At 58.3% G+C, this 102,871-nt stretch overlaps 7 protein-coding genes across 10 annotated transcripts; 3 read left to right on the top strand and 4 right to left on the bottom strand.

The window, feature by feature from the left end:
- Positions 1-3,311: 3,311 nt before the first annotated feature.
- On the bottom strand, positions 3,312-9,092 carry ASB10 (ankyrin repeat and SOCS box containing 10). 4 transcript variants are annotated; one of them, XM_090048107.1, is made up of 5 exons: positions 8,611-9,082; positions 5,340-5,607; positions 4,636-5,140; positions 3,705-3,818; positions 3,312-3,565 (listed from the first exon to the last, which is right to left on the bottom strand). In XM_090048107.1, exons 1-5 carry the CDS (start codon positions 8,906-8,908, stop codon positions 3,380-3,382), a joined length of 1,371 nt encoding a protein of 456 aa, XP_089904233.1. In that variant the 5' UTR covers positions 8,909-9,082; the 3' UTR covers positions 3,312-3,379. The 4 variants fall into 4 exon arrangements, with proteins under 4 accessions (XP_089904233.1, XP_089904234.1, XP_089904235.1 ...); XM_090048108.1 differs by lacking the exon at positions 8,611-9,082 and adding an exon at positions 6,222-8,595; XM_090048109.1 differs by lacking the exon at positions 3,705-3,818 and having other exon boundaries at positions 8,611-9,092.
- Positions 9,093-9,924: 832 nt separating this feature from the next.
- On the bottom strand, positions 9,925-23,074 carry DRC11L (dynein regulatory complex subunit 11 like). Its single transcript, XM_090049840.1, has 19 exons — positions 23,064-23,074; positions 21,861-22,188; positions 17,128-17,259; positions 16,615-16,803; positions 16,083-16,154; positions 14,012-14,217; positions 13,838-13,922; positions 13,478-13,597; positions 13,278-13,353; positions 12,672-12,778; positions 12,373-12,465; positions 12,228-12,277; positions 12,007-12,089; positions 11,788-11,895; positions 11,432-11,631; positions 11,254-11,340; positions 10,794-10,971; positions 10,285-10,523; positions 9,925-10,026 (listed from the first exon to the last, which is right to left on the bottom strand). The coding sequence occupies exons 1-19, from the start codon at positions 23,072-23,074 to the stop codon at positions 9,925-9,927; spliced, it is 2,466 nt and encodes an 821-aa protein (XP_089905966.1).
- Positions 23,075-23,300: 226 nt separating this feature from the next.
- On the bottom strand, positions 23,301-24,418 carry H2BK1 (H2B.K variant histone 1). Its single transcript, XM_090048146.1, has 2 exons — positions 24,299-24,418; positions 23,301-23,537 (listed from the first exon to the last, which is right to left on the bottom strand). Exons 1-2 carry the CDS (start codon positions 24,416-24,418, stop codon positions 23,301-23,303), a joined length of 357 nt encoding a protein of 118 aa, XP_089904272.1.
- Positions 24,419-26,994: 2,576 nt separating this feature from the next.
- On the bottom strand, positions 26,995-35,857 carry ABCF2 (ATP binding cassette subfamily F member 2). The gene is made up of 14 exons (XM_090048054.1): positions 35,598-35,857; positions 34,979-35,191; positions 34,148-34,330; positions 33,672-33,843; positions 33,460-33,555; positions 32,992-33,094; positions 32,768-32,863; positions 31,931-32,050; positions 31,275-31,364; positions 30,989-31,099; positions 30,634-30,696; positions 30,221-30,349; positions 28,580-28,783; positions 26,995-27,589 (listed from the first exon to the last, which is right to left on the bottom strand). Exons 1-14 carry the CDS (start codon positions 35,749-35,751, stop codon positions 27,452-27,454), a joined length of 1,872 nt encoding a protein of 623 aa, XP_089904180.1. The 5' UTR covers positions 35,752-35,857; the 3' UTR covers positions 26,995-27,451.
- A 272-nt stretch (positions 35,858-36,129) lies between these two features.
- CHPF2 (chondroitin polymerizing factor 2) lies at positions 36,130-39,242 on the top strand. Its single transcript, XM_090048056.1, has 4 exons — positions 36,130-36,468; positions 36,554-37,118; positions 37,298-37,480; positions 37,751-39,242. Exons 1-4 carry the CDS (start codon positions 36,233-36,235, stop codon positions 39,011-39,013), a joined length of 2,247 nt encoding a protein of 748 aa, XP_089904182.1. The 5' UTR covers positions 36,130-36,232; the 3' UTR covers positions 39,014-39,242.
- Positions 39,243-49,198: 9,956 nt separating this feature from the next.
- On the top strand, positions 49,199-58,996 carry LOC149865270 (uncharacterized). Its single transcript, XM_090048082.1, has 7 exons — positions 49,199-49,327; positions 49,454-49,664; positions 50,247-50,407; positions 50,891-51,017; positions 55,784-55,900; positions 57,080-57,264; positions 57,762-58,996. Exons 2-7 carry the CDS (start codon positions 49,496-49,498, stop codon positions 58,860-58,862), a joined length of 1,860 nt encoding a protein of 619 aa, XP_089904208.1. The 5' UTR covers positions 49,199-49,327; positions 49,454-49,495; the 3' UTR covers positions 58,863-58,996.
- Positions 58,997-74,493: 15,497 nt separating this feature from the next.
- On the top strand, positions 74,494-84,906 carry LOC149865271 (zinc finger protein 202-like). The gene is made up of 7 exons (XM_090048061.1): positions 74,494-74,871; positions 74,998-75,208; positions 76,133-76,293; positions 76,753-76,879; positions 78,697-78,813; positions 79,952-80,136; positions 80,615-84,906. Exons 1-7 carry the CDS (start codon positions 74,494-74,496, stop codon positions 81,545-81,547), a joined length of 2,112 nt encoding a protein of 703 aa, XP_089904187.1. The 3' UTR covers positions 81,548-84,906.
- Positions 84,907-102,871: the final 17,965 nt, after the last annotated feature.

Below are 102,871 nucleotides of genomic sequence, written 5' to 3' on the forward strand. Positions count from 1 at the left end.
CGCAGGGGTAAGACCCTCCAGCCAGGACCCTGCAGGGTTGGAGCCAGCAGCACCCCGTGCTCTGCAGAGAGCAACCCCCCCCGCCACCTGTAGCAACAGGAGGGGGGAATAATCCACAGCCCCATGTGGCAAAGCCCAGGAGAGCCAGACCCCACCGCCCTGCCCTGTCACCTGGGACTGCAAACGCCACCGACCGGCACCGCCCCCCCCCCCCCCACCCCGCTGCGCAGCCAGCGCTCCCCCGCCCACGTCCCCCGCAAGCCGGGCCCGGGGCTCCCTCCCTTCTCTGCTGCTGAGCAAGGTCCTCTCAGCAGCCACCTGCTCTGGGCAGTCTGGGGAGGGGGGAGCAGCTGTTGCTCTTGACCATGCACTGCAGCCCACCCTGACCAGAGACTGCCGCACCCCCCGTGACGCCTCCAGCGACGCAGAGTCCCCCTTTCCCTGCGGGGTCCCACGGCCCCCCCCCCGCGCGGGGGCCCCGAGGTCCAGCCGAAACCTGCGTTGCCGCAACCGCCAGCGGCTGCTCCCGCGGCGAGAGAGAAAGGGGCTTTCTGCCTACAGCCTTCAAATGAAGAAATCACGTCCCGTTCCCACCACCTTTCCCTCAAGCTGAACACGCCCAGCTCCTTCGGCCTCCTCGCGTGAGCGGCCTTCGACCACCCGCTGCCCGCCGCGGTCACCTGTGCGGCTGCATCCGCTGCGGACTCCCACCGAGTCCGTGGTGGTCATCACCCCCACCCCCGCTCGGGACCAGTTTCTGATGGCTCCTCCCGATGCAGCACGTTGCGTTTGTCCGCAACTGAGCTTCGCCCCGTTCGCTCCAGCCCCGCTCCCCGACCTGACCGCACCCCTCTGAATGGCGCTCGGGCCCCCGCGTCTTTCCCAGGCTCGTGCCACCCGCAGACTTGCCCAGAAAGCTTTCTACGCCGGCATCTGAATCGCTACCGAGCGCCTTGAACATCACCGGGCCCGGGCCCGGGCCCCCTAGAGCCGCCTCCCGGGCCTCCTGCACCCCTAGACCCCTGCGAGCCCCGCGGCGCAGCCGCTGCGGCGGTGGCAACGGCGGGAGCTGCCCGTGGCTCCGGGCCTGCGAGCAGCGGTCGGGCTGGAGGCGATCGGCCTTCCCGAGCGGCCTCCACCCGGTGCCGCTCACTGGGGCAGCCAGCCCCGCAGCGGCCACCACCTACCTGCCCGTGTCTCCTCCGCAGCACTGACCAGCAGCAAGGCCCCGCGCCCATCTGGGGCACGAGGCAAGAGCCCGGGGCAGGTCCCTGCGGGCCCCACCGGACCCACCCCGGGCGTGCCTGGGCCAGCAGGGGCTTGCACTTCCCCATGGCGCAGACCCGGGCTGCACTCCCGGGGGCTTCTCTCCAGCCCCCCGGCTCTCACCCAGCACCCACCACTTTCACCCTCCTCCTCCCTGTGCCCGGCAAGACCCTGCACGTACTGGAGAGCCGAGACGCAGCTCCCAGCCTCAGCCGAGGCCCTGCGGGGGTGTGCGGGGGCCGGGTCTCCCTCAGCAGAATGGGAGCCCCCTCCCCGGAGCACGGAGCAGCCGGGACAGACACGAGCTGCTTCCTCCCGGCATCAGCCTGGGGGGCTTGCAGCGTGCACTGAACGTCCTGTCCGCAGCCCCGCCCCCGTTTCCAGCCCCACCGGGCTGTGCCCCGCAGGGAGCGTGCTCGGTCCCGGCTCCCCCGCCCTCGGCATGGCAGCACGGGACTACCTGACGTCCCTCAGGGACATCTTGGGGGCCGCCGTCCGTCTCAGCGGCCCGGGAGCTCCGACATCAGCTAAGAACAAAGGGCCGAGGTCCGGCGCTGCTGGTCTTCGCGGTGCTGAAAGGCTAACGCACTGAAACCGCAGGGCACAGGCGCTGGGGAGGGGGTGTCACGCACTTCCCGGGAACGGTGCTCGGGACGCTCCAGCCCTGCGGGCTGGTCCCGGGCGCAGCTGATCCGTGGCCCCGCGGAGCAGGCCTGGGGGGGGGGAGAGCGAGGCCTCACCCGGTGGGTCCGTCAGCAGCAGTCGTGTCCCCGGGCCCTAGTGGGTCTCTCGTTCCTCCTTCGCCCTGGCTTCGCTGTCCCTGCGCCCCGTCTGCGTCCAGGGCTGCGTTGCCCTGCCCCGCGCAGCAGCTCCGCTCCGTGCAGCCCCGCGCCGCCCGCGCACCTGCCCCGGTCCTGGGCAGGGCCGAGCCCTTTCCACCCCAGCGGGCGGCAGGGCACTGAGGTCCTAAAGACTTTTTCAGCAGCCTCATGGAGACGTCCCCTAGCACCTGCCACCGCGTGGCTCTGACCTCCCTGTCCCCAGATACAGCCTCTGGGGCCTGCCCCGCACGCAGCACGGGGGAGGTGGGGAGCTCGGGCTGCCTTCCTTGGCCAGGGAGGGGAAGGGGGGCAGGGAGCCACCCAGGGAGGGAGCAGAGGGGTGGTCCGGGAGGGGAGAGGGCACAGATGGTTTCCCTGCCCCGGCTTTCCCCCCTCGTGGGCACTCCCGGCCTCCCAGAGAGCACAGAGCCCTTGAAGGACCGTCCCTGGCGCACCGGGGACCGGCGCAGGAGCGGCGGTCGGGCGTCCCGGTCCCGGGTCCGGACCAGCCACAAGCAGCTGGGGGGCTGCAGTCAGGAGCTCCCAGACCAGCTCCCCGCCGCCGCACTGGTGCTGGGACGTGCAAAAGTCAGGCCAGCAGGGCCCAGGGGGTCGCATCCTGCCCAGCCCTGTCCGCACCGTCCCAGACAAGGGCCTGTCTGACTGCTGTCAGGCACCACGCAAGGTGCCCGCAGCCCAGCCCCAGCCCCAGCCAGCAGCCTGCTGCAGCAGGGGCAGGACGGAGGTGGCTCACGCTCCAGGGCCCCAGGCAGAGAACCGTCCCCGCCGGGCACGCGAAACCCCAGGACCCCCGGCGAGCCCAGGCGTGGGGATGGGCTGCGAGCACAGGACCGTACCCGCTTCCTGCAGCCTGTCGCGGCCCGCCCGGGCCGGCGCGGCACCCGGGGCCGGCGGGTCCTGTCACTGCAACGCGCGGCCCGAGGACGCAGCAACGAGAAGCCTCTGCCCCCCAGGAGCTGCATCCGGGGCCAAGCTCCCCCGCTTAACCCCTGCCGCGCACAGCTCGCTGCACGGCCCCGGGGGGCACGGGCACCGCGGGGCTGGCTCTGAGCAGCCCCCGTGCAGCCAGGGACCGAAGGGCTTTGAGCCAAACCCGCCTCCTGCACCCGCAGCCCGGGGCCTTGCCACCATCGCCCCCCGTGGCACCCCGCGGGCGCGGGCAGGAAGCGTCTGGCTGGAGGGGGGCCGCGCGGCACGGAGGGCTAGGCGAAGACCAGGGTTTATTCCTCGAAGTCCCTGCGGTACAGAAGCGGCGCCGCGGGCAGGAGCCGCTAGTAGAGCACGTCCTCGAAGTCGAGCAGCAGGAAGCGGAGCAGGGCGGGCGGCAGCCCCAGGCGCGGCGCGGCCAGCGGGACGCGGCCCTCCAGGCGGGCGCGCAGCGCGCAACGCGCCAGGTGCTGCAGGCTGCGCGGCCGCCGCCCCAGCGCGAGCAGCGACCGGTAGAAACCCCGGTGTTTCTGCAAGAAGAGGGCAGGGCGTCAGCGCCGGGCAGCCAGGGCCCCCGCCCCAGGGCACGGCCCGCCGGGCGCTTCCCACCGGCACTGAACACGGAGCTCTCCCGGCGCCGCGCGGGAACGCCTGCCCGAGGGCCCGCACCTGCTGGGTCTCGCGGGGAACGGCCTCTGCCCACTCGTCGGGGACGCGCACGCGGTCGTAGCTGTTGATCAGGGCCTCGATGACGCGGGGGGCGGCGTGGCAGTACCGCAGCACCTGCGCCGGGGCGGGGCGGGTCAGGGCTGGGCACCGCACGGCGCCACGGCCTTCAACACCCCGAGCGGGGCCCAGCCGGGGTCGTGCCACGCAGCATGTGACACAGGCAGGTCCCTGCTGCCCGGGGCCGTGGCAGGATGCCTGGGCCCTGGGGCCGGGCGGGAAGAGGCAGGCCCCCACCCAGCCCCCCGGCTCCGACTCCCCGCCACCCAGGCCACGGCTAGCTGTCACAGCCAATCCGGCTGCAGAGTGATCCTCATTATCTGGTGTTAATAGGAGATTAATTAGTGTTAATTGTTGATTTTCCTGTATTTTCCCAAAGGGGAGAGCAATCTGCCGATCTCCGGGCTGGGTAATTATTGCTGCTCGGGAATTAAGACAGATGGTTAACCCCTTGCGTGCTGCTGCCCTGCGCCATGGAGGCAGCCAGCGCTGGAGGGGCGCCTGGGCAGCCCCGAGCCCATGCCCGTGTTCACATTGCCCCCGTGCTCCCCTCCTTGGGGGCTGGCAGCAGCCCCTGCTCCTGCCATGCCGCCCCTTTCCACCCCTCCCCCTCTCCCAGAGGCTTGTCTACACCAGGGCAGGGGTAGGCCCAGCGTGGTGGGGGATGGGTGGAGGACCAGAGCTCTGCCCAGGAAAAAGGCATCTTAGCTCACAGCAGGGCGGTGGGGCCCCCCGTGGCCAGGGGAGCGCACGAGTGCCTCCTGGCCACACTGCCAAGCCACACACATGCACGCATAGACCTGCCCATGCATGCACACACAGGCTTGTGCATGCAGACGCACACACGTATGCGCAGGCCACGGGGGCTTCACACCTTGGTGAGGGAGCCGGGCCAGACGCGCACGGCACCGTGGTTGAGCAGGGCGCGCACAATGCGCTCAGGCTGGTGGAGCAGCTTGTAGGCGGCCACTTGCAGCACGTTGTGCATGGCGGTGTTGCCGCTGTAGTTCATGATGTTGACGCTGGCGCCATGGCTCAGCAGCAGCTCCACCACACGCGGATTAGCCACCTTGCAGGCCAGGTGCAGCGGGCGCTGCAGGTCGCGGTCGGGCACGTCCACGCGGGCCCCGTGCTCCACCAGCTGCTGGCACACCTCGAAGTAGCGCTCGATGTCCTCGGGCTCATGCGGCTGAGAGCAGGCGGCGTGCAGCGGCGTCTGGCCCTCCTCGTTCCCAGCGTCCACGGCGGCCCCGTACCGCAGCAGCAGGCCCACGTGCTCGGGCAGGCCGTGCCGGGCCGCCACGTGCAGAGGCGAGTCCTCCTCGTCCTCCGTGGCCACATTCACGCTGGCACCGCTCTGCAGCAGCAGCCGGGCGCACCTGAGCGGGGGCAGCGCTCAGCCGCGAGCCCCTGGGCCTGGCCCCCCACCCCGGAGCCTGGCCCCAGCACCCTTTGCCCCTTTCTGCCGCCCCATGTCCCGGCTGGGAGCACAGGACGAGCCCTGGCCACCTGGAGGGGCGCTGGGCACTGCCTCCCGGCCCCGCCGTCCTCCTGCCCCTCGCGCCCACCGGGACTCACTCCAGGGAGCCGGGGCTCTTGCAGAGGTGCAGCGGCTGGAAGCCGTCCTCCGACACGGCCTGCGGGTCGGCGCCGAAGCTCAGGAGCAGGCGCGCGCAGCCGGCGTGGGCGGCCGCGCAGGCCTCGTGCAGCGCCGTCTTGCCGCTGGGCGCGAAGTCCACCGCCGCGCCCCGCAGCAGCAGGAAGCGCAGGCAGTCGGCGTACCCGCGTCCCGCCGTGATGTGCAGCGGCGTGGTCAGCTCCTGCTCGTAGGTCAGCGACCACAGCCCTGTGGGGCGGTGGGGGTCAGCGGGGCAGCACCGGGCACCAGACCGCTGGAAAGGCCCAGATGCCCTCGCTCTGCCCTAGTCCGTACAACACCCAGAGGCCTGGGGGCTTGTGCTGGGGCGCAGGAAAGGAGGTCTACAGCTCCAGCCCAGGCAGCCCGGGCTGCCGGGGCTCACTGGCCTTTTTCCTGGGGTGAGGGCACGGGCAGGGGACGGGGCAGGAAGGCGGCAGCAGGGCTGGTCGGGGTAGGAAGGGATGCAACAGGCAGGAGCCAAGGGCTCCGGGGGCAGAGACACCCCTGTCCCCTCCAGACAGCAACGGCAGCTCTCCGCACCCCAGTCAGGACCCCGACCCCACCAACATCAGCCTCAACCGGGACCGGTGACACCCCTGAACCAGCCTCAGAGACAGGGTGTGCACCCCTCACCCAGCCTCAGACCCCGTGGCCAGAAGGATCCACACCTGAGCGATCCCCCCACAGGCAGGTGCCACCCGCCACCCAGTGCGGCCCCCCAGCACCCAGCCTCTACCCCCGGGGCCTGGCACGCGGTGCGACCGGGCCGTGCCGGCTGGCGACCCAGCCCCCCCGGCCCAGTGCCGGCAGAGGGGCCGTACGGAGGCAGCGGAAGTTGAAGCGGTAATTCTTCCACTCCTCCAGGTCGCTGGTGTCGAAGACGGCGCTGGGGCTGAGCGCGGCCCGCGGGTCGCCGAGCAGCTGGGACAGGGCGCCCACGTCCCCCTCCACCAGCGCCTGCCAGTACGCCCAGGCAGGGCCCTCCGCCTTCTTGGTCACGATGGGGTCTGGATGCCACTGGGCCGGCCGCCGGCCGCTGGCCTGTGCGCAGCTGCCCATGGCCCCGGCGCGGGGGAGCGCGGCACGCTCAGGACTGCTGCCGACACCGGGTGCTGGGGGGTCAGGGCTCGGGGGCTGGTCCAACTCGCCCCTGGGCTGGACGCTGGGGCTCCGGCCGTGGGTGGGGAGGCATGGGGGTGCCAGGTCTCCGCTTGCCCACAAGTGTCGGGTCACAGCCTGCGCTATTCTGGGGAGCCGCGTGACTTGGGAGCTCAGCCCAAAACGCAGATAAAAGGACGCGGCTCCGGCCAGCAGCGCCCGGCCCTGCACAACTGTTAGAGGGGACGTGATGGGGGGCAGGGAGAGGCAGGGCTGGGCGTGCCCCAGGGAAGTGGGGCTGGCAGGGATTGCAGGGGACACATCTCACCCAAACCCTGCATGAGGCAGGATCAGCCCCGTCCAACCCCCACCCCGCCTAGACAAACCCCATGTGCGACCTTGGAGCCACACCAGTCACCCTGACACAGCCCCAGGTATCGCCCCTGCCCCTGGGATACAGGGGGGCCGCGGCCAATGTCCTGCTGCTGCCAGGGGGGTCATGGGCACTGCAGAGAGCCCAGGCCTAGGCCGTGCCCCCGGTGCAGAGGAAGGCAAAACCCCCCAGTGCAGGCCAGTCTGAGCGGGGGGGGGAGGGGAGGAATCCCTTCCTGCCCCAGTGTAGCATGGGGCTGAGGCTGAGCATGGGGGCAAGACCCTCGAGCCAGGACCCTGCGGGGTTGGTGCTGGCAGGAGCATTGGCACAGCCCAGCCCCATCTCCACCCTGGGCTGTGGCACCCAGTGCCTCTGGGGGAGGCAGTACCCCCCCACACACATGCAAGCAGCAGGAGGGGGAACAAGCTTCCTTCCCACTCCTGGTAGCAGCCAGCAAAACCCAGAAGCCCAGGAAACACCCGCTGTGCTGGAACCAGGGAGGGGCTGGGACTATCACACATGGTCTGTGGCCAACCCAGCTGCCAGCCACCTCCTGGTTCCCCTGTCAGCCTCCAGATCTCGGAGAGCATTGCCACCCAGCACTGCCTGCGACAGATGCTGCTGTGACCACAGGGCACCCTGTCCCCATGGCTGGGGCAGAGCGCTCCCCTACTCTGGGGCAGCAGGCCCAACCTGGCATCCAGATGCACCCGGGAGGGTAAAGCCTGCAAAGGGACAGGAACTGTGGGCAAGGACACATCCACCTCAGCCTCAGCACTCAGGCCCCAAATGCCCCTCCCCACCACACGTATGTGCCTGGCTGCCCTGGTGCCTCCACGCCAGAGAGGGGCAGGCGGCAAAGGTGGGTGAGGCGGGAGGAGACAGCCCAAGGGGCGCCCGTCCTTCAACCGGCACCTGCGTGTGAAGCTGCCGTGGCCAACCCTGCTGCTAGGACCTTGCCTCCCTGGACCCACCAGCCAGCAACAGACCCCTGCACCACCAAGCCCCGTACCTGCCCTGCCCTCCTTGGCACCAGGGCCATGGCAGCTGCAGCACCACGAAGCACCAGGCACAAAGGCGAGCACCGGCTGGGACAAATGTGGTGCCAAGTTCGAGGGCCCAGCCAAAGCCTGCGTAGTGCTGCCAGTCCAGACCTGGGCATCTGGGACCGTCTCACCCTCGGGGCAGACCCAAGCAGCACCTGGCACTTCTGCAGCCTTCATAGGGCTAGGTGTACAGGCGGTGCATGTGCTTCCCCTGCACATGCATGCATATCCATGCATGCACAGCAAAACAAGCACAGGCTGCAACAGCCCCTGCACACGCATTTTCTTCAGAGTCCTTGAGCCACAGGCTTGGCAGGGAGCTCCAGACATCACACCCAGTCCCGAGGCAGGACCAGCCCTATCCAAACTAGCCAATAATAATCTGAACTCGGCATCAGATACCCTTAACCCTGACCCAGCACGGGCCCAATACCCAGCCCCACCACAGGTGAAGCAGGGGGGGACCGTGGCAGTCAACTTCCTGCTTCTATGAAACACTGTCAGTGTACACTCGAGAGGCCCCGGGTACAGGACCGTGGCCGTCCTCTGCTCGTGGAAGTGGCTGGGAACCTGATGTGATTTAGGACAGGCCGGGGTGGGGCGGGGGACGTGCACGGCACCAGCACCGGGATCCCCCGCGCCCTTGGGCTCCTTCCCCCAGTCTCAGACCAGCCCTGTGCCCTACCCCCTCACCCAGCTTGCGGCTGGTCCAGCGCAGCTCGTCGCCCCTGGCCTCGATGACGAGGTTGACGGCAGCGCTCTCGGGGAAGTGCCGCCGCACCAGCGCCAGGTCGCCCGCGAACAGCGCGCTCTGCACCAGGGGGTCGCGGCAGGCCAGGGGCTCCGCGCGGCGCGGCGGCGGGGGGGGGCCGGGGCGGCGGGGGGGGCCCACGCGCCGCGCGAGCCCCCGGCCGTGCAGCCGGTCCTCGTCCAGCCGCAGGGAGCGCAGCGCGGCCGGCGTGAACGCGAAGGTGAAGGCGCTGCCGGCCATGGCGAGCAAGGGTCGAGCCCCGCCCCGATTTACAGGGCCGTCCGGCAGGGCCCCGTGCCCCCGGCTCCAGCAGCTCGCGGTGGGCTGCGCCCTTCACTCCAGCCTGACTCACCCGCTATAAATAGCGGCTTGGCAGCCCAGCCCTGCTCTGTGTGTTTGTCCTCCGTGGCTGGAGCAGGCTTCCTGCGTCCCTTCGGCCAGGGGAGGCGGGTGGGGGCGGGGACCCCCTTGCAGCCTCCCCTGCACGGGGGCACAGGCGCCCCGCCGTCTCCGCTGCGGCCTGGGCAGGGGGGCAGAGGCAGTTCGGGACCCCGGGGCTGCCAGGGGCTGTGTCCATGCAGGGGGTGCCCACAACCCCTGCCCAGGCCAGGCCGCACATGGTCACGTGGCAAGGTGGGGGGTGCCCAGCCCTGGGTGCCAGCCCCTCTCGTGCTCCAGGTGCTGAGCCAGAGGCGCAAGGAGCCAGCGCCTGCCCCGCAACAGCCCCAGAGCTTCCTCTGTGCCAGGATCTGTTCCCCGGCTGCAACAGCCAGGCCAGGAGCCCCCCCCCCCCCCGAGACCTGACGGGCACCGCAAGGGTCCCCAGGCCACCTGCGCGCTCCCAACCAGCATGCACAGCAAGGCTAGGTGTCACCGCTCCGGTTCCCTCCAGCTGCAACTGAACACACGTGGACATGTGCACCCACCCCTCTGTGACCCCCCTCCCCCCCATGGGTCTACACCCCGGCACACCTTGGACAAGCACACGCACCTATACACATGCCACCCTCCTCAGACAGGCAGGTGTGCTGCCCTCGGGCCAGACCCATGCACAAAGCCCTTTCCAGACTCACCTGCACACGGACATGTCCCCCAAGCATGTGCCCGCACACACGCACTCCCTGCACATGGACCCACGGGTGCACACACTTGCACCAAGCCCCTCGCAAGGCTCAGCAGGGAAGGGCTGAGGGCAAGTTGGCTTTATGAGGCTGCCCCAGCCGGGGGTGCTGCCAGGTCCCTGCTCCCAGCCGGCTTTACTTCCTCCCCTTCTTCTTCCCTCGCATCTCCGTCCCTTCCACCTGCTCTTCCGTGCTCTTGAGCCACCTCTTACCCAGGGGTGTCTTCAGGTACCAGTCCTGAGAGGGAGACAGCGGGTAAGCGGTGGGGTCAGTGCTCCCAGGGGAGGCAGCGGGGAGCCGGGCCCAATGTGCACGCAGCCCCGCTGCTTGGTTCGGGCTGCACCGCTGTGCTCGGCAGCACGGGCCAGCTCACCCCAGGCAATGCCCAGCCAGACCAAAGCACAGCGCAACTGGCTCCAGAGGCCCGCGTGCGCCCTGCCCGTCCCCAGGGTGGTGGTCGCAGCGGGGGGCAGTGGGGAGGGAGGGGGCCAGCACCTGGAGCATCCTCTCCTCCTCGGGGTAGATGGGGTCAGCCTTGGGCAGCCACTGCAGGAACTCCTCGGCGCGCAGCGGCCTCCTGGGCAGCTGCAGGATGCGCCGCTCGGTCAGCACCGCCCGCGCCGCCCGCGCCATGGAGCCCTGGCTGTAGCCGTCCGAGACCGTGGCCAGGGCGCTGAGGTCCAGGCCGCGGCCCACGGTGCCACCGTGCTTCTGGATCAGGCGCCGCCAGGTGACTGCGGGGCGAGGGGCGGTCACAGGGGACGCGGCGGGGCAGGACGGGGGGCAGCTGGCCTGGCGGCACAAGCAAGGGGACGGAGGCACCGCACGCAGCTGCTGCGCAGGGGTGCGGGGGGGGTCACCAGCACAAGCCCAGGCAGCCGCGAGGCTCAGGGCCCAGCATCCCCGCCTCTGCTGTGCTGCACGACCAGGGCGGGCGGTGATCCCGCGAGCTCCGGCGGCGACTGCTAAGGGAGACGGGGCACCGGGGCCGGGCCCTGGCTCACCGTAGCGGGACGCGTAGTCGGGACGGGGCACGAGGAGGACCCGTTCGTAGGCCTTGCACAGGGCCCTGGCATCGGCCGCGTAGGGCCGGTCCGACGTGCCCAGCAGCAGCACCCGGTCGTCCGCCCGCAGCGTCTTCAGCGCCCTGGGCAGCTCCTTCCTCAGGCGCCTCGGCTCGGCCTGCGGGCGCAAGGGCCGGCCGGGCCCGGCTGGGCGAGGGGCTCCCCGGCTCGTCGGCAGAGCGCGGCGCAGCCCAGAGAGCCCGGCGGGGTGGCGGACACGGCGGGGCAGGCGCACAGCCCAGAGCGGTGCCCCTGTGCCGCGGCCCGGCACATCTTCCAGCTCCTGCCCCTCGGCCAGCCCTGCGGCCCCGTCTCCCCAGGGGCTTGTTCCCCGCCTCCTCCAAGGGCATCCCCCCACCCTGCCCCACGGCCCCACGCCAGGCGCCCCGCGCGGCCTCACCTCCTTCTCCTCTTTCGGGACCTTCTTGTAAAACGTCTTCTCCGCGCTGCCGACCCAGATCACCGACGGCTGCAGGAGCCTCGCCACCTGCACGGGGCCGGGGGCAGGCGCTGAGCCGGGGGCGCGGGGGAAACAGCTCCCGGCTTGCTGCAGGCTTCCTCCCCAGCCCCACCGGCACCTTGAAGACCATGTGCATGAGCAGGCTGAGGCCCGCCTTCCCCGGGTACTTGTCCACCAGGTTCTCGGGGGAGAGGTCGAAGAGGTTGGCGCCCGTCTCGGTGCACACGGCGTGCACCAGCATCTTCTTCCCGGTGCCCGCAGGGCCAGCCAGCAGGAGCGACCTCACCTGCGGTGCCAGCTCGTGCACCGTGGGGGACCCTAGGGGCCGTGGGGGGTGTGTACGTGATCCCAGTGCAGGTGGCCGAGCACCCCAGCAGTGCCTGGCACCCTCCCACGGGCACACCCGGCCCTCCGCGGGACACTGCACGCAGCCTGGACCCCCGGGCTGCGGCACGGGGCCGGCTCTGCCCCTACCCAGGCGCAGGATGGCGTACAGCACGACGCTCTGCCGGACGTGCAGCACCGCGGGCGCGGGCTCGGCCCCCGCCGCGCGCGCCGTGCTGCCCAGGTAGCCGAAGTCACCTGCAGGGGGCGCAGGGGTCAAGGGGCAATAGGGGCAGCTCCCGCCCCCGAGCCACCCACCACGGGGCAGTGCCTAGGCCCGGCCCCTTCCCCGCCCAGGCAGGTGCCCACCGGTGTAGTCAGCCAGCCGCACGGGCTGGGGCTTTCTGAGGATGCCCTGCAGCGCCAGCTCCTCATACAGCGAGTCCAGGGTCCTGGGGGTAGGGGGGCATCAGGGAGCTCACGCCCCACTCAGCCCCTGCCAAGACGGGGGCAGGCTGCCCTCCGAGCAGGGGGGACGGGGTCGGACGAGCCCGGCCAGAGCAGGGCCAGGATCAGCGTGAGGGCGGCACCTGTCCTGGGTCAGGTCCTTCTCCTTTTTCCCTCTTTTCTTCCCCAACTTCTGCTTGGAAGAAAGAAGCGAAGGGGAAAACCTTACAATCGAGGCAGCCCGAGGGGCCGGTGTCCCACCTGCAGACAGCCCCCACCCGCCCCGACCTTGCTGCTCTTCTTGGCCTTGAGAGGCCTGGGCTCCTCGCGGTCCACGGCCAGCCTCAGCCGCTGCAGCTCCTGGCGCATCAGCTCGTCCACCTGCGGAGCGGGGGGCTCGCGGCAGTGCCAGGGACACCCCCAGCTCCCCCCATCCTCACGTGGCCCCCGCAGACCCCCGTCCTCCCTGGGCAGCCTGGCCCCTGCATGCCCCAGGCTCAAGGGGAGGCGACGGAGCAGCCCCCCACATCCCCAACGGCCGTGGGGCCTGGCAGTGCCTCGGGGCGGGGACCCTGGCCCCCGCTGACCTGCAGCCGAACCTCCTCTTCCACCTCCTTCCGCATCTGGGCCTTGATCAGCTCCAGGTTGCAGCCCTGCTGCACCGACTCGCCCGTGTCCCGCTCCCCCCAGGTGGCTGCGGAGGAGGAGGAGGGGGCTGGTCTGACCCTGCCGCATCCCCCACCCCCTCTTCCCTCGTTCCCCCACCGCCCCCGCAAGCCACTGCAGCTCCGGGCAGCTGCGGGCACCGCATCGGAGGAGTCGGCTCGGTAACGCTGCGTAGCTCCTGCCCCCAGCCCCCCCCTGCACAGCACCGAGGTGGCACTGGGGTCCCCGCCCCGAGTGACACCCTGTTGCCCGGCCGCGCCGCGCGGTGCCAGCCCCTTGCATGCAGGCGGGAGGGCCACGGGCGCCGCTCTCAGCCCCGGGACCTGCATCCCCACGGCCACCCGTCTGCGGCCTGGGCCGTGGGGAAGCGCCGGGCACAGGGGACCTGGGTGGCCAGGACAGGAGACCCTGCCGGGGTTGGTCCAGGTCATCGTTGCGGAGGCCTCCCTTGGTTCACAGTGCGGTTGTGGGTGTGAGCGGGTGTGCGCGCAGGTGGTGTGCTCCTCCCGCCCCGTCCAGCCCCTTACCCTGGTACTGCGTGAAGCCCGCGCGGATGACGGGCAGGAAGCTGGAGGGAGGCAGCGTCAGACTCGCAGCTTCCTCCTGGGAAAAGCCCCAAGCGCCGGGAGTCACAGGATGCACCGGGAGCCCGCGGGGAGGAGCGGGGACAGCCCTGGTGCCCGGGGGAGGGCAGGCCGTACTTCCTCCCCTGCAACCGGGTGCTCACCGCTTTCTTGTCCTTCTTCTTCTTGCCTTTTTTCTCCTTCTCTTTCTCCTTCTCCTTCTTCTTCTTCTTCTTCTTCTTCTCCCCCTCTTCTCTCTCCAGCTGCTCCAGCTCTTCTCTCACCTGCGGGCCCCCAGCATGACCCTGCTGGACCCGGGCGCCCCGCAGGACCCCAGCTCCCAGAGGGCTGGCAGAGATGGGGGCCATAGACCCCCACGCGGTCCGTCAGCCTGGCCCCTTGCCCTGGCCCCAGGCACCCCTCCCCACCCCCTGCTGAATGTGCGGCACCCCACCCCGGGGCCAGCTTGCAGCCAGCTCCCCCCACCCCGGTCGCTGCTGCCCCCTGGCCTGGCGCCCCGTGACCTGCTCAGGGGTCTTCTCTGCAAATAGGATGCTGGAGCCCCCCACGTCCTCGTCGGGGTACTCTGGGAAGCGCCCGGTGAGATCCCTGCGCGAGGCGGCCCAACAAGCATGAGCGCCCGCCGGCGGGCGAGCGGGAGGGTGGAGCGGGGGCGGGGGCGGTGCTCCGGGGCCCACCGGCACTCGAGGAACCACTGGCGCAGCTGCTCCCTCATGGCCTCCCGCAGGCTCGGCCCCTCGAGGTCCAGCAGCAACGCCCGGGTGCCGGCCAGCGCCTGCTGGTACTCGGCCTCGCGGTCCGCCTGCCGCAGCCGCCGGAAGTCCTCGCCCAGCTGCGCCCGCAGCGCCACCGCCGACAGCCCCGGGGCTGCTGGGTCGGAGACCTGCGGGGATGCCGCGGGGTGGGGGCACCGAAACGACTGGCGCGCGAGACCGGACACGGCCTGTAGTGACCAGGGGCCGAGCTGCCAGCACCTGCTTGTCCGGGGCCCGCCGCCCCGCGCCTGCCATGGCTGGCTTGTGTCTTGTGCCCCCGGCTCTGCTGCAGAGATGGGGCCCGTCCTGCCCGGCCCCTCCGCGCGGCGCCCGGGGCGGTGGGGGCGCGGAGTCGATTACCCGTAATGAGCCCGTAATATGCATGTGCGGTGCTTCCCGCGCGGCCGCGTCATCACAATGGCACAGGCACTTTCCCGCCTCATTGCCTCCCAAATGGATTTTAAATATCCTTCCGAGGACACAATTATTTAAAACGCTGAACTAAACACTCGCTAATGGGAAACCGCGTGTGGCCCCCGCCCCGCGTGGACGCGGCACACGCCCGCTGCCCCGCCGCACTTCCCCCCCACACCAGGCGCCCGGTCAGCTGCAGCCAGGGGCCCGAGCAGAGCCACGGAGACCCCTGCCCACCCGCAGCAACAGGCTGGCGGTGCAGAGCGGGGAGGCCGGATCGGGGCCTGCAGGCCAGGCGCCCCGGACGGGGCAGGGCGCGCGGTCGGGTGCTCCCCCGGGACCGACAGAGGCAGCAGAGACGGCCCCGCAGGGCTCGCGCGGCGCAGCGACCTGCCAGCTCGCAGCACCTTTGACCCCCGCACCAGCGGGCGCGCCGGGGGCTGCGGCCTGGCAGCTGCAGGCTCCGGCCGGCTGCCACCATCCCTGGCAAGGCGCAACCGTGCTGTGCAAACAGGCCCTGGGACCCGACTGCAGCCAAGCCTCTCCTGGCCCCTGCCGGAGACCCCCGTGCCGCCTCCTGCACTGGCCAGAGGTTTCTGCAGCCCTGCCCAGGCCCCCAGAGGCAGGCGGGGCGGGAGCGGAGCACCGGGTGCGTGCGGGCAAGGGGGGCACCCTCTTGGCAGGGATGGGGGGCAGGGCAGGGGGCAGGCTTCGTTGCCAGGCCGGCTGCCCTGGCTGCAGCCCCTCGGCCACTCCCGCCCGCAGCGAGGGGGCCCTGAAGGGTGCTGCAGCCGTGCAGAGGGGTGCAGCGGGCAGACTCCCAGGGACAGGAACACAGGACCCCAGCCCCACTGGCCCGGGAGCTGACCACCGAGGCTCCCGGCACGCCCCACTGCCAAGGGCGGGGGGTCGGGGGTCCTGTGCCTCCTCCATCACCCGGTCGCAGCCCCCGGGGATGGCCCGGTCCCGTCGCTTCCGGCTCGAGGGAGGCCACGCTGCCGGGGCAGGCGGCTCCCAGCAGCCCCGTCCGGATCAGGGCCGCCCGCCTGACCCCGCAGCAGGAGCCGGCGGGAGTCCCTGCATCCCCCGCGGGCAGCGGCGCCGCGGCTGCACCTCATTAGGGGGTTCATATTTCACCCTAATGGCTCTGCTGTTGCCGAGCCATCCATCACCCGCTCGTTTCCCTGCGAGTGCCGCACGGCGCCCGCCGGCACCACCAGCCACGGCTTGCGACGACGTGCCAGCGCCGCGGCCCGGGACCCAGCCCAGCACCGGGCAGGGCAGGCCCCACGTCAGGGCATCCCAGCCCAGGGGCAGGGCCCTTCCCGCAGAATGGAGACGCCAGGCAGGGACCCCTGCCCCCTTCCGGGGCAGCCTGCCCGGAGACCCCACCAGGTCCCGCTCCCGGGGGGCTTTTCAGTGTCTCCTGCAGGATAACCCCGGGGCGGGGGAGAGCCGCCCCTGCCTGCCCGGGAGTAGGGGGCACGGGGAGCTGGCCCCTGCCCCGTCTGCACTGGGGGGGTGCTAATGACAGGGATGGGGCACGGCTCGATGGGGCTGGGTGGGTGGGGGGACTCACCATGCCGATGAAGGCCATCTCCTGCTGCCGCTCCAGGGCCGTGCGCCGGCGCTGCAGGCAGCCCTTCCACACCTGCGGGGGACGAGCTGGGAAGAGCCGTCCCAGGGCACCGCGCCACCCTGCGCCCAGACCGTCACCCCCGAAGCAGGCGCCATGCCATGCCCGGGTCCCGCTGCACTGCCCGCCGGCACGGGCTGCAGGGCAGTCAGCCTGGCCACAGCCCAAAACGGCTGCCGGCAGGAGCAAAGGGCGCGAGGAGGGGAGGGCAGGGCTGTGCCCAGAGGCATCGGGCCAGGAAGGGCAGGGGCAGCAGGGAGGGGATGGAGCCCTGCACCCCGATGCCCTCCAGTGCCTGGACCTGGCTGAATGGTGGGAAGGGGCCAAGCTGGGGAGGGGGCTCCGCTGCCCCCGGCAGCCTGGCACCCCTGGGGAGCGGAGAGGAGGGGGCAGCACCTCCGGGCCAGGGACCTAGCCCAGCCCACCTGGGGCATGGGGTCCTGAGGCCCAGCCCCGGGGCAGGGGCAGCCCCCACCTTCTGGATGCGGATGGCAGCCTGCTCGCGGTCCAGCTCCTTGGTGCCGCTCTCCCGCGCCAACCGCTCGCGCGCCTCGTCCCGCCGGATGTCCCCCATGAAGCGGGCCCGCAACCGGCCCTGCCGCAGCCGCTCCGCCCGCTGCACCAGCCGCACCGCCTCGCCCCGCGATGGCGCCGCCCGCGACGGCTGCGGGGCAGGAGCCGGCCTGGGGTCGGGCTCTCCTCGCCCCGGCCCCGGCCGTGCCCCTGCAGCTGTGGGGGAGCAGGGCTCCCCCCGCCTGCCTGCCCACGGGTGCCCCCCGCCCTCCTGGGAGCACCCCGCAGCCCTGCCGGGGCCAGAGCCATCCCCGGCGGCGTCCTGCCCCCTTCCCAGGCTTGGCATGGTCCGTGCACCCCCGCCACGGGGTCTGCTCGAGCCCCCCACCGTGCCCCGGCCCCTCCGCCCACGTCCAGGGCCGCCCAGGCAGGAGGCGCCGCCTGGCTCCCCGTGGCGCTGGCCCCACCCCGGGGCGCGGGCGCTCACCTGCCGAGGCCGGCTGGGCTCCGTGCGGGCCAGGATCTCGGCCAGGACCTGCTGCCGCTCCTTCAGGGCCCGGGCGCGCTCGAGCAGGAAGTACTTGGGGACGGGCACCTCCACGTCGGCCTGCGCGCGGGCAGCACCGGGGCTCAGCCCCTGCGCCCCACGGCCTGGGCCCCGCTCCCCACGCGCTGCCCGCAGCCACGCCACCCCTGCCCCAGCCGGCCGAGGCCACCTCTGAGCCCGAGCACGGGGACACGTGCTCGGTCTGGACGGACCTTCAGCTGGGGCCCGCCGCAGGGCTCCTCCTGGCCCCAACACCCCCACCGTGCAGGCTCAGTCCTCATCCTGCTCCATCCTTGCCGAGGGCACCACAAAGCAGGGCAGGGGCAGAGAGGGGACACTACAGACCAGACCACACACCAAGCTGGAGGCCTCTCTTCAGCACTGCTCTTCCCTGCTCTGGCCAGCTCCAACCTACCCCTGCCCCAGGGCAGAGGCAACATCCCTAAGCCTGTGTCTGGCACGTGCAGAGACCCTGCTACGAGGGGCTGCATGCTGCAGGTCGGAGGCCACCAGCAGCCCCTCGCCAGGTGGAAATGGAGGCTAATAAGGGGAATCACAGAAAACGAGCAGGGAGGTGAAGGCTGCTCTTCAATGCCCCTCGGTCTTCTCTTCTGCAGACTCAGTCAGCCCAGTCCCCCCAGCCTCTCCTCACAGGTCCTGTCCCCCACAAACATTTCTGTTGCTCTCCACTGGACTCTGTCCAGTGTGTCCACATCCTTTCTGTAGTGTCCAAGACTCGAGATGTGACCTCCCCAGTGCTGAATCGAGGGGAAGAATTGCTGCCTCGATCTGCCAGCAACGCTCCTACCATTTGCGCCCTTTGCTGCCTCGATCTGCATCCTACCGATGCCGCCCAGGACGCAGTTCGCCTTCCTGGCCCCAAGGACACACTGCCGGCTCCTGCCCAGCTTCTTGTCCCCAGTCCCCCCAGGTCCTTTCCTGCAGAGCTGCTGCCCAGCCCCTCACCCCCAGCCCGCACCAGTGCAGGGGATTGCTCCTTCCTAAGTGCAGGACTTTGCGCTGGTCCTTGTTGAACCTCATGAGATTTCTTTTGGACCAATCCTCCAATTTATCCAGGTCACTGAATCCTAGCTCTACCCTCCCGCGTACCTACGACGCCCTCCAGTTTGGTGTCATCTGCAGCCTTGCCGAGGGTGCGCTGCAGCCCATCTTCCAGGTCACTGATGAAGACATTGAACCAAACCAGCCCCAGGACCAACCCCTGGGGCACTGCGCTTGATACCAGCTGCTGACTAGACATCGAGCCATTGACCACTACTCTGAGCCCAATGCTCCAGTTGTTTTTCTATCCACTCGTGACCCCATCCCTGTCCCCGCTGCCCCAAGGCCGGATGCAGCTGCCCCCAGATGTTATGACAGCTGGGCAGTGCAGCCCATGACCCTGCACTGGGTTTGGGCTCAGCTACAGCATCTCCCAGGCAGTCGCCCCCGTGGCCCCAAGTCGGTGCTGCCCCAGCTGCAGGCCACCTCCAGAGATTGCCCTTCGACTGGCTAGGGCTGCTGCCCCCTCCCCAGACCTGGCTTTAGCACCTGAAACATGAGCCCATGACCTTGGGCTCCTGCTGGGAGACTTCTTCCCAGCCGGGCTACAGGCAGCAAGGCTCTGCTGAGGGGAAGGGGAGCTGCAGCTGCATCCTAGAGCCCCTTTCCCAAGGACAAGGCACTTCCCTGCAGCCCAGCACAGCCTGTGGCACCCGTGCCGGCTGCACCAGCACCGTGCACAGCGAGGTGTTGGGCCACGCTTCTGCTGGGCCACAGGGTCTAGCTGCAGTCGGGACTGCTGCTGTCCCACATGCAGGTGCCCACCCCTGCGCTCTGCATGGGCGCTGCGTGTAACTGCCCTGCCTCGCTGTGAGTTGTTGCTCTGCTCTTCCAGGTCATCCTTCATTCATTTGAGACTAGCAGTAATCACTTCCCTGCCCCCAGGCCATTGACGACCACCGGAAAGGCCCAGCCCTGGCTGCTGCAGAAGAAACACGTGTACCGAGGGGGATCCCCAGTTGACAGCTGCTGCTTGGGACCTCTCCGTGAGCAAATCCTTAATCCCATTAAGAGGCATCTGACTGATGACAGGCAGCTTTCTGTGCCTGTTGGATCCAGCACTTCTGGGGAAGCGTAGGAGACCAGAACTACAGTCAGGACCCATTTCCCATAAAGCCACATTGATAGGAATACAGTTAATATCAATCCATATAATGCAGGAACAAAAGGATTTATCCATGCCTCCATGCTTCTCCACAGGGCTGACATCAGATTCCCTGGCTTGCATTTACCCAGCTCACTGTACCCATATATTAGGATTTATTAAGAAGCAGCTGCCTGTCAAGCTCCTGGGCCCACTCTTTTAGAAGACTTGGTAGTCAGCATGACATGATGAATGCAGGTGTTTCTCCCTACTACTTATTATGCCCCACCCCACCTCAGGTCTCCATGAGCTAGAAACAGGGCCTTGCTGTCCCCCTGTGAGAGACTGCCATGTGTGCCAGCCCGGGTCTCTGCAAATATCAAACAGAAACAGCAATGGGTGCAGGAAGGCAGGATTTGATTCAAGGGGGAAGTAACTTAATGACAGAGGATGCAGAAAAGGCTGAAGTGTTCAATGCCTTTTTCACCTCAGTCTTCACAGGCAAGGTCAGCTCCCAGGAGACTGCACCGGGCAGCACAGTTTGAGGAGGGGAGCAGCCAAGGTGATTAGGAGCAATCAGCACGGATTCACCAGGGGCAAGTCATGCCTGACCAACCTGATTGCCTCCTATGACAACGAGACTGGTGGATGCAGCATACTTTGATTTTAGCAAAGTTTTTGATACAGGTCTCCCACATTTTCACAGGGAAGCTAAGGAATAAATTTATTAGCTAAGGAATTATTATTATTAAGGAATAAAGTTATTCAGCCAAGCTAAATGGACTGTAAAGCAGACAGAAAACTGGCTGGAGCATTGGGCTCAGAGCAGTAGTCAGCGGCTCAATGTCTAGTCAGCAGCTGGTATCAAGTGCGGTGCCCCGTGGCTTGGTCCCAGGGCTGGCTTGGGTCAACGTCTTCATCCACAACCTGGAAGATGGCACAGAGCGCACCCCCCGCAAGTCTGCAGATGCCACCAAGCTGGGGGGAGTAGCGGATACGCTGAAGAGTAGGACAGGGATTCAGAGCGACAGATGCATTGTAGGATCAGGCCAAAAGGAATCTCATGAGGTTCAACAAGGACAAGTGTGAAGTCGTGCACCTGGGAGGGAGCGATCCCCTGCACCGGTGCAGGCTGGGGGGACAGGCTGGGCAGCAGCTCTGCCGAAGAGGAGCTGAGGGAGACAGGGGACAATTTGCTGAATGAGCCAGCAGCATGCCCTTGTTGCCAAGAAGGTTACCGGCGTCCTGGGCTGCACGGGTAGGAGCATTGCCAGTAGGTCCAGAGAGGTGATTATTCCCCTCTATTCAGCGCTGGGGAGGCCACATCTGGAGTCCGGTGTCCAGTCATGGGCCCCCACTACAGAAAGGATGTGGGGAAGTTGGAGGGAGGCCAGCAGAGGGTGACAAAAAGTGGTGAGGAGAGGCCAAGGGAATTGGGCTGACTGAGTCTGCAGAAGGGAAGACTGAGGGGGGTTGAAGAGCAGCCTTCACCTCCCTGCCGGGGGGCTGCAAAGAGGATGGAGCCGGGCTGGTCTCAGTGGGGGCAGATGACAGGACAGGGGGCAGCAAGGGAAGTTGAGGTTGGATATCAAGAAAAACTGTCACAAGAAGGATAGTAAAACACTGGGACAAGTTACCCAGAGAGGAGGTGAACTCTCCGTCTTTGGAAGTTTAAAACCTGGCTAGACAAAGCCTGGTCTGGGATGATGTAGTTGGGGCTGGTCCTGCTTGGAGCAGGGTGTTGGTTGGAAGGGACCTCAGGAGGTTGCATCTAATCCTTCATTTTCTATGATTCCCCTTATTAGCCTCCATTTCCACCTGGCAAGGGGCTGCTGGTGGCCTCCGACCTGCAGCATGCAGTGCCTTGTAGCAGGTCTCGTTGCACATGCCAGACGCATGTTTAGGGACCAGCTTGTCCTGTTCCCTGGTTGGACCAACCCCAGCACCTGGGGCTGGGCTCAGCTCATGCATAGAGCCACGTGTCCATGACCAGGGCTCCCAGCTTGGCAGCGCTCAGGATCCGTGCACAGTATCTGCAGCACCGCACCCCCAGCCCTTTAGTGCCCGTGTCCTCCCCACGGAGTTGCAGCCTGCGATCTGAGCGCTGCAGCCGCGGGAGAGGCACCCCCAGGCATTGCCGTGCCCAGAACTTCTAGGGCCTTTGGGTCATGGCTGGGAGCCGGCCTGACGACAGCAGCAGCTGGAAGGGTTTCCCCTCCCTTCCTCTTGCTATGTCTGAGCACGAGCCACCCTGCCCAGAGCACCCCACAATCCTGCCTGGGGTAGCGTCTCTCCAGGACCCCGCTCAAGTGGAAGGGTAGTTCCTGCAGCAGCATCTACCCCAGTACAGGATCCCAGCAGCACTCCCTGCTCCTTCCTGGGTGCAATGCACCAGCACCATCCCCCCTTCTCAACATCAGACCAGCACCTCCTAGCTGCATTAGGCCCTCAGTCCAGCCCCACTCGCCCTCCCCAGCCCCCTCCAGGATGCTGGATCTCAGCCCCAGGCCCTCACCGGGGTGAGCTTGAGGTCCTGCAGCACGTGGTCCATGAAGTGGTACTCGGAGCAGTCCAGCTGCACCATCGCCTCCTTCAGCTCCAGCACACGGCCCAGGGCCCCATCCAGCACACAGCGCAGCATGCGACGCTTCTGCGGCTGCAGCATCTGGTCATGGCAGGTCTCCAGGCACCGCACAACCCGCACGTAGCGCAGGAACAGGGTGGCCAGCCCGTGGGAGAACGTGGCCCGGTCTCGCTCAGGCTGCGGCGGTGTGGCTGGCAGCTCCTGGGCCAGCAGCTCCTTCAGGGCCACCTGCGACTCCAGCCACATCTTCCCGTAGGTGCTGCAGGGACAGGCGGCAGCTTGTCAGCGCGGGGAGGGAGGTGGGTGCAGAGACACCCGGGACATGGGCCCAATGGCTCCGGCCGTCACAGCCCGAGGGGTCGGGACTAGTATTGTCCGTGCTGCGGAGCAGAGCTCACCGATCACCACTGGGGCCAGTGCCTGCACGCAGGTTCAGCCCCTCGCCTGCCCCAGGCTTCAGCCCTGCAGGATGCTGCAAGCACCTGGCCCTGCGGATAGAGGCGGCCCTGGGGGTACCTTGCAGGCACCCAGCTCCCATGGGCCCAGCTGAGACATCGCTCCTAGGCTTCCCCCGTGTCCTGCCCCCACCCCAAAGACCGAGGAGGAGGGTGTAGGATGCTGCAGCCCCTCTGCCCAGGGACACCCCAGTGCACCACCACGTCCACGGGTCCCTTGCCCACCCCACCGGGCACGGGCAGGGTGTCTGGGCTCCCACTTCAGCCGTGACTGGGCTGCCCCCAGGTGTGGGCACAGGAGCCAGCCCACCCCCAGTGCAAGCCCAGGCTGGGCTCCACCTGCTCCGCTCCCACGGGCAGACCCTTGCCTGTGCCAGCCGGGACCCTGCACCCGAGCCCAGACCAAGTCCCAGCCAGCTGCAGCCGTGGCCAGAGCGGTGGCCAAGCCGGACCAGGCCGAGGCAGGAGCCAGGCGAGAACGGCACGCGGGCAGGGCTGCTGCGATCGGGGCCCCGAGCATATGGAAGGGAGCAGCCGCCCCACAAATGCCTGCCCCCCCCAGCCACAGCATCTTGCACATGCCCCACCACCAGTGCCTGGCCCCAGCCCCCAGCCCCAGGCTGCCCGTGAGACTCTCCCCTCTGGAGGATAAAGCTGGGGCTGTTGGGACAAGTCTCACCGGTTGGACATAGCTCCTGCCACGCCAGGACACGTGGGGCCCCTGGCACCGTCCCATCACCACGGGAAACACCCCGGAGCCCATTCCCATGGAGACCAAGGAGTACACAATGCACCCCTGTGACATCAGGGCCCCTCAGTGAGGTCACAGGGGTCCCCAGGGGACGCAGCCCCTAGCCCCCCCCAGACAGGACACAGCGGTGCGGGGGCAGCAGTGCTTTTTATTGGGACGCAGCAGTCACTTGCTGCTGGTGTACTTGGTGACGGCCTTGGTGCCCTCAGAGACGGCGTGCTTGGCCAGCTCGCCGGGCAGCAGCAGGCGCACGGCCGTCTGCACCTCCCGGCTGGTGATGGTGGTGCGCTTGTTGTACTGCGCCAGGCGCGCTGCCTCGCTGGCGATGCGCTCGAACACGTCGTTCACGAAGGAGTTCATGATGCTCATGGCCTTCGAGGAGATCCCGGTGTCTGGGTGCACCTGCCGGGCAGGGGGCAAGAGGCGTGAGGGAGTCTGCTCCACCCCCAGCCGCAGCCTCGCCCTCCTTGCTGCTCCCCTGCCAGGAGGCGAGGCCAGGGCAGCATCTAGACTCACAGCAGGGCTTGGTCCTTGCCCCTGGCATGAGCTGGGTCCCCGGCAATGAATAGCCCCCATCCCCCTACAGCAAGGGGTGTGGGTGAGCTGGGCCCTGCCCATGCCCTGGGCACTGGCCAGGTGCTGCCCCTTTGCTGGGGGGTGCAGCAGGCAGAGGTGCCAGGGTTGCAGAAGGCAGCTGCCCCTGCCCAGGGGCTAAGTGGCATCACCGCATGCCCCACATGCCTGCACGCGCAGTGTCAGGGACCTGCACCTGTGGCCCAGCCTCCAGGCACTGCGCAGTGCAGGGAGGGTGGAGGGACAGGAGCAGCGTCCATCTTGGGGCTGGACCCCACCCAGGGGCTTAGCCCTTGCTCAGGGCGAGGACCCAGAGGCTTGGGGCCAGCAAGCCAGCCCACTGTCTAGCCTCAGAGCATTGCTGCATGCAGCCCAGGCCACCTGCTCAGCAGAGATCCAAGCACCAGGCTGGCAGGGGTGGGAACAGGCTATAGGGCAGAGCTGCCGGCTCCCCACAGCCCTATGTTGTGCTCCTGCCCCCAAGGAGATTTCTGCAGCCCCCTCCCCAGCTCCCACAGCCCATGCCCCTGACCCCCAGGGACACAAGTGGAGCAGCAAGGGGGTTGCAGCCCCAGCAGCCAGGAGCTCACCTGTTTCAGCACCTTGTAGATGTAAACCGAGTAGGTCTCCTTCCTCTTCAGCTTCCGCTTGGCTTTCTTGTCCCCGGAGGCCGTGGGGCGGCCCCGCTTCTTCCCAGCCTCCAAGCTCATCCTCACCCCGGCTCTCCGACCTGGACAGAGCAGCAGCCCCAGGCTGGGCTGCACCTGCAGGCGGTTATGTAGCCAGGGCAGCGCCGGCCACAGGTGAGCGCGCTGAGCCAGGGGAGGCCCCAGGTGCGGCTCCTACCCCTGATTCCTGGCTCAGCAAGGCCAGAGCTGGGGAATGGGCGCAGTCTGCGACAGGGCCAGGGCCCAAGGGGCAGGTGCCTGCTCCCTGCTCTGCGAGGAGGTGGCGAAGCACAAGGGAGGCACCGGGGATGTTTGTGGGACTGGGACGCTGGAGGAGCCTGTCCTGTGTCGCGGCCCCACGCCGTGGAGCAGTGCAAACCGCAGCGTGCTGCAGCCTCTCCGCTCCATAGCAGGGGCTCACACCCCTCGTGGCACACGAGCTGGCTCTGGGGGGTCCTACCCACCGTGGATGGGCTTGGGGGCGATGTGCTCCTGGCCCCTCTCCTGGGCATGGCCCCAGGCCCTGGCTCCCTGAGGACATGAGCATGTGCCACATGCACTGGCCCCAAGCTGGGCAAGCCTGGCTCTGCCCCATCCCTGCTCAGAGCGGTGCAAGGTGTTGGTGCCTGCCCACGGCGCTCGTGCTTGGCTGCGCGTCTGGTGCAGGGTGCTGCCTCTTTTCCTTTGGCTGGCAGGAGCACGTGTGCATGCATGATGTGCATGCATGTGCACGCGTGTCTTTGGAGCACTGAACAGGGTGATCTGTGCCAGCGGCCTGTGCTGCAGGGCAGTGATTGGCCCTGGCTAGACACATGTACCCTCGGCTCCTCCTGACAGGACGCTGAGCCTCCCCAGAGCCGCAGGGGCTGGTCACGGCTTTGGCACCCGGACCCCTGCGTCACGTCAGGGTCGAGGCCACAGCTGAACTCCGCTGCAAGTGTAACCTCATTACCTCCCCCCGCCCAGGCACACGCTGCTTTTCTCCCTGCGGCAGCACTAGCCTGGCTGCAAGCCTCGTCTCCGAGACCAGCTCTGCTCGTGCTCCCTGGCCAGGAGCCCTTGTGACGCTCAGGGCCACGTGCTCTCCCCTGCTTCTAGCTGAACCCGGGCCTGCGGGAGATGCCCCCAGCTCCCTTCAGAGCGTGCAAGCGACTGTGCAAGGGGGTGACGGGAGTCCCTTGGTAGGCTGCTCCGGTGGCGAGATACCCCCAGATGCGAGGGTGGGACTGCAGGCATTGCCCTCACCCCTCCGGTGCCATGTGTGGTCCGAGGAGCTGCTGCCAGAGCTGGACGCGGGTCAGCCATAGGGACGTCACTGTTGCATTGCAGACTGTTGCATTGCTCTGCTGCTGCATCCAGATTGCGATGGCCCTTGGTCCACCTCAGAGCCACCGGTTTCTGCTAGGAAGCCCTGTGGCCCCCGCCCCCCCCCTCTTTTGGACTAGGTTATAGTCACCTCCCCACAGGACCTGGGACCAGCTTCATCCTGGGTGCCTACCCCTGCCTGCCAACTGCAGTGGCATGTTTCTCACACATGGCACACACACCATACAGCAGACTAGATTTATCACCCCCATAGTGCATTTTGCCAGCAGGGATGGCTCTGGGCTCTGGCTCAGGGCATGCCGCCCCCCCCCGGAGTAGAAACCTATGAGCACCCGCTCCACTGGGCAGTGAAACCTCACAAGGAGGTAATGCCGCTTAACCTAGTTCCAAATGAGCTGATGACCGTACCATAGTTTCATAGTTGGTCGGGTCAGAAGGGACCGGAACAGATCAAGTCCGACCCCCTGCCATGGCAGGAAAGAGTACTGGGGTCAAACAACCCCAGCAGGGCGATTGTCTAGCCTTGTCTTAAAGACCCCCAGGGTAGGAGTGAGGTCCTGGACTAGTCTGGATGCATGGACTAGTCTTTCCTGGTTATGAGCTTCCTGCCTTGCTCCCTGTGCTACTGCTCAGGAGTAGCTGCCTCCCAAGAGGGCATGGCAAAGGTCTCACTCCCTTTGAACAAGCACATGTTCTCCAGGCTGCAAGAAGGAACATCCCACAACAGGCAGGTGCCCATTTGGAAGTCCAGGGGCCAGGAGCACCCTAAACCCTGCTAGACAGTGAGACCAAGGAGATCCTGGACAAGCCAATGCCACAGGGAAGAACTGCCCAGCTTTGGGTCTCAACATGCTGAAAGATGGGCACCTGGAGCTGGGCCCAAGGAGGTTGGAGGAGATGGGGGCACAGGATGGTGTCACACAGGAGCAGGGCTGGAGCTAGCTTCCATTTCACATCCATATTTTATTTCACCACCTTCCTGCAGCCAAGGCTCCTCTCCTTCCCCACCTCCCGTGGTCCCTGCGCTGCATGTACAACTAGAGTAAGGCAGCTGCAGGGGCACCCGGAGATACCTACAGCTCCTGCGCCTCTAGCGCTGCTCAGGTCTGTGTCCCTGTAGCTCAGTGCCTGCCCAGACCCCTTCGCCACCCAGCTTGTCACTCGCTGCTTGTGTGTGGCAGAGCCTGGCAGTGCTGCAGCTCTGGGAGGGGGTGCCCAGCCACACACACTGAAGCCATATGAAGCTGCACACGCCTACAACTGGTGCCATTCTGGGAACGAGGAAAAAAAGAGACCGTTCTTCCCTCTTTATTGACTGATAGATTCTCAGCAGATCTGATAATGACACTGTTAAATAATAGTTAAAACCAAACCAAGGCCAGAGGAGTCTGAAGTCAAAGTTTCTAAACTGAAGCAGAAGTTGGGGCAGGAGGTGAGCTGGGATCTCCATTTCCCCCTGGCTGCAATCAGGGCACTCTGCCGCCTGCTGTCAGTGTGGCTCCAGGATCTGGGGCTAGAGGGACATCGTCCAGATGGGAGAAGTTGCCCGAGTGCAGCCAGAGCAGAAGAGGAGGGTCTGTCCAGATGCAGAAGTGCACGGAGAGCAGAGGGAAGCAATATTGCAGCAATGCTAGAACACAGCCACAGAGATAGCAGCAGAGTCCGATTCCAGGCGGCAGGGGGATGGTCAGGCTGGCTATTGTCAGTCTCCCTGGAGAACACCTGCCGGCCAACTGACCCCTCCCGCGCTCACACATTGTGGGTCTTTTTGGTGAGCTGGGGATCTTCGTCCACCAGCTTGGACTTGAGATGTTCTTTGTAGGCCAGGATGTCGCCCTGCCACTTCGTGATTGTCTGCTTTTCACAGACCCAGATCTCCTGGGCAACCTGAAAGCACAAGGCAGGGCTCAGTGCAGCTCAGCTCAGAAGCAGGCACACGGGGTTCTTCTCCCCACCCCTACCCCCAGCTCTGGCTCCCTCATCTCCCAGAGGCGGCATGGTTTGCTGCCACCAGCCGTTCACTGACAGCGCAGAGCATTCCCAGAAGCGAGGGTCGGCCAAGGTGCTTGGGGCAGTCCTCCCTCACCGCCACTTCCGTGGGGAACCGGAACCATTAGGATCACCTGCTCTGCATGGGCAGGGCAGAACGGTTTACAGTGACCTCAAGCAGCAGGTGAGAAGCCTGGACTTGAACTCATTTCCCTAAAAGAAAGGCTGGCTCCCATTGGCTGAGAACCAGGAAACCATGTTGCAGATACAGTAAGTGCCAAATTTAACATGAATGTTGTTTCCACATACAGTCACGCAGCACAGCATTAAGACGGTAAATGGGACACTTGACTAGACCCATTCACTTCTACTTGGGTTTTGGGCCAAACGTTTTGGCTGGAAATTGGAATTCAACTGAATGCCCCAAATCTGTAGGTTGCAAACTTACATAACGCTGCTTCAGACACGGGGGGACACAGGGAAAACTCTTTCCCAGGGTTTGTATATGAAATGTCCTTTAAGACATGAGAACCAGGAAGTCCCATCCTTCAGGCTGATCTTTCAGTTCCAAGCTAGAAAGGGAAGTCAAGCTTTCCTGACTACGCAGAGCCCCACTGGCTTCTCAACTGGGAAATGAGAAAGGTGCTGAAACAAATTAGCAGAGTAATCAGAGACAGAGGACATATCTGCTCTGCACCTCTAGAAGGGGCTACTGCTATTAAAGCATGTCTATTGCCTCAGCGAGTACATCCCACTTCGGTTAGGTACGGCTGCCAGAATCTGCCTTAAAGGGGTTGTTTCACTGGAAAGTCACTGAATAGGCTCCCCCTCTAGCAGAGACCAGAGATGCCTGTGCCTCATGGAGCTCATCACCTCCCCTGCCCTCACCTGCTGAATGAGCCTGAAGTCATGGCTAACGAGCATCATCCCTCCCTCAAACTCATTGATGGCGTCGGCCAGTGCGTCGATGGTCTCAATGTCCAGGTGGTTGGTGGGCTCGTCCAGGAAGAGCATGTGTGGGTTCTGCCAGGCCAGCCAGGCGAAGCAGACACGGCACTTCTGTCCGTCGGAGAGGTTTCGGATGGGGCTCACCTGCCAGGGGGAGGGGGGAAACAGACAACACGGTCAGAACACACTATGGCATGTGGGGCCTGCGACTCCCAGGGGAGCCTGTCCTGCCACAGGAAGAGGACTGTGCAGGGCCCATGCCTAGAACAGCCCCCCTCCCCCCACACCTCAGCAAAGGGCCCTGGATTTCTGTGGCACTCCCAGACCAAGACTGCGCTGCAGGTGCCATAGGGCACAGAACTCACTGGAGTCAGCAAACATGAACCGCCTCCCACGCACAGCCCCAAATCTGCCCCAGGTCCAGGGCAAGAGATGTTTCTCCTGGCACGGGAAACTTGTCTGAAACCTTTGAGCCTAAACTGCAATACCCAACACAAAAGTCAAGTGGCCAGAAATGGGAGCAGTGACAGCCCCTACAGCTTTGGTGCATGCGAGCTGAAGTTGCTACACTGCTGCCCCCTCAAGATGAACCAGGTGACTCACGCTCCCACCTGAGCTACTGGTCCCATCTCTGACCAGTGTGGCACCATGCCGAGACCTGGCCCCACCCTGCCCATGCACCACAGCATCTTCCACCTTGCCCAAACCTCCCCACTGCCTCTCAGAGCCTGGCTGCAATACACAACAAACTTAAGTGACCCTACCTGTACTAAGGTATGCACTCAGCCTACATCAAGCATGGGCTGGAAATCAGGCAGCAGCCAGGTGACCAAGAAGGATCCTCAAACGACCCACAAGGAAGAGGAAGCAGAGCTGCACCCTCCCACCATCAGGCACCACTCCAGAAATCCTCCGGCTGGACCAAGGGCATGGACTGCAAGGGCACAATCTTGGCACACCCACTCTTGGTCTGGCCCCGCTCCATGGAGCACAGCATTTGCATCAGGGAAAAGGCACACTAGCTCCCCCAACTGCCAGCACCACCCACCCTGGACACCCTAGCAAAGCCAACCTCGGGCCCATGAAGCCAGCACACTGATGGAGCCCCATGGTCTCGTGTTCACAACTACTGGTCCAAGACAGCTCGTGTCCCACCTGACTGAAGACTGCTCTGGCTCACGGGGAAGACACAACCCCATGGAGGGCACCTGCCCACAGCACTGAATCCCAGAAAGCCCCAGCCAGTAGAAAGGATGTCTCCCCCCTTTCAGCCACTGCATATGGTGCTGGTCACCAGCACAGGGACACAGCTTGGAGTCACTGAGCATGATCTGGGTCCTGCTGCCATCCCTGGATACCGGAGCCCAGCACAAGGCTGCTCCATATGCTGGCAGCTCTGAGATGCCCTTGGCAGGCTGGACATTGCTGTGTTTGGCTAGGACTCTCCAACTGTGTGCCCCATTGTGATGGGCTGCACAGCACTGAGCTGGCTGGCAGATGACCCCTGAGACTGGGGAAGCCTAGTCCTGCTAGCCCCAGATGCTTAGAGCAAGCTCCACAGAGACCTCAGCCCACACCCACCTGCTGCTTCCCAGTCAGCCCATATCTGCCGATGATCTTCCTCATCTCCTCCTTCTCCTTGATCTCTGGGTAGCACTTCATCATGTACTCCAGCGGAGACAGGTCCAGATCCAGCTGCTCTTGCAAGTGCTGGGCAGAGAGGAGGACAGGCATGAGCCCAGGAGGTGGGAGGGCAGACAGGGCAGGGCAAGGCAGTCAGAACAACACACCAACTGCTACCGCCTCTCTTTGCGGTGCAGACTGAAGGCTACCAGAAGCAGTGCACGCTACTGTGCAGAACCACGCCTCCCAAGTGTGGAGCAGGGGAAGGCTGAGCCTGTCCAAGCAGCAGCAGCTAGTCCTGCACGTCAGAGCACACTGCATAGGGAGGGGTCTGGAAAGGAGGTGGCACCTTGCCAGCCCATGGGGGTTACCTGGTGGTATCGGCCAATCTTCACATGCGAGTGCTTGCGAATCATCCCATCAGTGGGGAGCAGCTAGAAGGGAGAGCATATCACGCTTGATCACACAGGCATCCCAGTGCCCCCCATCATCCCAGGCATGATCCTGCCTCTCCCCAGCAATGGGGGCAACCCCACTGGTACCAGGCTGGGAAGGCATGTCATCACCCACCAAGAGACCCTGGGCTAAGGGGAGTGCCCAGGGGCTGGTCAGCAAGGACATGGAGTCCTTGGAACAGCTGCTGGGAATAGTGGGAGGCACTTCCCACCCTGTAGGTCACTCTAAGGCAGTGGGCATAGGGCAGGAAGACCACCCCAGGGCTCCTACCTCTCCTGTGAGGAGCTTCAGCAGCGTTGACTTTCCGGCTCCATTAGGTCCCACAAGAGCCACGCGCGTATCCAGGTCAATCCCAAACTCCAAGTTATTGTAAATACGCGGCTGCAATTCACAGAGACCAACAGGTCAGGCCTGTCCAGACTGCTCTGGACAGTGCGTGGGGGCACTGTGCAGATGTGGGCTGTTGCCCTACACCTCACACGTGGGAACAAAGGCTGGGCATCCCCACGCTACCCAGTTGAGCGAAGCAGCAAACCTCCTACCCCAGCACACTCACCCCATCTTTGGTGTACTTGAAGCTGACGTTCTGCACCATGATGACAGGAGGAGGGATCTTCCCGCACGGCGGGAAATAGAAGGACAGCGTCTAGAAAGAGAGTAGGCTTGCTGGTGAGACAAGGCCCAGGGCAGGGGACAGTGCCGCTCCACGGACACCGTTCTTCCAGGTGCAGAGGAGCTACGGCCCTTGCCCCCAGCTCGGATACAGCAGCCCGGGGCCATCGTGATACCCGGGCACAGCAGGTGACATTGCGAGGACCATCAGCAACTCCCCTGCACTTTGTTTACCTTGAGCATCAGCCCAGTGCTGGCTGCTCCCCCCATACTGCTCTCATTGTGGGGCATGAGGGTTTATTCCCCAGGGGGTCCCAGTTTCCACCCAGTGACATTCCCTACTGTGCCTGCGAGAGCCCCACACCCTGTACCCAGGACTAGGTGCCCAGTGAGCCTACCTCCTGCTGAGACATACAAAGGACAATGCAAGGAAGGCCATAAGTTGTCTGTCACAGATAGTGTGCCGTACACTATCTGTGACCCCATGCTCTCGGCCATCCTGCTGGCTGCACTCATTGACTTTGCTCCTGGCTGCAGCTTGCGTGTCTTCCCACCCCAATTTCCAGGGTCTGCCATGAGTTTCCCAGCACCCCAACCTACCTTATCATTCACTACCCTCTCTGTCAGCCCTGAGGCCATCATCTTCTGAAGGGTCTTTTCTTTGCTCTGAGCCTGCCGAGCCAGCTTAGCGCTGCCATGACCAAACCGTGCAATGTAATTCTGTAACAAGAGATGCAGTTACTGGGCCTGGCAGAGATGCTGCACAGAGGCAACAAACGAGAAATGATAATGGGAGACAATGGTTCTGCATTGAGCATTTCCCAAGCTTTGGGGCTTTGCTGGTTGTCACATGGGGCTAGGAGAGAATGCTCTCCCCACCTCTCCTTTTGGTGTTTCACGTCAGGGTTTTGAGGATTTTTTTGCCTTCCTCAGAGGCGCTTTGAGTTGGCTGCAGCCAAAGCTGGGGGTGGTGACTGGGCTGTGCCAATGCTCCTGCTGGGACTTAAAACTGGAGGTTCTTGGCTGTAGGGTCTTGCCCCTTTGTTTGGGGTGAGACCAACATCATCCTTGGGGCCAGGAAGGAATTTTACCCCATGGTCAGACTGGCACAGATTGAGGGTGGGGTCTGCCTTTCTCTGTCGTGGGGGTACAGTCCATGTCCAAAATCTTTTGAGAGCATATCAAACACCCTTTGCAACAGCAGGATGTTGGCCACCTTGGTCCCCCTTGGTTTACCGGTGGCAGGTTCAGGTGTGATGCCTGGTGCTGTGTCAGGTGACTGGTGTCATTTTGCTATGTCACTGGACAATGGATTTGCCTGGGATGGTTTGGACAGGGATGATCCTGCCTCAGGCAGGTGCTGGACTAGATGTGACCTCTGAAGGTCCCTTCCAGCCCCACCTCTCTACAATTCTATGAACAGAAGTCACCAGGTACCTTCATGTGGGCAATCTGATCCTGCTCCCAATGGAAACGCTTCATCTGATTCTCCTCTAGCTCCACACGGGTCTTCACATATTGATCGTAATTTCCCTGCAGAAAGAAAGACACCGCAGCATGTGAAATGCCTTTCAGAGCCCACCCCTCAGCTGGAAGCTTAGGGTTCTTGTGGACAGGGGCTGCCCAGGCTGAGCCAAACTGGGGGGGGGGGTCCTGCTCACCGTGTAATACTTCAGCTTGCGGTTGTGCATATGGATGATGTTGGTACAAATGCCGTTCAGGAAGTCTTGAGAGTGGGAGATCAGCACCAGGATGCGCTTGAACCTGCAGCATCACACAGAGTTGTAAGAGGCTGGGGAGGACAAGATCCCCCCAGGGCAGCCCCATAAGCAGTCAGGACGTATCACAGGTCCCTTTCTTGCACCAACCACTCAGACAGTGGCATGAGCAGCACTACAAAGGCTTCTGGGAAAGCAACTGGAGCCAGACATGAACTGCTCCATACAATCAGACAAGGCTCCTATGCCACAGCCCCCTTCCCTCCATGACCAGTGTTATTTAGCCTCTGGGGTGCAGGGTAGGACCAGCTGCCTGAAGGAACTTGTCCCTGGTAGCACCTGCCACTCCTGGGCTGAGGCAGGAGGCCCCCAGAGGCATAAGGCACAGCATCCACCCGCTGCCATGCTCACGTTTTCAGCTCCTCCTCCAGCCAGACGCAGGCATCCAGATCCAGGTGGTTCGTGGGCTCGTCTAGCAGCAGCATGAAGGGCCGGATGAACAGTGCTCTGGGGGGCAGAGGAGGAGGGTGAGGAGGGGCTCCCCACCCAGCACACAGCTACTCCCAGAGCTCCGTGACCCCTGTGCAGCAGCAGCGCGAGGGGGAGCCTGCAGCACAGCTCACCTGGCGAGAGCCACCCGCATCCTCCAGCCACCGCTGAAGTCCTTCAACTTCTTCCTCTGCATGGCCGGTGTAAAACCCAATCCGTGCAGGATCCGCGACGCTCGCGCCTCCGCCTTGTCAGCATCCAGCTCCTCCAGCCGCTCGTACAGCTCCATCAGCTTTTCGCACTCCGCTGCCAGGGAGTAGAGACCCGTCAGAGTCTCACCAGTGCTCTGCTGGCCCTCCCCATGCCCCCACCACGGATGGGGCAGCTTGGAGCCTGAGAGCTCAGCCCACCCACCAAGGCAAGAGCAACTGGGATGGCTCCCCCACACACTGCACTGAGCAGCTGCAGAGCGACTAGAGGGACAGACTATGGAGCCTGGTGGCTGCAGGGGACAGTCCCCACCAGCCCAAGGGAAGGTGTGCAACCACCCTGCAAGGAAGCCTGCGGCGAGCAGGGAAGGGGCCTGGTTCACAAGCGCTGGAGACTTTACCGTCCTCATGAGCCAGCCGCTCTGCCTCCCGCTCCAGCATGGCCCGTTCCGTGTCCACCTCCATCACGCACTGCAGGGGAGTCTTCTCACTGGGCGGCATCTCTCGGGTCAGGTGGTAGATGTCGATGTGCTCTGGGATTGGCACCTCCCGCTTCCCAATGGCAGACAGCAGCATGGACTTCCCTGCATGCAGGCAGAGAAACACCACCCGCCCCCCTCTGTCACTCTCGGCTCCCCTGGCAATAGGCAGCTCCTCAAAGAAGGCCTGGACCACGGCTGCCTCCAGCGAGCCCTGCAGGCAGGAGCCTTCCTGCAGAGCCAGGCAGCCCACGGGCCCTCGCACTCTGCCACAGCAGGACAAGAGATGAAGAGAAGCCAGGAAGGTCTCCCTAATCCACCCTGCTCCCAAAAAAGAACCGATCCCAGTGAAATATTCCCTGTTGAGCTCCTCGGTGCCCTAAAGGCTTCCCTGGCAGCAGCTGGGCTCTACTGCCCCCCTCCCAGCCCCCTGGCTCTAGCTGCACCCACCACCATGGGTTTTTGGACCAGTTGTGCTGGCCCCCCCGGCCCCTTCCCAACAGCCCTGTCAGGGGGAGCCGCCCCACAGCAGCCAGGGAAGCTACTCCATGCCCCCAGCGTTGAGCAAACAGCGCGTGCAGAGCCCGGATCCCCTCCGTGGGCTTGTGCCTGGCCAGTGCGTCTGCCAAGTGGGCGCTGGGGCCTTCCCCCTTACAGACACCTGGCGCTACACACGCCGCCGACCCCCCTGGCTGCCACGGGGTAGCCGTCCTGCGCCGGCCCTCCCCTCCGCTACGCCGTGCCGTGCCTCACCGATCCCGTTGAGCCCGATGAGGCCGTAGCGACGCCCCGAGTTCAGCTCGAGCTTGGTGTCGCTCAGCAGCTCCTGGCCATGGAAGGTGAGCGAGAGGTTGATGATGTGCACGTCGGTGCTGTTGGGGTGGGAGGCGAGCACACCCGTCACCGCGCGGGCAGCCGCCTTCTTCAGCTCAAAGTCCTCCAGCTCCTTGGTCAGGGCATCCACCTCTGCGCAGGGGGAGCGGGACAGCAGACAGGCGCTGAGTCAGGGCCCCGCAGCCGCCCCCGCCCCGGGACGCCAGCCCCCCCTGCCGGCCGCTGTCGGGAGGGCCGGGCGGCGCGGGGGAGAGAGGGACGCGAGGGGGAGGGGGCGGCACTGCCCTCGCGCTCCCCCCGCCCCCCCGAACCGCATGGTGCGCACGGCCAGCCCGGCCCGGCCCGGCTTGGCGGGGTCTTGTTCGCAGGCCTGTCTCAAGGGCCAGCTCGGCCCCAAGCCCCCTCCCGCTGCCCGGGCCCAGCGCCCGGCGGGGGGGGGGGGGGTCCCTTGGGAAGCCGCGAGCGGGGCCGGGGGACGCGAGACCCCCCGCTTTGCGGGCAGCAGGAGGGTCGCGGCCGGGCCCTGCGTGCAGCTCACCCGGCGCCCCGGTGCCGTTGGGCTCCCCGGGCCGCGCTTCCGCCGGCTCCGCGCCCCCGTCGCCGTTCTCGTCCGGGCCGCGTCGGGGCCGCTGCCGCGCCTTGGCCGCTTCCTTCTTCTTGGCCGCCTTCTTCTTCGCCAGGTCGGACGGCATCGCCCCGGCCCCGGCCCCGGCTCCCGGCTCCTCCCGACCCGGCGCCCGCGGCCTCCTCTGGCGCAACAGCACAGCTGCTACCGCGTGCGCACGCCCCGCCCCGCCGCCGCGCCGCCCAATCGCCACGCGACACGTCATCCCGCGCCGGCCCGCGCGCGGCACTCTGGGAAACGCAGGCCCCGGCTCGGCTGTGACGGGACTGCGCCTCCCGGCATGCCCCGCTCCGCGCCCGGAACCAAAGACATGCCGGAACCATAGAAAGCGGGGGTGGGTGAGCAGGGACCGGCCATCCCGGAACCATAGAGAGGGCGGAGCGGCTATGCCGGAACTATGGGCGGGGGTGGGCTGAGCGGTCATCCCGGAACCATAGAGAGGGGGGGTCGGTAGAGCGGCCATCCCGGAAGTACCGAGCAGGGGCGGGCCGGCGGGCGGAGGGGCCATGGCGTGAGGGCGCGCGCCGGGCCGACCCGACCCCCCCGCCATGCGGCCGGCCGCGCTGCTGGCCCTGCTGCGGCCCGCGCTGCCACTCGTGCTCGGGCTGTCGCTGGGCTGCAGCCTGGGCCTGCTGCGTGTGTCGTGGGGGCAGGGCGGCGACCCGTGCGCGGCGGGGCCGGGCGCGGGACCGGGGACGCGGGCTCACCCCGGCGCCGACGAGTTCCGGCCCCGCATCGTGCCGTACGCGCGCCCCGCCGGGCCGCCGCACAAGAAGGTGCTCAGGTGGGTCGTGTCGGGGCCGGGCCGGGCGGGGGTCGGGGTCGGCTCTGCCCCCGCTAACCCCCCGTCCCGTGCCGCCCCGCCGCAGGACCCGCTACATCCAGACGGAGCTGGGCTTCCGCGAGCGCCTGCTGGCGGCCGTGCTGACGTCGCGGGCCACGCTGCCCACCCTGGCCGTGGCGGTGAACAAGACGGTGGCGCCGCACTTCCCGCGCCTGCTGTACTTCACGGGGCTGCGCGGCGCCAAGGTGCCGCCGGGCATGGCGCTGGTGGCGCACGGCGACGAGCGCCCCGTGTGGCTCATGTACGAGACGTTGCGCTACCTGCACCAGCACTTCGGGGCCGACTACGACTGGTTCTTCATCATGCAGGACGACACCTACGCGCAGGCTGAGCAGGTCAAGGCACTGGTGACGCATCTCAGCATCGACCAGGACGTGTACCTGGGCCGGGCCGAGGAGTTCATCGGCGGGGATGAGCGGGCCCGCTACTGCCACGGGGGCTTCGGCTACCTGCTGTCCCGCAGCCTCCTGCTGAAGCTGAGTCGGCACCTGGATGGCTGCCGCAACGAGATCCTCAGCGTGCGGCCCGACGAGTGGCTGGGGCGCTGCATCATTGACTTCCTGGGCATCAGCTGCGTCTCCCAGCTCCAGGTGCGGGCAGGTCTACGCGGGCAGCGCGGTGGGGGCAGGTGGCCTAGTCGGGTCTCGTTGGCAGCCTCGGAGAGGGCTGGGGTACTGCCGGAGGTGGGGTCTTGTCCACGGTGGGAAGAGCAGGTGGGGGACATGCCTCTCGCTCCAGCCCTGATCGCTTTGGCTCTCGTCCCTCTCAGGGCCAGCACTACCGTTCCTACGAGCTGGCCAAGAACGCCGACCCCGAGAAGGAGCAGGGGGCCAGCTTCCAGGCCGCGCTCGCCGTGCACCCTGTCTCCGATGTGACCCTCATGTACCGGCTGCACAAGCACTTCAGCAGGATCCAACTGGACAGAGCCTACCAGGAGATCTGGCAGCTCCAGGTCAGTACCTGAAGGGTACACACGGGTGGGAGCAGATCCTCACCTCTGTCTCCAGGCGCTCAGGAAGGGCTGATCTCAAACTGCCCAGTGGCAGCAGATCTCTCCCACTTGGAGATGCTCTTTCTGATCCTAACTGATCTGGGTCAGGCCTATTGCAGTTCCAGTAGCACCTAGGATTTGGGAGGTCGCCAGTGGGGAGGAGGGACCGGTTGAGGGATGGGGACCGCTTGCTCCTCCAGGGGCAAAGGGATCACCAAGTTCTTCCTACAGATGCAGATCAGGAACCTGACATCACTGACCCCTGCAGGCGAGGCTGGGCTTACGTGGCCAGTTGGCATCCCTGCACCCTTCGTCCCCAAGTCCCGCTTCCAGGTGATCAGCTGGGACTACTTCACAGAGCAGCACCTCTTCTCCTGCCCTGATGGCACCCCCAAGTGCGAGCTCTCAGGGGCCAGCAAGGCCGACGTCAGCGACATCATCGAGTCGGCACTCGAGCAGCTCAACAGCCGCTACCAGCCGCTACTCCGGTTCTACAAGCGGCAGTTGCTGAACGGCTACCGGCGCTTTGACCCCACGCGGGGCATGGAGTACACTCTGGACCTCCTGCTGGAGGCGGTGACCCAGAAGGGCCACAGCCATGTCCTGGCCAAGCGGGTTAGCCTCGTGCGGCCCCTCAGCAAGATGGAAATCATTCCCATGCCCTATGTGACGGAGGCCACGCGGGTGCAACTGGTGCTTCCCCTGACTGTGCAGGACCTGGACTTTGTGGGGAACTTCCTGGACACATTTGCCATGAACACACTGGACACTCACGACAATGCCCTGTTGACCCTGCTTTTCATCTACCACCCCTACGATGCCCAACGGGTCAGCCAGCTGGACATCTTTGCCGGGGTCAAGGCCATGGTGGGAGAGCTGGAGAAACGCTACACTGAGGTGAAGATCCCCTGGATCAGCGTCAAGACGGAGGTGCCGTCACAGGTGAAACTGATGGACATCATGTCCAAGAAGCATCCCGTGGACACCCTTTTCTTCCTGGCCAGTGTGTGGACAGAGGTCAACATGGAGTTCCTAAACCGCTGCCGCATGAACACTATCAGCAACTGGCAGGTCTTCTTTCCAGTGCACTTCCAGGAGTTCAACCCTGCGCTGGTGTACCGGGGTGAGCAGGCCTCGTCATCCAGTGCTGACGTCCTGCGGGACGGGCACTTTGACCGGCACGCCTTTGCCGAGGCCTGTTTCTACAACTCCGACTACATGGCTGCACGCACCAAGCTGGCAGCTGACATCCTGGACCGGGATGAGGTGCTGGAGAGCATGGAGGTCTTCGACGTCTTCCTGCGCTATTCAGGGCTCCATCTCTTCCGGGCAGTGGAACCAGGGCTGGTGCAGAAATACGCGCTGCGCAGCTGCAACCCCCGGCTGAGCGAGGAGCTGTACCACCGGTGTGTGCTCAGCAACCTGGAGGGGCTCGCCTCCCGCTCCCACCTGGCCATGGCTCTCTTTGAGCAGGAGCAGGCCAACAGCACCTGAGTTACCTGCAGCCACCAAGGGTTCCCAGCACCTTAATACTAGGCACCTTTCAGTCTCTGCCTCAGCCCCAGCCTGCACTGGGGCAGAGGGCACATCAAGTGGAGGGGAGAGGAAAGACCTCCCTCTTCTCAGCTCAGCCCCAGGGCCGAGGGGAGGGCAGTGGAAAGGTCTGTGGGGGTTTTTTAAAATAAATAATTAAAGTTTATTCCCATGCAAGTGAACTCCATTCCTCCCAGTTGTTCAGTGAGTCATCTTTCCTGACTCTAACTGCGGTAGCAGCCACCCTCACAGAGGGGCCTGGGCCTGAGGTAAAGGGGAAGTGAGCGCAGCCTGCTCCCAAACTGCCCAGAGCCACTCATGGCTCCCTGGTGCCGTCCCAGCACAGCAAGGCCGGGACTGGAACCAGGGCAAGGCAGGCTTGGCAGCTGCAGCTTGTGTGCTGCCCACTGTTCAGAGACACCCTCCCTCGTGTGCTTGCTTGCTGAGACAGAATTAGACAGTTAGTCATGTTCCTGCTCTCTGCTCTGCTGGGGTGGGAGGGAGGGTCCTCTGTCTTTTCCCTTATCCCTCCCCTGCTCCTTTGTTAGTCATTCCTGCTGCTCTGCAGCCCCCAGTACAAAGAGCTGCCTGTTGCTTTTCCAGGGTAATTATCTGCCCCAGCAGTGCAGTGTTGGGAGAGCTGCAGGCACATCAGCCTCGTCCCACAGGGGAGCTAGGTATCCCCATCAGGTCATGGTGGCAGGTGCTGCTTCCCCCAGTGAGCAGGCTGAGGCTGGGCGGTTTGTCAGGGGCTGTGATATCAAACGTACAACATTCCCTCAGGTCTCTGCGGACCTTGTTGCAGAGCCCAGGGTCCCATTGCTGGGCATTTGGCATTGCCAGAGGAGCTCCTGCTCATGATGAGGAATCTCCTGCCTAGTGCTGGCTGTAGATGGGACAGTGGCAGCAGCGTGTGCCCTTTCGCCCAGGAAGGGTTCCCATCCAAAGGGAAGGAGGACAGGGAGCAGGGGTAGCAGCCAGAGACAGACTCTGTGGCAAAGGTGCTGCTGTCCCTCACAGGCTGCTTCCTGTGGGACACCCAGCTGGCTGGTGCAAGAGCTGCCTGGCCTCCGGAGCCTCAGTCACCTCCGAAGGGAAGACACTTGTATAGGAACGTAAATGAGTCAGAGAAGCTGTGAAGAGCAACCAGCTCATTTCTTTCTGCAGCAGCCTCAGGTGCTGCTGGGGCACAGCTCAGGCAGCCGTTCTTGGGTCTGTGAAACTTTCATTCCTGTGGCTCTGACCAGGATCCTACTCTCCTTGTATTTGCACATGCTGGGTGCACGTATGCCTCCTGTGTCCACCGTCTTGCAATCTGTTCCCTTCCAGCTGCTGGCTCCGGTTATGCCCTGCTGCTGCCCAACTCACACCTGGGTGGGACAAGGCAAGCATGGTCTTGCCCTCCTGGGCCCAGACCACTTCACTGCCAGGCATTAGACTCCACTTTGCCTAGCAGTGACCTAGTCACTGTCACCCATGGAAAATGAACTGAGAACTGGCTGATGGTCACGAATGTGAATGGGGAAAAAGACATTTCTTTCCCTAGAGCAGCGATTCCCAAACTCTTGACAGATGGGGCACCTCCAATTTAAAAGGATGCAACCTTATGTGCGGGTGGTACTTTTTTCAGTTCTACCTTAAGTACCACCAGCAAATTTTTGTCATATAAAGTAATTATAATAAATCTGTTAACGCGTGCCACTAACGGGTTACCTGTGTACCACTGGTGGTACCCATACTACAGATTGGGAACTGCTGTCCTGGAGGGTATTTTCCAAGAAGCCCCTGTAGGGATCCATCGCTCACCCAGTGCTACTTGGGAGACATAACTGGAAGGAAACATGAGGCTGCAGCTGGCATAAGTTGGTGGGGCCAAGCACGTATGCAGAATGATCCAGAGGGTGTGCTAGGAGGCGCCTGCTTTACTGAATACAGCCAAGTATGAGGCCACACACCTATGAGCCAATCACATCAGTCACACCAATGTCTCCCCATTCTCTGTCTTGGAAAGCAGTAACTCTGCTGTCATGGGGAAAACTGGTATATGAGTTTCCCTGCAAAGTGGTTTGTGGCTGCATGAGCAGGGGAAAGCTGCCTGGGTGGAGGGAGGTTGTGTCACTGCCAAGCTTTCCATTAGTGAGGAGGGCTGTGTGCAGTGCTGGTGCCTGCCTGCAGAAAGGGGTGGCAGGGAGCCATGGAGAGTACCACAGGAAAGCAACAGTCTGGAAAAATTAAATTAAAAAGCTCTGTTTACAAAATTGGTACAAGAGAAGGTTCAGCGGTGACTTGATCACAGTCTTCCAGCTCCCACACAGGGAGTTTCCAGGAGCGGGCAGCTCTTTAGTCTGGCAGACAGAGGCAGGAGGGAGATGTAGTGGGTAGCTGCTGAAGCCAGACAGAGAAGGAAGGCACAGTTTTTTTGGATTCCGCAGCGAGGGGCATTAGCCGTGGCAGTAGATTACCTGCCTGGGGAGGAGCTGGCAAACCAGAGCAATTCTGAAGGGCACAGCTGCTCGGGGATGAAGGTGGTCGATTGGAGGTTGCACTTTTTGTTCACCTCCTTGCCCAAGCTTCCCGTCCTGCTGCTCTTGCCAGCTGCTGAATGCTTCCCCTGTGCAGTCACCACAATGGTTCTTTGCCTACTCAGCCTGGTTAAGAGCCTTTTTGGTAACTGCTTCCTTCACAGTGCGTCTCTGTGAGGACAGCACAGCTGGGGCTGTCAGGTCTGATCCAACCAAGTGTTCGAATGTTCCAGCCAAGGCACGACATTTTTTCTGAAAGATTGCGGTGTCTCAGACAGGCAGGGCTTCCACAAATTAATATGTCCCTTGTTAGACGGGGGTGAGATCAGTTGACCACAAAGTTCCCTTGTGACTTCGTAATCTATTAATCTGTTTCCTAACAGCCGATGCCTCCTTGAAGGGAGATTTGTATGCTAAGTCATTGTCAAGCAAACCTTTGGCTTGGGCAGTAATTCTCACCCGGGGGGCCTGGCATGTTGTCAGAGCCTTTTAAGGGGGTTGTGGGGTGCTGTACAATATTAACACGGGTAGATGTGCAAGTGCCTACATGCAGTTCATCAGATAAACCCAGAGATTGCAAATAGGCATCCACAGTGTCACAGACGTCCTGACCTGATGCGGACCGTCCTGGCTCTTTGCAACAGAAGAGTTGCTATAGATTTTCCATAGTCAAAAATGAGTGAACACTCATGGGAAGCTGGTCAGCTCTCAGGAACCTGTCGTGCAGAAGTGGAACGGACAGCGACAGGGATGTACGTGATGAGCTTCATTAGGATATGAAGCAGGCAGCTACAATGCAGTTACTTCCACAGCCAAGGCTGGCAGGGACTTGTGGTCAGTAACTGCAGCAAAAGTGAGGCAGAAAACTCAACAGCTGACACTAGAGCAGAAGGATGGTGAGCTTTGTCCCGGAGACCAGCAGCTTTGGACAGGGTGACATCTAGTAGGGCAGTGTGGGCAGTTATACGTTGCATTGACCCCAAAGTAATTCTGGGAACCAAGAAGGGTTTGAAGAACAGGTCCCATCAGAATTAAATATTTGCAAACATAAATGCCAGATGAATTTTAATAGCAAATGTAATCATGAAATGTAGATAAGATATAAATGGCCAACAGTACAAGCAAAGCATATCAAGCAAATGATTAAAACTTATAAAATGTGTGTTTGTCTAAAGAATTAACAATTTCATTAGCATTTGGAAGAATTTAAAATTAATTTCTTGAAGTCCCAAAGTCTCTAGCAGGTGGGCAGCCTGCTCTCATCCAGGTTTCAAATTCAGTTTTAAAAGTGCTCTTGTCTCGGTGCATCTGCAGATGGGCTGTTCAGCAGGGACCCAGATTTTTAACTGTATTGCCTGGCTTAATATCAAAAAGCTTACTAAACAAGGCCAAATTTTTAAAAAAAATCTAACGGGTTCTACTCTAATTAATATTCATATGCCTATTTTTATTCTTCCTTTAACTACACCTTGTCCTGAACCAGATCTAAAAGCACTCCATGCACTCTGAGCAGCATTTAGCCAACTTCTTCTGAACTGCCCTGCTCATACTTTTTAAACTTAATCTCATCTCTGACATTCGCTTGCTCATTTGGTTGCCCCTTCTCTTACTCAAACTTTGGTCAAGCGGAGGGCAGCAGATACTAGACCATCTTAGCTTAGGGTCTCCTACAGTCTGCAGTCAGGACCACAACACGGCATCATGTGGAAACACAAGGGACCTTAGAAGAGAAGACAGTAAAGTCTGAGTGGTGCTCATGGAAATCCTGTACAGGAGGAGTCTGACAACACGGGCGGCGAGATGCTGGCTGGGGGTTGTGCAGCACAGCCCCCGGTCTGGCAGAAATGTCCTAAGTAAAGTTAGCTGTGCCCCTTTTGGGGAGGAGAGTTGCTCTTGGGGCTGGACACCAGCTGGTGCATCCACAGGGTGGGTAGACCAGCCATGAAGGGGCGATGTTTCGGCAGCAGGTGTGGTACAGACTTGTGCTTCGTGTGTCGTGAGCTGCTCAGACTGGCCTAGCAAGGAGCACAAGGAAGAGAGTATGTCTGGGGCTGCCTACTCCGCCAGGCTGGAGGTCTGAGCCACAGACGAGAGGAACTGGAAATGCGCACTGTGGTCTGCGTGGCCTTCCTGCGCGATTCGTGCCAGTTGAACGGGTTTAACAGCCAGCAGCTCTTGTGAAACAAACCTGGTTCTGTTCCTTGAAATTGCAAGTGTGACACAAGTAACTGCCCAGAACCGCAGGCTCTTGTGAGGCACGTGGCTTAGTACGATACATCCCAGGAGAAGGTGAATGGGGATGGAGAGATGGTAGACAGAGCAGAGCAAAGACATGATCAGGGAGCAGGACCCCATCACTAAGGTAGTCACAAGAAAGCAGGGGACATCCACTCATGGATTAGAAGCTGGCTTTAGGATAGAAAGCAAAGAAGGAGTGTAAATGGTCAGTTTTCAGGATGAAAGAAGTAAATAGCGGGTCCCCCAGGGGTCTGTGTTGGGACCACTGCTGCTTAACATATTCATAAATGATCTGGAAAAGGAGGTGAGTAGTGAGGTGGCCAAACTTGTGGATGACAAAATTATACAAAGTGCCATAGAGTCACAGAGCAGTGGAGCTGGAAGGACCGTCTAGAGGTCAGCTAATCCAACCCCCTGCCCGAGGCAGGATCATCCCTATCCAAACCATCCTACACAACCATAAGCTCAAATCTACATAAAGCCACGCTCAACCCTGACACAACTCAGACCAAACACCTGACCCTGCCACAGGTAAAGCAGGGGAATCCAATGTCCTGCTTTATGAAATGTCAATATATGCTCAAGAGGTCCCCGGTAGCGGCCGTGCCCCACGCTACAGAGGAAGCCAAAACCCCCCAGCCTGTACCAGTCTGATCATGGGACAGAATCTGTTCATGATCCAAATGTGGTGACTGGTCTGACCCTGAATGGAGGGGCAAGACCCTCCAGCTTGGCTCCTAGCAGGAGAGTCGGCATGTCCCAGTTGAAGCCCCCAGCCTCAGCCGTAGCCAACACCCGATACCTCGGGGGAGGCTTAAAAAACGTCCTGACACATGGAGCAGAAAAAAGTGGGGTGGGGGCAGGAGAAACCAGCAAAGCCCAGAAGCCTGGGAAATACCCATGGTAGAAAATAGGCACAACTACACCTAGATCATCCCCAACTAATGGCTGTCCAACCTCCTCTTGAACATCTCCAATGATGCAGAGTCCCCGGCTGCCCCAGGCAGGGTGTTTCACTGCCTCTCTGTTTCTAGAGTGAAGAATAGGTAGGACCTGATTTAGGTCAAACCAGTTTATGAAACTTCTGTCCCAGACCCCTTCCTGGTTTAAGTTAACTCAGAGTCCCTCAGCATCGCAGCATGCCTACCTATTCATTCCTGCCCATGGCAGGGGGTTGGACTTGGTGATCTGCTCAGGTCCCCTCCGACCCTACATCTATGAATCTATGAAAGAAGTTTTTCTAGATCTCCAACTTAAGTTTGCTTTGCTGCAACTTCCAGCCATTGTTCTTCATCCTCCTCTCTGCAGCAAGAGAGAAAAGGTGCTTTCCCTCTTCTCTATGGCAGCCCTTCAAGTATTTGAAGACTGCTGTCATGTCCCCTCTTAGGCACCTTTTCTGCCAGCTGAACATGCCCACCCCCTTCAGTCTCTCCTTATGTGCCTTGCCTTCCAAGCCCTACATCATCTCTGTTGCTGCCTCTGGACCCTCTTCATGCCCTTATTTAAATGCAGAGCCCAGAACTGCACACAGTATCCAGAGGAGGCCTAACCAGTGTTGAGTAGCTAGGCACAGTCACCTCCTGTGTCTTGCACTTACTGCTTCTATTGCTGCTGGAATAAGTCACCCGAAGAATGGCAAAATACCTCAACTTTGTGACATATGCATGGAGCAGATCAAACACTTTGGTCCTACAACCAAGTTATGGGTATTACATCTGTAACATCAGCCCTTAGAATAAGTAAACTATGGGCAACAAGCCCATCCAACAGCTCTATTTTGAAGCCAGGGAAGGAGGCCTTTGGCCCAGAGAACTTTAGGTCAGTGTCACTTCTGAGCCATCTTTATAATCTTTATGAGCGCCTTACTCTCAATTGTCTTTCACCTCATAAAAATCAGACGACATCTAGTCCCACAGCAAGCTTGATTTAGACCAGGCAAGTCCTGTACTGGACAAATACTAAACATCACCCAGCATATAGAAGATGGATTTGAGAAAGGGACAGTAACAAGTGCTGTGTTTGTACACCTATCAGCAACATACAATACAGTCAACCACCAAAACCTGCAAGTCTACAATATGACGCCCGACTACCGCCTAGTGCAGCTCATCTGGTCTCTTTTGGAGAAGAGATGTTTTTACATAGAACTGTGCAAGAAATAGAGGTGCTGGGGACAAAGACAAAACAGCCTCCCACAGGGTGCTGGCACCAATCCTTTTTAATACACACCCCCACCAATGACCAACCCAAATGGAATAATACAAGGAACTTCACGTATGCTGATGATCCATGCATCACGTCACGAGAAGGACTTTGCTACTGTTGAGAACAGACTGACATGTGCCCTGAGCAACCTCTCAGATCACAATAAAAGCCAGCTTCATCCGTGAACAACACGTGCCCATGGTGGCTGCGGGGGCGCGGTGGTGGCAGCGCGGCACCGGTAAGCAGGAGCTCCCGTAGATGCCACCAGCACTGTTGGGGGGGGAGGGTGGCGAGCGCTGACCAGAGGTTGGTGACCACCCAAAGATGCTGCCAGCAGTGTCAGCAGTGGCCAGTGGTGATTGCTGACCTCATGCAGACGCTGCCAGTGGTGTCAGCAGTGGGGGGGGCTGTTGGCGAGCAGCAATTGCCCGTTGGTGCTGCCGACCGTGTTGGTGCCTTTTCATAGGGGGTGCAGTGCCATGCTCAGGGGCTGCACGTGCGCCCACGTGGACCCCCTATGTGTCACCAGTGGCTTCATGGCAACCCGAGCAAGACGCAAGTCACAGCTTTTCATCTCACCATAGAGAAGTCAAGTGGAAATTAAACATCACCTAGGATGGTATCCTACTAACTAGTTACCCAAACCCTGTGTACTTGGGGGTCACATTGGACCAAGCCCTTACCTTCAAAGCACATGTGAAGAAGATGAAAGGGAAAGTCAGTGCCCGGAACAACATACTTTGAAAGATGGTCACCTCAAACTGGGGAGCGAACGCAGCTACGTTATGAACCACTGCTACTGTCTTGCGTTACTCCCCGTGGAGGATGCATGTCCAGTATGGGAATGATCAGTTCATGCCAAGAAATAAGACTCAGCTCTAAATGACAGCTGTCCTGCAAGAACAGGATATCAAAAGTCAACACCAAAGGATAGCCTGTACCGACTGGCTGGCATTGCACCACCTGATCCGAAGAAAGGTACGGAGCCAAAAAGAAAGCAGGTCCCAGGCATCCACTCTGTGGTCGCACAAGGGTAAATGAATGGCTCAAAGCGTGAAAGAGTTTTGTGACTAGTGTCGTGTTGTTGGACGTGGCAGGGCATGAGCGAGGTTAGGTAATGTGCAGTCAGATGCCCCCACACGGACCTGGACCCCCCAGGAGGACCTTCCAAGAGGAGTGGAAGATGCTATGCCATGCAGAGGCAATACATCCCCTGGGCCCCTGGGCTTGTGACCAGAACAGGTGTTGTTTATAATATCTGTGGGTTAACCCTGGGTTTTTCACATTCATGTTCCCTGCCTCAGTTTTCCTTTCTTGTAGCCTGTCACCATGAGAAAGAACGGGTTAAGTATGCTATGACTTATACCAGGAAGGGCGGGCAGAGGTAACTCAGCTGCTGGGGAAGGGGCCACTAAGATTACAATGGACTGATTTGTGGGTTTTGCGTTTTTTTGCCAAAATACGTCTTTCTCTATATAGAAATAAATATATTACGGGGCTGTGGAAAAGCGCGCGTGGTGGGGGCACGGCTTGCGGCTGTGAGGCGGAGCGTGGCTGTGGGGAGCGGGCACGGCGCGTGGGCCCACCCTGCGGCCGGCGGGCCCTGCCCGGGTGTCCGTCCATCAGTAAGGCTCCGGGCGGCACAGTGCTACGGCTTTTATCATGTTAGGATACCCCCACCCCAGCTCTCTGCCAAGTGGCCCCTGCAGTTCAGCTCAAAGCACACCAGACACCCGTCGCACAGTTCGCACCGCTCAACCGCGCGCCCACCCCCATCCCCGCCCCACCACTGCCCTCCTCCGAGGGTCCACCCCGGCAGTCGATGCCGACCCCTCTCCCCCGGACGAGCTCGGCCCTTTCCTTCCTGTCGGCCCCTCCTGCCCGGCTGTAGCGCCGGCACGTGCCACTCGGCCCGTTTCGCCGTGGGGCCGAGCGTGTTCGTGAGCAGGGTCCAGGTTTCCGCCGCGCAGACCTGGCAGGAGGCGGGCTGCTCGGGGCCGCGCAGAGCCGCTTCCCTGCCCGGGTCTGCGAGCCCTGCCGGCCCCAGGACTCCCCACCCGCCGGCCACGGGCAGTCCCAGAGGAGGGGCAGGTCTGTCTCGGGCAGCCGGACGGACGGACGGTCTGCCCTGCGCTCCCACGGCTGACTCGCCTTGCATGAAGACACAGCGGCGCAGCACCGCGCCTGGGGAGCCCGGCGGCCTCCGGCACGTGCAGCACGGGCAGGAGTAACCCCAGGACAAGCCACGGCTTGGCGAAGACTCCCGGGGACACGAGGGCTGAAGCAGAGCAGAGCTCCGCCTGCTGCCGTGCTGGGCAGCACCCTCCGGCGTCGCTGCACAGGGCTCCCGGCCTGGAGCTCGCCTGCACGGCAGGCCGAGTCCGACAACGAGAGTGCCCGGGCACGGCCCTGCGGGCTGCGGCAGAGCCCAGGGCCAGGGCTCCCCGGTCTTGCAGCGATGCCAGGGCTGGCTTCACGGGAAGCTCAGACAGCACGTGTCCAGGGCCGGGATCCAAACGGAAAGCCCCGCGGGCACCTCAGCACGGCCCGCCCGGGAAGCGCCGGGGGTGCAGCGGGAGCTCAGGGCCGGCCGGCTGCCCGGCGGCTGGAGGAGAAGCCTGGGCGCAAGCGACCCGCGTGGGAAAGACCTCCCGGTCCCCGCTGCACCAGGATCCGGCTGAGAAGCAGGCGCTTCCCTCCGCGACGATCCCCCGCTCCTGCAGCACAGGCCGGGGCCCCGACACGCGGGGCCGCGGGAAAGGAGAAACACAAACACGTGATGGCACGGGCGTCGCCCGGCGCCATGTGCAGCCCCCAGGCCCCTGCCCAGCACGCCCACGGCCCCCACCCCAGAGCGCCGGACCCCCACGGCGGGGCAGCTCCCCTCGGGACACGGCGCCCGGGACAGGCCGCACCTGCACCGGGGGCGGCGCCAACCCTGCAGCCGGCCCCGCCCCGCCCCGCCCCGGAGCGCCCCTGACGTCACGGGCCGTCACGGGCGTCAGGCGCGAGCGGGGAGAGGAGGCCGCCGGGCCCGGGGCTGCCGGGCGGGGCGGGGCACACTGCGGCCCCCGCAGGACAGGCGGTCCGCGCGCTTTGTCCCGCGCCGAGCCGACCCCCCGGGCACGGCGCTGCGGGCCCCACACGGTCGCGGTGTGCGGGAACCGTCCGGGCCCCGGGGGGTGCGGGGCCGTCACCGGCTGAGGCGGCCAACGGACGAAAGCAGGAGCGCGGCGTGGAGACCTGCGCCGAGGCCGTGACCCTGGCCGAGGGGATTCAAGTGGAGCAGGAGGAGGACGAGAAACTGCAGGTGAGCAGGTTTCACCCCGATCGTGGATGCTGCTGTCCCCGTTTCCACGTGTTTGAGGGGTGCTCCCTCCCCGCCCCGTCTCCCCCACGTCCCTGCTCCCCACCGATGCGTTTGTCTCGTCCCCAGGTCACAGGGAGGGGGAAGGTCGAGGACGCGTCGGCAGACGAGATGCAGCCCACGGGGGCGCGGCGGGAGCCTGGTGATGCCTGGCTGGAGCAGCCGCAGGCCCGTGGTGCCGACAGGCCGCTGGAGGAGGCAGGGCAGAGGGGAACCCCGGGGCCTCGGGACCGGCCACCCCGCGTCCCCAGAGAGGAGCCCCCGCCCCGCCAGGCGTCAGGTGAGGGACAGGGTGGAGGCCCGGGCGTGCGAGGTCTGGGTGCCGGCGAGGCCGTCCTGCGCGTGGGGGAGCGGGTCGCGTGTCTGCCCTGTGGGTGGGGGGCCGAGCACTGGTCCCTGCGGGCGGGTGTCTCCCAGGCTGGGACCCTCGGTCTTTCCCCCTGAGTGCAGCACCCAGCAGAGAGAGGCTTCATCTTGCTTGGGCCTTGTCGTGCTGCCACGATACCAGTCAGGAACCTTATTCGTGTCCCAGCAGTCAGTGCTCGCTCGTCCGTTTCTCGTGCCTCCATGAGCCCCCCATGCCCCATAAGGGGCTGGTGCAGGTGAGATTCCCCAGTGTCTCCGTCTGGGTCAGGTAGAGTTAACCCGGGCCTCCGTCTTGCAGATTCCCCCAGAGCAGAGGAGACCTGGGCGATGTCAGCAGACAAAAGCTCCTCAGGCTGGTGCCCCAGACGAGGCCCTTCCCCAGGGCTTCTCCCCGCTCTCCACACAATGAAGCCTCTCCCAGCCCAGTACAGTAGACTAGTGGGGCTTTCCCCATGCCAGTTCACCAGGGCTCACCTGTGCCTTGTCCACCCTGCAGGTGCTGGGACCCAGAGCAAAGCCGAGCAGAAGCCTCCTGGAGAAGGGCCTGTAAACCTGGAGCTGCACAGGACTTCCCCAGGGAGACTGGAGGACAGGGGCTGCCCGACACGTGAGCTGGGCCAAGTGCAGAAGGGGCAGGGCAGGCCTCCAAAGCAAGAGGTGAGCAGGGCACCAGGTTCAGTTGGGGGCGGGAGTACAGCTGGGGCAGAGCCCAGGAGGAGCCAGGGGTGGTGCAAAGAAGTTGGGGAGCGGAGATCTCTGAAGAGCAACAAGCCTGTGGTGACAAACACGGAAACGCACCAGGCTGCATTAGCAGGAGCTCCCTTCCAAGTGCAGAGAGCAAGGGGTGCTGGCACAGGGATGCCTGGTCAGAGCACGAGGTGCTGGGGCTCCCTGCCCCTAAAAGTGCTGCCCCGGCTGCCTCAAGGGGCCGAGCAAACAGAAGGTGCTGAGCTGGGCTAAGTCCTGTGTCCCCACGTGCGTCCACATCACAGGTCAGCTGACTAAAGGGGACTTTTGCACCCCTGCCTGTCGTGGCTAGACGTGCAGTTACTTGTAGTACAGAGTCCTGGCAGACAGGGCTGAGGGGTCTGGAAGCAGCTGGAAGAGGAGACACTGATGGTGTAACGCTTGTGCCTGCAGCTCCAGGAGGTGTTTGAGGACGTGGCTGTGTACTTCACGCAGAAGGAGTGGGAGCTGCTGGAAGACGAAGACAAGGTGCTTTACCGGGACCAGATGCTGAAGAATTACGACGCCCTCATTTCCCTGGGTAAAGTGCTGGTTCTTGCTTCTCTCTGGAGTAGTTTAAAGAAGGCTTACTGAGAGTGCAGGAACAAACCATCCTGATGTGCAGGAAGACTAGTGAGTCTGGCAGAAGAGCAGCTTGTCGTAGTGGGGGGTGACCAGCAGGGCAGCTGCTCTGCAGAAAAGCGCCTGGGTGTGACAGTGGAAAATAAGCTGGATATGAGCCAGCGGTGTGCTCTTGTTGCCAAGGATGTTCATGGCATCCTGGGCTGCATTAGTAGGTGTGTTGCCAGTAGGTGCAGGGAAGTGATTCTTGCCCTCTGTTCAGCACTGGGGAGGCCACATCTGGGGTTCTGGGTTTAGTTTTGGGCCCTTGGATGTGGACAAGCTGGAGAGAGTCCAGCGGAGGGCAGTTAAGGGGGCCGGGGGACATGACTTGTGAGGAGAAGCTGAGGGAACTGGATTTATTTAGTCTAGAGATAAGGAGATTGTTTGGCAACCACTGAGCTTTCCAGATCATGGTGTATGCATGAGAGGTCACCCAGTCCTTCAGTGCATATGCCACGGCAGGAGCGTATTTGTGTGGTGTTTTGTTTTGTTTTGTTTTGTTTTTGAGGAGTGGAGGCTGCCCAGATCTTGCATCTGCCCTTTAGGCCTCTGCAACAGATTCCAAGGCCAGATGGGGTCCAGATGTTTGGTGCCTCCATGGCTGTATTTATATAACGGTCCATGAATTGAACCCAGGTCTTTTGTGTGGCAGACAAGGACTCTGCCACCGAACCACTGGGGACTGCAGAAGCGGAGAAGCTGGTGGTTTCAGTCTTTCTCCCCACAGCTCTGTCAGTGATCAGGCCTGTCTCACATTTCATATTGGTAGATCCTCCTTCTAGGTAAAGTACTTGTTCTTTCTTTTCCCTGGAGTACTTTAAAGAAACCACCTAACCCCGGAGGTGCACAGCCCCACCAGGGGGGACGCCTTGTTGGACCTAGTGCTGGCCACGGGAGATGACCTGCTGAGGGGGCTGCAGGTGCTCGACCCCCTGGGCGACAGCGATCATCACCTGCTGGGAGTCACCATCCAGCGCAAGGTGGCAAAGGCATGCAGTAAGGCAGCGGCCCTAGATTTCAGGAGGGCAGACTTCACCGAGCTAAGGAGGATAGTTGGAGAAGAGCTGAGGTCCTGGAGGGGAGGGGAGCCAGGTGTCCAAGGAGAGTGGTCGCTCCTTAAGGAGATGATCCTCCAAGCCCAAAGGGAGGTAATCCCAACGAGGATCAAAGGGAGCAGGAGAGCACACAAGCCTCCGTGGCTCACCAAAAGCATCCGGGAATGTCTCCTTGCTAAAAGGGAGGCGCACACCCAGTGGAAATGAGGGGCCATCCCCAGGGAGGACTATACTGCGGTTGCTCAGGGCTGTAGGGGGGTCAGAGAGGCCAAGGCGGAGATGGGACTGGGACGAGTGACCCGGATCAAGGACAACAAGAAGTCCTTTTTTAAACACATAGGGGGTAAAAAGGAGGTACCGGGTAACATAGGCCCCCTGGAAGGCACACTAGGAAATCTGGTTGTCCCACCAAATGTCAAAGCTAACCTATTTAACAACTTCTTTGCCTCCGTTTTCCTGAGCAGGGACCAGAACAGCGCCCCCCCGCTGGGCCCCCTTAGGCCCCAGGGGAGGCGCACCCAGGCCAAGGATCAGGGAGGATCTAGCTAGGGAACTTCTGGAGGGACTGAATGTATTTAAATCAGCTGGTCCGGACGATCTCCACCCCCGAGTGCTGAGGGAATTAGCTGCGGTCATTGCGGGACCCCCGGCACGGCTGTACGAGCACTCGTGGTGCTCTGGTGTGGGGCCAGAGGACTGGAAGAGGGCCAGCGTGGTTCCCATCTTCAAAAAGGGGAGGAAGGAGGACCTGGGAACTACAGGCCAGTTAGTCTTACTTCGATCCTAGGCAAGCTGTTCGAGGAAAATTATGCTGGCACACATCCAGGAGGGGCCAGCAGGGGACTGCATGCTTAGGGGCAACCAACACAGGTTCATCAGTGGCAGGTCCGTCAGACCAACCTGGTGGCCTTCTATGATCAGATCACCAAATCACTAGATGCAGGGGTAGCAGTGGACATAGTCTTCCTGGACTTTCGGAAGGCCTTCGACACTATCTCTCACCCTGTTCACATTAAGAAACTGGGGGACTGTGGTGTCGACACGCACACAGTCAGATGGGTCGCCAGCTGGCTGGAGGGCTGCACCCAGAGAGCAGTGGTGGACGGGTCACATTCGACCTGGAGGGACGTGGGCAGTGGGGTCCCCCAGGGCTCGGTCCTCGGGCCCACAGTGTTCAACACTTTTTCATCAGTGCTTTGGACAAGGAGGTAAAAAGCACCCTGTTCAAATTTGCTGACGACACTAAGATGTGGGGGGATGTGGGCACGATAGAAGGGAGGAATAGGCTGCAATTGGACCTAGACAGGTTACAGGGGTGGGCGGATGAAAATAGGATGGGATTCAACACTGACAAGTGCAGGGTACTGCACCTGAGGAGGAAGAACCAGCACCATACCTACAGGCTGGGGAACTCCCTTCTCGTCAGGGCGGAGGCAGAAAAGGATCTTGGAGTCATCCTTGATGCCGAGATGAACATGGGCCGGCAGTGTGGGGACGCGGTCAGGAAGGCCAACCGCACCTTGTCATGCATCCACAGATGCATCTCGACCAGGTCCAGGGAGGTGATCCTCCCCCTCTATGCGGCACCGGTCAGGCCACAGCTGGAGTACTGCGTCCAGTTCTGGGTGCTGCACTTCAGGAGGGATGTGGACAGCATGGAGAGGGTCCAGAGGAAGCCACTCGCATGATTGGGGGCAGCAGGGCAGGCTCTACGAGGAGAGGCGACGGGACCTGAACCTGTTCAGCCTCCACAAGAGAAGGGTGAGGGGGGATTTAGTGGCCTGTGACAAACTAGTCAGAGGGGATCAGCAAGCACTGGGGGAGTCCCTGTTCCCCCGAGCACGACCAGGAGTGACCAGGAATAACGGTCACAAGCTGGCAGAGGGGAGATTCAGACTAGACATCAGGAGGTACGACTTCACAGTCAGGGCGGCTAGGGTCTGGAACCAACTTCCAAGAGAAGTGGTGCTGGCTCCTACCCTGGGGGTCTTTAAGACAAGGCTAGACAGTCACCTTGCTGGGGTCATTTGACCCCAGTACTCTTTCCTGCCATGGCAGGGGGTTGGACTTGATGATCTGCTCAGGTCCCTTCCAACCCTAGAAACTATGAAAGAAACCTCAATGACAATGCAGGAACAAACTATCCTGATGTGTAGGAAGACTAACAAGTATGGCAGAAACACTGATGAGGCCACATCTGGAATCCTGTGTTCAGTTTTGGGCCCGTGGATGTGGACAGATTGGAGAGAGTCCAGCGAGGGCAACAAAAATGGTGATGGGGATTGGGGACATGACTTGTGAGGAAACACTGAGGAAACTAGACTTACAGAGAAGAGAAGACTGTTTGTCAACCAGTGATCTTTCCAGATCATGGTGTGTGCATGAGAGTTCACCTAGACATTCAATGCATATGACTATGCAACTGTTTTTAGAGGAGTTGGTGCTGCCCAGACCTTGCATCACCCCTTTAGGCCTCTGAGACAGATTTCAAAGGCCAGACTGGGCCCATACACCTGGTGCCTCCATGGCAAGTCTTTTGTGTGGCAGACAAGGACTCTACCACTGAACTGCAGGGACTGAGAAAGAGGACACTGAGATGGGACTTAATAGCAGCCTTCAACTATCTGCAGGGGGGTTCAGCATAGGATGGAGCTGGACTGATCTCAGTGGTGACAGATATCAGAACAAGGAGCAACCATCTCAGGTTGCAGCAAGGGGAGTTTAGGGTGGATATTAGTAGAATTTTCTTGTTAGGAGAGTAGTGGAACGGGTTATCCAGAGAGGTGGTGGCATCTCTGTCTTCGGGGGTTTTCAAGACCTGGCTAGACAAAGCCTTGGCTGGGATGATGTAGTTAGGGCTGGTCCTGTTTTGAGCAGGGGGTTGGACTAGATGTGACCTCCTGTTCATGTCTACATTAAGGCCTTTCACATGCTGTGAGATGTCTCCTTCTGCCTTCTTTTGTCCATATCCCTGAGCCCCAAAAACTGTTTTGAACCCAACATTTGCCAACATGTGGACTCATCTCCCCCACTGGGATGATCCTCTCATTGGATGGGATGACTGCTTCAACAGCAAATACAGCTGTAACAGAATCATCCATTCCTGTGCCCTTGTGACAAGGAATTACCCTCTTTGCCAAAATAAAATCTCATTTTAGCCATGTCTCGTGTTTTCATTGCCGGACGCCCTCACTTTAAACCTGCACTGAAAATAAACTCATATCTACTCCTTTGCCTGATATTGCACCGATAAGATAAGTGTTATCTATCCATAAGCATGCCCAATGTCTCTTCTTTTTGGGACCTGGACAACAGTAAAAGCTTTTTCTTTCTGCTTCCTCCTATGTCATGGATCACTGTATCTCCATGCCTAGCCCTGATGACTGTCAGGTTAATCTAAGGTTGGGCTTTGCTATGCCCACCCCTCCTCCACCTGGGTGACGAGGACCATGATCTCTTCAAGGCTTCTCCCTGCAGTGCCTTCTCTTTCATCCCAGATGCCCATTCCCCTTGTCCCTCAAACCCCTAATACAAACCTTCAGTTCCTTGGATAGATCCCCAAATCCCAGCTGGTTATTCTGCATCTGGTACCCTGTCACTAACCCTGTATAACCACTGCCCCAAACAGGATATCAGGGTCCAACACCTGACTTAATCTGCCGCATCCAGCAAGGACAGGTGGAGCTGTGGGTCTGTGAAGATGAGGACGGTGGGGAAATCTCAAGGTCCAATGACCTGCTGCCAGGTGAGTTGTGGCTGTCCCTTCCACCCAACTGCTCTAAGTAATGCTCCATGCCCAGAGTGCCCACCTGCCTGGGGACCTGTCCTGTGCTGCTATTGCAGGGTGCTGACTTCAAGCACAGTAGGTTATGATGTAATGTGTCCAGGCAGGTGTTGTTTCCACTCCCTGAAATTCAAGGATATGGAGACAAGCATCTTTTCCCCCCTTCTCCCTCTAATGACACATGTCATGGGACATTCAGATTTGGTGTCTTGACTTACTGGCCTAGATGTAGTCTCCCTGGGATACTGTGATCTTAAGTTTCCATCTTCACTCAGTAATGTAATAGTTCATCCCCCAGCCCAAGGTAGCCATACCTGTCTAAACACTGTCCCAGGGCATTATGGTGTGCAGAGGCTCTGTGTAGCCATTACCGTAGGACAAGGAAGAAGTTGGGCTCTCCTCCTTCTGCTCAGGCTGACCTGGAACCCAGGAAGCGTTTCATCATGGTCTCAGGGTGCATTAAAGGGCTCCACGGCATGGGTGGGATTCAGAAACTTCCATATGGGCAGAAGTGAATCCCCATGATTTGCACCAGAATTGTCCCCTTCCTGTTTAGTCTCTGTGGCTCTGAGTGTCACAAAGCCTGAGACTCAGCAGAGAGTCCAGGTTCAGGCTCATGCCAAGGCCTTTGACGTGCTGCACACTCCTGTGACATGGAGCCCACCTGGGACCCGTCAGCAGAGGAGAGCTCCATGGACTCATCTCCTGCACCAGACCTTTCCCTGGAAGCAGGCAGGAAACACTGTTCTGCTCCTTAAAGAAGAGAGAGCTGCAGCTCTAAGTCCTTCCCTCCTACTTAGCCTGTTAGACCATGAAGCCATTCGGGTACTACCTTAACGCACATGTCCCACACGTACTGCTCCTAGCAGGGTCTGAGGTGATGGGGCTGACAGCTGGGCCAGAAACTCTTGAGAGTCCTGCTCTGAACTCCACCGAGCAGTGAACATTATCCCAGCACAGGGACCTGCCCTCCCGCAGCCCCAGCACTTGGGGATTTGGCAGGAAGACCTTGTCTTCTTCAGGGAACACAAGGGCCAAGGTGCAGGCCTGCTCTGAGGCCCATGCCAGCTGAACGAATAGCAGTGGTTGCCCTCTGCCAACAGGGTAGGCACTAATCTGGTGTTTCTCTTCTCTGTGCAGGAGGTGCCTGGCTGCTGAGCAGAGCTGAGGAGCAACCTCCTGTGGAAGGGCCTGCAGACCTGGAGCCAGCAGGGACTTCCCCAGGGAGTTTGGGTGAGATGGACTCCCTGAGACCTAAGAAGGATCAATGGCACAAGAGTCAGGGGAGGCCCCAAAAGCGGATGAAGAATGTAGCAGTGAACCAGGTACCATGTCAAGTTGGGTGTGAGAGTGGAGAAGGGGCAAAACCCAGAAAGAGCCATGGGTGTAGGGAAGAATTTGTGGAGCTGAGAGACCCAAATAGCTGCTGGAAAGATGCACTGCATCCCAGCAAAGGCAGTGGGGAGGGTGTCAGAGGGAAGCAGGAGCTCACTGTCAAGCACCGGGGCAAAGCCCACACTTCCTCCAAGGTCAGAAAAATTTTTAACTGCCCATCCCTCCTGGCTCTTCATAAGATAAGGCACAGTGGGGAGAAACCCCACGTATACACCAAGTGTGGGAAGAGCTTCACCTGCCTCTCAACACTGGTTACTCACTGCCCATCCCATTCTGGAAAGCTACCCCACCGCTTCACCTCATGGTTGAAGAGCTTTGTGTGACCCCTCAGACCTGGTCAAGTACCTACATGTGCAGAGGGGGAAATGTCAGGCACAGCTGTGTCAAGCGTGGCAAGACCTTCACCCGTTTCTTCTTCCTGTCTCAGCACCAACACACCCACCTGGGCAGGAAGACGCACCGCTGCACTGAGTGCAGGAGGAACTTCACCTGCTGGCAAGACCTGTCCCAGCACCAGTGTGTGCGGCACCATTGCACCAAGTGTGGGAAGAGATTCAAGCAGCTCTGCAACCTGGCCAGGCACTGGTGCATGCACACAAGGGAGAAGCCACTTGAGTGCTCAGAGTGTGGGAAGAGCTTCACGCGATCCTCCTACCTGGCCCGGCACCAGCTCATCCACACAGGAGAGAAGCCACATCAGTGCTTAGAGTGTGGGAAAAGCTTCAACTTATCCTCTAACCTGGCCCAGCACCAGCGTATCCACACAGGGGAGAAGCCACATCAGTGCTCGGACTGTGGGAAGTGCTTCACCCAATCCTCCAGCCTGACCAAACACTGGCTCATCCACATCGGGGAAAAGCCACATCAGTGCTTGGAGTGTGGGAAAAGGTTCAGACAATCCTCTAACCTGTCCCAGCACCAGCGTATCCACACAGGGGACAAGCCACATAAGTGTTCAGAGTGTGGGAAGAGCTTCTCTTATTCCTCTAGCCTGGCTGAGCACCAGCGTATCCACACAGGGGAGGAGGCATATCATTGTTTAGTATGTGGGAAGAGCTTTACCCGATCCTATCACCTGGCCCGGCACCAGCTCATACACACAGGGGATAAGCCACATCAGTGCTCAGAGTGTGGGAAAAGCTTTAACCGATCCTCTAACCTGGCCCAGCACCAGCTTGTCCACACTGGGGAGAAGCCACATCAGTGCTCCGAGTGCGGGAAGAGCTTCACCCTATCCTCCAGCTTGAGCAAACACCGGCTCATCCACACAGGGGAGAAACCACATCAGTGCTCAGAGTGTGGGAAGTGCTTCAGTCGATCCTCTCACCTCACCCGGCACCAACTCATCCACACAGGGGAGAAGCCCTATCAATGCTTGGTGTGTGGAAAGAGGTTCAACCGATCTTCCAACCTGGCCCAGCATCAGCTCATCCACACCGGGGAGAAACCACATCAGTGCTCAGTGTGTGGGAAGACATTCAACCGATCCTCCCACCTGGCCCAGCACCAGCTCATCCACACAAGGTAGAAGTCACATCAGTGCTCAGAATGCGGGAAGTGCTTCCTCGACTCCTCCAAACTGGCCCTGCACCAGTGCATCCATATCCCATTTTCCTGCCAGCTATACAGGAAGGGCTCGGGGATGTATACCTGCTCAGCACCCGCCAGTGTCTGCATCCAGGGAAGCGGGCTCATGTCGGTGTTATACAGCAACAGTTCACCCTTCATTCAGCCCTTCTAGGGTACTGCAGGATCTGAAGGACACAGAGGCTGGCTTCCCAGGTTCGATGCGTGTGACGGGTTAAAAAGAAACACTCCAGGCAAAGGCCAGCCCGGGTGCTGGGGGAACCTGTGAGGAGAAGATCTTTGCATCAGTCTTGGAGCCTGTGCCATCCCCATCATTCTCCAAAAGCAGCCAGTGCTCCCAGGGGGAGAAGTACCTGCACAATAGGTGCCCTCCCCAAGATAGCTGGCTCCAAATGATTGCCAGAAACTTTGGCTGACTCCCAGCATTGACTTCCCTCCTGGTCCAGGGTCCTTGTATGTGCACCTCTAGAGTTGCAGGAAGGAGGAAGTGCTAGGGAAGCATTTCCTGCCTTCCACCCTGAACTTGTGTTTCCTCCCCAGGACATCACCCTGTTTCCAGGCCTGCACATGCCCATTGGGGTCTATAAGAAACTGCTACAGTCACCCTGTGAGTCCAGTTTTGACAGTTTTTTCTTTCCAGCTCCTCATTAGATCTCTGCACCGGCAGGTGCCAGCTGCCCCCTGCCCTCCTTCCCTTCATGCCATTCTCTATAACAGGTTCCTTGGTAATCAAGCCCCAGAGCTTAACATGATACACCTGTGGTTGGTCTCTATGTCCTCTGCAGAGCTGTGAAATGGGAACAGACCAGGGCCCAGAATCCTTTTCATGGAAGATCGTTCTGATTCCTCACTCCCTTCCCTTTCCAGAGGATTCACCACAATCCAGGGGTTTTTGCTAAGCCTCAGGAGCAGGAGTTGGTCATATATGAGGCATCAATCCCATGTCCTGCTGTGCAAGAACCCTTCCCATTTGAATGAATCTCTGGCCAGGGGGAAGTAGAGTCTCTTTTCTGCGTTACATGCAATAGTGGGGGTAAAGGAAGTGCATCCTGTGACGGGTCCTGCCTCTTATTGAAGGGTGGAGAAAGTATGAAGGCATCCTGTGGGTGAAATGCAGTATGTTGTAATCTCCCATTGGCAACAGTGAGGCTCCCTCCTGTGCCTAAGCCATTTGGCTCCATGAGTGTCCTGTAGGGGCTACTGCAAGAGGTTAAAAGCCTGTCCTAGGGCCCTGAGAAGGCTTGAATAGGAGTACAGGGAGGTCCCAAAATACACTAAGGACCCCCACTATCTGAAATGGGTTAGGCCCCACACGGGGATGCAGCCAGTCTCATTAACTGCAAACAGAAAGGCCAAATGTCTGCTTCTCTCCCACAGCTGCTCCAGCAAATGAATGGGAACATGGGACAGTCCCACTGAGACCCTGCTGAGAGGTCAGGCCTCCACTTACTCCCATGGCCACAGCCAGGTTATGCTCCAGTTCCTATTTGCTGATGGCGTTTGCACCAGGAGGAATGAAGCCAGTACAACTTCCCTTTTGATTTCTCTCCCCTTGGTTCAGATTGCAGAGACCCAAAGGGCTGCTGAGCAAGGTGAAGTTGGAGGTGGTGATTTAGAGTCCCACTGCACTTCCCACATCTGGCAGCCTGTGTCAGGTTTCAGACTGTGTATAAACCTGCCTCCATTTTCCCCTCTATTACAGCATTTAGGAAAATAAACTTGTGACTTTTGAATGAGCCTCATGTGTTTGGCAGGAGGGCTGGTTTGTCTTGTTGTTCAAGGTGGACACAGGAAGAAGGGAGGCAATGGGACTTTGTTCAACAAAGTGGGAGTTCCCACTTGTGACTTACAAGTCAACAGGTGAAAGGGAAGGAACAGGTAAAAGGTAAGGAAACAGCAACTTCGTGGTAACTCACTGTGCACCTTAATTCCCTGCCACCCCTAACATCTCCAGACGTGCTCCCCAAACAAACTTTTAGTCCCAGATTGCATTCACACTACACTAAAATATTTGCATGTGGCCAAAACACTCAACTAGAGGAAGCTTTGCTGGGGTTGGCCCTTTCCTTGTCCCACTGTGGTTTTCAGATCATATAGAAATGGGAAGACAGGTGCTCTTTTCCAGAAAGTAGAATATGTTGCTAATCTGACACAGGGACTTTTGGAGCCTAGCCCCCTTTGAAGTCACATGACATCCTTACACCACCTTGCCAGTGCCTCTGCTGCCTTCACTTAACCACTGCCTCAAGTCCAGGATGGTGTTATCTATACACAGGGTAAGATTTCCATGCCCCTAGGTCCAGACAGACCCATGGTACTATGTTTATGCCATAACTTCCTGTTAACTAGGCACCCTGGAAGGGAGAAAAACATATCAACTAATCACCCAATATTTTGGTGGTCACGCTGGGGCAAGATCATGCAAGTATTCATCTGCTTTTGTAACATTTGCACCCACATAGTGAAGCCCAGTCAAAACTCCTATGTTTTCTTCCAGCCCTTATTCACTTCTTCTCAGCCATGGTCCACTATTTGGAAGGACCATGATATTTTTAGATCTTCTCTAAATGGTTGGGTTCCCTATGATCTGGATGGTGACAGATTTACTATGATGATGCACTGATCCCATGTGTAAGTCTTTCCTCAGCCAAGAACACTGCCCATCTGTGGTTGGACCATATAGTTCACATCCACAGCCTTTGAAGCAGCATAACTTTCAACTGTGCATCCCAGTTTATCTCCTGGTTTGGGCACAAAGTCCTGGAACCTTTGGGTTTGGGACTCAACTTTCATCACCACATCACCCCCATGTGAACAGCCAAACCAAGAGAACCAGACAGGTGTATGCATTGTTGAAACATTGATCAATATATATACTGCTAACCCCAAAGCATTGGGTGATGTAGGCCTGAGTACCAAGTGTCCAATGCATGAGCTCCTCATAGAAGCAGAACTTGATAAGTTGGTCAGATGAAGACTCCCATTAGGAGCTGGAAGGAGGAGATGACTGGAAAAGGTAGAGATTAGTCCAGTCTCAGGTTGGAACAGAACACCTAGGTCAAGATGCAAAGGCCATAGCACAGGATGGGTCAAGATAGTCAAGATATTTGTGGAATGTAATAAGTAATTTGTTTGCATGACTAAAAAATTAAAATTGGAAAGCAGTGGCCAACAGGAGCCTACATGGTGTACTGATACCTAGTCACAGGCATACATGCAATAATATCTTGTCTGTGAAATCACATCTGTGTTTGGGCCATGGCTTGTAGATAATACACTTGCCTAAACCTTTGCTAGCTGCAACTCTGGTGCTTTGGCTTTCCTGATTTTGTCCCTGCATGCCCGAGCAATACTCTTATACTACTCCCTGGTCATCTGTCCAGGCTTCCACTTCTTGTAAGGTCCCTCTTTTGTGTTTAAGCTCACTGAAAAGTTCTCTACTAAGCCAAGCTGGTCACCTGCTATACTTGTTAATCTTCCTGCCTATCGGGCTGGTTCGTTCCTGCACTCTCAGTAAGGTTTCTTTAAATTACAGTCAGCTCTCCTGGACTGCGTTCCCCCTCAGAGAATCCTGCCCATCACTTCCCTGAGCAAATCAGTCTGGTTTTCTAAAGTCCAGGGTCCATACTCCGCTGATCTTCTTTCTTCCTTTGGTCAGGATCCTGAACTCAATCAACTTGTGGTCACTGCTGCTCAACTTTCTATCCACTTCTACATTCCCCACCAATTCCCAGTTTATAAACCATAGGTCAAGAAGGGCATGGCTCCTAGTTGCTCTCCTGAACACTTGCACTAGGAAGTTGTCTCCTACACTGTCCAACAATTTCTTAAATTGCCTGTGCATTGCTGTATTGCCCTCTCAGCAGATGTCAGGGTGATTGAGTCCTTCATGAGAACCAGGCCCTGTGGACTGTAAATTTCTGCCAGTTGTCTGAAGAAATTGTCATCTACCTCATCCTCCAGGTCTGGTGGTCTATAGCAGACGTCAAACATGACATTAGCCTTGTTGCTTTCCCCTCTAACCTGAACCCAGAGACTATCAAAAGGCCTATCTCCAGTTTCATATTGAAGCTCTGAGCAACTATACAGCTTTTTTACATACAGCAGAACTCCTTCGTGTCTTCTCCCCTGCCTGTCCTTTCTGAACAGTTTATACCCATCCATGACACTACTTCAGTCACGCGAGCTATCCCACCAAGCCTCTATTTTTCTAATCACGTCATAGTTTCTTGACTGTGTGAGTGTGGAGGCAGTTCAGACTTTTGACACCTGACAGGACTGCAGTGGTCCTTTAGGACTGAAAAATGTAGCCTTGACATGAATGCATTTAGAAATTAGCTCCTGTGCACAAGCTATAATTATATAACTTGTTTTTCTGTGAAAAGTCTGAGAAAATGACCTATTAGCATGCGGTGGGTCTGTAGGGGGTGCACCCACCTCACTGCACCCAATCACCCTCCAGACTCCAAGTGCCTCCATAGGGACGCCTCACATCTGGCTGACCCCCTTCCTGGAGCACATCCACTAGCTTGGGGGTAACACTGCCACCACCCAGGGTCTGGACTGTTCCTGGCACTGTGCCCCCTGGGAAACACAGGCCTAGTAGTCTTTGAGGGTACTAGACCTACTGCAAGTACTTGGGGTGCTTACCTCAGTCTGAAGCACAAATAGTGGTCTCCCTTAGTCAGCTGAACCAAGGGGACCCCAAGGCATAATGTAGAACCTCTCCCAATAAGTCTCCCATGCTAGGTACAAAGGAGAATTGTATTGGTTATAAGGAGTAGGGTTGGAATAGGGTACAGGATAGAGCAATATCAGAGAAATCCCATAGAGCAAACAGGGTGGCTGGGTAGCCTTTGCTCATGCATCTGAGTTACTGCAAGCTATATATCCAGTTAGATCTCAGGTAGCTTACTCATGAGTATCATCCAGAGACAGGTGGAGAGTCCCTATGGAGGCAGGCAGTCAAGTGATTATGAGTTTCAAGATAGAGTTTCAGATGGTCTAGCTTCTCTCTCTGATTTTTCATCATGGCTACTCCTCTCCTCCTGGGAAGTCCTTAACTTATATAGGTCTTATAACCTCATTTACCTGGTCCATAGGAGGCCAGCACCTGTTGGCTGCCAGTCAACCAATTTGAAATACATCACTGGGTGCTGGGTAGACTGGCAGGGTCTCTAGTCCCCTCCCAGTCAGGTTGGCATTGCTTAGAACAATACAGAGCTTAAGCCCTGACCCAGGTGTGTGAGGCCAGTCACGTAGGCAGAGGGAGCAGATTACCTCCCTCCCTCAGGAATGTATTGAGCCCAGGTTACAACTCATAGATTTCATAGACATCAGGGCTGGAAGGGACCTCGGGAGATCATCGAGTCCAGCCCCCTGCCCAAAGGGCAGGAAGTCAGCTGGGGTCATAGGATCCCAGCAAGATAAGCATCCAATTTACTCTTGAAGGTGTTCAATGTAGGTGCTTGAACCACCTCCGCTGGCAGACTGTTCCAGACCTTGGGGGCTCGGACAGGAAAGAAATTCTTCCTTATGTCCAGCCTGAAACGGTCTTGCAGGAGTTTGTGACCGTTCGACCTCATCATCCCTTGGGGCGCTCTGGTGAACAGACGTTTCCCCAGATCCTGGTGGTCACCCCTGATAAACTTATAGGTGGCCATCAGATCACCCCTGAGCCTGCACTTTTCCAGGCTAAAGAGTCCCATGGCTCTCAGCCTGTCATCGTAAGATCTGTTTTCCTGACCTCTGATCATGCGCATGGCTCTCCTCTGGACTCTCTCAAGCTTCTCCACATCTTTTTTGAATTGTGGAGCCCAAAACTGGACGCAGTACTCCAGCTGCGGCCTCACTGAGGCCGAGTACAAGGGGAGAATGACGTCCCGGGATTTGCTCGAGAAGCATCTATGGATGCACGCCAGCATTTTGGTCGCTTTACTAGCCGCAGCATCGCATTGGAGGCTCATGTTCATCTTGTGGTCAATGATGACCCCCAAGTCTCTTTCTTCTGTAGTGCTATCCAACGTAGCACTGCCGAGCCTATAAGGGTGCTGCAGGTTTTTCCTCCCAAGGTGGAGAACCTTGCATTTTTCGGTGTTAAACACCATGAGGTTCTCATCTGCCCATTTGCTGAGCTTGTCGAGGTCAGCCTGGATCACCCACCTATCTTCTAGCATGGATGCTTTGCCCCAAAGTTTGGTGTCATCGGCGAACTTGGCCAGTCCACTCCTGACTCCAATGTCCACATTGTTAATGAAGATGTTGAACAGTATGGGTCCCAGGACAGAGCCTTGAGGGACCCCACTGGTCACAGGGCACCATGATGAGTGACTGCCATCAATCACAACCCTCTGGGTCCAACCACGGAGCCAATTTCCCAGCCAGCGGATCGTGGTGGAGCCAAGGTCACAACTGGGCAGTTTGGCCAAGAGGTGATCATGGGATACCAGATCAAAAGCTTTTTTGAAGTCAAGATATATGACATCAATCTCTTCTCCCTTGTCCAGGTGATAGGTCACCTGGTCATAGAAGGAAATGAGATTGGTCAAACAAGACCTACCCGCAACAAACCCGCGCTGGCTATCCCTTAGGATGTCAGCCTGGGCCAGTCCCTCAGGGATGGTCTCCTTAATAAACTTTTCTAAGATCTTCCCCGGGATAGAAGTCAGGCTAATGGGCCTGTAGTTAGCCGGATCCACTCTCCTCCCTTTCTTGAAGATTGGCACCACATTGGCCTCTTCCAGTCTTCGGGCACTACACCAGAGCGCCAGGAGCTCTCGAAGACCCGTGCCAGGGGCTGGGCTATGACGCTCGCCAGCTCCTTGAGTACCCTGGGGTGCAGACTGTCAGGGCCGGCTGACTTGAAGGTATCCAGCTTCTCAAGGTGTTCCTTCGCGAGGTCAGCATTTATGGAGGGTAGGGGATCCCCATCACCCGGATCTCCCTGTCCCATAGCAGGCATGGGCGTCCCGTGTGACTGATGAAAGACTGACGCAAAGTACCTATTTAATAGGTTGGCTTTTTCCTGGGCGTCAGTTGTCAGTTGCCCCATCTGGTTTAGCAGGGGGCCAACATTGCCCTTGCTTTTCCTCCGGCTCCCCACATACCTGAAAAAGGACTTTTTGTTGTCCTTGATGCCTGAAGCTAGTTGGAGTTCAGTTGCAGCCTTGGCTTTCCTGGTTTGGTCCCTGCAGGACCGGACCAGCGCGGAGTAATCCTCCTTGGAGGTGAATCCCGTCCTCCATCCTTTGTAGGCTTTCCTTTTTAGCCGCAGGAGGTCCGCTAGGTCCCTGGAGAGCCAGGGGGGCTGCTGTGCCTTCTTGCTGCCTTTCCTCTGTGTTGGAATAGATTTAGCTTGTGCATTGAGGATCGCTCCCTTGAGAAGCAACCACTCAGGGTCACATGAAGCGATTGGGCAGAGGAGTGACCATGGTAACCAAATTGTTACCAGGGTTTTGGAGAGAGACAGGGATAGTATTCTGCCACACTTCCCCCTCTCTTTTAAAAGGTCGGGCACGTAGCTTCACAGAGCCATGGGTACGAGTGTGATTTGTTTGGAAGGGTTGCCTTTCACACCTAAAGAGAGATCACACAACGCATAAGACTGGTTAAAACAATAATACCTATAGAACATCGAAACACAGTGGGGAGCTCTCTCAGGTGGGCCTGACACACTACCCAGAGCCCTTTCATGACAGGGCATCTGCTATCACATTCTGTCTTCCCTTGATGTGTTCAGTGGTGAAGTTGAACTCTTGAAGCTGCCAGGCCCATCATTGAAGCTTGGCATTGGTGTTCTGTATTGTCTGCAGCCATTGCAGTGGAGCATGGTCTGATAGGATGGTGAACTGCTGCCCCCACGAATACTGTCTCAGCTTATTCAGTGCCTGAGGACCGAGCCCTGAGGAACCCCACTGCCCACATCCCTCCAGGTCGAAAATGACCCATCCACCACCACTCTCTGAGTGCAGCCCTTTCATCAGAAGCTAACTGGCATGATGAAGTTGCCATGAGATTCCCTGGCCCAGGCCCAGGAGAAGCAAAGTGTCTGGTATGATGAAAAGGCTCACTTATGTACCTTTGATCAAGGTGATAAAGTCATGGTTCTCCTGCCACTAAAAACAGACAAGCTGCAAGCAGCTTGAGAGGGTCCCCATGTCATCCTGGACAGGCTGGACAACGTGACTTATGTAGTGACCAGGAGCAGGCCAGACAAAAAGCCTAAGATAGTACATGTGAACATGCTTAAATCATACTTTAATAGAAGTGATGTGGTATTGTAGATTTTCTCAGTCGAAGGATCACCTGAGGATCCAGAGGAGCCGGTCATGTATGGTGACTGGGATGGAGAGGCAGAAATAGAGGAATTCCACATGCCAGATCATCTGCCCTCCCAAGACAAAGACAAGCTACTCACAGCACTCAAGGACTTTGAGACAGTGTTCCCAAAAAGCAGGTAAAACAAACCTGGCAGTACACTGTATAGACATAGGCAGCCATCACCCTATACAATCCAGGCCTTACCCAGTTAATGCAAAGGTGAGGCAAGAAATAAAGTGGGAGATTACAGAGATGAGGGAGTTAGAGGTAATCTGGCCTTCAATGAGTCCCTGAGTGGTACTCTTCTGGAAGCAGGATTGGTCCACCCGGTTCTGTGTGAACTACAGGAAGCTGAATGCTATCACCACCCCTGGCGTTTACCCTATGCCCAGGACAGACCCTTTGCTGGATTGCCTGGGCCCAGCCAAGGTCATCTCTACTCTCTATCTGTCCAAAGGCAGTGCAAATGGCACTGGATCTGGACGCCATAGCCAAGTCTGCCTTCACCACACCTATGGGACTATATGAGTTCACAGTTTTACCTTTCGGTATGTGCAACTCTCCTGAATCTTTTCAGACTCATTAATAACCTGCTACAATGATGTGAGCAGTTTGCCACGGCTTACATCAATGACATCACCATCATTAAGTCAGGACTTTGAGTCGCACCTGATTCATCTGACCACTGCGCTGGTAAGATTAAGCAAGCTGGTCTTACTGTGAAAGCCAAAAATTGCCAGTTGGCACTATCTGAAGTGGTATACTTGGAACATCATGTGGGTGGAGGTCAGATTGCTCCCTTGTGGGACAAGATCAAGGCCATTAGAGACTGGCCAGCCCCACAAACAAAGAAGCATATCAAAGCCTTCCTTGGTCTAGCTGAATATTACTGGCGGTTTGTCCCTAGATTTGGAGTCATGGCAGCTTCCCTACATGAGCTGACCAAGAAGAGCAGCCCTGGAAGCTGAGGTGCCAGGAAGCATTTGACACCCTAAAGGCTGCCCTCATCACACAAGCTATTCTGAAGGCACCGGTGCATGATAAACCCTTCTACATAACCACTGATGCCTCCAACTCAGGACTAGGAGCTGTACTCTTACAAGAGCACCAAGAGACATGACACCTCAAAGTTAATCCCTCGGGAGTGTTTGGCAATTGTCTGGGCACTACCAGGAGTGACCAGGAATAACAGTCACAAGCTGGCAGAGGGGAGATTCAGACTAGACATCACGAGGCGTGACTTCACGGTCTGGAACCAACTTCTAAGAGAAGTGGTACTGGCTCTTACCCTGGGGGGTTTTAAGAGGAGGCTAGATGTACACCTTGCCTGGGTTGTTTGACCCCAGTACTCTTTCCTGCCATGGCAGAGGGTCATACTTGATGACCTGCTCAGGTCCCTTCCAACCCAACCAACTATGAAACTATGTCAGAAGAAAGGTACTGAGCCAAAAAGGAGGATCATGGCAGATGGAAGGTCCCAGGCATCTACTCTGTGGTCGCACAGGAGTAAATGAATGGCTTAAAGTGTGAAAGTGTTTTGTGACTAGTGTTGTGTTGTTGGACATGACAGGGAGTGAGTGAGGTTAGGTAACATGCAATCAGATGCCCTGACATGGACCTGGAACCCCAGGAGGACCTTCCAAGAGGGGTGGAAGACTCAGGTGGCATAGGTGACTCGTTCCCGCTGAATCGGGTGGGGGGGACATGTGCCCCTCCCAGCCACCAGTCAGCGATGGGGGGGTGTTCCTGTCACGGCCAATCTCGCTGACTGGGGAGGAAGTACCAGTGGTGCTTCACCTGGCAACCCCACTCCCTGACCAGTGCTCCTGCCTGCCCCTCTGCCCATTGCCTAAGTGGGGAGTGTTGCCTGTCATGGGTTGCACCAGTGCCCTCAGGGGGTGCACATGCACCCCTGTGCACCCCTTATGTGTTGCCACTGGGCAGAGGCAATACATTCCCTGGGGCCCTCGGCTTGTGACCAGAAGAGGGGTTGTTTACAATACCTGTGGGGTTAATGGTGGGCTTTTTACATTCATGTTGCCTGCCTCAATTTCTCTTTCTTGTACCTTCTGTTACCCTAGGAAAGAATGGGTTAAGGATGACGACTTACACTAGGAAGGAAAGGCAGGGGCAGCTCAGCTCCTGGGGAAGGGGCCACTAAGATTACAATCAGCTATTATGCATTTTTTTTTTTTTTTTGCAAAAAAGGATAAATGAATAAATAAATAATAAATAGCAGCTGTCTGGGTGCAGATGCAGCAGGCTGGGCAGGGAAGCAATGCTAGAGTCTTTGCAGAAAGGGCGGGATGGGGCTTGCATGCAGGAGCCCTGGAAAGGTGCAAACCTAAAAATACACATGCAGCTGATTGGATTGCCAGCACAAGGGGGGGGTCTGGTTGGCTGCGTCTGGGATATAAACACAGCAGAGGGTGGGAAAGAGAGAGGGGGGAGAGGATTGGGACAGTCTCTCCACCCAGGGAGGGCACTGAAAGCCTGCCCCGGGGAGCCCACACACCAGGGAAGATGGACAGCCTGTGGTGCTCACTAGGGAGCTGAGTCCGTTATCTTGGAGAGGAGCGGTGCAAACTCAGGACTCAGGTGTCCCGGGGGGGGGAGGCGAGGGGAAGTCTGTGCTTGCGGCTGGGTCGGAGCCGTGGGAGAGCTTGGGCTGCAGGAACAGGGGATCTCGGAGATCCAGCCATAGGGTATAATGGGGAAACAATAAAATATCTGTAACTTTGTTTTTTGCCCAATTTGGATGAAATTTTTAGAGGTGGTAGACTGCAGAGAGTATGAAGTATGCCAAGTTTCAAGAAGATTGGTGCCGGGGTTTGGGGGAAGGGCTCCCCAAATTCTTGAAAGCAAAACTCCTGTCACGTCTATGTGTTACAACACAGGGGGGTCAAAACTGCAGGGCTGGTAGGTCTTACTGAGACCACAAAGCCTGCCAAGTTTCAAGAAGATTGGTGCAGGGGTTTGGTGGGAGCTGCCCCTCAAGCTGCAGAGAAGCAAAACTGGTGCCATCTGTCCTGGGGTGGGAGGGGAGACGGCTGCAGGCCTGGCCGCTGGGCTGCCCTGTACCCAGTTGCCAATCAATCCATCATGATTCACTCAGAGACCAGGGTCTCGGGACCAGCTCAATACACAGGACCTCTGCTACTACACAAGGACTTAACGAGCAGCAATTAGCACCTACAACACCAGGCTAAGGAGAGGAAAGACTCAATACAGACGATCAATCAACTGCCCCAGGACAGACAGAGTTTTGCCTCTCAGCAGCTAGGGGTGCAGGGCCCCAGGACCGCTCCGCACCGATCTCATCCACGGCTGGCAGCGTCACAGCCGGGGCCACCACCCTGCAGCTGTCACCCCGCTGCGCCTTAACACGCGCAGTGTCACCCATGGCACCAGTTTTCCTTGTCTGCATCTTGGGGGGCAGTTTCCCCCAAACCCCTGCACCGATCTTCTTGAAACTTGGCAGGGTTCATGCTCTCAGCAGAGGCTACTGCCCCTGCACGTTTTATCCAATTCAAACAACAAACAACAAAGTTATAGAAATTTCATTTGTTCCCCATTATACCCAATAGCCAGATCTCCGAGGCAGCTCCGACGCTGCTTCGGCCAGATCGAGGTGGAAACCGGGTCAGAGCTCCACATGGGATCGCGGCCATCCGAAGCCGGATTGAATCGCTGCCAACTCGCACAGGTCTAGAAGGAAGCACCCCGCGGCCGTCGGGACAGAGGTTTCTGCTTGGAAGAAACACTGGGACCGTGCGCGCTGCTGCAGAGATGCCCCCAGGCACCGCACCCTGGTGACCACGCACAGCACCAGCGGTGTTGCCATTGACTTTTATTAGAGTGAACTGAATTCCCAGTGGAACTGGGGTTGAGACACTGATCTGGGAATGGACATATACTGATAGGGCTGTTGTATGGAGCCTCGCAGAAGATCACCAGCCGTCCCGTAGTCGAGAGAAGCCCGGTAGCTGGACACCCACCAGCGAAACAAGATCCGAAGTCATGGCAGGCAAGACTGGGGAAAGACTACGCCGGAGGGAGACACCCACTCGGTGTTACAGCAGGGACAGACGGACAAACGCCGGGCCCTAGCACCACGTGCCCGAATGTTGGAGGCCAGACGGGCACACCGACCCCTGCGAGACCCCACTGCCCACCTCCTTCCGGGCCGAGAGCGACCCGTCCACCACCGCTCTCCGGTGCGGTCCCTGAGCCAGTTGCCACCTCGCTGACTGTGTAGGTGTCCCCCCCACACCCCGTTAGCTTCCCTATAAGATGTAAAACCCTGTCAAAGGCCTTCCTAAAATCCAGGTAGACGACATCGGCCTCCGCTCCTATGTCAAGGCAGTGAGTGACCTGGTCATAAGAGGCTAGAAGGTTTGTCAGGCAGGATCTACCTGCGACAAACCTGTGCTGGTTTCCGTTCAGCGTCATTTCCCCTGTTGGGCCTCCACAAATACACTCTTTGATGATTTTTTCCAGAGTTTTTCCAGGGATAGAGGTAAGACCACTTGGCCTAAAGTTACCCGGCTCCACCCTTCTCCTGCTCTTAAAAATGGGCACCACGTTGGCCTTTTTCCAGTCCTCAGGGACCTGTCTGCAGCACCATGAGAGCTCAAACAACCGTGCCAGTGGCTCAGCTGTGACGCTGGCTAATTCCTTCAGGACCCGTGGATGGAGATCGCCCGGGATGGCTGACTTGTACCCAGCCAGCCCCTCCAAATGCTCCTTAACTAAGTCAGCACTAACCTTTGGTGGTCTGGTGCCTTTTGGACTATGTTCAAGGTGGGGGAATTGTCTTGGTCAGTACTGAGGAATACTGAAGTGAAGGACTCATTGAAGAGCTCTGCCTTTCTGTCTGCGTCAACCACCAAATGCCCCGATTTGTCCGGCAGGGGCCCTGTGCTACTCTGCGCTTCCTTTTTGCTCACTATGTCTCTGTAGAAGGACTTTTTATCCATCTATCTACATATACATAAATCTATATATGTATCTATCTATCTCCCCCCCAACACACACATATATACTACTCCTCCAATACTGCCAAGGTGCCCCTGTGGTTCACCTGGCAGCTCAAAGTGTGCTAAAAACCTGTTACACAGTTTGCACCTGTGGCAGAAAGCCACCTTGTTTCTCCCCAAAATCTCTGCCCTGTGACACTGTGACTAAAATCTCCGAGTTGCAACCATTTGATGAGGATGGGCCCAGCACACAGGGGACCGCACCCTCGGCCTGTCTCTTCAGGTAACCGGAGCTGGCTGCAGTCCTGAGGGAGGGGAACCTGCTCCCTCTGCCCACGGGACTGGCATCAGCCACCCGGGTGAGGGGCATCTACCTGGGGAGCTGGAGTCTGCCCGGCAACCGGTGATGCATTTCAGACTGGTTGGCTGACAGCCAAGCGGGGCTGACCTCCACTGGCCCAGGGGAATGAGGTCACAGGGGCTATATAAGTTAGCCCGGGAAGGAGGCGGTCTTTTCGGCCATGAGGTGAAGCAGCAGCAAAGCAGGGGAGACAGAGGAGCCTTGCCATCGGGACCGAGCTCTCTCTCACCCCCAGACTCCAGAGGGGAAACTGGAGAACAGATGCGTGATCAAAGGGCTACCTCAGCCACACTGTTTGCTCTTTAGGATTTCTAAGATATTGCTCCACCCTGTACCCTAGTTTCCCCTACCCCTTGTAATCAATAAAGTTCTCTTTTTTGACTGGTGTGGGAGACTTATTGAGGGGTGGGTCTAAATTATGCCAGAGAGACCCCTTAGGTCTGCGGACTAAGGGAGACTTTACTTTTTGCCCCCTGACTTGGGGAAGTGCCCCAAGTGCCTGTACCGGGTCGAGTACCTGTCGGACTATTAGGCCTGTGTTTCCCCGAGGACACAGGGCCGAGACAGTCCCTTGTCGGGGTGGTGGCGGTGACGTTACCCCCAGGCTAGCGAGGGTGCTCCGGGAAGGGGTCGGGCCGGACATGAGGCGCCCCAGGGAGGCGCTGGAGCCTGGCAGGTGGGCGGGCACAGGGAGGTGGGCGGCTCAACGCAGGAGCGCCCCCTACTGGCCCGCCACAGCACCTCACAACCGCACACCCATCTCCGTACCTGCCCCCCCGCACCCCATCAGAGGGTCGACTCCCGACAGTCGATGCCAGACCGCTCTCCCCCAGACGAGCTTGGCCATTTCTTTCCCATCCGCCTCTTCTGTCTTGCTGTAGTGCCACTACGTTTCTCTCAGCCTCATCTCATTTTAATGCAGTCCCGCGCTGTGGGGTCGAGCGTTTGTGAGCAGGCGCCTGGGTTTCGGACCTAAAGCACGACGCGAGCTGCTCGCAGGGGCCCGTAGAGAGTCGCTTCCCGGGTCGGGTCTCCGAGCCCCGTCGGCACCAGGAGGAAGGAGCGCACGGCCGCACGTGCTCCCCGCCCCGGCCCCGGGCCGTCCCCGGGGCGGCGTCGGTCCGCAGCGCCAGCTCGGCCGGGCAGGTCGAAGGCCCTCTCCCCCGGCGCTGCTCCTCCGTGCCTGAGCGGGGAGGGCCGGGCAGGGCGCGTCTGTGCTCGGCTGCGGGGCACCGGTCACCGGGTAAGAAGGCTCCAGGCGACTTGGGGCCTCTTGCCCTTACCGCCCGCACCCCGCTGCCCCCCTCCGGGGCACGGGCTCCCCCAGCCCCACGCCGGGGGGCAGCTCCTCCGGGGCACCTGCAGGGCCGGGGGCGGAGCGAGCCCTGCAGCCGGCCCCGCCCCCGCCGCCGACACAAGCCGGACCCCCCGGGGCCTGGCCGGCCGGGCCGTGCGGCGCCGAGAGCTCCGGGCCGGGGGGGCGGCGAGCGGGTAAAGCCCCGCGTCGGCCCCGCCCCGCCCCGCCCTCCGGCGCGCCCTGACGTCACGGGCGTGAGGCGCGAGCGGGGAGAGGAGGCCGCCGGGCCCGGGGCGGGCCCGGCTCGCGGTGAGGGGCTGCCGGGCGGGGCACACTGCGGCCCCCGCAGGACAGGCGGTCCGCGCGCTTTGTCCCGCGCCGAGCCGACCCCCCGGGCACGGCGCTGCGGGCCCCACACGGTCGCGGTGTGCGGGGCCGTCACCGGCTGAGGCGGCCAACGGACGAAAGCAGGACCCCCGTCCCCCCGCGTGCCCATCCTGTCCCCGCGGAGACCGGGTGCGACCCGGCCGGGCCCGGGCGATGCTGAGCCGCGGTTGTGCCACACGCACCAGCCACAGAGCCGCAGCCGCGGGAGGAGCCGGCCCCGCGCGGGGAGATGCGGGGCCAGGCGGCGGAGCAGGCCATGCAGCCCCCGTCTGAGGCCGGTTCCCCCAGAGACCCCCCAGCCGGCACCGGGGACGAGCTGCCCGCCCCAGAGACCTGGCGCCAGCGCTTCCGGGGCCTGCGCTACCTGGGCGCCCAGGGGCCGCGGGAGGTTTGCAGGCGCCTGCGGGAGCTGTGCCAGCGCTGGCTGGAGCCCCAGCGCCGCAGCACGGAGCAGGTCCTGGAGCTGGTGGTGCTGGAGCAGTTCCTGGCCATCCTGCCCCCGGGCATGCGGAGCTGGGAGTGGGGGCGCGGCGTGGAGACCTGCGCCCAGGCCGTGGCCCTGGCCGAGGGGATTCAAGTGGAGCAGGAGGCGGGTGAGAAACTGCAGGTGAGCAGGTTTCACCCCGATCGTGGATGCTGCTGTCCCCGTTTCCACGTGTTTGCGGGATGCTCCCTCCCCGCCCCGTCTCCCCCACGTCCCTGCTCCCCACCGATGCGTTTGTCTCGTCCCCAGGTGACAGTGAAGGGGAAGGTCGAGGACGCGTCGGCAGACGAGATGCAGCCCACGGGGGCGCGGCGGGAGCCTGGTGATGCCTGGCTGGAGCAGCCGCAGGCCCGTGGTGCCGACAGGCCGCTGGAGGAGGCAGGGCAGAGGGGAACCCCGGGGCCTCGGGACCGGCCACCCCGCGTCCCCAGAGAGGAGCCCCCGCCCCGCCAGGCGTCAGGTGAGGGACAGGGTGGAGGCCCGGGCGTGCGAGGTCTGGGTGCCGGCGAGGCCGTCCTGCGCGTGGGGGAGCGGGTCGCGTGTCTGCCCTGTGGGTGGGGGGGCCGAGCGCTGGTCCCTGCGGGCGGGTGTCTCCCAGGCTGGGACCCTCGGTCTTTCCCCCTGAGTGCAGCACCCAGCAGAGAGAGGCTTCATCTTGCTTGGGCCTTGTCGCGCTGCCACGATACCAGTCAGGAACCTTATTCGTGTCCCAGCAGTCAGTGCTCGCTCGTCCGTTTCTCGTGCCTCCATGAGCCCCCCATGCCCCATAAGGGGCTGGTGCAGGTGAGATTCCCCAGTGTCTCCGTCTGGGTCAGGTAGAGTTAACCCGGGCCTCGGTCTTGGAGATTCCCCCAGAGCAGAGGAGACCTGGGCAATGTCAGCAGTCGAAAGCTCCTCAGGCTGGTGCCGCAGACGAGGCCCTTCCCCAGGAGCAGGTATGGAGCAGTGGTTCTCCCTTTTCCCTCAACATGAGGCACCGTCCCTCAGTGGAGTAATGTCTTCTCCAAACATTTTCATGGGTTCAGTGTCCCAAAGGATCGACTGTTCTCGTTCTCCCCGTGCCCCTGGAAGCATTTCATATGCCCTGGAGAAGCCCCACCTTGCACTTCTCCTCCCTGACCTCTAACCTGTGGATGTGACAGCACCAACATCCCTTCAGTTTCCTCCTCATGGAGTGAGGTCCCTGCAGGCTCTGACATGGTGGTGTGATCACCATCCTGCACCAGGATAGAGTTACTGGGTCTCATCTTCATCTTCATGCCGAAAGAAGTCTATTAGGAAGAGCTGTGGGGCTGGGAGTCTTTCTTCTCCCCACTCAGGAGACTAGCAGGGCTTTCCCATGCCAGCAGCACCAGAACTCACCTGTGCCTTCTCCACCCCGCAGGTGCTGGGACCCTGAGCAGAGTTGAGCAGAAGCCTCCTGGAGAAGAGCCTGGAAACCTGGAGCTGCACAGGACTTCCCCAGGGAGACTGGAGGACAGGGGCTCCCCGACATGTGAGCTGGGCCAAGTGCAGAAGGGGCAGGGCAGGCCTCCAAAGCAAGAGGTGAGCAGGGCACTGGATTCAGTTGAGGGTAGGAGTACAGCTGGGGCAGAGCCCAGGAGCAGCCAGGGGTGGTGTAAAGAAGTTGGGGAGCAGAGAGCTCTGAAGAGTGATGAGCCTGTGGTGACAAACGAGGAAACACACCAGGCTGCATTAGCAGGAGCTCCCTTCCAAGTGCAGAGATTAAGGGGTGCTGGCATGGGGATGCCTGGTCAGAGCGCGAGAAGCCAAGGGCTTCTGGCCCCTAAAAGTGCTGAGCTGGGCTAAGGCAGACACCTGAACTCCTGTGTCCACAGCTGCATCCACATCGCAGATCAGCTGACTAAAGGGGACTTTTGCACCCCTGCCTGTCATGGCTAGATGAGCGATCACTTGTAGTACAGAGTCATGGCAGACAGGGCTGAGGGGTCTGGAAGCAGCTAGAACTTAGAGTTACTGACGGTGTAACACTTGTGACTGCAGCTCCGGGAGGTGTTTGAGGACGTGGCTGTGTACTTCACGCAGAAGGAGTGGTTGCTGCTGGAAGATGAAGACAAAGTGCTTTACCGGGACCAGATGCTGAAGTATTATGAAGCCCTCATTTCCCTGGGTAAACCATCTCGGGTTGCAGCAAGGGAAGTTTAGATTAGATATTAGGGAATTTTCTCACTAGGAGGGTAGTTAAACAGTGGAACAGTTTACCCAGAGAGGAGGTGGCAGGGCTGTCCTTGGAGGTTTTCCAAGACCTGGCTAGACAAAGCCTTGGCTGGGATGATGTAGTTGGGGTTGGTCCTGCTATGAGCAGTGGGTTGAACTGGATGCATGGGTGTCTGGTTCCTCTTCAGTCGGGGGGGCATGTGTTCCCCCTGACACCAGTCCACAACTGGGGGGGGCGGTCCCCTGGCAGCCAATCCTGCTGGCCGCAGCGGCACCAATTTCACTCACTGTAAAAGCAGCCACGATGCTTCAGGAGCTCCGCAGCCGCTTGCTGATGTGACGCAGCCACTTTAGCTGGCAGCCCCGCTCTCCGGCCAGCGCTCACAGGGGGGACACTGGTGCTCCCACCTGCCTGCTGGCTACGCAGGAAGCGCAGCCTGAAAGGGGGTGCACTGGTGCTCTCACAAGGTGCACGTGCACCCCCTACACATTGCCACTGAGTAGATGTGACCTCCTGAGGTCCCTTCCAGCCCCAACTTTCTACAATTCAGTGTGACTTCTGGAGTTTCGTAGTCTACTGCCTGTTGTTCAACAGTCTTACCCTTGAGTGCTCTTGGCTGGTGGTTTCAGTCTTTCTCCCCACTGCTCTGTCAGTGATCAGACGTGTCTGACATTTCATATTGGTAGATCCTCCTTCATTTGATCACCCCCCCTTCACTTGCGTCTTCCCCATTCTTGTAACTCCTGGTGCTACCAGGTGCAGCAGTTTCTTGACAGCATGATCTCACTTTGCCTTCTCAGCATGTTCATATCATGTCCAGTCCATTGTACATAAATACACTAAGAGCTGTTCCTTGGGGAAATGATTCTGATTTCATCCCTCTCTTGCCTCGCTTGTCCTCCCCAAACACATTTAACAATCCCAGCATGCTCAGTTGTGTGATATCAAAATCCCCTTTACTCCTCCTTTGGTTCAGAATCAGCAGAAGTGGACGGAAGTCTTATAAGCCACTCATGTCAGAGCATATGGACGATGCATTTCCTCAGCTCTTCCTCTAGTGACTGATGTACACATGATGTAACCCAGGTACTTCTACCAAGGGATCACTGGAAGTTTCTGTCCGCATTCCTCCCCAATGTTTTCCACTTCATACACCAGGACCTCCTTGGATGAGCCTCACATTGGATGGAATGACTACTTCACCTGCAAATACAGTTATAATAAAATAAATCCTTTCATGTGCCATGGTGATGATGGGTTAGATGATGAGTTCTCTCCAAGAAAAAAATCTCATTTTCATTGCCAGAAGTCCTCGCTGTAAGCCTGCCCTAAAAATAAGCTCATTTCCACTCCTTTGCCTGGTATTACACCAACAAGATAAATATTATCCATCCGTCAGTCTATCCAATGTCTCTTCTTTTTGGTACCTTGAAAACAGTAAAAGCTTTATCTTTCTACTCCCTCCTATGGCATGGATCACTGCATCTCCATGCCTATCCCTGATGACTGTCAGTTTAATGCCCTTTCTATACCGGGAGAGGTTGGGCATTGCTATGCCCATTCCTCCACCACCTGGGTGACAAGGACCATCATCTCTTCAAGGCTTCTCCCTGTAGTGCCTTTTCTTTCATCCAAGATGCCCATCCTCCCTTGTCCATCAAGGCCCTGATAGAAAACTTGAGTTCCTTGGATTGATTCCCGAAATCCCAGCTGGTTATTCTGCATCCAGTACCCCGTCACTAACCCTGTTTAACCACTGCCCCAAACAGGATATCAGGGTCCAACACCTGACTTAATCTGCCGCATCCAGCAAGGACAGGTGGAGCTGTGGGTCTGTGAAGATGAGGACGGTGGGGAAATCTCAAGGTCTGAGGACCTGCTGCTAGGTGAGTTGTGGCTGTCCCCTCCACCTGACTACTCTAAGTCCTGTGCTGCGATTGTGGGGTGCTGATGTCAAGCACAGTACATTATGCTGTAATGTGTCCAGGCAAGTCTTGTTCCCTCTCCCTGAAATTCAAGGGTGTTTAGAAAACCAACTTTTCCCTTCTTCTTCCTCTAATGACACGGGTCAGGGGACAATCAGGTTTGGTGTCTTGACTTATTGCCCCAGATGTAGTCTCCCTGGGATACTGTGATCTTAAGTTTCCATCTTCACTCAGTAATGTAATAGTTCGTTCCCGAGCCCAAGGTAGCCATACCTATCTAAACACTGTCCCAGGGCATTATGGTGTGCAGAGGCTCTGTGTAGCCATTACCATAGGACAAGGAAGAAGTTGGGCTCTCCTCCTTCTGCTCAGGCTGACCTGGAACCCAGGAAGCGTTTCATCATGGTCTCAGGGTGCATTAAAGGGCTCCACGGCATGGGTGGGATTCAGAAACTTCCATATGGGCAGAAGTGAATCCCCATGATTTGCACCAGAATTGTCCCCTTCCTGTTTAGTCTCTGTGGCTCTGAGTGTCACAAAGCCTGAGACTCAGCAGAGAGTCCAGGTTCAGGCTCATGCCAAGGCCTTTGACGTGCTGCACGCTCCTGTGACATGGAGCCCACCTGGGACCCGTCAGCAGAGGAAAGCTCCATGGACTCATCTCCTGCACCAGACCTTTCCCTGGAAGCAGGCAGGAAACACTGTTCTGCTCCTTAAAGAAGAGAGAGCTGCAGCTCTAAGTCCTTCCCTCCTACTTAGCCTGTTAGACCATGAAGCCATTCAGGTACTACCTTAACGCACATGTCCCACATGTACTGCTCCTAGCAGGGTCTGAGGTGTTGGGGCTGACAGCTGGGCCAGAAACTCTTGAGAGTCCTGCTCTGAACTCCACCGAGCAGTGAACATTATCCTAGCACAGGGACCTGCCCTCCCGCAGCCCCAGCACTTGGGGATTTGGCAGGAAGACCTTGTCTTCTTCAGGGAACACAAGGGCCAAGGTGCAGGCCTGCTCTGAGGCCCATGCCAGCTGAACAAATAGCAGTGGTTGCCCTCTGCCAACAGGGTAGGCACTAATCTGGTGTTTCTCTTCTCTGTGCAGGAGGTGCCTGGCTGCTGAGCAGAGCTGAGGAGCAACCTCCTGTGGAAGGGCCTGCAGATCTGAAGCCAGCAGGGACTTCCCCAGGGAGTTTGGGTGAGATGGACTCCCTGACACCTGAGCAAGATCAATGGCACAATCGTCAGGGGAGGCCCCAAAAGCAGAAGGAGAATGTAGCAGTGAACCAGGTACCAGCTTGAGTTGGGCATGAGAGTGGAGAAGGGGCAACACCCAGAAAGAGCCATGGGTGTAGGGAAGAATTTGTGGAGCTGAGAGACCTAAATAGCCACTGGAAAGATGCACTGCATCCCAGCAAAGTCAGTGGGGAGGGTGTCACTGCCAAGCATAGGGACAAAACCCACCCCAGAAAAGGTCAGAAAAATTTTTAACTGCCCATCCCTCCTGGCTCTTCACAAGATAAGGCACAGTGGAGAGAAACCCCACGTATACACCAAGTGTGGGAAGAGTTTCACCTGCCTCTTGACCCTGGTTACACACCACAAGACCCGTTCTGGAGAGGTACCCCACTTCTTCATCAAAGTGGGTAGAGGTTTTAAATGCCCCACAGACCTGGTCAGGCACCTACATGTGCAGAGGGGGAAGCGTGAGGCACAGCTGTGTCAAATGTGGCACAGAACTTCACCCATTTTTTCCTCCCTGTTTCAGCAGCGAAGCATCCACCTGCGCAGGAAGACACACTGTTGCACTGAGTGCAGGAAGAACTTCATCTGCTGGCAAGACCTGTCCCAGCACCAGTGTGGGCAGCACCGCTGCACCAAGTGTGGGAAGAGATTCAAGCAGCTCTGCAATCTGGCCAGGCACTGGTGCATGCACACAAGGGAGAAGTCACATCAGTGCTCAGAGTGTGGGAAGAGCTTCACTCAGTCCTCCTACCTGGCCCGGCACCAGCTCAGCCACACAGGGCAGAAGCCACATCAGTGCTCACAGTGTGGGAGGTGCTTCACCCAGTCCTCCAGCCTGACCAAACACTGGCTCATCCACATGGGGCAGAAACCACATCAGTGCTTGGAGTGTGGGAAGAGCTTCACTTATTCCTCCAGCCTGGCTGAGCACCAGCGTATGCACACAGGGGAGGAGGTATATCAGTGCTCAGTATGTGGGACGAGCTTTACCCGACCCTCTCACCTCGCCCGGCATCAGCTCATCCACACTGGGGAGAAGCCACATCAATGTTTGGAATGTGGGAAAAGCTTCAACCGATCCTCTAACCTGGCTAAGCACCAACTCATCCACACCGGCGAGAAGCCACATCAGTGCTCGGAGTGTGGGAAGAGCTTCACCCACTCCTCTAGCCTGACCCAACACCGGCTCATCCACACAGGAAAGAAGACACATCAGTGCTCTGAGTGTGGGAAGTGCTTCACGCGATCCTGTCACCTTACCCGGCACCAGCTCATCCACACAGGGGAGAAGCCATATCAATGCTCGGTGTGTGGGAAGAGATTCAACCGATCTTCCAACCTGGCCCAGCACCAGCTCATCCACACCAGAGAGAAGCCACATCAGTGCTTGGTGTGTGGGAAAAAGTTCAGTCGATCCTCCATCCTGGCCCAGCACCAGCTCATCCACACAAGGTAGAAGTCACATCAGTGCTTGGAGTGTGGGAAGCGCTTTCTCAGCTCCACCAGACTGGCCCAGGACCAATGCATCCATATTCAGGAGTGTCCATAATTTTGCCAGCAATACAGGAAGGGCTTGGGGATTTATACCTACTCAGCTTCCACCTAGTGTCTGCCTCCAGGGAAGGAGTCTCATACTCGTGGGATGCAGCAACAATTCACCCTTTGTTCAGCCATTCTAGGGCACTGCAGATCCCAAAGGACACGGAGGCTGCCCTCCCAGGTCTGATGTGGGTGATGGTTTAAAAGGAAACGCCTCAGGCAGAGGCTAGCTGGATGCTCGGGGAACCTGTAAGGAAAAGATCATCCTTGGAGCCTGTGGCATCCCCATCATTCTCCAAAAGCAGCTGGTGCTCCCATGGGAAGAAGAAGTAGATTTCATAGATTTCATAGACATCAGGGCTGGAAGGGACCTCGGGAGATCATCGAGTCCAGCCCCCTCCCCAAAGGGCAGGAAGTCAGCTGGGGTCATAGGATCCCAGCAAGATAAGCATCCAATTTACTCTTGAAGGTGTTCAATGTAGGTGCTTGAACCACCTCCGCTGGCAGACTGTTCCAGACCTTGGGGGCTCGGACAGGAAAGAAATTCTTCCTTATGTCCAGCCTGAAGCGGTCTTGCAGGAGTTTGTGACCGTTCGACCTTGTCATCCCTCGGGGTGCTCTGGTGAACAGACGTTGCCCCAGATCCTGGTGGTCACCCCTGATAAACTTATAGGTGGCCATCAGATCACCCCTGAGCCTGCACTTTTCCAAGCTAAAGAGTCCCATGGCTCTCAGCCTGTCATCGTAAGATCTGTTTTCCTGACCTCTGATCATGCGCGTGGCTCTCCTCTGGACTCTCTCAAGCTTCTCCACATCCTTTTTGAATTGTGGAGCCCAAAACTGGACGCAGTACTCCAGCTGCGGCCTCACCATGGCCGAGTACAAGGGGAGAATGACGTCCCGGGATTTGCTCGAGAAGCATCTATGGATGCACGCCAGCATTTTCGGTCGCTTTACTAGCCGCAGCATCGCATTGGAGGCTCATGTTCATCTTGTGGTCAATGATGACCCCCAAGTCTCTTTCTTCTGTAGTGCTATCCAACGTAGCACTGCCGAGCCTATAAGGGTGCTGCAGGTTTTTCCTCCCAAGGTGGAGAACCTTGCATTTTTCGGTGTTAAACACCATGAGGTTCTCGTCTGCCCATTTGCTGAGCTTGTCCAGGTCAGCCTGGATCACCCGCCTATCTTCTGGCGTGGATGCTTTGCCCCAAAGTTTGGTGTCATCGGCGAACTTGGCCAGTCCACTCCTGACTCCAGTGTCCACATCGTTAATGAAGATGTTGAACAGTATGGGTCCCAGGACAGAGCCTTGAGGGACCCCACTGGTCACAGGGCACCATGATGAGTGACTGTCATCAATCACAACCCTTTGGGTCCGACCACGAAGCCAATTTCCCAGCCAGTGGATCGTGGTGGAGCCAAGGCCACAACTGGGCAGTTTGGCCAAGAGGTGATCATGGGACACCAGATCAAAAATACCTGAATAATAGGTGCCCTCCCCAAGACAGCTGGCTCCAAATGACACCCAGGGACTGTCTTTGGCTAGCTCCCAGCTTCAGCTTCCCTCCTTGTCCCAAGGTCCTTCTATGTGTGGCTCTAGAGTTGCAGGAAGGAGGACATTTATTGCTAGGGATGCATTCCCTGCCTTCCACCCTGACCTTGCCTTTCTTCCCCACTGAATCACTCCTTTCCCAGGCCTGTGCATGCCCATCGGGGTCTGCAAGAAACTGCTACTGCCACTCAGTGAGCCCAGTTTTGGCAGGTTTTGCTTCTCGGCCTATCATCAGATCTCTGCACCACCAGGTGCCAGCTGCTCCCCCTTTCTCCTTCCTATCCTGCCATTTTCTATAACAGATTTCTTGATAATCATGCCCCACAACTTAACATGATATCTCTGTGGTTGGTCTCTGTGTCCTCTGCAGAGCTGTGACATGGGAACAGACCAGGGCCCAGAACCCTTTCCATGGAAGATCGCTCTGTGATTCCTGACCCCCTTCCCTTTCCAGAGGATTTGCCACAATCCAAGGTTTTTGCTAAGGCCCAGGAGCAGTTGGTGGTATTCAAGGCATCAGTCCCATGTCCTGCTGTGTAGCCAAGGACTGCCCTTTTGAATGACCCTCTGGCCAGGGGGAAGTAGAGTCTCTTTTGTGGGTTAAATGCAATAGTTGGGGTAACGGAGGTGCAGCCTGTGACAGGTCCTGCCACTTCTATGGAAGGGTGGGGGAAGTATGAAGGCGTCCTCTGGTGAAATGCAGTATGTTGTCATTTCCCATTGGGAATATTGAGGCTTCCCTGCTTGTGGCAAAGCCATTTGGCTCCATGAGTGTCCTGTAGGGGCTACTCCTACAGTGCATTAATGTGCCTTCTCTCTTTCCATATTATGGCATTTAAGAAAATAAATATCACTTCTCAATGAGCCATTTTTTTGGGCAGGAGGGCTTTTTTCTCTTGTTGGAGGTGGCCACAGAAAGAAGGGAATGGATGGGACTTTGTTTAACAAATTCTGAATGTGCCTGTTTCTTGTTGAATTTCTGAGGGGTGGTGAAGTTTGGGGGCAAGGTGTGTAGGCGACGGAGTGTGTGTCAAAGGAACTGAAATCCAAACCGCCTCTGTCCAAGAGGAGAGCATGTGTGCAGATCAGTCAAGGTCCCTGATGTCTCTTCAGAAGTCCTGCTTCCCCAGTGTAGTTGTCACTGCTTTTTGTGGCATAGTCTTATGGAGAAGAGAGTGGTGCGTTACAAAAGTAGATGTGTAAGCATTGGTTGTGAGGGCCCTGAGCAGGCTTGAACAGGAGCATAGGGAGGCCCCAAAGCCCACTAAAGCCCCCCACTATCTGAAATAGGTCAGACCGCTTGTGGGGATGCAGCCAGCCTCATTGATTGCGAACAGAAGGGCCAAATGTCTGCTTCTCTCCCACAGCTGCTCCAGCAAATGAATGGGAACATGGGAGAATCCCCCTGAGACCCTGCTGGGAGGTCAGGCCTCCACTTACTCCCATGGCCACAGCCAGGTTATGCTCCAGTTCCTATTTGATGATGGCTTTCGCACCAGGAGGAATGAAGCCAGTACATCTTCCCTTTCAGTTTCTCTCCCCTTGGTTCAGATTGCAGAGACCCAAAGGGCTGCTGAGCAAGGTGATGTTGGAGGTGGTGATTTAGAGTCCCACTGCACTTCCCACATCTGGCAGCCTGTGCCAGGTTTCAGACAGTGTATAAACCTGCCTCCTCCTTTTCCCTCTATTACAGCATTTAATAAACTGAACTTGTGACTTTTGAATGAGCCTCATGTGTTTGGCAGGAGGGCTGGTTTGTCTTGTTCGAGGTGGACACAGGAAGAAGGGAGGCAATGGAACTTTGTTCAACAGATTCTGAATGTGCCTGTTTCCTGTTGAATTTCTAAGGAACTGGCACAAGAAGCAAGGGGGAGTTCCCACTTGGGGCTTGCAAGTCAACAGGTGAAAGGGAAGGAACAGGTAAAAGGGAAGGAAACAACAACTTTGTGGTAACACACTCTGCACCTTAATTCCCTGCCATTCCCGCACATCTCAAGACGTGTTCCCCAAACAAACATTTAGTCCCAAGAGTGACTGAATGCCTATAGCTGCCCCTGAGTCCGAATGCAGGGATGTGGACAACACTGAAAGGGTCCAGAGGAGGCCACCCACATTATCCGGGGACTACAGGGCAGACCCTACAATGAAAGACTGTGGGACATAAACCTGTTCAGCCTTCACAAAAGAAGGCTGAGGGGGGACTGGTGACTGCCTATAAACTCACTAGGGGGGACCAGAAGGGTTTAGGGGAGACACTGTTTCCCTTAACGCCCCCCGGCATGACAAGGAACAATGGACACAAATTATTAGAGAGTAGGTTTAGATTAGACATCCGCAAGATGTCAGGGTGGCTACGAGCTGGAACCAACTTCCTAGGGAAGTGGTGCTGGCTCCTACCCTGGGGATCTTTAAGAAGAAGCTTGATGACTACCTGGCTGGACTCATTTGAGTCCAGTCATTTCTCCTGGCCAGGCGGGGGGTCGGACTTGAAGATTTACAAGGTCCCTTCAACCCAACTTCTATGATTCTATGCAGCTCCTTCAGTCCACAGGCCTGGCTGACAGAGCCACTGAGATTTCCAGCTCCACTGTGCATTCCTCTGTTCAGGGATCGCCAGGTTGCAGGTGCACACTGCTCTATTGATCCCTTACTGCAGCCTCCAGCTTTCTCTTTCTTTTTCCCTACCCCGTTACTCCAGGGGTTTCTGACAGTTGCCATCCAAATGGCAAGTGAACACAGCGATGCAGTTGGGTCTTGGTTCCTCCTGATGACCCAGATTGTACTTGCACTACTCTAGAAGATTTGTGTGTGGCCAAAGCATTCAACCAGAGACAGCTGTTCTGAGTTTGGCCCTTTCCTTGTCCCAGTTTTGTTTGTAGATAATGTAGAAATGGGAAAGGAGATGCTCTTTCCCAGAAAGTGGAATATGTTGCTAATCTGACACAGGGAACATTGGAGCTTAGCATGAATGCTGTGTGCCCCTGGCATGTGTTGGAGCATGGCAGTGGTGAAGGGAGTGCAGCGGTGGTCAGTGGTGAGCTCCCGTAGACGCTGCCAGCTGTGTCAGCAGTTGGGGGGGGGCCGAAGGGAGGTGGACCCAAAGTGCTAAAACAGGATGCCAATCCCTATAAAAGAAGACTTCAAAAATGCCAAATTGGATGAGTCTCTCTCTCTCTCTGCTGCTGTTTCATCAGAAGAATCCCTTTGAGGCCAAGCACAAGAGATATAACGAGGAGGAAGAATGCACGCATCCTGCCAGATGGGCAGCAAGAACACTCCAAGGCTGAAATACCAACTTTGATGACCAAACGCTGAGATAAGCTGGAGACGAATAAAGAACAACTGCAAAGACACACTCTGGGTATGGAAAAAGCCCAAAGTGCTAAAACAAAGGATGCCAATCCCTATAAAAGAAAACCTCAGAAATGCCAAGTTGGGTGAGTCTCTCTACTACTGTGTCATCGGAGCACAGACGCATCTGTGCATCCCACTCCAAGCTGCTGTCTCCAAGATCCTTCTCCAGCTGCTATCTTATAACATCATCATTTACTCAATAAACAAGGGTTGGCCACCCCGTGCTGATATTGAGCAACTATTGCTGATAACTATATCTGATGTATGTGCACAGATGGAATGGTTGTTTTGTGTGTGTGTGTGTCTGTGTGTAATGATGTGCATAATAATTTGTGTGTGTTTGTATGAATGGAGTGGCCAAACCTCTATGCCTAATTTATGTAATCAATAAATGCGGCACTTTGCCTTATCCCCCTTTATAAGGTCTTGCTCATGATTTCAGCTATTGACAATTTAAAGTAACAGCTAGGCACCCTGGAAGGGAGAAAAACCTATCAACTAATCACCCAAGAGTTTGGTGGTAATGCCTGGGCACGCCCATGCCAGTGTTCATCCGCTCTTGTAACATTTGCTCAAAACCCCTTTGGTCTCTTCCAGCCCTCATTCACTTTCTCTCAGCCATGGTGCACTAGTTTGAAGGACCATGATATTTTTAGATCTTCCCTAATTGTTTGAGTTCTCTGTGATCTGGATGGTGACAGATTTACTATGCTGGTGCTCTGCAGCCCGTGTGTAAGTCTTTCCTCAGCAGAGGACACTGCCCATCTGTGGTTGGACCACATAGTTCACATCCACAGTCTTCAAAGCAGCAAAACTTTCAACTGTTCATCTCAGTTTGTCTCCTGGCTTGGGCACAAGGTCCTAGTGCACCACATCACCCACACATGAACAGCCAAACCAAGAGAACCAGGCAGGTGTATGCATTGTTGGAACATTCATCAATATATATACTGCTGACACTAAAGCATTGGGTGATGTAGGCCTGAGGAGCAAAAGTGTCCAATGTATGAGCTCCTTTTAGAGGCAGAGCTTGATACGTCAGTCAGATGAACACTCCTGTTAGGAGCTGGAAGGAGGAGATGACTGGACAGGGTGGAGATTAGTTCAGTCTCAGGTTGGAACACAACACCTAGGTCAAGATGCGAAGCCCATAGCACAAGATGGGTCAAGATATTTGTGGAATGAAATAAGTAATTTGTTTGGATGACTACAGAAGGAAAATTAGAAAGCAGTGGCCAACAGGAGCCTACATGGTGTTGTACTGATACCTTGTCACAGGCCTACATGAAATATTATCTTGTCTGTGAAATCACAGCTGTGGTTGGGCCATGGCTTGTAGACAATAACCTGGCCTAAACCTTTGCTAGCTGCTGTGGTGGGCCAGTCGGCGGTGCTCCTGTGCTGATCCACCCACCTCACTGCACCTGACTACTTTCCAGGCACCAAGTGCCTCCCTGGGGAGCACCTCGCATTCCACCACCCACCTTCCCGGAGCACACATGCTAGCCTGGGGGAAACGCTGCCTGCATCCAGAGTCTGGATTGATCTGGGACCTGTGCCCTCTGGGAAACACAGGCCTATTATTCCTTCTGGGTACTTGACTCATCACCAGGACTTGGGGTGCTTCCCTCAGTCTGAAGCACAACTAGCGGTCTCCCTTAGTCAGCCGAGCCAAGGGGACCTCAAGGCATAATTTAGACCGTCTCCCAATAAGTCTCCCATGGTAGGTACAAAGGAGAGCTTTAGTAGGTCTGGAATAGGGTTCAGGCTAGAGCAATATCAGAGGAATCCCTCAGAGCAAAGTGGCATGGTAGCCTTTGATCACGCATCTGAGTTATTGCCAGCTAGTTAGCTCTCAGGTAGCTTACTCACGAGTATCATCCAGAGGCAGGTGGAGCGTCCCTCTGGAGGCAGGCAGCTCACTGATCAGGAGTTTCAAGAGAGAGCAAGTTTCAGATGGTCCAGCTTCTCTGAGTTTTCATCATGGCTACTGCCCCTCCTCCTGGGCAATCCTTCACTTATATTGCCCTCATGACCTCATTTATGTGATCCAATGAAGGCCATCAACTGTTGGTTGCCAGCCAACCAGCCTGAAATGCATCACTGGTTGCCGGGCAGACTGGCAGGGTCTTTAGCGCCCTCCGAGGCATGTTGGCATTGCTCTGAACAGTAGGGAGCTTAAGCCCCTACCCAGGTGTGTGAGGCCAGTCACGGAGGCAGAAGGAGCAGGTGTCCCCCCTCCCTCAGGAATGTATCCAGCTCAGGTCACAACTCAGGGTCAGAGGTGTGTGCCCTCTGCAGTGACCATAGTAACCAAATTGTCAGATAGCAGGGCTTTGGGGAGAGACAGAGATGTTGTTCTGCCACAGCTGCAACTCCAGTTGTGCTTTGCCTTTCCTGATTTCATCCCTGCATGCCCGAGCAATATTCTTATACTACTTCCTGGTCATCTGTCCAGGCTCCCACGTCTTATAAACTCCCTCTTTTGTGTTTAAGCTCACTGAAGAGCTCTGTGCTAAGCCAAGCTGGTCCCCTGCCATACTTGTTAATCTTCCTGCACTTCGGGGTGGTTTGTTCCTGCACTCTCAGTAAGGTTTCTTTAAATTACAATCAGCTGTCCTGGACTCCATTCCCCCTCAGACTGGCTTCCCAGAGGATCCTGCCCATAACTTTCCTGAGGAAGTCCAAGTCTGGTTTTCTGAAGCCCAGGGTCCATACTCTGATGATCTTCTTTCTTCCTTTGGTCAGGATCCTGAACTCAATCATCTTGTGGTCACTGCTGCCCAACTTGTCATCCACTTCTATATCCCCCACCAATTCTTCCCAGTTTGTAAACCATAGGTCAAGAAGAGCATGGCCCCAATTGCTCTCCTGAACACTTGCATGAGGAAGCGGTCTCCTACACTGTCCAGCAACTTCCTAGATTGCCTGTGCATTGCTGTATTGCTGGTAAAAGCAGCAGGCGCAGCTCTGCAGACATGGTGCCGACGCGGAGCGCAGCTGCCAGGGGCCCCGCCCGGGCGCGGCTGCCTGCCATGGGCTCTTCTGAGGCCTCCACCCAGACAGAGCTCATGGCGGGGTCAGTGGCCCCTTGCCCCCCTGTCTGTGGGAGGGGCTCGGTGGGGCCCGGGGGGGGCCTGGTGGTCCCCTTGCCTGTCCCTCCTGTGCACAACTTAGGGCCCTGGAGGAGCAGGTGAGGGAGCTCCAGGCTGAGGTGAGCAGGCTGTGCGGGATCAGGGATGCAGAGGATGAAATTGGTGCCTATTTCTGTTCTCTGCAGGCCCGGTCGCCCGCTGTACAGCCCCCACAAGAGACGCATCCAACACAGGAGTGGCAGAAAGTGTCCAAATCCAGAGCTGCCAGGCCTAGAGCAGTGGAAGCTCCCCAGGTCCACCTGGGAAACAGGTTCGATGCCCTGGCAGCTGTGATGGAGAAAGACAGTGAAATTGCCCCTGGTGGGGACGATGCCATTCCCACATGGTAAAGAATTGGCAGAGAGTGAACACCAGCAGGAAGAAACGCCGGGTCCTCGTCATCGGAGACTCCATCCTATGAGGACTGGAAGGTCCCATCTGCTGACCTGACCCCATGGCGCGGGAGGTCTGCCTCATGCCTGGGGCTCGGGTTAGAGACATCATGGAGGGGATCCCGGCCTACATCCGACCTGCAAACCAGTACCCCGTGGGTGTTGTCCGCGTGGGGACAAATGACGGGGCCAGGGACAACCCCGACCGCGTTATGAAGGAATTCAAGGCTCTGGGGGACAAGCTTAAGGAGACGGGGGTGCAGGTGGTATTCTCCTCTCTTCTTCCGGTGAGTAGGCATGGACAGCAACACGGGGCCGGCACTGGCGTGGTCAACGGGTGCTTATGCAGTTGGTGCGGCCAGGCAGGCCTTGGGTTCCTTGATAATGACCCATGCTTTTGGACGGGGGGCTTACTGGGGCGGGATGGGCTTCACCTTTCTCCTGAAGGCAAGCATGTCTTCTCTTCCAGGTTGGCTGATCTTGTACGGCGAGCTTTAAACTAGCCTCGCCGGGGGAGGGGCCCGCAGGAAGACGAGGAGACACCACCCCAGCAAGACAGGTAACAAATGCTAGGAGTGCCCAGGTAAGAAACAGGGGTCCAGATAGTCTCCCAAATCGGGGGGTGGCACATGCAGCTAGGCAGGGCTTTAAATGCCTGTATACCAATGTTCGTAGTATGGGGAACAAACATGAGGAACTCGCCCTCAGAATAGCCAGTTCAGACCCGGACATAATAGGGCTTACAGAAACTTGGTGGGATTCATCCCACAACTGGGCAGTCAGCATTAGGGGCTACAGGCTTTACAGGCGGGACAGAGAAGGGAGGAAAGGTGGGGGTGGGGGGGGCGCTCTGTGTCAAGGAGCAATACGCATCCTCTGCCGGCAGAACGGGGTCAGAGGGGCAGGCTGAAGTGCTCCGGGTCAAGATACAAGGGGGCCGTGGGGAGAGGGATCTAACGGGGGGTCTACTACAGACCCCCAGCCAAGGGGAGGAGCTGGACCAGGAATTTTCAGGCCAGCTTGCAGAGGCACTTAAGGCGAGGGATGTAGTTGTCATGGGTGATTTAAATTACCCGGACATCTGCTGGAAGGAGCAGTCAGCCAGGACGGACCGTACCCGGAGGCTCCTGGCCGAGATACAGGACAGCCACTTATTCAGGAGGTGCGCAGTCCCACCAGAGGAAATGCCTGGTTGGACCTGGTCCTGGCCACAGGTGATGACCTGGTCAGGGGCCTCCAGGTTCTTGACCACCTGGGTGATAGCAATTATCACTTGCTGGAATTCACCATCCAGCGCAGGGTGTCAAGGGCCTGCAGCAAGACGGTAGCCCTAGACTTTAGGAGGGCCAACTTCAATGAGCTGAGGAGACTAGTGGGAGCGGCGCTGGGCTCCCGAGAGCAGGGGAACTCAGTGCCCAAGACGAGAGGTTGTTTCTTAAGGAGACGATACTCAGGGCCCAAGGGGTGAACATCCCAACAAGAAGCAAGGGAGGCAGGAGTGCCCGAAAGCCCCCCTGGCTCACCAAGGGCATCCGGGAATGCCTGATTGCCAAAAAGGCGGCGTACACCCGGTGGAAGGGGGGTGCTATCTCCAAAGAGGAGTATACCTCCTCTGCTTGGGCCTGTGGGTGGGCTGTCAGGAAAGCTAAGGCGGACATAGAGCTAGGACTTGCCTCCAAAATCAAAGATAATAAAAAGTCCTTTTTCAAATATATAGGGAAGATGAAGAAAGTACTGGGAAATGTGGGGACCAGGACTTCCCCACCGTGATGCCAAACGGACTCAAGGGGAACACCTCCAGACCTGAGGTGCACCCCAAGGATCACCTCCTTGAGGAATGACCACCTTCCCCACCTGAGGTTGGGGAAGACTGGGTTAGAGAGCTTCTGGAGGGGCTGGACATGTTCAGATCAGCGGGTCCAGATGCTCTCCACCCCAGGGTGCTGAGGGAGCTAGCAGGGGTTATTGCAGGGCCCTTGGCATGGTTTTATGAGTGCTCGGGCCAGGTGCCAGATGACTGGAAGATAGCCAACATGGTCCTCATCTTTAAAACAGGGAGGAGGGAGGACCCGGGCACCTATAGGTCTGTCAGTCTTACCTCAATCCTAGGGAAACTCTTTGAGAAGATCCTCAAGGAGCACATCTGCAATGGGCTGGCCTCAGGGATGATGCTCAAGGGCAACCAGCACGGTGTCATTAGGGGCAGGTCATGTCAGACCAACCTGATTGCCTTTTATGATCAGGTCACAAAAGCCCTGGATGCAGGTGTCGCCGTGGATGTAGTCTTTCTAGACTTCAGCAAGGCCTTTGACACCGTCTCCCACCCCATCCTCATTAAAAAACTAGGCGACTGTGGCATTGATGCCTACACCGTCAGATGGACTGCAGATGGGCTGAAGGGTCGCACTCAGAGGGCGGTGGTGGACGGGTCGTATTCGACCTGGGGGGAAGTGGGCAGCGGAGTCCCCCAGGGCTCGGTCCTTGGGCCCACGCTGTTCAGTCTCTTCATCAGCGATTTGGACGACAAAGTGAAAAGCAACCTGTTTAAATTTGCTGATGATACCAAAATTTGGGGTGAGGTGAGCACGCTAGTAGGGGGGAAAGACTGTAACAAGACTTGGACAGGTTGCAGGGGTGGGCTAACAAAAACAGGATGGGTTTCAATACTGACAAGTGCAGGGTGCTGCACGTGTGCAGTAGTAACCAGCAGCCCACTTATAAGATGGGAAACTCCCTTCTTGAGAGCAGGGAGGCAGAAAGGGATCTTGGAGTCATTACTGACTCCAAGATGAACATGGGCCGACAACGTGAGGTCACAGTTGGCAGGGCAGGGCCAACCGTACCCTGTCCTGCATCCACAGATGGATCTCGAGCAGGTCCAGGGGGGTGACCCTCCCCCTCTGTGCGGCACTGGTCAGGCCGCAGCGGGAGGACTGCACTTCTAGCTGCGGTCATATAAGCCCAGTGTTCTCTCGTGCCCAGGGCAGGGACTCGGACTTGATGATCCACTTAGGACCCTTCTAACCCTACATCTATGAATCTATGACAATGAGGCTCTCTCAAAAGTCTCCAAGAATGCTTCTGGGTCATCTTGTGATGTCATTTTAGGAACTTTTAGTTCAACTTGGTTATATTGTATCCATGCTTGTTGCTGGAGCCATTTTTCCTCAAGTGCAATTTGATGAGCCCCTTGTTGTTGCTGTTGCTGGACTGGCTGGCCGACCAAATGTAACCTCACTAGTGCCAAGGGGTGCTGTGATATCTACTTGATGATCTAGTAGATGATCATAGAGCCCTTCTTGATCAGGGCTCAAGAAGCCCTGCTGCACTCGGGGTGCAGCACTAGGGCCACAAGACCAGAGTAACTTGAAGGGAAGATAGGAGCCTTGAAGCCAGGTCCTAGCGGGTGAATGGCCCTAACTACAGAACAAGGGGCAAAGCTGGAGGGGCTGAGGCCCCAACAGCCTGGTGCTGCAAGGGTGCAGTGTAGCAGGGCCAGTAGGCCTGGTGCCGCGGAGAGTGTGGGATGGCGGGCCTTGAGCCCGAACGAGCTAGAGCGCTAGAGCCTTGGAGTCAAGCCCTGCTTAGTGGGGTTTTTGACTGACAGGCCTAGCTAGAGAGAGATGGGATAAGCCCAGAGCTGCTGAGACCCCAACATAAAGAAAAAATTATGAAACATCTGCAAAGCATGGGGCACGTCAAGGGGAGGTAGGAGTGTGCATTTTGCCCTTCATAGAACCACAGAAGCACAGAAGTCGGGTCGAAGGGACCTTGTAGATCTGCAAGTCCGACCCTCTGCCTGGTCAGGAGAAAAACTGGGCTCAGATGACTCCCGCCAGGTAGGCATCAAGCCTCTTCTTTAAGCCTCCCAGGGTAGGAGCCAGCACCTCTTCCCTTGGAAGTTGGTTCCAGACCCTAGCTGCCCTGACTGTGAAGTCGTTCTTGCGGATGTCTGATCTAAACCGCCTCTCCAACAACTCGTGGCCGTTATTCCTTGTTATGCCAGGGGGGCGCGAGGGGAAACAGGGTCTCTCCCAAACCCTTCTGGTCCCCCCTAGTGAGTTTATAGACGGTCACCAGGTCCCCCCTCAGCCTTCTTTCATGAAGGCTGAACAGGTTCAGGTCCCGCAGTCTCTCATTGCAGGGCCTGCCCTGTTGTCCCCAGATCATGCGGGTGGCCTCCTCTGGACCCTCTCCATGCTGTCCACATCCCTCCTGAAGTGCAGCGCCCAGACCTGGATGCAGTGCTCCAGCTGCGGCCTGACCAGTGCCGCATAGAGGGGGACGATCACCTCCTTGGCCCTGCTAGAGATGCATCTGTGGATGCACGACAAGGTGCAGTTAGCCCTGCCAACCATGACCTCGCATTGTCAGCTCTTAAGGCAACAGCTCATTATCCTGCAGGTGGTGAGCCTAGAGCCTGTCTGGGAACCTGTGGGTCAGCCTCCTGCCTTTTTAAGAACCAAGTAATATCAAGTTGTAGCAGGAGACTAAAAGGGGGAAAGCTGATCCCCAGGGGAAGAAAGTTCAGCAAGACTTGATGGATGCACACGCACTGGCCTATAAAAATATGTAGCACCCTGTCACAGGGCTATAGTGGCTACAGAGAGTTTGTGTCTGGGTACTGGATATAGAATAACCAACTGGGATTTCGGGAATGGATCCAGGGATCTCAAGATTTCTATTAAGGCCTTGATGGGGAACTGAGAATGAGCATTTAGGATGAAAGAGAAAGCACTGCATGGTGAAGCCTTCTATTTATGATGGCCCTTGTACCCAGGGGGTGGAGGGATGGGCGTAGAAAATAAAGCTCCGACCACTCCTGGTTTAGAAAGGGCATTAAACTGACAAGAGTTGCCAGGGACATGCATGGAGATGCAGTGATGCATGATGTACTAGGGAGCAGAAAGATAGAGCTTTTACTGTTTTCAAGGTACTAAAATGAAGAGACAAATTGGGCACACTTACAGATGGATAACAGTTATCTCATCAGTGGAATTCCACAAAGGAGTGGAAATGAGCTTATTGTCAGTGCAGGTTTAAAGTGAGGACTTGTGGCAATGAAAAGCATTCATGACAGGTGCCTGAAAAAGAATCTTTTTTTCTGGGAGAGAGTGTAGTTCATCTTCACCAAGGCAAAGGCAGGGATAATTTTATAATAACAGTAGTTGCAACTGAAGCATTATCCCATCCAATGGGAGGAACATCCCAGAAAGGGAGATGAGTCCACACATTGGGAAATACTGCAGGGTTTATCACAAAGTTCCTGGGAGTCACAGATATGGACAAAAGAAGGGACAAGGGGACACACTTCACAGCATGTGAAAGTCCATGTTGTAGAAATGGTTTATAGGTCTTTAGAAATGTTCCTGAGGCCGGGATAGAGCCTCTGAGTAAGGGACATTGGCAAGGCTGTGGGTCAGGAATGAGGGTCACGTGCTGCAGGATTGGGAATAGGGGATGCTGGTGTCCCTTATCCCAGACCCACCCACCCCCACCCCAGACCTGGGCAGGGCTGGTGGGGGCAGGGGCTGCAAGTCAGGAGTGAGAGGCACCAGCAGGGCTTGGGGGGAGGGGCTGGGGGTCACCGAACACTTACCATCAAAGCACACATGAAGAAGATGAAAAGGAAAGTCAGCGCCAGCAACAAGATACCTCGAAGGATGGACACCTCAAGCTGAGGAGTGAATGCAGCTACGTGATGAATCACTGCTACTGCCTTGTGTTACTCCCCATGGAGGATGCATGATCAGTTCATGCCAAGAAATAAGACTCAGCTCTAGATGACAGCTGTCCTGCAAGAACAGGATGTCTATAGTCAACACCAAAGGATAGCCTGTACTGACTGGCTGGCATTGTACCACCAGATATCAGAAGAAAGGTACTGAGCCAAAAAGAAAGCAGGTCCACTCTGTGGTTGCAAAGGAGTAAATGAATGTGGTGAGCACTGCCTGTAAGGGGTTGCACCAGTGCATCTTCTACACATTGCTTCTGGGCAGAGGCAAAAAACCCCCGGGGCCCTGGGTTTGTGACCAGAATAGGGGTTGTTTATAATATCTGTGGGGTTAATTGTGGGGTGCATAGGCAAAAAGCTTACCCAGGATCGAGGTAAGACTAACTGGTCTATAGTTTCCCGGGTCCTCCTTCTTCCCCTTTTTGAAGATGGGAACCACGTTGCCCCTCTTCCAGTCCTCTGGCCCCACACCAGAGCACCACAAGTGCTCGTACAGCCGTGCCGGGGGTCCTGCAATGACCTCAGCTAATTCCCTCAGCACCCTGGGGTGGAGATCGTCCGGACCCGCTGATCTGAATACATCCAGTCCCTCCAGACACTCCCTGACTAGATCCTCCCTGACCCTTGGCCTGGGTGCGCCTCCCCTGGGGCCTGAGAGGGCCCAGTGGTGGGGCTGATCAAGTCCCTGCTCAGGAAAATGGAGGCAAAGAAGTTGTTAAATACGTTAGCTTTGTCGTCTGGTGTGACGACCAAATTTCCTAACATGTCTTGCAGGGGCCCCACGTTACCCGGTACCTTCTTTTTGCTCCCTATGTATTTAAAAAAGGACTTCTTGTTGCCCTTGATCCACGTAGCTAGTCCCAGTCTCATCTCCACCTCCAGAGTTGGTGTCGTCACGCTGGATTTGGCTTCCTGGACCACGACCCACACTTCAAAGCAGAGGGTGTCCTGGAGCGTGATGGTCTCCATCTCTCCCCCAAAGGTAAGAGTTTGTTTTCTTACAGGCTAATTGACCTCCTCCGGAGGGCTTTAAACTAAGTTTGTCAGGGGATGGGGATCCACAGGAGCAAGAGAAAATTCAGCCAGGTGTAGGACCTGCCCAGGTAAGAGCTCAGGTATATACCAAGGGACCAGTTGTCTCTCAGGAAGGGGGGGGTGCCCAGGGCTCCCTCGGGGGGATTAAGGTGTCTCTTCACTAATGCAAGAAGCATGGGGCACAAGCAGGAGGAGCTTGCTCTCCTGCTTGCAAGTAGTAAAATCGACCTGGTTGGCCTAGTGGAGACATGGTGGGATGAAACTTTTGACTGGGCAGTAGACATAGAGGGCTATAGGTTGTTTAGAAGACATAGGAAGGGGAAAAAAGGTGGTGGGGGGTTGCGCTCTATGTAAGGGACCAGTATACCAGTTCTACCTCCCAAATGGGACCAGAGGAAGGCTTAACTGAGACCCTGTGGGTCAAACTTCAAGGAGGGCGGGCGAAGAGGGATCTGGTGGTAGGGGTTTACTACAGGCACCACATCAGGAGGAAGAGCTGGATCTGGAACTCTCCAGGCAGCTGGGGGAGGCCGTGCGTGCAAGGGATGTTGTGGTCATGGGGGATATGAATTACCCTGACATCAACTGGGAGGAGCAGTCGGCCAGGTCTAGCCACTCACGAAGGCTCCTGATGTGCGTACAGGACCTGCACCTCATGCAGGAGGTGCTTGTCCTCACTAGGGAAAATGCCATACTGGATCTGGTGTTAGCCTCTGGGGACGACCTGGTGGGGGAGGTGCTTATACAAGGGAGGCTAGGGGACAGTGATCATGAAATGATCCAGTTTGCTATTCAGAGGAAGGTGGGGAGGGTAACTAGCACAGCGCGAATGCTTGACTTCAGGAAAGCCAACTTCAATGTGCTCAGGGCAGTAGTCAGGGAGGCACTCGGAGCCCAGGGGGTAGCTAATATGGGGGTCCAGGAAAGGTGGTCCTTCCTCAAGGAGGTGATCCTTGGGGTGCAGCAGGACACAATTCTTCTGCGCAGGAAGGCGGGAAAAGGGTCCAAGAAACCTTCATGGCTGAGCGCGGATACCCAGGCTGGCCTGAGGGCAAAGAAAAAAGTGTATTGGTGGTGGAAGCAGGGGGCAGGGACAAAGGAGGAGCACACCTCCCTGACCCGAGCTTGTAGGGATTTGGTGAGGACGGCGAAAGCAGCACTGGAGCTTAGATTAGCTTCTGGGATTAAGGATAACAAAAAGTCCTTTTTCAAGTATATAGGTAGCAAAAAGAAGTCTCGGGGTAACATTGGACCCCTATGGGGCAGGGCAGGGCAGGGCAGGGCAGGGCAGTTGACGACGAACATGTGAGAGAAGGCAGAACTCTCCAACAAGTTCTTTGCTCTCCAACAAGTTCTTCGCTGACAACGGGTCGCTCTCGGGTGACAGCGTAGAGAGGCCCGGGAAGGATGCGAGTCTCCCGACTGTTAGTTCAGACCTAGTTAAGGATTACCTGGAGGGCTTAGATGTGTCCAAGTTGGCGGGCCTGGATGACCTTCATCCGCGGGTGCTGAGGGAATTGGCTGGTGTCATTGCGGAGCCATTGGCACGGCTGTTTGAGGACTCCTGGTGCTTGGGCCAAGTCCCTGAGGACTGGAAAAGGGCCAATGTGGTCCCTATTTTCAAGAAGGGGAGGAAGGAAGAGCCTGGCAACACAGGCCAGTCAGCCTCACTTCTATACTGGGGAAGGTCTTTGAAAAAATTATCAAGGGCCACATTTGTGAGAGCCCTGCAGGGGAAGTGAGGTCGAGGGGTAACCAGCATGGGTTTGTGCCAGGCCGATCCTGCCTGACCAGCCTGGTCTCTTTCCATGACCAGGTAACAAAGAGCTTAGATGGGAAGAAGGAAGTCGATGTCGTCTTCTTGGACTTCCCGAAGGCCTTCGACACAGTGTCCCACTCAATTCTGGTGGGCAACCTGAGGGTCTGCGGCATGGACAAATGCACAGTCACATGGGTGGCAAACTGGCTCCAGGGGCGCACCCAGAGGGTAGTGGACGGGTCGATGTTGACCTGGGGGGTGTAGGCAGCGGAGTCCCCCAGGGCTCGGTCCTTGGGCCGGTGCCATTCAACATCTTCATTAGCGACCTGGATGAGAGTGTGGAGAGCACCCCGTTCAAGTTTGCTGATGACACCAAGCTGTGGGGTAAAGTGAATCCACCGGCAGGCAGGGACCGCGTCCAGGCAGACCTGGATAGGTTGGAGAAGTGGGCCGATCTGAACAGGATGCGGTTCAACAAGGACAAGTGCAGGGTGCTGCACCTGGGGAGAGGGAGCCAGCATTATGGTTATAGGTTAGGGGCTGCCCCTCTCGGCAGCACAGAGGCAGAGAGGGATCTTGGAGTCAGGACTGACTCCAGGATGAATACGAGTCGCCAATGCGACGAAGCAATAGGCAGAGCCAACCGCACCCTGTCCTGCATCAGCAGGCCCAGAGAGGTCTTGCTCCCCCTCTATGCGGCGCTGGTCAGGCCGCGGCTGGAGTCCTGTGTCCAGTTCTGGGTGCCGCACTTCAAGAGGGACGTGGGGAACCTGGAGAGGGTCCAGAGGACGCCACCCGCATTGTTGGGGGCCTCCGTGGCCAGCCCTATGAGGAGAGGCTGAGGGACCTGAATCTCTTCAGTCTCCACAAGAGGAGACTGAGGGGGGATCTTGTGGCTGCTACAACCTTATCGGGCCAGCAGCAAGGACTCAGGGAACGTCTGTTCCCCAGGGCCCCCCTTGGAGTCACCGGGAACAATGGCCACAAGCTGAGGGAGGAGAGGTTGAGGTTAGATATTAGGAAGAACTACTTCACAGTAAGGATGGCCAGAGCCTGGAATAGGCTTCCCAGAGAGGGGGTGCTCTCACCTTCCCTGGGGATCTTCAAGAGGAGCCTGGATAGGCACCTGGCTGGGGTCTTATGACCCCTCCACCCCCAGTGCTCCTTCCTGCCCATGGTAGGGGGGGTTGAACTCGATGATCTATCTAGGTCCCTCCCGACTCAGTGATTCTATGACTCTATGATCTCTGCTATGGCCTTCCTGACTGCCCCGCTGCATCCCCGAGCAACCGCAGTATAGTCCTCCCTGGTGATGGCCCCTCCCTTCCATTGGGTGTATGCCAGCATGAAGTCAGGAGTGAAGCAAAGGCAAATTTACTGATAGCTCATGCATACAACAGTTAACAGAAAAATTACTATGACAAAGAGATAGTACAATAATAAAAAGCTAATAGTAGATAATAACAGATAGACAAAATGACGGAGTTCTCACATGGGGTTGGCAACTTATTGGCAGTCTCTCTATGCCAGGTGCGTGCCAGTTTGTTCCAGTGAAGTCAGGTGTCCCCAGTCAATGCTGTCTGAGGGGTCACCAGGAAGGTCCCTAGGTTGGGATCTGGTTCTCGCTCACACTTGGAGTCTGGGGTCCAGGCTTGGTACAGCAATGTTCTTTCTGTTCCGTCCTTCATGCTGGTCACTTGACATATGTGCTACTTTATACCTTCTTTTATGCTAATCTGTTATTTTAGAGCTACTCACAATCTTGCCCTACAGCTGTTACCCTAAAGGATTAGAAGGTGTCATAAATTATCATAAAAGATTACTGCCTAAACTTGGACTCACCCAATAAGCAAATCACATCACATCACTCTGGGGTTTGAGATTAGCATTTTCTCCACCCAAATTCAACCCCTTGGTTTCTTCCTTTTTTTTCAGCTTTTCTTTGGATTTATGAAAGGTGCTAATTGTATTTTGTGGTTAGGGTTTGTCATTATGGCCGAACCTTAAGTAAGAACTGTTAGATTCAGATTGTAGTTTTATTTTTGGGGCCCAGTTAATCCCACGATCAGTGAAGACAGTTAGCTTCAACACTTTGTTTAAATTTATGACAGACAAGTTACATTTGCAGGTTACAAACTTGCAAGCTTTGCATTAGCTAATATTAACTGCCAGACTATTACCAGATGTCTCCAAGAGCATATATTTATTGAGATAACACCTCTAGTTCTGGCCATCACTGCCCACTCCCCACCTCCCTGCTGCAGCAGCAGGAGGAGGGGAGGAGTGGGCCCGGGCCCAATGCGGGGGAGGACGGGGCCTGAGGGTGTGGAGAAGCTGGCCTGCCATGGTAGAGAGAGCAGTGGGCCCAGGCTGATTTGGCAGCGGTGAGGGGACAGGAGGAGAGGGCTCAGTACCGATGGTAGGTAGGAGAGGGTGTGGGGGAGGCATGAGCCTTGCCTCCCCCCGCCCATCCTGTGTCCCCATCATCATGGCAGCACTCCGCTGATGCATAAAGCGGTTCGTTTCTCTGGAGGCCACCAAAATAACAGACACACACTCATTAGATGGCACAAAAGGTGTATTTGCAAATAGGGTCAGAGCAGAGTCGAAAACTCAGATTACTCTGAACCCACCAAGGAATTTTGCAGGCTGTATTTATCTTTTCCCTCCTGGGCACGTATGCAGAAACAGGAACTCTTACAGCTCACTTCCGTTTCATACAAGCATACGTGTGGTTACATCACTACATACATCGCATGTATAGTATAATTAACTACTTAAGTATGCAGGGCGGAGAGGTAAATATGCATCAGCTAATTAAGCATGCTCAGAGACTACTATAGGTCACCAAGAGTTCAACCCCCCCCCGCCTTTCAAGGACACGGTCAGTTGAATTCCAGCTTCTGTAATCTGTATGAGAAAAGCTAGGGAGAAGCTGGGGGAGAGTCTGTGATTTAGTATAAGAAAAGCTGTGGCAAGACTGGGCAAGGAAAAAAGTCCTTGGCAGTGTTTCTTTGTTGTCAGGTGCAAGATGCAAGCTGTGCATTTCTAACAATACTCCATTTCTAACAATATTCCATTTCTAACACCCCCACGCCACCAGCTCTTCTTGAAATGCTTGTTTGCACTCTGATTGGCTGTTTGTCAGTCAGTCAGAGCATGAATAAAGCATTACGGACAGGCAGACAGACAGACAGACTTAGGGTTTTATAATATTACAAATATCATTCTAATATGATAAAAGCCTAAGTCTGTCTGTCTGGCTGTCCGTAACTCTTTATTGCCCCTCTGATTGGCTGAAGGAAACAACCAATCAGAGTGTTCCAAGAGTGGGGGAGCGTCACCATAAATCCCTAGCCGCATGGAGGACCAGATGGCACAAAGGACTGGACGGGGGAGGGGGCCCCCACCCCGCTCCCTGCAAAAGGCAAAACAGCAGCAGCATGGGCTGTTAGGTGGTGGCTCCCCACCCCAGCCCCCACCCCCCGGCATGCTTGATGGAAAATTGGCTACTATATTCATATATAAATATATAACAGCAGACGCAGCAGGCTGGGCAGGGAAGCAATGCTAGAGTTTTTGCAGAAAGGGCGGGATGGGGCTTGCATGCAGGAGCTCTGGAAAGGTGCAAGACTAAAGATATGCATGCAGCTGATTGGATTGCCAGCACAAGGGAGGGATCTGGTTGGCTGCGTCTGGGATATAAACACAGCAGAGGGTGGGAAAGAGAGAGGGGGGAGAGGATTGGGACAGTCTCTCCACCCAGGGAGGGCACTGAAAGCCTGCCCCGGGGAGCCCACACACCAGGGAAGATGGACAGCCTGTGGTGCTCACTAGGGAGCTGAGTCCGTTATCTTGGAGAGGAGCGGTGCAAACTCAGGACTCAGGTGTCCCGGGGGGGGGAGGCGAGGGGAAGTCTGTGCTTGCGGCTGGGTCGGAGCCGTGGGAGAGCTTGGGCTGCAGGAACAGGGGATCTCGGAGATCCAGCCATAGGGTATAATGGGGAAACAATAAAATATCTGTAACTTTGTTTTTTGCCCAATTTGGATGAAATTTTTAGAGGTGGTAGACTGCAGAGAGTATGAAGTATGCCAAGTTTCAAGAAGATTGGTGCCGGGGTTTGGGGGAAGGGCTCCTCAAATTCTTGAAAGCAAAACTCCTGTCACGTCTATGTGTTACAACACAGGGGGCTCAAAACTGCAGGGCTGGTAGGTCTTACTGAGACCACAAAGCCTGCCAAGTTTCAAGAAGATTGGTGCAGGGGTTTGGTGGGAGCTGCCC

Source organism: Crocodylus siamensis, chromosome 5, assembly GCF_052110815.1.
Source record: "Crocodylus siamensis isolate JL-2025a chromosome 5, ASM5211081v1, whole genome shotgun sequence".
Taxonomy (NCBI): domain Eukaryota; kingdom Metazoa; phylum Chordata; order Crocodylia; family Crocodylidae; genus Crocodylus; species Crocodylus siamensis.

Coding starts and splice junctions, on each gene's coding strand:
- CHPF2 (XM_090048056.1), top strand. CDS start 36,233: ATGCGGCCGGCCGCGCTGCTGGCCCTGCTGCGGCCCGCGCTGCCACTC. Junction 37,119..37,297: donor GCTGCGTCTCCCAGCTCCAG/GTGCGGGCAGGT, acceptor CGTCCCTCTCAG/GGCCAGCACTACCGTTCCTA. Junction 37,481..37,750: donor AGGAGATCTGGCAGCTCCAG/GTCAGTACCTGA, acceptor TTCTTCCTACAG/ATGCAGATCAGGAACCTGAC.
- ABCF2 (XM_090048054.1), bottom strand. CDS start 35,751: ATGCCGTCCGACCTGGCGAAGAAGAAGGCGGCCAAGAAGAAGGAAGCG. Junction 31,100..31,274: donor TCAAGTACACCAAAGATGGG/GTGAGTGTGCTG, acceptor TGTGAATTGCAG/CCGCGTATTTACAATAACTT. Junction 27,590..28,579: donor ACTTCAGGCTCATTCAGCAG/GTGAGGGCAGGG, acceptor TTGTGCTTTCAG/GTTGCCCAGGAGATCTGGGT.
- DRC11L (XM_090049840.1), bottom strand. Junction 17,260..21,860: donor AGGACCTCAAGCTCACCCCG/GTGAGGGCCTGG, acceptor GCCCGCGCGCAG/GCCGACGTGGAGGTGCCCGT. Junction 16,155..16,614: donor CTGCCATCCGCATCCAGAAG/GTGGGGGCTGCC, acceptor CGTCCCCCGCAG/GTGTGGAAGGGCTGCCTGCA.
- H2BK1 (XM_090048146.1), bottom strand. CDS start 24,418: ATGAGCTTGGAGGCTGGGAAGAAGCGGGGCCGCCCCACGGCCTCCGGG. Junction 23,538..24,298: donor TCTACAAGGTGCTGAAACAG/GTGAGCTCCTGG, acceptor CCTGCCCGGCAG/GTGCACCCAGACACCGGGAT.
- LOC149865270 (XM_090048082.1), top strand. CDS start 49,496: ATGCAGCCCACGGGGGCGCGGCGGGAGCCTGGTGATGCCTGGCTGGAG. Junction 50,408..50,890: donor GCAGGCCTCCAAAGCAAGAG/GTGAGCAGGGCA, acceptor TTGTGCCTGCAG/CTCCAGGAGGTGTTTGAGGA. Junction 55,901..57,079: donor GTCCAATGACCTGCTGCCAG/GTGAGTTGTGGC, acceptor TTCTCTGTGCAG/GAGGTGCCTGGCTGCTGAGC.
- LOC149865271 (XM_090048061.1), top strand. CDS start 74,494: ATGCGGGGCCAGGCGGCGGAGCAGGCCATGCAGCCCCCGTCTGAGGCC. Junction 75,209..76,132: donor CCCGCCCCGCCAGGCGTCAG/GTGAGGGACAGG, acceptor TCCACCCCGCAG/GTGCTGGGACCCTGAGCAGA. Junction 76,294..76,752: donor GCAGGCCTCCAAAGCAAGAG/GTGAGCAGGGCA, acceptor TTGTGACTGCAG/CTCCGGGAGGTGTTTGAGGA.
- ASB10 (XM_090048107.1), bottom strand. CDS start 8,908: ATGGCCGGCAGCGCCTTCACCTTCGCGTTCACGCCGGCCGCGCTGCGC. Junction 3,819..4,635: donor GGCCCGGCTCCCTCACCAAG/GTGTGAAGCCCC, acceptor GCCCCGGCGCAG/GTGCTGCGGTACTGCCACGC. Junction 3,566..3,704: donor TTCCCCGCGAGACCCAGCAG/GTGCGGGCCCTC, acceptor CTCTTCTTGCAG/AAACACCGGGGTTTCTACCG.